The sequence below is a fragment of the Hypanus sabinus genome, chromosome 1 (assembly GCF_030144855.1).
Source record: "Hypanus sabinus isolate sHypSab1 chromosome 1, sHypSab1.hap1, whole genome shotgun sequence".
NCBI lineage: Eukaryota > Metazoa > Chordata > Chondrichthyes > Myliobatiformes > Dasyatidae > Hypanus > Hypanus sabinus.
Genome location: NC_082706.1, coordinates 57,794,314 through 57,938,492, shown reverse-complemented (window position 1 = coordinate 57,938,492; position 144,179 = coordinate 57,794,314). Strand labels below are relative to the sequence as shown.

Sequence of the window (144,179 nt, the reverse complement as noted above, 5' to 3'; positions counted from 1 at the left end):
TTTAGGTGGGATGAGCAAGTGAATCCCTTCCCACAGTCTGAGCAGGTGAACGGCCTCTCTCCAGTGTGAACTCGCTGGTGTGCTTGTAGGCTGGATGACCAATTGAATCCCTTCCCACATTCTGAGCAGGTGAATCGCCAGTGCCCAGTGTGAACTCGCTGATGTTTGTGTAGGTGGGATGAGCAAGTGAATCCCTTCCCACAGACTGAGCAGGTGAACGGCCTCTCCCCAGTGTGAACTCTCTGATGTACCTTCAGTTGGGATGAACAAGTGAATCCCTTGCCACAGTCCGAGCAGGTGAATGGACTCTCCCCAGTGTGAACTGACTTGTGTGCCAGGAGGTCCGACGACTGAGTGAATCCTTTCCCACATTCTGAGCAGGTGAATCGCCAGTGCCCAGTGTGAACTGACCGGTGTGCTTGCATGTGGGATAACCGAGTAAATCTCTTCCCACAGTCTGAGCAGGTGAACGGCCTCTCCCCAGTGTGAACTCTCTGATGTACCATCAGTTGGGCTGACCGAGGGAATCCCTTCCCACAGTCTGAGCAGGTGAACGGCCTCTCCCCAGTGTGAACATGCTGATGTACCTTCAGTTGGGCTGACCGAGGGAATCCCATCCCACACTCTGAGCAGGTGAACGGCCTCTCCCCAGTGTGAACTCGCTGGTGTACCTTCAGTTCAGATGACAAAGTGAATCCCATCCCACAATATGAGCAGGTGAACGGCATCTCCCCAGTGTGAACTGACCGGTGTCTCAGTAGTTGGGATGACTGACTGAATCCTTTCCCACATTCTAAGCAGGTGAATGGCCACTCCCCAGTGTGAATTGACCGGTGTGCTTGTATGTGGGATAACTGACTGAATCTCTTCCCACAGTCCGAGCAAGTGAACGGCCTCTCCCCAGTGTGAACTCGCTGATGTACTTTCAAATGAGATAACTGAGTGAATCCCTTCCCACAGTCCGAGCAGGTGAATGGCCTCTCCCCAGTGTGAACTCGCTGATGTACCTCCAAATGAGATAATCGTGTGAATCCCTTCCCACAGTCCGAGCAGGTGAATGGCCGCTCTCCAGTGTGAACTCGCTGATGTACTTTCAAATGAGATAACTGAGTGAATCCCTTCCCACAGTCCGAGCAGGTGAATGGCCTCACCCCAGTGTGAACTTGCTGATGTACCTCCAAATGAGATAACTGAGTGAATCCCTTCCCACAGTCTGAGCAGATGAACGGCCTCTCCCCAGTGTGAACTCGCTGATGTACGTCCAAATGAGATAACTGAGTGAATCCCTTCCCACAGTCTGAGCAGGTGAACGGCCTCTCTCCAGTGTGAACTCTCTGATGTACCTTCAGTTGGGATGAGCAAGTGAATCCCTTCCCACAGTCTGAGCAGGTGAACGGCCTCTCCCCAGTGTGAACTCTCTGATGTACTGTTAGTTTAGATGAGCAAGTGAATCCCTTCCCACAATCCGAGCAGGTGAATGGCTGCTCCCTGGTTTGAACTCTCTGCTGAGCCATTAGGTCAGATGACCGAGTGAATCCTTCCCCACAAGTTCAGCAAATGACCAGCCTCTGCCCAGTGTGAACTAACCGGTGTGTCCACAAGTGGGATGAACAACTGAATCCCTTCTCACCCACAGAACAGGTGAATGGCCTTGTGCAGTGTGAACTTGCTGAGGCACCTTCAGTTGATATGACTATTTGTATCCATTCACACTGCCTGAGCAGATGAATGGGATTCCCCCTGTGTAAAATGACAGGCGTGCCAGTCAGTCAGATGGCCGAGTGAATCCCTCCCCACAGTCTGAGCAGGAAGGATGATCGAGTGAATTCCTTGCTCCACTTCTTAAATATCTGGACAGAGACAGCAAAACTGGCGTGTCCTGTTCGAAATTCCCACAGATAAATTCCTTTTCATTTTTAACCTGTAAAAAGATTTACAAAATACGTCAGACAACATTTCAGATGAGATCCCTTGAGTTGTCAAGGTGTAATCTAGCATAACACTGTTACAGTGAAGTTAAACCCAAGTTGTAGAGAGAACTAACTGGGCACAGTGCTGGTAACTGGAATGACCAAACTCTCTGATGCTCTTCCTGTCTCTATAAGAATGGGGCATTTCTGCCATCACCAATCTGTGACCTGGCTCAGTCTGACTATCTCCATTGGTATTACTCCGTGTTTCCACTGAGCCGTTTGGGTTCCTGGCCCCACAGTAACTGAAACACTCTCACACAAATAGCCAGCAGTGCATTCCACGCACCCACCACTTTCTGTGGAAAAAAACTTACCCTGACATCCCCTCGGTATCTATTTCCAAGCACCTTAAAACTATGCCCCCTCGTGTTATCCATTTCACCCTTGGGAATAAACCTCTGGCTATCCACACCATCAATGCCCCTCATCATCTTATAGACCAAAAACAGGCTCCAAACATAAACAAGATTATACATTGCTTTGAGCATTTGTTGGAAGTATACAAAATTATGAGGGTATAGAGACGGTAAATGACAACAGCTTTTTCCACTGAGGTTGGGTGGGACTACAACCTGAGATCATGTTTAAGTGGGGAAGGTGAAAATTCAACGGGAGCATTTGGTAAGGCTCTTTACTGAAATGGTCGTGAGAGTGTGGGAACGAGCTCGGTTTCACCATTTAAAGGAAGTTTGGATGGGAGCCTGGGTATGGAGGGTGATGTCCTGGTGCTGGTAGTTGCTTTAGACAGCTTAAATGTAGCCTGTTACAAACTGAACCTCTCCATGTTTCTATGACAAAGAAGCTGGTCAAACTTGATTGGAAGGGCAAAGGTAGGAATTATGACGGAGCAGCAATGGCTGGAGTTTCTGGGAGCAATTCGGGAGCAGAGTGATCGATACATCCCAAAGAAGTGGAAGTATTGGAAAGGCAGGAGGACACAACCGTGGCAGAAATGAGAAACCAAAGCCAACGTAAAAGCCAAAGGGAGTGCAAACAGAAGAGCAAAAATTATTGTGAAGCTTTTAGAAACCAGCAGAAGATGATTAAAAAAGTCAGCTGAGCTCAGGGTGTGGAATGGTGATATTGTAGTCATTAATGAGTCTTGGTAGCACCCAACAGTCTGAGGCATTTACAGGAACAAAATATATGGGGCCTCAATATCTCTTGAACACCAAGGTTCCCTACACCAGTTACCTTTCAACTTTTATTTTGGCTGGCACATACAAACCAGACACCCTCAAAATTTCACTTATGAAGGCTTCCTGCTTATCAAGTACTCCTTTGCCAGAATACAGCTTGTCCCAAACCACACTTAGCAGGTCCTTTCTGATACCATCAACATTGAACTTTCTCTAATTTAGAATCTCAACCCATGGACCAGACCTCTCTTTTTCCATATTTACTTTGAATGTCATGGCATTATGATCACTGATTCCTGTCACCAGCCCTAGCTCATTTCCTAACAGCTTATTGAACACCTCTATGTCGGGAATTCTACGTACTGATTAAGGGCACATTTCACAAACTCTACCCCATCTAGTCCTTTTACAGTTTGAGAGTCACAGACAATATTTGGAAAGTTAAAATCATTTACTGAATCAACCTTTTGTTTCTTGGCATGGTCTGCGATCTCCATATAAATTTGTTCCTCTAAATCCCTCAGACTGTTGGGTGCAACCAAGTCCCAGTAATGGCTACAATATCATAATTCCGTCCTGAGTTCATCTGGATTTCCTACAATGCTTCTTGCATTGTGATATACACATCTCAGCATATTCATCGCACCATGCTCAACCATTTGATTGCTGACTCTATCTGAGGTTTGAAATCCTAAGAATTTTCTACACGGAGACAATTGAGAGAATCCTGACTGGCTGCATCACTGCCTGGGGTGGTAACTGTACTTCCCTTAAACACAGGATCCTGCAGAGACTGGTGCCGACAACCCAGCGCATCTGCAGATGTGAACTTCCCATTATTCAGGGCATTTACAGAGATACTTGTGTAGAAAGGACCCAGACGATATTGGGGACCCAATTCACCAGAACCACACACTGCTCCTGCTGCTGCCATTCAGGAAATGGTCCCACATCAAAAGGACCAATCATTTCTGGGACAACATCTTCTGCTAGGCCAATCAGACTGATTCATTCATGCTGATACAATTGCATTTCCTTGTTTTATTGTCTGTCCTATATACAAACTATTTATTATAAATTACAGATTGCACATTTAGATAGAGACGTAACATAAAGGTTTCTACTCCTCATGTAATAAAGTCAATTTAATTCAATTCACCCTCTCCACTATCTATTCTGTCATTATGGCTCCCATCTCCCCTACAACTTATTTTAACCACATCACCTCCTCCCCCCCATACTAGTATTAGCAAGCCCTACCTCTTGTTCTGTTCCCCTAACAAAACCCCTATCACCCATTTGACTTTACTCTGCCAGGTAATTCCACCCCCCCCAACAATTTCTATAGTAGTCCATCTGTTGTGCGAGACAGCAACAACAGTACTCTGTGATCGCTATTTAACCTCATTCCCCTTCCTGACTCTCAACCTGTTTCCGGTGTCCTGCACCTTGGGTATAATTCACCTCTCTTCATGTCAAATCTATCAGCCCCTCCAACTCCTGGATGATCCGGAATTCATCCATTTCAAATTCCAACTCCTTACAGTGCAGGGTTACAAACTGCAGCCGGATGCACATCTTGTAGATGAGGGCATCAAGGCCACGAGATCTCCCCACCTTCCCCCCAATCTCCCCTCTAATTTGTAATGACCAGTGTATACATAAATCTTGTACTGTGCATGTATTTTACCCAGTGACATGTGCACAGTAAATTTTCTGCAGAGTGGTTTTCATTTGAACGGCTAGCAAATCATTGTCAATAAGAACATTGATCACCTCTAGGTTTGATAGAGTTCATCTGCACTCACACAAACCATGCAGCACGCTTGTAAAGGGTACTGAAGGATTTTCTCACCAGAGCTTTTGCACATTGTCCACGTGCGGTTTGCTTGCCAAATTATGTTTTAAAAAGTCAGATTTCCAAGTATCACTCCACTTCTTCTCATTTGTAAAAACTCTTCAGCAACTTTTGCATCACCACAATACACACAGGTAACACCAGTTTCTATATTGGACATAAATATTTCCCCTGAACCCTCCAGACGAATTGAGGGTATATGAAAAAAAAATAATTTTGAACCTATGTAACCTCTGGCTAAAAAAACAATTGGGACTGAATAGGAATTTTTGTACTGAAGTAAACTCAGTCTCCAGCAGGTATCTAAGACAGGCTCATTACCAGTTCACTGCAGCTTGCAGAGAGACACACTGAGAGCTGGTAACATCATACATTGTACCCTCATTTGAGTAAAGGAAGAAGGACTTGCAGATAAGGACAGGAATGAACTCTGTCTGTAATTAAGTCCGGACCCTGCAAAGGGAATAACTGTTAAGGACAGGACAGTACATCCATCTGTAATTAAAACTTTGATCTAGTGAACACTCTTAACTAAGTAATTAAGTTTTGCACCAACAGACTTGGTGGACATACCAGTTGAAACAACATCTTGCAAGAGTAATATATGGGGCTTACTATGTATAAACAGATGGCTGTAACCTGACTGAGTCAGTCCACTTGTCAGACGGTGGCAGTGCTTACGTGCCTTCCCTTTGACAACTGGGTCTCATTCTCCTGCAGGAGAATACACAATAAACTGTGGAGACTTTAAGAAGCTGGTCTCCCGAGTTTTATTCATATTCAACTTTAACATTTGGCATCATGAACAGGATCCCAATATCGGTCGTGCCAAACAGATGGGCTGAGTAAGCGACTGGACCACTCTGGGGAATACGGAGACCGACCGGGCAACCAATAGGTACCTGACTTATTGTCACTCTCCGTTAGTTCCTTTGGAGGTACGGTCTCTCGCCCAAGGCCGATCGCATAACCTTGACAGGATTGGGAAGGAATCCGTCGGGAGACTCGTATAAGGTATGCAAAATTTTACTAAGTGGGCAGGTGGTGGTCACGGGTAAATTTATCAATTGAGCAGTAGGTGCCAGCCGGGCAAATTTATTAAGTGGGCAAGAGGATTTGTGCCGAGTAAATTACTTAGAGAACAGGGGTCAATTGCAGTCGAGTGATATGAGTGGGCCAGGAGCAGCCCTACAGGCAAAGAGGCTAGACTGCGTAGGCGCGTGACGTAGCGCTCCAATGGTTTAAAAAGGAAGACCGCCATACACAGCGGCCATCGTTGGAGAGGGCTGAGACAGAATGGGTCGAATCGGCTCAATCTGGCTTCTGCAAGAACAGGCAGAGGCGGTTTGAACAGGGCACAACTGAGCAAGCACGTGTAAGTCAGTGGGAGAATTTAAATAGCGAGCAGAGGCTCAGTACAAGCTTCACTGCAGGTGAGGTAAGATCCTTTAATTAATCTAATTAGATTAGGAGTAGGTAATGAAGGCAGAAGTTAGGGCAGTTGAGTGCTCCGTTTGCAGTATGTGGGAAGTCAGTGCGAGCACTGTTGTCCCTGATGACTACACCTGCAAAAGGTGCATCCAGCTGCAGCTCCTGACAAACCAGGTTAGGGAGCATTCATCATTAAGGACCCTCATCACGCAGGGCATGCCTTTTTCTCATTGCTGCCATCAGGAAGGAAGTACAGAAGCCGAATGATTCAAAAAGTGCTTCTTCTGCTCTGCCATCCAATTGCTGAATGGACATTGAACCCATGAAGAATACCTCGCTATTTCCTATTCTATTTTTTGTACTAGATATTGACACATACAACTATAACACAGACGCAAATATTTGATAGAGATGGAGGGGGGGGAGAGGGGGGGAGAGGGGGGGAGAGGGGGGGAGAGGGGGGGAGAGGGGGGGAGAGGGGGGGAGAGGGGGGGAGAGGGGGGGAGAGGGGGGGAGGGGGAGAGGGGGGGAGAGGGGGGGAGAGGGGGGGAGAGGGGGGGAGAGGGGGGGAGAGGGGGGGAGGGGGGGAGAGGGGGGGAGGGGGGGAGAGGGGGGGAGGGGGGGGGAGGGGGGGAGAGGGGGGGAGGGGGGGGGAGGGGGGGAGAGGGGGGGAGGGGGGGAGAGGGGGGGAGGGGGGGAGAGGGGGGGAGGGGAGAGGGGGAGAGGGGGAGAGGGGGAGAGGGGGAGAGGGGGAGAGGGGGAGGGGGAGGGGGAGGGGGAGGGGGAGGGGGAGGGGGAGGGGGAGGGGGAGGGGGAGGGGGAGGGGGAGTGTGTGTGTGTGTGTGTGTGCGTGCGCGCGCGCGCGCACCCCGGTCAAAATTTCTGTACTGTAAATAGTTAAGTGAGTAGAAGATGAACTGATCTCCAAAAGTCATAAAGTTAAAAATGAAACATTCTTTTCAACATTTTAAGCAAGATTAGTTTTTAGAGTGAAAAAAAGGAAAGGAACATCATGCAAATGTTTAGGCATCCCAAGAGATTTGAGCTCTCAGATAATTTTTACCAAGGTCTCAGACCTTAATTAGTTTGTTGGGGCTATGGCTTGCTCACAGTCATCATTAGGAAAGGCCAAGTGATGCAAATTTCAAAGCCTTAAAATACCCTGACTCCTCAAACCTTGTCCCAACATCAGCAGCCATGGGCTCCTCCAAGCAGCTACCTAGCACTCGGAAAATTAAGTAATGCCCACAAAACAGGAGAAGACTATAAGAAGATAGCGAAGCGTTTTTTATGTAGCCATTTCCGCAGTTTGTCATGTAATTAAGAAATTAACAGTTAACAGGAATGGTGGAGGTTCTTGGAAGACCAAGAAAACTTTCTAAGAACTGCTCGTAGGATTGCTAGAAAGGCAAATGAAAACCCCCGTTTGACTGCAAAAGACCTTCAGGAAGACTTAGCAGACTCTGGAGTGGTGGTGCACTGTTCTACTGTGCAGTGACACCTGCACAAATATGACCTTCATGGAAGAATCATCAACAGAAAACCTTTCCTGTGTCCTCACCACAAAATTTGGTGTCAAAAGTTTGCAAAGTAACATCTGAACAAGACTGTTGCATTTTGGAAACAAGTCCTGTGGACTGATGAAGTTAAAATAGAACTTTTTGGCTGCAATGAGCAGAGGTATATTTGGACAAATAAGAGTGCAGAATTTCATGAAAAGTACACCTCTCCAACTGTTGAGCACCGAGGTGGATCGACCATGCTTTGTGCTTGTGTTGCAGCCAGTGGCACAGGGAACAATTCACTGGTAGAGGGAAGAATGAATTCAATTAAATACCAACAAATTCTGGAAGGAAACATCACACCGTCTGTAAAAAAAAACTGAAGCTGAAATGAAGATGGCTTCTACAACAGGATAATGATCTTCCTTTCTTTCTTTTTAAATCTTTTTATTAGTTTTAAACAAACATAAATGAAACATGAATGCAAAGTGTTTGAGAGTACATAATTAATGGTTTAAATAGACATTCAGATATATAATAATAAAAATATATAACCTCTCAAACTCAGAACATTAATGAACAAAGTAAAAAGAAAAAAAAAAGAAAGACCCCAAAAAAAAGAGAGAGAAAAAAAACAAAAAAAAACACTAACCAACATGGGCCATTGAATAATATTACGTACATATACAGTAGTGCCAATAACTCCGAACCTCCATCCAAATAATTAAGGATAATATAAGTAAGGTTTAGGAAAAGACAATTCAACTCATATGAAAATGTTGAATAAATGGTCTCCAAGTTTCTTCAAATTTAACTGAAGGATCAAAAACCACACTTCTATTTTTTTCTAAACTCAAACAAGAAATAGTTTGAGAAAACCACTGAAATACAGTTGGAGGATTAATTTCTTTCCAATTCAATAAAATAGATCTTCTAGCCGTTAATGTAACAAATGCAATCATTCATTGAGATGAAGCAGATAAACGATTATTATCTGTCATCGGTAAACCGAAAATTGCAGTAAGAGGATGCGGTTGGAAATTAATATTTAAAACTCTTGAAATAATACTGAAAATATCTTTCCAATAATTTTGTAAACAAGGACAAGACCAGAACATATGAGTCAATGAAGCAACATCAGAATGACATCTATCGCAGGTTGAATTAAGATGAGAATAAAATCGAGCCAGTTTATCCTTAGACACATGAGCTCTATGTACAACCTCAAATTGTATTAGGGCATGTTTAGCACAAATAGAGGACGAATTTACAAATAACACCATTTTTTCCTATTGCTCAGTAGATATAGGAAAATGCAACTCTTCTTGCCATTCCTTCTTAATTTTTTCTGATACATCTAACTGTAAATTCATAATCATCTCATAAATGATGGCTACTAAACCCTTTTGATAAGGATTAAGGGCTAAAATTCTATCTGTAATGTCCAATGGACATTCTTCCGAAAAAGACTGGAACTCATTATACAAAAAATTTCTAACTTGAAAATATCTAAAAAAAAATGGGTTTTAGGTCAATTATATTTATTAGATAGCTGTTCAAAGGACATACTGTTATCATCCAGAAACAGTTCACGAAAACATGTTATACCTTTGTTTTCCATAAAAGAAAAGCTTGATCCATAGATGAAGGCCGAAAAAAATAATTAGATATTATAGGACATGATAAAATAAATTTATTCAAACCAAAAAATTTACGAAATTGAAACCAAATTCGTAATGTATATCTGACTATAGGATTAGTTATCTGTTTATTCAATTTGAATAAAGAAAAAGGAAGTGAAGATCCTAAGATTGAAATCTGTGAAAAATCTTGCACAGGTTTACATTCCAAATTTACCCATTGTGGGCAAGTAGCTATCGTCCATTCTTTTGTCCAGAATATTAAATACCGTTTATTGACTGCCCAATAGTAAAATCTTAAGTTTGGTAAAGCCAAGCCGCCCTCCTTCTTAGGCTTCTGTAAATATTTTTTGTAAATATTTTCTGTAAATATCTAGGATTTTGTAAATATATCTAGGATTTTGTAAATATTTTCTGTAAATATCTAGGATTTTTGTTCTGCCACAAGTAAAAGATATTTTAGAGTCAATAGTATCAAAAAAAGCTTTAGGAATAAAAATTGCTAATGCTTGAAATAAATATAAGAATTTAGGTAGTATCGTCATCTTAATAGCATTAACTCTACCAACCAATGACAAAGATAGTGCAGACCACCTAATAGCTAGTTGCTTAATTTGATCAATTAAAGGTAAAAAGTTAACCTTAAATAAATTTTTATGTTTTTTAGTAATTTTAATACCTAGGTAAGTAAAATAATCTGTAACAATTTTATATGGTAAATGTTTATAAATTGGAACTTGCATATTTAATGGAAATAGGTCACTCTTGTTAAAATTCAATTTATAACCAGAAAAATTACTAAATTGAGCAAGCAAAGACGAAATAGCAGGGATAGATCTTTCAGGGTCAGATATATATAATAACAAATCATCAGCATATAATGATACTTTATACGTCCTCTCCCCACGGGTAATAACCAGAATGTTAGGTGATTCACGAATAGCTATAGCCAACGGTTCTAAAGCAATGTCAAATAGTAAAGGACTTAAAGGGCAACCTTGCCTTGTACCACGAAATAGCTGAAAAAAAGGGGATCTTTGATTATTGGTAAAAACCGAAGCTAAAGGTTTATGCTATATTAATTTAATCCATGATATAAATTTTGAACTAAAATTAAATTGTTGCATTGTAGTAAATAAATATGGCCATTCAACTCTATCAAATGCTTTTTCAGCATCTACAGAAATAACACGTTCTGATATTTTAGATGAAGAAGTATAAATAATATTAATTAATATTCTAATGTTAAAAGATGAATAGTGATTTTTAATAAATCCAGTCTGGTCTTCAGAAATAATTCGAGGTAATATATTTTCTAATCTAATAGCCAAAATTTTACTGAAAATCTTAAAATCCGTATTTAATAAGGATATAGGCCGATAGGATGCACATTCAGTGGGGTCTTTATCTTTTTTAAGAATTAAAGAAATAGAAGCTTCATAAAAAGATTGTGGCAATTTACCTACACTTAATGCATCTTTAAAAATTTTACAAAGCCAAGGAGAAAGTATAGAAGAAAAAGATTTAAAAAATTCTACAGGAAAACCATCTGAACCAGAAGCTTTACAAGAATTCATTAAAAAAATAACCTTTTCTATTTCAGACTCCGTAATAGGTGTATCTAAAATTACGTTATCCTCAACAGTTACTTTTGGAATATTCAATTTCCTTAAAAATTAATTTATTATAGAAGAATCCTTAGTGAATTCTGATTGATATAAGGAATTATAAAAATCTTGAAAGGCTCTATTTATCACTTTGTGGTCGATCGTCAGAGTACCATCTTGTTTCCGAATCCTAGTAATCTGTCCTTTATCCGAAACAATTTTCAATTGATTAGCCAGTAATTTACCAGACTTATGTCCATGCATATAGAATTGAGTTTTGGATTTAATTAACTGACTTTCAATCGAAGAGGATAATAATAAAATATGTTTCATTTGAAGTTCCACTCTTTCTTTATAAAGTTCTTTACCAGGGGTCATTGAATAAATCTTATCAATTGCTTTGATTTTATCAACTAATGTTAATATTTTAGAATTAGTTTGTTTCCTAACTCCAGCAGAGTATGAAGTAATCTGTCCATGAATATATGCTTTAAAAGTATCCCACAAAATTCCACTAGAGATCTCTGCTGTAGAATTTGTTGAGAAAAACAAATCAATTTGTTGTTTAATAAAGTTAACAAAGTCTAAATCCTGCAATAAAATAGGATTAAACCTCCAAAATTTAGCATTGATATATGAATCCTTTATTTTAATAGACAACTTCAGAGGTGCATGATCAGATATGGTAATGCAGCCATATTTACAATCAGTAACATCTGTGAGTAAATGGTGATCAATGAAAAAGTAATCAATTCTTGAGTAATTATGATAAACATGGGAAAAGCATGAAAACTCTTTGTCATTAGGGTGTAGAAAACACCAAATTTCACAAATAGCTGAATCAATCATAAAAGAGTTAATAAGAGAAGCCGATTTATTCGGAAGAGTTTGGGTAGGCTTGGATCTATCCATCACAGGGTTTAAACAACAGTTAAAATCCCCACCCATTATCAGTCTATATTGATTCAGATTAGGAAAGGATGTAAATAAGCATTTAAAAAATCCAAGACAATCAGTATTTGGAGCATAAACATTAACTAAAACAACTTTTTGATTAAAAAGTAGACCAGTAATAAGCAAAAATCTACCTTGTGGATCTGAAATTGTTTCATGATGTATAAAAGAAGTTGATGAGTCTATAAAAATAGAAACACCTCTTACTTTGGCTTGCCAATTTGCATGATACTGTTGACCCTTCCAAAACCTAAAAAAAGCTGACTATCCACCTTCCTTACATGAGTCTCCTGCACAAAAATAACATTGGCATTCATTCTATTGAATACTTTGAATATTTTTTTCCATTTGATCGGATGATATAAACCATTAGTATTCCAAGAAACAAAATTAATAATCCTATCCATATTGACAATATTTATTCCAGTTAACACATAAGTTTAAAAAAAAGTGAACTCATGAACCCGGAAGAAGGAAGTGAGTTCAAGGAGAAACCGGAAGTCCCGGCACTGCAACCATTTTTGTAGTTTCATATAGGCCCATGAAATAAAACTATGCAAAAAGCAAGCAAAAAGAGAAAAAAGAAAAAGAAAAATCCCCCTCCCTCCACCCTCGAAACCCCAGGAAAAAAGCCAAAAAGAGGCAAGCAGGCAATCTAATACTAAAATTACCCCCGTGTCTCAGGACGGCAACTCAAGACAAAAAAAAAGAAAAAAATTCAAACAACCCATATTATAAGAAAGGGTTAATACAACAAAAGTTAAAATATAAAATTAGTATTATATATATATATATATATAACAAAAAGGTTAAAAAAATTAAATTGATAAAACCCATAAATAAATACCACTAAATTAATATTTTAAATGAGAGTTTAAAACTTTCAAACTCATCAAAACGGATATGACGTTCCAAGCACTGGAGTCTGTCGGGAAGAAGAAACGCCATTTTATTATTATTTTTTTTAATCTTAATACTTAAATGTTAAAAATATAAAAAAGCTTATACAAACTTAAAAAAAGGAACCCTAATCAGTTATTTTCAAGGTTAATAGATTAATAACCAAAAAAAAAAGAGAACTTTTACAATATATAAAAAATACATGTCACCCAATGTGGAAGAGATTGAGAATCCCAGATGGTCTGTTGCCTCCCTGGTGCCAGGGTCTGCGATATCTTGGATCGAGTTCTCAGTATTCTCAAGAGGGAGGGTGAGCAGCCAGATGTCGTGGTCCATGTAGGGACCAATGACATGAGCAGAAAGAGTGAGGAGGTCATGAAAGGTGAGCTTAGGGAGCTAGGTAGCAAGTTAAAGGACAGGACCTCCAGGATAGCAATCTCAGGATTGCTACCAGTGCCACGTGCAGAAATAGTAAGATAGTGCAGATCAACACGTGGTTGAAGACATGGTGCAGCAGGGAGGGCTTCAGATTTATAGACAATTGGGCAGTCTTCCCAGGGAAGTGGGACCTGTTCCGGCAGGACGGTTTACATCTGAACTGGAGGGGGACAAATATTCTTCCAGGTAGGTTCAGCTAGTGAGGCTTGAGTAGATTTAAACTAGATTTAAACTAGTAGGGAGGGGAACCAGAGTGTAGGAAGAGACGTATGGGAGAAGGAAGAAAAAAACAGACGAAGAGGTGGAGAACTTCTTAAATGCATTTATTTTAATGCTAGGAGCATTCTAAGAAAACTGGATGAGCTTAGAGCATGGATTGATACCTGGAAATATGATGTTGTAGCTATTAGTGAAACATGGCTGCAGGAGGGGTGTGATTGGCAACTAAATATTCCTGGATTTCGTTGCTTCAGGTGTGATTTAATCGGAGAGACAAGAGGGGGAGGTGTTGCGTTGCTTTTCTGAGAAATTATTACAGCGGTGCTCTGGCAGGATAAATTAGAGGGCTCATCTAGGAAGGATATTTGGGTGGAATTGAGGAATGGGAAAGGTGCAGTAACACTTATATGGGTGTATTATAGACCAACTAATGGGGAGTGAGAATTGGAGGAGCAAATTTGTAAGGAGATAGCAGATATTTGTAGTAAGCACAAGATTGTGATTGTGGGAGATTTTAATTTTCCACACATAGACTGGGAAGCCTATACTGTAAAAGGGATGGATGGTTTGGAGTTTGTAAAATGTGTGCAGGATAGTTTTTTTGCAGCAATACATAGAGGTACCGACTAGAGAAGGGGCAGTGCTGGATCTTCCGTTAGAGAATGCAATAGGTCAGGTGATGGAGGTATGTGTTGGGGAGCACTTCGGGTCCAGTGATCACAATGCCATTAGTTTCAATATAATTACAGAGAAGGATAGGACTGGACCCAGGATTGAGATTTTTAATTGGAGAAAGTCTAACTTTGTGGAGATGCAAAAGGATTTAGCAGGAGTGGATTGGGACAATTGTTTTATGGGAAGGATGTAATAGAGAAATGGAGGTCATTTAAAGGTGAAATTTTGAGGGTGCAGAATCTTGATGTTCCCGTTAGGTTGAATGGAAAGGTTAAACGTTTGAGAGAGCCATGGTTTTCATGGGATATTGGAAATTCGGTTAGAAAAAGAGAGATATCTACAATAAATATAGGCAGCATGGAGTAAATGAGTGCTCGAGGAATATAAAGAATGTAAGAAGAATCTTAAGAAAGAAATTAGAAAAGCTAACAGAAGATAAGAGGTTGCTTTGGCAAGTAAGGTGAAAATAAACCCTAAGGGTTTCTACAGTTATATTAATAGGAAAAGAATAGTGAGGGATAAAATTGGTCCCTTAGAAAATCAGAGTGGACAGATATGTGTGGAACCGAAAGAGATGGGGAGATTTTGAACAATTTCTTTTCTTCGGAAATCACTGAGGAGAAGGATATTGAATTGTGTAAGGTAAGGGAAACAAGTAGGTAAGTTAAGGAAACTATGACTACTAAAGAAAAGGAAGTCCTGATGCTTTTAAGGAATATGAAAGTGGATAAATCTCTGAGTCCTGACAGGATATTCCCTAGGACCTTGAGAGACATTAGTGTACAAATACCAGGGACATTGACAGAAATATTTCAAATGTCATTAGAAATGGGGATGGTACCGGTGGATTGGAGTATTGCTCATGTGGTTCCATTGTTTAAAAAGGGTTCTAAGAGTAAACTTAGCAATTATAGGCCTGTCAGTTTGACATCAGTGGTGGGTAAATGAATGGGAAGTATTCTTAGAGATGGTATATATAATTATCTGGATAGACAGGGTCTGATTCAAAACAGTCAACACGGATTTGTGCGTGGAAGGTCATGTTTGACGAATCTTATTGAATTTTCTGAAGAGGTTACTAGGAAAGTTGACGAGGGTAAAGCAGTGAATGTTGTCTATATGGACTTCAGTAGGGCCTTTGACAAGATTCCACACAGAAGGTTACTTAGTAAGGTTCAATCATTGGTATTAATACTGACGTAGTAAAATTGATTCAACAGTGGCTGGATGGGAGATGCCAGAGAGAAGTGGTGGATAACTGTTTCAGGCTGGAGGCAGGTGACTAGTGGTGTGCCTCAGTATCTGTACTGGGTCCATTGTTGTTTGTCATATACATTAATGTTCTGGATGATGGGGTGGTAAATTGGATTAGTAAGTATGCAGATGGTACTAAGATAGGTGGCGTTCTGGATAATGAAGTAGGTTTTCAAAGTTTGCAGACAGATTTAGGCCAGTTAGAAGAGTGGGCTGAACGATGGCAGATGGAGTTTAATGCTGATAAGTGTGAGGTGCTACATTTTGGGAGGAATAATCCAAATAGGACATACATGGTAAATGGTCAGCCATTGAATAATGCAGCAGAACAGAGTGAGCTAGGAATAATGGTGCACAGTTCTCTGAAGGTGGAATCTCATGTGGGTAGGGTGGTGAAGAAAGCTTTTGGTATGTTGGCCTTTATAAATCAGAGCATTGAGTATAGGAGTTGAGATGTAATGTTAAAATTGTACAAGGCATTGGTAAGGCTGAATTTGGAGTATTGTGTACAGTTCTGGTCACCGAATTATAGGAAAGATGTCAACAAAATAGAGAGAGTACAGAGAAGGTTTACTAGAATGTTACCTGGGTTTCAGCAGCTAAGTTACAGGGAAAGATTGAACAAGTTAAGACTTTATTCTTTGAAGTGTAGAAGGTTGAGGAGGGACTTGATAGAGGTAGTTAAAATTATGAGGGGGATAAATAGAGTTGACGTGGATAGGCTTTTTCCATTGAGAGTAGGGGAGATTCAAACAAGAGGACATGAATTGAGAGTTCGGGGGCAGAAGTTTTAGGGTAACACGAGAGGGAATTTCTTTACTCAGAGAGTGGTAGCTGTGTGGAACGAGCTTCCGGTAGAAGTTGATATTGTCATTTAAAGAAATATTGGATAGGTATATGGACAGGAGAGGAATGGAGGGTTATGGGCTGAGTGCAGGTCGGTGGGACTAGGTGAGAGTAAGCGTTCGGCAGGGACTGGAAGGGCCGAGATGGCCTGTTTACGTGCTGTAATTGTTATCTGGTTATATATGTATGAATATTGGGTAAGTAGTCTTTATAGGCTATTTAGTATAATGTATTGATATATTTTTTTCCTTGCAGTCTTTACTCTTATATGCAGATTAATAAAAATATTGGAAAGAAAACACTCTTTTAATATTGACCGAACACAAGACATTGTATCCCATCTCTGGGCAATTTAAGGCCATGAAGTCGGCCGCACCAACTGCCCCCCCCACCGTCCGGATCACCGTGAATGAAGGACAGACTCTCCCATTCATTCCGCGATACACCCTCAAGCCCGGTGTAACGTTTTATGAGGACAAAAGCTCTTTTTTGGATCCAGAAGGAAAACAATATTCTGGCTATGCGATATTAACGGAGAGTGAAGTAATTGAACAGGCCTCCTTTGAAGCAGATGTCTCTGCCCAGAAGTCTGAGCTGTTTGCTCTGACTCGTGCCAGTAACCTAGCAACAGACAAAAGTGCAAGTACTTACACAGACTCCCGTTATGCATTTGGAATTGTGCGTGACTACGGGGCTCTGTGGGAACATGGGGATTCCTGACTTCCTCTGGCCACCCCATTAGTAAACAACTTACTCACCGCTCTACAGCTACCTTGAATTTTGGCTATTATTAAATGTGCGGCCCACACCCACATGTTCAACCAGGTAACTGAACACAATGCTTTAGTGAATAAGACAGAGAAATGTACGGCACAACCCTCGGTAGCTGTCGTCCCCTTGGGTTCCCGTCAAGCAACCTTCCGTGACTTAAGCAGAATGAGTTTGTCAGACGTGCAGGATGTACTTACTTTTCAGAAGGATGCCTCTGAGGAGAAGCACAAGCTGTGGTCCCAGATGGGGTGCCAGAAAGACCCGACCTAGGTTTCTGGATCACCCCAGCGGGACAGGTTAGTGTTCCTGCACAGTTTTTACCAATATAGGTTGATTATATACATAATTGTACACACCTGGGAAAGGAGGGAATGGTTGGTAATCTGTATCCTGCACTCCAGGTACCACTCCCTTGACAGGTGAAATTTTTTCCTGTCTACAAGTTGATTTGATTGAATTGCCTAGAGTACATTGCTATAGATACTGCTTAGTTATTATAGACGTGTTTAGTAGATGGATTGAAGCTTTTCCAACTACCAATAATACTGCTATGACTGTTGTGAAGATATTATTACGGGATATTAATTCCCAGAGACACTGAGCTCTGACGTTCCCACACTTTGTGGCAAAAGTAAACGAAGGGGTATGTAACAAACTAGCTATCAAGCAACAATTCCACTGTGTACACAACCCACGGGCCGCTGGCATAGTGGAAAGAGCCAATGGCACTCTGAAGAGTAAATTGGCCAAACTAACAGCGGAGACTGGACTCACTTGGTTGAAGGTCCGACCACTAGCCAAATTCCACACGAGGGTTACCCCACAGGGGAGAACGGGTTTGTCACCAGTTGAAATCATTTATGGTCGGCCCATGAGGACATCCTGGACACCAAGACCTTCTGTACCACTGCTCCCAGAACGTCTACCAGCAAAATTGGATATGCATATCCTCGGGGAAGAGATGGAGAAATATATATGCCAACTAACCAAAATTCTCCAAGCATTACATTCACAGGTACAACAGGCTCACAAGGAAGAGAACTACCCCACAGAGAGGAGTGACTATCCCACCATAGAACCTGGGAATTTTGTCCCGATCAGAACTGGGATCGAGGGAAACTCAGACCTCGGTGGAGAGGACCATATCAGGTGATTCTGACCACTCCCACGGCTGTGAAACTGAAGGGGCAATCTCCGTGGATATATCGAACAGACTGCAAATGTGTTACTGAAGGAACTGAGTAGAAGGACTCTCTCGGACTAAAGGGAAATGTATTGGTTGATAGTGGACTGATGAAACCTTAGGTTTCCAGCCGTGGACTGTCATTTTAAGAGAAAGTGCCTGAGTAACATCATAACACTCATAACACCTAACTTTTGATTGTTTTGCATGAGTTGTTATATTACATGTAGATACAAATAAAGGTAGTGCTGTTAACATCAAAACCAGACTCCAGGTGTGGCCTATTGCTGCTGGTTCATTTAAACCGTTACGGGTATGTAATCGTGGTGTTCGTGTTTATGTCTTTGAGAGGGCTCACCACAGCATCCAGGGGTCCCCATGTTAACACCTTTCTGTCTCTTTGTCACACCGATACCAAACAGGTACAACTGGGGGCCTGCTGGGTTTGTGCTGAAATTGCACAGCATGCTCAAATTATGATTCCAATGTCAGTAATCCTGCTCAACCAGAGAGAGGAACTCTCAGCCTGGGCTTTCTCGGGGAAGTGAGGTGAGGAACTGTGGTCCCTCTTGCTGTCAGTGTTTAATTAATTTGGCTGCAGCACTTGAGGAGCTGGCCACAATACTGCAGGGGCCCTGACAGAAACACAGGGCCAAGTAACAGAAATATTCACTGAAATGATTGCAATCCGGCAAACGTATGGCTTTAGATTTTATCCTAGATGAGAAAGGGGGAACCTGTGCTATTATTGACACAGAATGCTGCACCTATATCCCTGATGAGTCTACTAACATTACATCCCCTCCAAGCACAATGCCCAGGAGAGTGACAGCATCAAGAAAGTAGGGCAGGAATTACACGGGTTCACCGAAGGATCGAAACGGTGCTCTTTGAAGGCCAGTTCGGTAATTTGTGGGGCATGCTGTTGCTTCATGGCCTAACAATTGTACATATCATTGTTATAATTATTGTTGTATGCTGTTTTTACCCACTGATAAGTCAATGCTGTACTTCATTGCTTTCTCTGTAAAAAAATTACTGCTTTGTTGATCATGTAATAATCAAAAGGATGGAGTGATAAAGTATGTAAAAGGGTTAACACCTTGTTAAAAAATAGCACCCTGTTTTCTGACAGAAACTGCTGATGATCAACAGATGTGCTAAGCCATGCTGAGTCATATTTCTTCTTGAGGGTAGCCAGCTATGGTTTCAGGATGGTTATCTCCTTGTGCACTCATGCGTAGAGATAAGACAGCTTCAGTCTGCTCTGTGTGTTTAAGCCATTAAGACTATTTAGTAATTTGACTTTAGGGGCTGTCATGTAGTAAATAACTTTGGCTACAGCCTGTCTTGTGTGGGGGGTATCTAGACAGATATATCTGTGGTGTAAGGGGAATTGTTGCTCAGTTAATGGATTGGGCAGGAAAAGTCATAGACTGTTTCTGTTTGAACAATTAACTGAGTAAGCCCTGGGTGCTTGGAATAAAGAGGTTGTACTTATACGGGGTCTCAGTGACTTTATCCAGTGATTTCCACAGAATGGGAGTGGTTTTAAAGGGCTGGGCTGCTGGAAGAACATCACTAGACCTGGAGTGATTGCATCTGGGTCTGACAGAGGAATAACTGGTTCTTCTGGGCACATTCAGTCTCACTCCAACTATTCCCTACCTTCCCTTGTACAGGTATGTAATGTCTAAAGGACCAGAGTTTGAGTAAATGAGACTCACCAAGCTTTCTCCTGACTGAATCACTGGAATCTCCGAGTCAGATGGGTTCCCTCAGTCTCCAGTTGATGCTCTCAGTCCTCGTTCATTTGTTGCTGTTCCCTCGTCTTCGGTCGTGGTTTGCTTCCAGTTGGGGATTTTTCTTCCAATAAATCTCTCACTGGATCTAACTTTAAATTGAAAGATAATGAAGCACAGTAACAATAAAAAAGAGAACCAAACATTTCTGCTTAATGGTTCTAAAAACAAAACTCACCGAAATCTAAATATTGAAGGCAAATACACAGTAGTGATCTCAGTGAACCTTTTATTCTCCCTCATACGTCACAAAACGATATGGGATAAGCAGGAGCCATCATTCAGTCATGGTGAGACATAAGACACAGGAACAGAATTAGGTGATTCGATTCATCTGGTCTGCCCCACCACTCAACCATGGCTGATTTTTATTCCAACACCATGTTCCTGCCTTCCCCCTGTAACCCTGTAGCTACTTAGCAATCTGGAATATATTAATCTGTCATAAATATACCCAAATGGCAGGCTCAAACAACCTCTGCGGGAACAAATGCCATACTTCAGACATCTTTTGGCCAAAATAATTTTCTCAACTCAATTTTAACAGGAAGCATCTTTATTCTGAGACTGTGCTGTCAGATCACAGACTCTCCGTCTGATGGAAACATCCTCTCCTTGTCCACGGTATCCAGGCTTTTCAGCATTCAGTACGTTTACTTAACCGTACATCTCCCCACCACACCACCATCCCTCTGAACTCCATTGAGCACAGGTCCAGAACCATCAGATGCTCCTCATACATAACACTGATCATTCCTGAGATTATTCTTGTAAACCTTGTTGGCAACAACTGTACTGAACACATTTCCGGGAATAACAGATAAATTGGTACCAGGATAATTTTCAGGGAAAAGTTGTGCTTTCTTAACTGTTCTACTATCACAGAACGAGCCAATTCCATTTCCAGGTTTAAACAAGTCCGTTTCAGGAAATATAAGCCATTGCAGGGTGAATGTAATAAATAGAAACTGGAATTACCAGAAACGCTCAGCAGCTGAGGAACAGCTGTGGGGAGAGGAACAAACTTTACAATTCAATTAAAAACGTTCGTCAGAATGACCTCAAACCTTTTCAGATGTTAGTGCAGATCTCCAGCAACTTGAGATGCTGCCTGATTTCCTGCGAGTGACAGTGAGGGGGGATTTCCAAAAACAGTTTGAACACCAAACTCACGGGTCTACTTCTACTGTTCTAAACAACGGGGCAGCCCATCCGGGGACTGTCCACCCACACCACGTGATCTTACGTCAAAAGCGGAGGGCGGGGCAGATCGGGGCACACAGCCTCACGTGACCCGTTGGCAGGCTTTCCATTTCATTTAGAAACATAGAAAATAGAAAATAGGAAATAGGTGCAGGAGAAGGCCATTCGGCCCTTCGAGCCTGCACCGCCATTCAGTACGATCATGGCTGATAATCCAACTCAGTACCCTGTACCTGCTTTCTCTCCATACCCCCTGATCCCTTTAGCCACAAGGGCCGTATCTAACTTCCTCCTAAATATAGCCAATGAAGCGGCCTCAACTGTTTCCTGTGGCAGAGAATTCCACAGATTCACCACTCTCATTTCTACGGAAACTAACAGCCTGGGCTCCTGGTTTGCATCGTTCAATGCCGATCCAGTGAAGCTGACACATTTCTGACGAGCCCAGATGACTGGGTACTAAATGAGTAATCGGCCCTCAGGGCCAACATCGGATCTCCCCGGTCGGGATCGGTCTCAATACTCACCGACGCAGACAGTGATACCGACCCGCGGCTCTCGGCGATAATCCTTTAGCGACCCCACAGACGATCCACTCCTGCGCTGAGCGGAAAGGAAACAAGGTCCACACGGAGACAGTGAGCATGCGCGAATATATTGTTACATCATCCGGAGGGCGGGGCCTCGGAAACAGTCGCGCAGATGCTGCCCGTCTGTGGTTAAATGGGAAGGACAAACGTAATCACGTGACCGGTGGGGTCTCCCACCCCAGGAAAAATATATCGTCTGTCCACTCTATCTTTTCCTCTCGTAATCTTGTAAACGTCCATCCAGTCTCACCCCAGCCTGCGCTGCTCGACAACAACATTTTGTCCAACGTTTCGCTATCGCTCATACTCTCCAATCCAGGCAGTATCCCGGTAAACCGCTTCTGCACCCTCTCCAAAGCCCCGACATCCTTCCGAGAATGGGGGCAAACAGAACTGTATCAAACACTCCAGATGAGGTCTAACTAGTTTTATAAAGCTGTGTTACGAACTGTAACGTTTTAGAAGCGAACCAGCAGCAACAGAGATCACACTGGAGTCTGATTTTAATGTTGAAACCACTCACTTTATTAGTATCTACTTACAGTAACTTAATGAAATAAAGATAACACTGTTATGTATGTATGAGTAAATATAACTCCCGAACTATCGAGCCTGAGCGAACAAAGCTTAGAGTGTTGAGATGGTAAAGTAGGAAAGTTCAGGAATCCTTTAGCTGTACCCGCCTTGATGCTTGCAAGGGCCGATACAGAATCGCGACATATCACAAAATTACTATCCTGCTCACTCCGTTCTAGTGCTAACAATATGGCAAACATTTCACCTGCATAAACACTCAAGCAATCCGGCATTCTCTTGCTAATTTCCACTTGATAACTTGGCACAACAATTGCAGACCCTGTTGCACCCGTTTCTGGATCCTTTGATCCATCCGTAAAAAATCTGTACGTCTTTATATTTACATTCCCTATACCTATAATATTCATGAGTATATCAGCTGCTTTATTACTGCATTTGATTTTAAGCAACTCCAAATCCACAGAGGGATTTTCTAATACCCAGAAAGGTAATACAGGCCACACCACACTTGGACAAAACTTTTTATCTTATACAGGAGAGCCGTTTGCTCTCCTGTCCAGCCAAAACTTTCTTTTTGTGTCCTTTCCATTTCCCAGCATGTCTCCAACACCCTTTTTGTAGGATGGCTATCACCATGCCCCCTTTCGTTAATCCAGTAACTGGCCTCCAGTAGTTTATGTCGCAGCCCCAGTGGCAATTCATTTGCTTCAACTTGGAGTGCACACACTGGGGAAGTTCCAACTGCTCCCAAGCACACCCTTAGAGCCCGAGTTTGCACGATATCCACTTCCGCTAACACAGATTTTGCTGCTGACCTGTATACAATGATACCATATTCTAATCTTGATCTTATTAATACTTCAGTGATGTAAAATCAGCACCCCATTCCAAACCAGCAAGACACCTCATGACATTTATCACATTTTTACATTTAGCAACTACATATCTAACATGTTTTCTCCATGTTAATCTCAAGTCAAAGTGCACTCCCAAAAACCAAAAACTTTCAACTCTCTCCAGGTTACTTCCATACAGAGTCAGATAAAGTCCCCTGATATTTTTCCTTGTAAAGAACAGGTTTTTTGTCCTCTTCACTGAAAATTTAACACCCCACTTTGTCCCCCACTCTTCAATTTGATTAATTCCATCTTGCATTTTCAGAACTATATGTTCAATATTTCTCCGTCTTTCCCACAAAGCCCCATCATCTGCAAACAAAGACCTTCCCACATCCGTTGGTATATTTACGAATATATCATTTATCAAAATGGAAAATAAATTTGGACTCACTACACTCCCCTGAGGCATCCCGTTTTCTACAACATACTGGCTTGATAGCTCTGATCCTATCTCCACCTGAATAGTTCTCCCATTTAAAAAGTCCTTAACCCAATTGAACATTCCCCCCGATTCCCATTAAATGCAGCTGAAGAGCCCCTCCTTCCATAACATATCATCAGCTTTCTTAACATCAAAAATGACTGTAACCACTGTCTCTTCATTTACTTGTGCTTTTCTTATTTCATCCTCTAGACACACCACTGGATCCATAGTATTCCTTCCTTTCCTGAACCTGCTTTGATACGTAGCCACCATACCTCTACTTTCCAGAAAGTACACTAACCTCTCATTTATCATACGTTCCATAAGTTTACATATATGAGATGTCAAGGCAATTGGCCTGTAATTTCCTGGCCTGCTGGCATCTTTTCCAGGTTTCCTTATTGGAATAATTATTGCCACTTTCCAGCTCCCTGGTATTCTCCCTTCATCCCAGACTTTGTTATACTGAAGCAGTAGTTTCTCCAGACTTCCTTCACTCAGGTATGTTATCATACTATAGCACATTTCATCCTTACCTGGTGCAGTCTCTCCTGTTCTATCTCGTGCCCTTCTTAATTCTCCCATGCTAGAAGGGACATCTTACACACTGTCAAGGTTAGTTTTCCTATGAAAAGCCTCCATATTTCCATCTTTTGTTCTCTCTCTACTTCTTCTTCCCTTCTCAGACAAATTATCAGAACTATGTACCATAACAAAAGTACTGGCAAACAACTCTGCCTTTTCCATGTTTGTCACTGCAGTCACATTTCCATTCACCAGAAATGGGTACTTCCACTCTCTCCTGTTCACTGCCATCCTTCTTATCATTTCTCCCCCCCCCCCCCCTACCCACACCTCTCCTACTTGGGTTGTGCTTCTGATTGAATCACAATACTTTTTCCAGTGTGTCCTTTTAGCATGTCTTATTGTCCTCCTCACTACTGCCTGAGCTTGTTTGTACTGAATCGTATGTTGGAAGTTATACGTTACTTTAACCAATTTAAAAGCCTTATTTCCATTTCTCACTGCTTCCTTACAATTATCATCCCACCATGGCATTACTCTCTTCTTTGTTCCTCCTTTACTTTTAGGAATGGATTCTAATGCAGCTGATGTTATACCTTGTTTTAATATGCTGTCAAGTGTTTCTATGTCCATCTCACCACTGACCCAACTTAGATATCTATCACTTTTTCCAGAAACTTCTCCCAATTGGCTTTCTCAAGGATCCACTTACCACCTATATTCTCTGTGACCCATGAGGCAGAAATATTTATCTTGCACCAGATTGAGTAATGATCACTCCCTACAGTTCCTTCTTGTTATACTAATCACTCACATACTGAAGCAATAGAGTCTGATACTAATGTAAGATCAAGCACAGATTGACCCACTCATCCTGTCTCTTGACTTAACTGTACACTGAGTTATCATTTACCTCTTCCCATTTTAACCCTATCATACCCAAATGGTGCTGTGCAGCTTTCAGAATAATCTGAATCCTTTCAGCTTTAGATTTGATCTCACAAGTTGCATTTATCACTCCTGCTATAAAGATCACCAATTTCTTCTTCTCTAGTCATGCATTCTTCTTATCTTGCCTTTCTTTAGCTGCCACATGCTCACTCAATCATTTTCTTCTGTCCTGCCAACTTGACTGCCTCAGCATATGAGACTTTTTCCTTTACCCTTATCTTCTGCACCTCCATCTCTTTTTGCACCACTTCAGTACACTACACTATGGTTACCTCCACAATTACAGCACTTTACACCCACTCCCTCTCCATATTTTCCATAGTCATGTTCCCCACCACACCTAGCACATCTTCTCTTTCCTTTGCACACTTTGGCCACATGCCCAAACTCCTGGCGATTGTAACACCTCAGATTTTGGTATATCTTCTCTCACATTGTATCACAGAAATCAAAAATATAACTCCTTTGGAGGCACCTTATCCTCAAATTCTACGGGAACAGTTTCAGTCTCCCTTTGTCATTCTTTTCGCACTCTTCACTGAACTATTCCTCACCCTTAAGTTCGCCACTAGCTCCTTCATATTAACACTGAGGGGAAACCCAGACATCACCCCCTTGCAACCATTGACCCTTTGTGCTCCAACAACCGTGGACACTTTGACTTTCCCAACATTAGTCACCTTCATTGCCTTCTCCATCTGCTCTTTAGTTTTACATCCTATCAGCAGGTTTTCATCTCCTAAGATTCTCACATGGCTCAATCCCCTACTGGCCCTCTGATGGTTTTTGTTAGATTGAGCGGATTGATTTTCTTTACTCCCCGTTCCCCCACAAATATTACAACTACATTTAGCAAATGTGCCCTCAGGCCCTTCTCCTCAACTTCTCATCCCTCATTTTCCCATCCACCTACACTAGACCCACCTCCTTTCTTTCTCTTCCAACCCATCACCTTCCTATTCTTAGTCCTTCTCCCCACCTCTTCCCACTCAAACTCCATGACGCTGCCGTTGCCAACTGTCTCCCTCACTGCCATCCTATTGGAGTTTGCAAGGGACCATGTACGAATATCATTCCAGACCTATACAGGCCATCGGTCAATATTCCCACAGAATGTCCCTCACAACAACCCAGCCCCACAGCAAAAATTACCAGCAAATGAAGCTCTCTCTCTCTCTCTCCCCGTCTTGTTTTACAGCAGTTGGCACCCAGCTTAATGGTGCATTACCGCCAACTTCTGCTCCGGAGTATGCAATAGACTCAGATTCTAAATCCCTTCACCCAGTCACACACATACACATACCCTAACCTATGCTTTATCCTCCCACCTTTAGCCATCCTGGTACCCTATTCCTGTTTATCCATCATATCCTATAAAAAATACCTGTACCCCTTAAGAAAGCTAAAAATACCCTGACCTGTGTTCTCTCACCCATGCCCAGCAACCCTTTTAATGTGAATTCCTGCACCCCCAATTCCCTTAGATTAATTCTCATCATCTCTCTCTGTATCCCATACTTCCTGCAACTCAGAACTACATGTTCTACTGACTCCTCTTCCTGACATTCCGCACACAATCCTGTCTGGTGTTTCCCTATCAGTTTCAATGTTTGGTTTAGTGCACAGTGTCCCAGCCTTAACCTAGACCACACAATCTCCTCTCTTCTGTATCTACTTCCTACCCTAGTACCTGCAACACTTTTTTGTATTTGATATAAATGCCTCCCTTTCCCCTCCCTGTCCCATCTTTCTTGCCACATTTGGTTAATTTTTTCCCTGATTACACACTTAACCTCTGCTTTACTGATACTAATATGTATTTCTATATTTTCTTTCTTTATTGCCCTCTTTGCCAACTCATCCACCCTTTCATTGCCCTTCACCCCTACATGAGCTGGAACCCATAGAAATTTAACCTGACCTCCCTGATTTGCAACTCTTGTGACTGACTGAAGGACTTTATCAAGTACACCTTGTCAGCTGTTTGAGTGAGAAGACCTTAAACTTGCTAGTACTGAAGATGAATCTGAGCATATCAACACTTTGACTAGTCTAGTTTTCTCCACCCAACGCAAAGCAACCAACACTGTCATCATCTCCACTGTATACACCGCTAACTTATCAGATGTTCTTCTGCTGATTGCAATTGCTTTTGCTGGTGTAGCCACCCCAAACCCTGTCACTACTGTCTCAGGTTCCTAAGCACCATCTGTATAGACCTGAGTATAATCACATGACAGTTAAATGCACTTACCAAATCAGTATAGACCAAATCAGTATAGACCAAATCTGTATATACCTGTGTATAATCACATGACAGTTAAATGCACTTACCAAATCAGCTTTATACTTCCCTTTCATTTTTACCTCTAACAAATGCCAGTCTACATCAGGCCATACCAGCTTCCATGGAGCTACAACTGGATAAACTACTGAAGGACTTATCCTTAGATCAAACACTCCACATGATCTAGCAATATCATTCGCTACCCGACTAAAGTTTTCCCTCTGAAACCTCCCATTTTCCCAGGACTCCTGCAACACTCCTTTAGCAGGGTGAGTACCATTGTGTCTCTGCAAATTAACCCAATAGTTTGCCATCAATTGCATCCTTCTTAATTCCAAAGGCATTACTCCCATTTCTACCTGCAGAACTGATACTGGTGATGTTTTAAAAGCCACACTGCACACTGTCAAAACCTGAGCCTGAATCACACCCAGTTTCCTTATAAGAGACCTAGCTGCTGATCCATATGCTACACTTCCATAATCCAACACCGATCTTACTAAAGCCGCATACATTCTCTTCAATGCTGAACAACTTGCTCCCCATTCCCTACCAGTCAAGCACCTCATCACATTTATTACTTTTTTACATTTCTCCTCAACTTTCCTGATATGGTCTGCCCATGTTAATCGTGAATCAAATATAACTCCCAGAAATTTACATGATCCAACCCTTTCTAATTCAATCCCATACATCCTTAACTTCTTCCCCACTTCAATTCTTTTCCTAGTGAAAAATACAGTTTGAGTTTTTTCCACTGAAAATCTACATCCCCAATCGTAACCCCACTCCACCACTTCATCAATTGCTCCTTGTAGTTTTCTGATTATATGCTCCGTGTTCCTGCCTCTTTTCCACAAGGCCCCATCATCCACAAACAGTGATCTACCTATATCCACTGGTACCTTTGTGAAGACACCATTGATCATAATGATGAAAAGTAACGGACTAATCACACTACCCTGAGGTGTGCCATTTCCCACTATGTACTGTTTTGATAATTCTGATCCAATCCGAACTTGAATTTTTCTACCAAACAAAAAATCTTTAATCCAATTAAAAACTCTACCCCCAACCCCCATCTTGTGCAGTTGTGCACTTCCTTCCACATCATATCATAGGCTTTTTCAATGTCAAAAAACACTGTAGCTACTGATTCTTTATTGGCCTGGGCCTTTCTTATTTCAGTCTCTAACTTTATCACTGAGTCCATGGAATTCCTTCCCTTCCTAAAACCACTCTGATAACTTGCCAGCATTCCTCTTTTCTCAAGATCATATGATAACCTTTCAGTTATCATCCTTTCCATGACCTTACATATATTTGATGTTAGTGCTATTGGCCTGTAGCTAGTGGGTTTGGACAGATCCTTGCCCGGTTTCCTTACTGGAATTACTACTGCTTCTTTCCATGCACTTGGTAATCTTCCCTCCTCCCACACTCTGTTATAAAAATGCAGTAACTTCAAGAGCACTCCTTCTCCTAGATTTTTTAGCATAACATAGCATATGAGATCTTTCCCTGAGGAGGTTGGTCTCGATCTCTTTATTGCTCTCACCATTTCTGCCAAAGTAAATGGATCGTCAATCATATCATCTGTTTCTTTCCTCCTGTTTAACACGCCTGGGTATTGACTCATTGTACTTACTCTTCTCCTTCTCCCTTCTTCAGACAAATTTTCTGAACTATGTATCTTTACAAATGACTTAGCCATGGTCTCAACCTTATCCCTGCTGGAGACTGCTGTTTCCTCTTCAGATATCATTACTGGATACTCCCAATCCCTTCTATCTCCCCCCCCATCCTCTTAACCATTCCCCATACCTCTCCCACAGGCATTGTTCTTCCTATTTTGTTGCAAAAACTCCTCCAACTTGCCCTTTTAGCTTGATGTATAGTTCTTCTCACCACTGCATGTGCCTTCTTATACTGAATCAAATGCTGCATATTATGGGTTCTTTTAACTAGCCTGAATGCTCTATTTCTGTTTTTTACAGCCTGACAACTTCCTCTGTCCACCATGGCACTATTTTTCTATTCATCCTATTTTTACTCCTGGGTATAGATCCTTCTGCTGCCATAATAGTTGCTGAGGTCACCTGAATGTTCAATTCATCCATATCTCCGGAAATGTCAATCTTTGTCAATGCTTCTTCATTTAACCTCTGGAACTTACCCCAATCTGCTTTTCCAAACTCCCACTTTGGGACTCCCCCACCTGGACTTATTTCAACTCTTTCACCCACTGAACATAAAACTGGTTAGTGATCACTGCCTACTGTTCAAGCTGTCCAAACTCCCCAGTTATTAATGCCAGCCAAGACATGAGACACTAACATAATATCCAATACCGACTCAGTTCCTGTTGTTATGTTATCCTTGTTCCTCTACCATCATTTATACATACCAAATCCCTTTCTTCCATCAAATCTTCAATTACCGTTCCATTTGAATCTGTAATCGGATCCCCCCATATTGTGCTGTGAGCATTGAAATCTGCACGCCGCACTACTTTATGTCTATTTTGTCCTTGTATCCTTGGTAGGCTGTCCAAATCCAACCTTTTACATAGATTGTAGTGGTTAATTATAACCACTCCCTCCCCTCTCTCCCATATTTCCACCACTATATATTCCTGATCATCTCCTTTTTCTAGTACTCTATACGGTATACCTTGCTTGATTAACATAGCACAACTTCCTCTTCCCCCTAGATTTCTATCTTTCCTTATCATTGTATACCCATGTACCACAAAGTCTAAAGCTGGTTTCAACCAAGTTTCCTGAATACACACTACATCCGGTTTTACAATCATTTCCTTAATAAAGTCCTTAAATTCCTGGCCATTAGCCAGTAAACTCCTTGCATTCCATTGCAAAAGAATCACCATAATGAGTATTAACCAACCTATGATACTTGGTGGCTTGACTGATCAGTGAGGTTCTCCCTCACTTCTTCCCATGTCAGTCCTGCTAACGCTAAATGGTTTACTGCTGCTTTGACCACCAGCTGAATGTTGTCACTTTTTGACTTTACCTCTACCGTACTATTAATGACTCCTGCAATGAATGTTACTAGAGCTTTTTTTTCCACGTAAATCCTGTCATTTACTCTTTGCTGCATCTCTTGCACCCCTATTGCTCTCTGGTCATTAGGAGCATTATTCTGTTCTCTTGACATTCTTACAGCTTCTGCATAAGTGATCTTTCTTTTCAATCTTATTTCTTGAATTTTAGTCTCCCGTCTCATAACCTCACACCTACTATATGCCACATTATGAGCTCCTCCACAATTACAGCATTTTGGTTGCACTCCTGTTCCGCACTTTCCATATTCATGATCATCCCCACAACTAGCGCATCTCCTCTGCCTTTTACAGGTTTTAGCTATGTGTCCAAACCTTTGACAATTATAGCACCTCAATGGCTTTGGCGCATATACCCTTACTGGGTAACTCATGAAACCCAGGAACACTTTCCTTGGAACTCTTTCTTCTTCAAATTCAATCAGTACTGTTACACTTTCCTCTTTCATTCCCTCCTTTGTTGTTTTCAGTCTTAGAACATTAATTACTTTCCCCCCTTTGATATTCCTCTTCAACTCCACCATGTTTATACTCATTGGTACACCTATGATCACTCCTTTACAAACACCATTTCGTGCTCCCACACTCCCTGTATATTCTACCTTGCATTTTCCTATCTCTTTTAGCTTGAGTGTTTTCTCAAGTTGTTCCTCATTTGCACATCTTACCAATAGATTGCCATCATTAAGGACTTTTGCAAATACTATTTCCCCTATCTTATTTGCCAAAGTTGTTGTTAGCACAAACGGGTTAATTTTCTTCATGTGTCCTTGCGTCTTCTCATTAAACCTAATTATGACAACACCTCCTCTCTGAACTTGTTCACCTTCCTCACTTTCAGAACTCTCTCCATTGTCATTTCTTATTCTTTTATTCCCTTTTGTCTCGGTTTTCATTCATCTGTCCCCTCAGTATCTCCTTATTCCCTTTATTTCTCCCTTCACAATAACCCATTTCTGCCCAGCTGCCTACCTCTGATCCCAAATCCCTATCCTACTCCTTTCCCACTCTCTTTCCCTCAACAAGTTCCAAACCACTTTCACACATGCACCACAGCAAATGAAGCTGAGCCCAGGAGCTATTTATGCAGCCAGCCCAAAATGAGAATCAGGTGCCTCAATTCGAGCACCCACCAGAACAAGGGAAAACTGGAAAACCTGGAATATGTAGCTCTGGACCAGACCGTGAACTGGATTGCAAACTTTACAGACCGGACCATGACACTACTATGTAAATTAAATCTCTTATCCATTCACACACACAAGTTAAAAAACTATTTTTCAATCAAACCATTGCTATCATTCCGCAAACATACCCACAGTGAACTACGTGCATTGACTTCTCCACAACATACAACCCTCAGTGCATGCGAACTGCATATACTTTCTCACAAATCAATAGAAAGTTTCCCACAAAGATTGTAAAAAAATAACCACTTTAATACTCCTACCAGCCGAATCAAATATTTCGACAAGTTCCTCACATGTTTCATCCACAATCACAACTTTGCAGCCTGCCCCTTTCCTTAAAAAACTGGCAATGCTACCCCTCTACCAACTAACCTGTCAAGCCTAACGACATTATCATCCTGCACAGGAAAACTTAAAATGTGTAAAACCAGGTTTCCTCAATACATGTCGCATCAGGAGAATCTGACAAATCAGAAATAAATTTCTTAAAGTCTTGTTCATGAGAAATCAGTCTTCTCGCATTACGCTGCAATATTTTAATCCTATTATTTACGTTCACAAGTAGACTGGGATACAGATAACAACACACACAAAATGCTGGTGGAAGACAGCAGGCCAGGCAGCATCTATAGGAGAAGTACTGTCGACATTTCATCAGGTTTCGGCAGCTTTCACAGTAATTCTAATTTCCTCAGTACAACGAGATGTCTGAGCAGTACAATTCACCATATCCGTTATAAACATCACAAACTTAATTTTATCCAGAAGTAAAGCGTCTCTATTGATGTCACAGTCGACCCTAACTTGGGCCAATCCAAGTCCTGGCCACGTATTAAGCTAACATACATCCACCATACCTGCAAGTACCATGGTCGGGTGACCTGTATTAACCAACCTTTGCCCCCTCAGGCACAATGCATCCTATTAATCTTACAACCAAACAATGTAAAAAAAAAACATTGTTTAGAGACAAGGTGATTAATTTCTTTTACACAATTCAGCACTTTTAGCTTGATCTCAGGCATGTTATCCGGTAGACCAGAGTCAAATGTTGTTCTCCCGTTATCTAGTATCAAGGGTCAATCACCCCAACAACATAACAGGCCCACAAATTCCTAATTATTAACCATTTCTCTGCCGTGCCAATTTTCATACCCAGACACCTACCCATGCACCATACACTTATCTATACAGCAAAATGGCCTACTCCTGCTCCTATTTCTTATGTTCTTATGTTTTTTTCACTGTCTTCACCACTTTCCTCACCATGGCCTGTGCCCTTTTATACTTAATAAGATCACTCGGAGACTGATACTTCTCAACGTTCCTAAATGCCTTGTTTCTCTCCCTAATTGTCTCCGCACACTCCTCGGTCCACCATGGTACAACCTTTCTCCTATTAATTACCTTTGTAATGGGAATCACTTCCCATGCAGTTTGCTGAACAACTTGGCATAACCTTTCATTGCAAAAGTACACATCTTCCTCAACATTCTGTAGCAGTTCCAGGACTACTATGAACAATAAATCTCATACTCATTCAGGCACACAAGTTGAGAAAATCTTCGACAATGAAACCACTGCCATCATTCCGCAAACATCCCCACAGTGAACTATGGCCATTAAAATCCCCACACTGTGCAACCCTAAGTGAGCGAGAACTACATATACTTTCTCAGAAATCAATGGAAAGTTTTCCACAATGATTGTAAAAATTAACCACTTTTATACACCTTCCTGCTGAATCCAATATTTCGACTACAAGTTACTTGTACACTTTATTCACTTTCACAACTCTACACCCTGCCCCTTTCCTTATAAAACTGGCAACACCACCCCTCTACCAACCAACCCATCATGACCACTAACAATATAACTGCACAGAAAAATGCCTTTAAATGTGCAAATTCCAGTTTCCTCAATACAAATAACATCAGGAGAATCTGACTGACAAATCAGAAATAAACTTCTTAAAGTCTTGACCATTAGAACTCAGGCTTCTTGCATCCCATTGCAATATTTTTAATCCCATTATATACCTTCACAGGTAGACTGGGGCACAGAATATCCCACCCATCAGAGCTCCTCATTACAGATCGTAAAGAGCACCAAATTTCTTGGTGTCCACCTGACACAGAATCTCACCTGGTCCCTCAACACCACCTCCATAACAAAGAAAGCCCAGCTGCATCTTACTTTTTGCGATGGCTGAGAAAAGTCCATCTCCCACCCCCATCCTCATCACATTCTACAGTTGTATTGAGAGCATCCTGAGCAGCTGCATCACTGCCTGGTTCGGAAATTGCACCATCTCGGATCGTAACGGATATCCCTGCAGCGGATAGTGAGGTCAACTGAGAAAATCATCAGGGTCTCTCTTCCTGCCATCACAGACCTTTACACTACACGCTGCATCCGCAAAGGAAACAGCATTAGGAAGGACCCCGCGCACCCCTCGTACAATCTCTTCTCCCTCCTGCCGTCTGGGAAAAGGCTCTGAAGCATTCGAGCTCTCACGACCAGATTATGTGACAGTTTCTTCCCCCAAGCTATCAGACTCCTCAATACACAGAAGCCTGTCCTGACACCTTGCCCTACTGTCCTGTTCATTATTTATTGTGATGCCTGCACTGTTTTGTGCACATTATGTAGTCCTGTGTAGGTCTGTAGTTTAGTATAGCTTTCTCTGTGTTGTTTTGTTTTATTATCACATAGTACAGTCTAGTTTTTTGTACTGTGTCATGTAAACCATGGTCCTGAAACACGTTGTCTCATTTTTATTATGCACTGTACCAGCATTTATGGTTGAAATGACAATAAAAGCTGACTTGACTTGACTTGACTTCAACTACAGCTTCCCACATAACACCAGTTACACCAAGATACCTTTCTGCAGCTTTCAGAATAATTTTAGTTTCCTCATTAGGACGAGATGTCTGATCAGTAGAATTCACCACATCCGTTATAAACATCAGAAATTTCATTTTATTCAGCAGTGAAGTATCTTTAATGAGAGAACTGTGATGACAACATATATCCACAGATGTCACAGTCTGTTCTCTGACTGGGAACACTTTATCAAATTTATCAAATTTACGTGCTCTACTTGCTGGAAATATCTAAAAAAATGAAATCTAGGCAAATTATATTTATTAGATAATTGCTCAAAGGACATAAAACAATTGTCCAAAAATAAATCAGAAAATCTTAGTATTCCTTTAGTTTTCCGAGCCGAATAAGCTTGATCTATAATGGAAGGGTGGAAAAAGCAATTATTTTAATAGGACTATTTAAAACAAATTGAGTCAACCCGAAAAATTTCCGAAATTGAAACCATATACGTAAAGTATGTTTAACTATCGGGTTGTCAATTCGTTTCGGCAATTTAGAAAGAGCAAAAGGGAGAGAAGTCCCTAAAATAGAACCCAGAGCATAACCTGGTACCGATTTAATTTCCAAACTCACCCAATGAGGGCCAAAAGATTCACCCCAGTCTTTCAACCAACATAACAAATATCTAATATTAACTGCCCAATAATAAAATCTGAAATTAGGTAATGCTAACCCACCTTCCTTCTTTGTCTTCTGTAAATATATTTTACCTAACCTGGGATGTTTATTCTGCCATATATATGAGGAAATTTTTGAATCAACATTAGTAAAAAAAAGATTTCGGAATAAAAATTGGTACCGCTTGAAAAATATATAAAAACTTAGGTAAAATAACCATCTTAATAGCATTAATCCTGCCTATTAGAGATAGAGATAACGGTGACCACTTAGTAAACAAGCCTTTATTCTGATCAATTAAGGGTAGAAAATTAAACCTAAATAAATCTTTATGGTTTTTTTGTGATTTTGATCCCTAAGTAAATAAAAGAGTCATTAACTAATTTAAAAGGTAAATTTCCATATATTGGGACCTGTCTATTCAAAGGAAACAATTCACTCTTATTAAGATTTAACTTATACCCAGAAAACTCACTAAATTGAGCCAACAATGATAGAACTGCTGGAATAGATTTCTCAGGGTTAGAAATGAATAATAATAAATCATCTGCATATAAGGATAACATGAATATTTGTCCCACGATTAATACCCAAAATATCCTGTGATTCTCTGATGGCAATTGCCAACGGTTCTAAAGCAATGTTAAATAGTAATGGGCTCAGAGGACATCCTTGTTTAGTGCCCCGAAATAAGCGAAAAAAAGGAGATCTTTGATTATTAGTAAACACTGAGGATAGTGGAGTGTGATAAATCAGTTTAATCCAAGAAATGAATGTCGGACTAAAATTAAACTTCTCCAACACATTAAATAAGTAAGGCCATTCAACTCTATCAAATGCTTTCTCCGCATCTAATGAAATCACGCATTCTGAAGTGCAATGTGAGGGAGTATAAACAATATTCAGTAATCTCCTAACATTGAAAAAAGAATAGCGATTTTTAATAAAACCAGTTTGATCTTCTGAAATAATGTTGGGTAATACCTTCTCTAACCAGGATGCCAGTAACTTGGAAAAAATCTTGGAGTCTACATTCAATAAAGATATTGGTCTATAGGATGCACAGTCAGTAGGGTCTTTATCTTTCTTCAATATTAAAGAAATGGAAGCTCTATAAAAAGATTGTGGCAAATTCCCCAATCTAATTGCTTCCTCAAAAATCCTACATAACCAAGGAGAAAGAGTAGCGGAAAAACATTTAAAAAAATTCTACTGTATACCCATCTGGACCTGGTGCTTTCCCAGAATTTATTGAGGAAATAACCCCTTTAATTTCTGCATCCGTAATAGGAGTATCTAATATTAAAAGATCATCAGATGATAATCTTGGGAAATCTAATTTCCCAAGAAAATCACACATGGTATTACGATCCTGACGGAATTCAGATTGATACAGGGAGGTATAGAAGTCTTGAAATGACTTATTTATCTCATCATGGTTAACTGTCAAATCCCCATTCTGCTGACGAATCTTAGTGATTTGGCGTTTAACCAAAGCATTCTTCAACTGACTAGCTAACAGTTTACCTGATTTATCACTATGTATATAAAAATCAGATCTGGTTTTCATTAATTGATTTTCAATCGGAGATGTAAGTAATAAACTATGTTCCATTTGAAGTTCAACCCTTTGTTTGTAAAGCTCCTTACTAGGAGTGATCGAATATTTCTTATCAATCTCTTTAATTTTATCGACCAATAAAAGAGTTTCCTTCTTAATGCGTTTTCTCAAACCAACGGAGTAAGGGATAATCTGTCCACGTATATACGCTTTAAAAGTGTCCCAAAGTGTTCCGCAAGAGATATCATCCGTGGAATTAGTTGAAAAGAAGAAAGCGATCTGTTCCTTCATAAATTTAATAAAGTCTGGATCTTGCAGTAAGGTAGAGTCAAATCGCCATTGTCTAACATTAGAAGCTGTATCCGTAAATTTAATAGAATGTTTTAATGGAGCATGGTCAGAGATAGCTATAATATCATAATTACAACCAATTACCAATGGAATAAAACAAGAGTCAATAAAAAAAATCAATCCTTAAATAAGAATGATAATCATGTGAGAAAAAAAGAAAACTCTTTATCATTAGGATGCCGAAATCTCCAAATATCAAAAACTCCATTACCAGTCAAAAAGGAGTTAATACAAGTGGCCGACTTATTGGGTAAAGTCTGAATAGATAAAGATTTATGCATCAAAGGATTTAAACAACAATTAAGGTCACCACCCATTATTAATTTATATTCTTTTAGATTGGGTAAGGAAGTAAATAAGGACTTAAAAAATCAGGACAATCCACATTTGGAGCATAAACATTAACCAAAGCAACCTTTTTATTACAAAGTAAACCCATAATTAACAAAAATCTACAATTTGGATCCGAAAAAATATCGTGTTGAACAAATGCAATAGAGGAGTCAATAAAAATAGAAACTCCTCTTCCTTTGGCATTCGAATTTGAATGATACTGTTGACCCCGCCAAGACCAAAAAAAAAGCGAAATTTGTCCTCCTTCCTAACATGAGTTTCTTGTAGAAAAATGATATGAGCATTAAGTCTTTGGAATACTTTGAAAATCTTCTTTCGTTTAATCAGATGATTTAAACCATTAGTATTCCAAGATACAAAATTAATGGACTGAGCCATAATTTTAAAATCAACCCTTTGGTATAGAAAGGGTTAACCAAATTATAAACTCATGCACCAGGAAGAGGAACAAAAAAGGGGCGGACCCGGAAGTGACGACAACTCAGACATATTTGAAGTTCAAAAACAGCCCAAATGAAAAAACTAAAACAAACTGGTGAAGGAAAAGTGAAATTAGAAAACAAACTAAGCCCCACCACTGCAAGAAAAAGATAAGAAAAAGCCAAAATATGTCGAGGAAAAGGAAAAAATGAGATTAATTCAACCCGCATGTCAGCGGAAGACCATTCCATATATAAAGGATATATATATATATAAACCACCCCGACTTTAAAAATTAAAGTCACTATACTAAAAACCATACTTCTAAATATAGTTAGTTGTAAAAAAAAAGAATATAGTCACTAAAAGCTTATAAATCGGGCTATAGCCCAGACAAAACAAAAAGTATTTAAGCTATGATAAGCGATGCATTGTAGGAAGAAGACAAGATAGAAAAAAAAACGCCACCTTAAACAAAACCAAAAATATTTTTCAAAAAACCACCATCTTAATAAAAAAAATTCACCTTTGAAGGGTTAAAAATATACCTTTGAAGGAACAAGAATAGAAGTCAAGGATGTAGTATAATGGTTAAAGTGCATAAAGTGATTAATATGACAAAAACACACTTTAACTCAAATATAAAGTATAGGATAAACCTACACCAATAACCAGAGCTTAAATCTGGTTTAAGAAATCAAGAACCATCTTACACGATCAGAATCATTCATTTATTAAAGACTGGTGTCTGTAGCAGTAGGGAAGTTCTTCTCCAGATAAATTCTTGCTTCGGATGTTGAAAGGAAACTGACGTGGAGCATCTGCCTGAGCGACTCTAAGCTTCGCAGGGTATCAGAGCGCAGGTTTCAAATTTTTCTCATAACATTCAGCCATCAGCGGTTTAAAAAGAAGCCTTTATTTCATAACTTCAGGACTAAACTCTTGGGGACACCTTTTCAAACAGAGGTACGGAGGGTTTATTTTATTAGCCAGGGAGTATTGGATCTGTGGAATACTCTGCCACAGACTGCAGGAGAGGCCAAGTGTGCGGGTATATTTAAGGAGGAAGTTGATCATATCCTCATCAGTCAGGGCATCAAAGGATATGGCAAGAGGTCAGGTGTATGGAGTTGAGTGTGATCCGGATTCAGTCATGATGGAAAGGCAGCAGACTCGATGGGCTAAATAGCCTAATTCTGCTGCTATAATTTGTGGTCTCATGGACGCAAACCCCCACAATCATGGTGAATCTCCTCTGTCACCTTCCAGCACAAAACATCCTTTGTACAGAATGCTAAGCAAACCTTTTCAAGAACTTTGGCAAGTCAGGCAGCATCTGTTGAGGGGAAAAGAGTCGATGTTTGGGACAGAACCCCTCTCTTGCAGCATTGATACAGACCATTCGGGCCCAACCTTTCCAAGTCATCCTGGTGTCCTTTTAAACTAATCCCATCTGCCTGCCTTTGACATAGAACACAGAAATCTACAGGACATTACAGGCCCTTCGGCCCACAATGTTGTGTTGACCATGTAACCTACTCCAGAAACTGCCTAGGATTTCCATACTGTATAGTCCTCTATGTTTCTAAGCTCCATGTACCTGTCTAAGAGTCTCTTAAAATATCCTATTGTATCTGCCTCCACCATCGCTGCTGGTAGTGCATTCTATGCCCCTACCTCTCTCTGTGTGGAAATCTTACCCCTGACATCCCCTCAGTACCTATTTCCAAGCACCGTAAAACTGCTTCCCTCATGTTCATTTTAATCCTGAGGAAATGCCTCTGGCAATCCACATGGTCAATGCCTCTCATCATCTTATACCCCTCTATCAGGTCACCTCTCATCCTCCGTCGCTCCAAGGAGGTTAATATAGCATCAACGTTACCTCACAGCTCTTGAACTCAATCCCACGGTTGATGAAGGCCATCACACCAGACACCTTCTTAACAAAACTGCCAAACTGCACAGCAGCTTTGAGTGTCGTATGAACACGGACCCCAAGATCTCTCTGACCCTCCACACTACCAAGTGTTTTAACATTAATGTTATATTCTGTGTTCAAATTTGACCTGCCAAAATGAACCACTTCACACTTATCTGTGTTGAACTCCATCTGCCGCTTCTCAGCCCAATTCTGCATCCTGTCTATTTCCTGCTGTAATCTCTGACAACCCTCCAGACTCTCCACAACAGCACCAACGGTAAAGAATTTTTCGGTGGGGGACTGACAGGTTTCTTGTTCGCTTGGCCTTCTGGGTAAAGAGGCAACCATGGATGAAACTGCTGGATTTGTCCTCATACAGTCGGAGGAAATCCGAGCGAATATATCTCCCAAACACTGCCGAGCTCCAGCTATATAAATGCAACTATCAGTAACCCGGAATAAAAATATATTTCCTAGTTAATTTTAGATGAAAAGTCTGACTTTCATTCAATAAAAATGTTAATTAGTGCTATATGGCAAAAAATTCCTTCCGTCAGATTTAGTTCTCTCTGGGTAAATAAAGATATGAAACACCTTTGTCCTCGAGGACAAGTGACATGTGGCTTTCACATCACGGAAGTGCCAGACTCCAATGAGAATAACTGCTGCCCTCACCTTCATGTTCATTGGTATTGCCATCGATGGGTTCATCACTGTCAATCAGCTGGGGGTGGGGATCCGAGTAAATAGAAAATCTCCAGAATTCTACATGTTGTAACAATTGCTCTTTGCAGTGTTGTGGAACATGGCCAGAACTTGAAATAATACTAAAGGACAGAGACAGATTTGCCAAGTCACAGGTGGATTGCACGCAGAAACATCCCATCCTCATAGAGACAGGAATACAGTCACAGAATCTGATGGTCAGCGAAGATGCCTGATCCATGTCGAAGTCCTGCATAGTGACAGACACAGGATTCCCCACCCAAAACGACGACATTTCCTTCGTCTCCAAAGCTCCTGCTTGACCCGTTGACTTCCTCCCGAATTTTGCCCTTTTGTTCCAGACTCCACTATCTGCCTCCTCTCAAATCCTCACCTTTGTTCTCAATGGCGATGGTAGCTCCCCGATTGTAGTTCTAGTGACGGTCACTCCCAATACTGGTGAACCGAGTTGTCAGATACTGGAGGAAAGCCCGCAGTATCGGGATCCCAGTGTACACAGTGCACATTGCTGCAGGACCATTAGGTTATGTGCTCCACTCCAGACTTTAACTAACAATTAGTCATCTATTAATCTATAAATTCGTATCTGTAATACATGTTTTAAAAATTGTATTGAAATACAGCGAAGGGTAGACCTAGCCATCCCCCATTTAATCCTATCCTAATCATGAGACAGCTTACAATTAATCTAACAACCGGCACCGCTTCGAACTGTGGGAGGGAGCCGGATGAGCTGGAGGAAACCCATCCGGTCACGATGGGAACATACAATCCCCTTACTGGCTGAGGCGGGTATTGAGCCAGTACTGTAAGCGTTGTGTTTACCACTGGAAACCACTACACAACTGCCCGCTCAAGTACCTCTCCAACCTCGTGCACGACGACTCCTTAGAGCTCAAATCAGAACACTTTGACACTTCATTAAAAGGCAGATCTGGCTTCCAATATTTTCCTTCATGAAGTGGATTTCCCGATCGTATCTGTTTTACAGTTAGCATAGCTGGTAAAGTTACCCTTACGAGAGTTTCAGCAGCGCACACAAGGAGTGACAGAATTTAAAGCATTAATCTCGCTTACCAGGAACTCCAATGGTTGCAATAATCACGTACAATATTCCACTGTCACTTGCAAATGTTTGCCACATTTCTGTGTGAGCCTATTCCGTTCCGATCATTTTGTCAGCACACTTTGCGAGTGGAACACTGGCATGGCAATTTATCAGTCTTTATAGCATTTCCGAACTCCACGTGGACGTGTTCCAACACTTTCCACAAGCAACGGCAGAGTGAAATCCCTACAGGTCAGTCTAAATTTGGTCAGTGCTGACGTAATTGTGAGATTCAAACAACTGACGTTGCGGGAGACACGTCATCCTTGCATCATGTGAACGGCCATGCAATCCAAATGCCAGTGGCCCCGTCAAGAATGAATGAAGCATCTCTAAAACTTCGTATAATTAGTTAAACTTCTCTGATGTTTACAACAGGCCATCGATGAAGGGTCTCGTCCCGAATCCCCTTCCCGCCCGCCTTCCTTCTTCACCCCATTTGCTCCCCCCACCTCAGCGCTCTCTGATGATGGGTGAAAGTTGAAATATGTTAGGCTAAATTGAGGAGGGAACTACTTCACTCCGCAGGTGATGAGAGTGTGGAACGGGCTGCATGTGGAATTGGAGGATCCGGGTTCCATTTCGACACTTCAGAAAACGTTGTAAAAGTATATGGTTAGGCGTTGTCCGGAGGGCGGATTGTGCAGGTAGATGGGGCTAGACAGAAAAATCAATTCGCCTTTGACTAGGAGGGTCAAAGTGCTTGTTTCTTTGCGCTTGTGCTCTGTGTCTTTAATAATATTCTGAGTTGTAACTTCCACAGTTAGTTCGGTGCTGCTAATAAATGCACCCAGAAATTTACAGAATGGCTGAAGAAGCTTGGAAACTGCAATGGGAGGATATGCAGGTGATAGAGAAAGGACGCGCTCAGACCAATTATTTGAGATGTGGCTATTAGAATGTGAGGAGTATTATGATTAAAGCGGATGAGCTTACAGCGTGGATCATTACTTGGAATTATGATGTCGTGGCCATCACAGAGACTTGGATGGCTCAGCGACAGGAATGGTTACTTCTAGTGCCAGGCCTTAGATGTTTCAGAAAGGACAGGGAGGGAGGTATAATAGCTGCAGGCGTGGCACAGTTGATCAGAGGTAGTGTCACGGCTATAGAAAAGGAGAAAGTTATGGATGGGGTTGTCTAGGAACCTCTGTGTGTGGAAGTTAGGAATAGGAAGAGGCAATAATACTACTGGGTGTTTTTCATAGACCACCCAATAGTAACAGGTACATCGAGGGGCAGACAGGGAGAGAGATTCCGGAAAAGAGTAATAATAACTGGATTGTTGTGGTGGGAGATTTTAATTTCCCAAATACTGATTGGCATCTCCCTAGAGTAAGGGGTTTAGATGGGGTAGAGTTTGTTAGGTGTGTTCAGGAAGGTTTCTTGACACAATATGCAGATAGGCTGATAAGAGAAGAAGCTATACTTGATCTTGAATTGGGAAATGAACCTGGCCAGGTGTCAGGTCTCTCAGTGCGAGAGCATTTTGGAGATGTTGATCAGAATTCTGTCTCGTTTCCCATAACATTGGAGAGGGATAGGATCAGACAACTTAGGCCAACGTGTACTTGCAATAAGGGGAAATACGAGGCTCAGGCAGGACCTTGAAAGCATAAATTGGAAACAGATTTTCTCACGGAAACGTATGGAAGAAGTGTGGCAAGTGATCAGGGGATATTTGCGTGGGGTTCTGAGTAGGTACATTCCAATAAGAAATGGAAAAGGTCAGGGTACAGGAACCATGGTGTACAAAAGCTGTTATAAGAAGAAAATAAGAGATGAAAGGTTCCAAAAACTAGGCAATGACATGAATGTAGAAGATTATAAGGATAGCAGGAAGAAGCTTAAGAACGAAATTAGGAGGGCCAGAAGGTGTCATGAAAAAGCCTTGGCGAACGGGATTAAGTAAACCCAAGGCATTCTACATGTATGTGCAGAGATAGAGGATAAGACAAAAGAGAATAGGACCAATCAAATGTGACGGTCGAAAAGTGTACATGGAACTGGAGGAAATAGCAGAGGTCGCTACCGAAAAGGCGATTGTACAGATGAATTGCAGCAGACTAAAATGCATGAGCATGTAGATATTAATTGAGAAGATGTACTGGAGATTTTGGAAAGCATCAAGTTCAATAAGTCACCGGGACTGGAAGGAATGTAGCTCGGGCTACAATGGGAAGCGAGGGGTGAAATTGCTGAGCTTCTGCAATGATCTTTGCGTCATCAATGAGTACGGGAGAGGTTCCGGATTATTGGAGGGTTACGGATGTTGTTCCCTTATACAAGAAAGGGAGTAAGCATAGCTCTGGAAATTATAAGCCAGTGAAACATACTTCAGTGGCTGGTAGGTTGATGGAGAAGATTCTGAGAGGTAGGATTTATGAACTGTTGAAGAGGCATAATAAGATCAGGAATAGTCAGTATGTCTTTGTCAAAGGCAGGTCGTGCCTTACGAGCTGGATTGAAATTTTTGAGGATGTAATTCAAAACATGGATGAAGATGTAGTGCTGTAGATGTAGTGTATATGGATTTTAGCAAGGCATTTGATAAATTACCCCATGCAAGGCTTATTGAGAAAGCAAGGAGGCATGGGATCTGTGGGGACATTGCTTTGTAGATCCAGAACTCGCTTACCCTCACAAGGCAAAGTCTGGTTGTAGAATGGTCATATTCTGCATCGAGAACGGTGGCCTGTGGTCTGCCTCAGGGTTCTGATCTGGGACCCCCTACTGTTTGTGATTTTTATAAATGACCCGGACGAAGAAGTGAAGGGATGGTTTAGTAAATTTGCTGATGACTCAAATGCTGGGGGTGTTGTGGATAGTGTGGAGGGCTGTCAGAGGTTACAATGGAACATTGATAGGATGCAAAACTGGGGTGAGAAGTGGCAGATAGAATTCAACTCAGATAAGTGTGAGGTGGCTCATTTTGGTTGGTCAAATATAATGGCAGAATATAGTATTAATGATACGACTCTCAGCAGTGTGGAGTATCAGAGGGATCTTGGGTTCTGAGTCCATAGGACACTCAAAGGTGCTACGCAGGCATAAGGTGCATTTGCCTTCATCAATCGTGGGACTGAGTTTAAGAGCCGAGAGGTAATGTTGCAGCTCTAAACGACCCTGGTCAGAGCACACTGAGTACTGTGTCAGTTCTGGTCGCCTCACTACAGGAAGGATGTGGAAACCATTGAAAGGATATAGAAGAGATTTACAAGGATGTTGCCTGGATTGGAAGCATGGCTTCTGAGAATAGGTTAAATGAACTCGGTCTTTTCTCCTTGGAGCGACGGGTGATGAGAGGTAACCTGATATGTGTGAGGTGTGAGAGAGCAGCCTCCGAGATGAGAGGTGTACAATATATTTGAGGCATCGATCGTCCGCACATTCAGAGGCTAGCACGAGAGGGCCTAGATTTAAGGTGCTTGGAAGTAGATACTGAGGAGATGTCAGGGCTAAGTTTTATACGCAGAGAGTGGAGAGTGCGTGGAATGGGCAGCCGGAGGCGTAAAAGATAAGGTATTTTCAGAGACTCCTGCATCGCTACATGGAGCTTAGAAAGATAGAATGCATTGGTACAGCCTAGGTAGTTCTAAGGTAGGGACAAGTCTGGCACAGATTTGTGGGCCAAAAGGCCTATATGGTGATGTATGTTTTCCATGTTTCTATGAACGACCTCAGAAATTTCCTTTATGCGTGAAGAGGTTGCCCAGTGAAGATTCCCGTGGGCTACGTCACGGGGATGTCCGATCACTGTTCAGATAGTGTCCTCTCCATTCTCTTTCACTCAGGCTGTCATTCATCAAGTTGACTGATTACAGAAAATCACAGAAATCCCAGAGAAGGGAACCCCGCAGTGGATTTCGCGCTTTTCCTCAGGTCACATGACGTAATTTTCCCGCCGGTGTGAGGTCATGTGATGGCCTGTTCCAACGGGTATAAAACGGGAAAGCCCTGCTGTGACACAGGGAGTTTTGTGGTGAGTTGTCACTTACTCCGTTTTGCTGCCTGTTCGTTTCATGACGCAGTTTCCTTTTAGAGTGGAGTTGTACTTTCTGTTTTAAAGTCCAGACATTTTTTCCGGCAGTCTCACCAAACGCTGTCAGGTTTTTTGGTCCGTTTTATTTTTACAGTATAGTCAGAGAATGAAGACTTTACCGAAGTACGGGAGCCTGAAGGATTGAGTAAGGTTGGTATCGTGGGCGGTTTTGTTAAGGATCGACCTTATTGAGTCTTCGTCCCAGAAAAGTGACCTGCATTCTGAGATGGTCCCCGCAAGAGCAGGAAGGTTTTCTGCAGTGCTCATACTCCAGGAGAAGGTCAGTTCCTTTAAGCTGTTTTATTTCCTTCGTCGGGAATCCGTCAGACAAGGAGTGCTTCGGCTGCAATCCGCAGGTCGTCGTTACTTCAAGGAATTCTGCTTTTCAAGAAAGTCTCTCCTAATTGAATGTATAAAATACTTGGGCATTTCTAATGTACCACTTTAAGATTGTTTTCAAATTTACCACTTTAAGAACTGTTCCATTTGTCGCCTGTTGTTAAAGATCTGAATAGCTATTAACTTCACGTTAAGTTAGTCCTTTGCTTATTTTTCATTATTTTTATTAAGCAGAGTTTAATAAATGTTTATAAAAAAAAATCCTGACTGAATTCTATATTTATTGATGCCAGAGACCGACCGTAACAGCTACAAGACTCCTTCCCACTAAGACACCGGCACTGAGAACTTGCCAGTTTTAATTAGGAAAGCTGACGGCTTCCGTGTGAAAAACCCTATGGTCTTTCCACCTCTCCTTAATCTGCCTGCATAGATTTTCCTTAATCTCCCACTGGCTATTGGGGTGCCTGTAGTAAAATATGATCAGAGTGAATGCACCCTTTTTTGGATTTTATCAGCAAAGACTCAGTGTCCGAGGCATCATTATGTCCCTACTGAGTGTAGGAGTGGTATTGACCCTGATCAGTACGACAGACCACCCCCAGTAACCTTTTAAGTAGATTATCTGCGGTATTAAGCGCCCGTTCCTTTCCCTCTCTCAACTAAGTCTATGCGACCGGCACAAAATCATGTCCTGATCCATATTTCAATTTCCTCACTTTTACCCATATTATTCTGAGCATTAAAATACACACATTTCAATCTACCCATTTTATCGAACCAATTGCCCAGATATCCATTTTCTCTTCAAGTCTCCTGTCAGCTCTGTTAATGGGTTGGGATATGAGATGATTGTTCATGAGTCACCAACACTTCACACGTAGTCGTCTACACACGTACTGATATAGCTGGCGACAGATGAGGCCTATCCTTTGATGTTTGTGTCTCCCCGATTTGTGCCAGCCCTTTGAACATCTGCCAAATAATAAATTCAAGGTAAAACTAAAGCATAGAGAACGCCTCATTAACCAATACAGAGATCGTCCTATTGACTGGTTTCTCTATTTTCAGTAGGGGATGGTATGGTAGAATTAACATTGTGAAGGTGTGGACAGAAAGGCCAGGATCAGGTACAGGAATGGTTTTGAAAGCACTATTTCCGTTTGTCTGAACATGGTTGACTGCGTCTGTTCCTATTATGTCCCTGGTGACGTGTTTGAATTTGGAATTTGGGTACAAAATTCAGTATAAGAAATTAAAATCTTAATGCAGAAAACATTTTTCAACAATTCTTTTGAAATGCTGAACAAGCAATATAACAATAAAATCTGTGTACTATCCCTGAAGGACCGAATATCATTGCACAGTGACGCAATGAGCAAAACTTAACTAGGGTATTTGTTCATTGAACTGTAACTGATGTTGTTGACGACGTTGTCACACTAATGAGCTCAACAACCTTCTTTTTGCTGCATAAAAGCTTATTGAACGACTCAACGATATAAAGTGTTCCTCGGCAAATTCTGTACCACTGATCACCACTTCAGATGGAAAATGGCATATCCAACTAATTACTACATCGTGAACATACACTTGCCCGTCCTTGTGGTGGTTGGCTTTCTTACTAAGTCACTATAGCTGGCTTCTATGTGCGTTTTTACAACTGATGTATATACCTATTCAACTGTTCGACTGCAGCTATAACCCCTGACATATGTTCTGCCTGCAATGATAGATGGGATTCAGGTATTTTTATTTCTTTGTTTTGCAAACTCGTGGAAAGTGGGTGAACCGCTGTGCAGCGGGGTAACCCTGACTGACTGAGTTTCCACCCTCTGATTCCAAACTAACGTGAACAGCACACGGGCAGCAGAACTCGAAAGAGAACAAAATTTAAAATGGAATATAGAACAATTAATGAACAACTTTCCGCTAAGAGATTGCATGTTTCTTCTTTTTCATACAGTTAATATAATGGTGATTGTCATCCTTTCTCGAGGAAAGTGTGGACTCTCGAAATGCATCACAGGTTACTTGGGGGGAATAGCTACAGAGGATCTGATGAGGGCTATCTTCACTGCTATCATGCTGCACTGTAATAGAATTTATAACTACGCTGATTTCTTGTTTATTCATCCAATTTGCACTCTGATACTTGTACTCAGTATAGCCATCACGGACTATTCCGTTTGGTTTACAGTCCGATTCACTTCCTATCGTTTTGTTGGAATTTCATGTCAAAAGTTAAGTGAACGATTCTGCACGGAAAGAGCAACGACTGCGGTTTTAGTGACTGCTGTAGTGAGCTTTGCAATGTCAGTCCTGTTTTACTTTATAGTAGAGCCAGAGATCATAATAAATAACTGCATCTACACATCTGAATATGTAACGTCCCCAGCGTGGAAAGACTACGAGTTATTTGATAGTATCTTAATTCCTCTATTACCAATTTGTTTAATTCTATTGTTTAACGTTTTAAAAGGCTGACATATTATCTTGGCAAATGTTGGAGTCTCCAGAACAACAGCGTGAATCAGAAGGATCCAGAATTGAAGAACCAGCGGAAGTCCATAATTCTGTTGTTTGTTCTATCAGCCAAGTTCATAATACTGTGGTTTCCTAATGTCATGCACTCCATGAACTGGCAAGTGCAGAATTATTCTCACACAGACAAATATTTGAATACCTCAGTATATATCCTACAGCAAGTTGGATTCATGATGAAATCCCTCAGTACCTGCACCAACACGTACATCTACACACTTCCACAGAGAAAATTGAGAGAGGAGCTCAGAAATTGAATGAATTATCTGTTCACACTACGTGGACGGTTCTAGAGGGAACGTGCCCCTAACGATGGAACTTGGCTGCAGATTGTTATGACTGGTGTACATTATTCATTGTTTTAATAAGATACTTAACAGTCAGGAGCCTGATATTTCCAGAGAAATGTGCAAAACCAATTTTTTTAAATAGAGAAGTCTGATAATGTAACTAAGTGCTGGACGTGATATATTTGTGTTATTTTTTTTTAACCACAGGACTGCAGAGCAAATCATTTATTAACTGGAACATAAGTCGACAAGACATGTTGTAAGAGTATGAACATATTAATGATCGCAGGGAAAGCAGGTCAGTCAAAGGAAGCCGGAAAGCTTTTGATTTCCATGGAAGTCTTGATAAGAAAAACTTTCTGTTCAAGGTGGTGGGTTGGAGTCCTGAAGGATAAGAGATGACCTTATCTCTAATTCTCTTTATTCCACATCAGACCATAGCTTCTCCTTCTCTAACATCGGGGTGAATTTGATCATATTAAGATCACTTACCCATAAGTGACCTAATTAATTCCGGTTCATTACAATACCCAATCCAGAATCGTTGATCCCCAAGTGGGCTCAACCATGAGCTGCTCTAAAAAAGCATCCTGTGGGCATTCTAGGAATTCCTCCTCGAGACCAACACCATGCTAATCTTCCTAATCACCTGCATGACAATCCCCCATGACTATTGTAACATTGCCCTTTTTGGCATGCATTTTCTATCTCCCATTGGAATTTGTGGACCAGATACTTACTACTGTTTGGAAATTCCTGTCAGGGATTTTTCTTGACATTAGCTGTTCCTTAATTCTACCCACAGATTCTACACCTACCAGTCCTATGCTACCTCTTTCTAATGATTTTATTTAATATTTTACCAACAGAGCCACACAACCTCACAACCAGCTTGTTCTTGGCCCGATCTTTCAAGAAACATAAAAGTATATGGGAAACAAGAGGACCTGCAGATGGTAGAAATCTAGAGAACTACATACAAAGTGCTGGAGGAGCTCAACATGTTAGGCAGCAACTATGGATGGGAATCAACATTTCGGGCAAAGACCCTTCATTGGGACTCTTGATACCCACATATCTGGAATATCAACAAGCAAAGAAAATAGAAAGTAAAGCGAAAAGCTTTGACAAAATTTAGTTCAAGGCTTTAAAAAAACCTCAGCAAAACAGAGCTGAATAGTTAAGAAATACAACAAAGGCAATAAACACTTTCATCAATTCCGTCATTGACTTTTTTAATAAAGATATCTTGGTCCTATTTCAATCAGTGAAATTTATGACAATAAATAAGAACTAGAAAAGACTGCTTACACTCAAACCCACTTAGATTAACAGTACGTTGGACAGAAGGAAGATTAAAAATAACACACATGAAAAAAATCACACAACAGTCAGATAAAACTTCTAAGTATATATTTTCATCAAAAATGATCAGGATACAGCACTCCATGCATGTATATGCAATTGTGATGAGAAATACAGACAAAAAAACTTAAATGAGGCCAACTCAGAAAAATGAATCATCACTATGGAAGAAAACATTAGCCAGTGGAATCAGTGTGACCCTCCATGGGAGACATCCCAACGATCTGAGCAGACGAGATGTTCACAAGTAAGCATCAAGAACCTGAATGAAAGTTGAAGACGACTTCGCAGAAACAGAGGAGGGGTTCCTTGCAGAAATACAGGACCATGTGGTCAACAAAAAGAAAAAAAATCAAAAATAGATACAATACAAACAAACAAGGCAATAAGTGCAGACGATGCCAAGAGAAACCAGCCACAACCCAACGTATTCCAGGATCCTGCAGCAGTTTAATTCAATCTGATTTCTTATGCAGGTACAATCAAGTGGTAAATATCATTCACCAAAATCTTGCTTTAAAATACAAACTCATGAACGACCACCATAACTTCATTAAGGCACCATAAATTCAACCCTGATCCACTGAAGTACCAGAGACAGAGTTTAAAACACAACTGATTTGTCTGTCTCAGATTTAGAATATTAAACTCCAATCCCATTAAAGGTGAATGTGCAGCAGAAGAAACTCGTCCCATGCACAGTGACCAGGGTGCAGAACTGGGTGTGGTGAGCAGCAGCAATAATTGCAGAGTTCAGCACAGACCGTCACTCTCAAGTTTGCATTCAGCAATGGTGATCGACAAATACATAGCATGCAGCTTAATGAAATTTTCTCACAGTCTGAACCTGTTAATGCGTCACAATTGTAACATGCTGTAAGGATTCACTGCTAATGTAATGGCCTCTCTGTAATGTTTCACTGCTGAGCTAATGGTTTCTCTGTAGCAACATTTAGGTTACGACTAGAGATAAGACCATAAGACAAAGCAGCAGAAGTCGGCCACTCGGCCCATCGAGTCTGCTCTGCCATTTTTTCATGAGCTGAACCAATCTCCCCTTTAGTCCCACTTCCCCACCTCATCATATCCCTTGATGCCCCAACTACTCAGATACCTATCAATCCCTGCCTTAAATACACCCAATCACTTGGCCTCTGCTGCTGACCGTGGCAATAAATTCCACTAATTCACCACACTCTGGCTAAAAAAAATTCTTCACACCTCTGGTCTGAATGGGCGCCCTTTAATCCTTAAGTCATGCCCTCTCGTACTACACTCCCCCACCATGGGAAATGTAGGCCTTCTGAAAATCCATATACACAACATCCACTGCATCTCCCTTGCCTAGCCTACTTGTAATTTCCTCAAAAAATTGCACTAGGTTTGTCAGGCAGGATTTTCCTTTAAGGAAACCATGCTGAGTTCTGCCTATCTTGTCATAAGCCTCCAGGTACTCCGTAAACTCATCCTTGATAATCGACTCCAACAACTTCCCAACCACTGATGTCAAGCTAACAGGCCTATAATTTCCTTTATGCTTCCTTGCCCCCTACTTAAATAGCGGAGTGACATTTACAATCTTCCAGTCCTCCGGAACTAGAGCAGAATCTCTTGACTTTTGAAAGATCATTGCTAATGCCTCTGCAATCTCCACAGCTACTTCCTTCAGAACACAAGGTTGCATTCCATCTGGTCCAGGAGATTCATCTACCCTTAGAATATTCAGCTTCCTGAGTACTTTCTCTGTCGTAATTGTGATTACGCATATTTCTCTTGCCTGACACCCTTGAGTGCCCGGTTTTCAGCTGATGTCTTTCTCAGTGAAGACTGATGCAAAATACTCGTTCAGTTCCTCCGCCATGTCCTTATCTCCCATTACAATTTCTCCAGCATCATTTTCTATCGGTCCTATATCTACTCTCACCTGTCTTTTACTCCTAATATACTTGAAAAAGCTTTTAGCATCCTCTTTGATATTATTTGCTAGCTTCCTTTCATAATTTATCTTTTCCCTCTTAATGACCTTCTTAGTTTCCTTTTGTAAGCTTTTAAAAACTTCCCAATCCTCTGTCTTCCCACTAATTTTTCCTTCCTTAATTGCCCTCTCCTTTGCTTTTATTTTGGCTTTTACTTCTTTTGTCAACCATGGTTGCATCATTTTTCCATTCGAAAATTTATTTTTTTGGAATATATCTGTCTTGCACTTTCCTCACCTCCCGTATAAACTCCAGCCATTGCTGCTCCGCTGTCCTTCCCACTGGTGTCCTTTCCAGTCAACTTTGGCCAGTTCCTCTCTCATGCCACTTCCATTCCTCCACATTAGATTTCGGCTTCTCTTTCTCAAATTTCACAGTGAACTCAATCTTGTTATGATCACTGACTCCTAAGGGTTCCTTCACCTCAATCTCTCTAATCACCTCTGGTTCATTACACAAAACCCAATCCAGTACAGCTGATCCCCTAGTGGGCTCAACAACAAGCTGTTCTAAAAAGACATCTCGTAGACATTCTACAAATTCTCTCTCTTGAGATGCAGTGCCAACCTGATTTTCCCAATCCACTTGCATGTTATCATAACACTGCCCTTCTGGCAAGCCTTTTCTATTTCCTGTAGAATTTGTAGTCCACATCACTGCAGCTGTTAGGAGGTCTGCAGATAACTGCCATCAGGGTCCATTTACCCCTGCGATTTCTTAGCTCAACCCATAAAGATTCTGCACCTTCCGATCCTATGTCAACTCTAATGATTTAATATCAATAAAGCCACGCCACCCCCTCTGCCTACCTGCCTATCCTTCCAATACACCATGCATCCTTGGACATTCAGCTCCCAGAGACATGCACCCTTTAGCCACATCTCAGTGATGGCCACAATATCATACCTGCCAATCTGTAGCTGTATGACAAGATCATCCACCTTATTCCTAATGTTGTGCGCATTTAAAAAACACCTTAAGTCCATTATTTGGTACTTTTTGCTTTTACTTCACTGCAACTTTATTGCACTGCAACTCATCCCAATGGCTGAAAAATTTGCCCCATTCCATGCCTGTCCTTCCTGACATCCTTACTACTCACTACCTTAGATCTATTTCTGTTTTGCCTCTCCTCTGCTCTATCATTCCCGTTCCCAACCCCCTGCCAAATTAGTTTAAACCCCCCATAACAGTTCTATTAAACTCTCCTGCCAAGATATTGGTCCCCTTCGGGTTCAGGTGTAACCCGTCTTTTTTCAAAAGATCATACTTCCCCCAGAGGAGATCCCAATGATCCAAGAATCTGAAACCCTGCCCCCTGCACCAGTCTCTCTGCCACACATTCATCTGCCTGATCCTACTATTCTTGCCCTCGCTAGCACGTGGCCCAGGTAGCAATCCTGAGATTACTACCCTGGAAGTCCTGCTTATCAGCTTCCTTCCTAATTCCCAGAAATCTCTCTTCAGGACCTCCTCCCTTTTCCTATCTATGTGATTGGTACCAACATGTACCAAGACAGATGGCTGCTCGACCTTTCCCTTCAGGATATTTTGGACCCTATCCGAGACATCCCGTACCCTGGTACCTGGGAGGCAACCCACCTAACGGGTATCTCTATCATGGTTACAGAATCTCCTGTCCGTTCCCCTCACTACGCAATCCCCTATGACTACCACAATACTCTTTTCCCTCCTTCTGTCCTGCACAACAGTGCCAAACTCCCGGTCACCGTGGCCTTCTCCTGTCAGGTCATCCCCCTCAACAGCGTTTAAAACAATATATTTGTTCCTGAGGGGGACAGTCACAGGGGTGCTCTCCAATATTTTCCCTTCCCTCTCCTGACAGTCACACAGTTTTCTGACCCCTGTAACCTAGTAATCACTACCTACCTGTAGCTCCTGTCTATCACTTCTTCACTTTCCCTAATAAGCAGTAGGTCACCAAGCTGCAGCTCCAGTTCCCTAACACATTCTCTGAGGAGCTGCATCTCGGTGCACCTGGCGCAGGGAGGCTGCAGGTCTCCCAGGATTCCCACATCTGATACCCCGAACAAAGCACAAATCTTGTAGACATGCTACTTAATTCTACAAGAATGAAATAATGAAAAATGAAAAATAAGCCTACCCAACCACTTACCTCGCCAAACACATGAACTTTTTAAACCGTTAGCTCATACTGTTAGCTGTGTGAGCCCTGCTGTTCCTTCGTCTGTCCAGGCCATTTCATCAAGGGGAAAAAAGAGAATTGATGCCTTGCACTCGCCTCTTCCCATTACCGCCTAAACCCTTCGAGCCAAAGACCTGCACTCTGCTGCCTGCTGTATAGGGTGGTCTTCTTTTTAAACTCTCCACACTGTCCTGTCTACGTCACACGGGCCTCTGCAGTCTCACCCTTCTTGTACTGAAGAAAGTTTTTTTTTATAAAAACTGCCTTCCTTCAGGGTTTACCTCTGATGCTGCACTTCTTGTCCCGATCAAAAGAACAGGGTTTTGGAATGGGGGCTATCCAATGACAGAAATGTTGTTCTTTCTTGTGAGTCTGGAAGAGAGATTTTCCTGGTCTTTATCCAGGGAGAGATGAGAAGATGCAACTAGAGAGAGTGAGCTATTTTTCTATTTTTTGTTTTCTTCACTAACCCTATAGTCAAAGTAAGAATTATAAAGCTGAATCGTTTGATCACACATTGTGTACAGTTTTTCATTTCGAGGTACTGATCCATAATGGGGCACATCACGCAGCATGCACTCAAATGAAGTCTGGCCCGGATCACCTCCAATAATACGCTGTCAGCTTAAGCGGGAGTTACATAAGGTTAGATGACTGAGTGAATCTCTTCTCACATTTACAGCAGGTGAAGGCCTCTAGCCAGTGTGAACTCGCTGGTGTTTCTTTAGGTGGGATGAGCAAGTGAATCCCTTCCCACAGACTGAGCAGGTGAACGGCCTCTCTCCAGTGTGAACTCGCTGATGCACCTTCAGATGAGATGAGCAAGTGAATCTCTTCCCACAGTCTGAACAGGTGAACGGCCGCTCCCCACTGTGAACTGACTGGTGTGCTTGTAGGCTGGATGACCAATTGAATCCCTTCCCACACAATGAGCAGGTGAACGACCTCTTCCGACTATGAACTGATTGGTGTCTCAGTAGGTGGGATGAATGAGGGAATCTCTTCCCGCAGGCTGAGCAGGTGAATGGCCTCTCCCCAGTGTGAACTCGCTGGTGTTTGTGTAGGTGGGATGAGCAAGTGAATCCCTTCCCACAGACTGAGCAGGTGAACGGCCTCTCCCCAGTGTGAACTCTCTGATGTACCTTCAGTTGGGATGAACAAGTGAATCCCTTCCCACAGTCCGAGCAGGTGAATGGACTCTCCCCAGTATGAACTGACTTGTGTGCCAGGAGGTCAGATGACTGAGTGAATCCTTTCCCACATTCTGAGCAGGTGAATCGCCAGTGCCCAGTGTGAACTGACCGGTGTGCTTGCATGTGGGATAACCGAGTGAATCTCTTCCCACAGTCCGAGCAGGTGAACGGCCTCTCTCCTGTGTGAGCTCGCTGATGTACCTTCAGTTGGGATGAGCAAGTGAATCCCTTCCCACAGTCCGAGCAGGTGAACGGCCGCTCCCCTGTGTGAACTCGTTGATGTACCTTTAGTACAGATGACTGAGTGAACCCCTTCCCACAGACTGAGCAGGAGAACGGCCTCTCCCCAGTGTGAACTCTCTGATGTACCTTCAGTTGGGATGAGCAAGTGAATCCCTTCCCACAGTCCAAGCAGGTGAATAGCCTCTCCCCACTGTGAACTCTCTGATGTACCTTCAGATGGAATGAACAAGTGAATCCCTTCCCACAGTCCGAGCACGTGAATGGACTCTCCCCAGTGTGAACTGACTTGTGTGCCAGGAGGTCCGACGACTGAGTGAATCCTTTCCCACAATCTGAGCAGGTGAATGGCCTCTCCCCAGTGTGAACTGACCGGTGTGCTTGCATGTGGGATAACCGAGTAAATGTCTTCCCACAGTCTGAGCAGGTGAACGGCCTCTCCCCAGTGTGAACATGCTGATGTACCTTCAGTTGGGCTGGCTGAGGGAATCCCTTCCCACACTCTGAGCAGGTGAACGGCCTCTCCCCAGTGTGAACTCTCTGATGTACCTTCAGTTGAGATGACAAAGTGAATCCCATCCCACAGTCTGAGCAGGTGAACGGCATCTCCCCAGTGTGAACTGACCGGTGTCTCAGTAGTTGGGATGACTGACTGAATCCTTTCCCACATTCTAAGCAGGTGAATGGCCACTCCCCAGTGTGAATTGACCGGTGTGCTTGTATGTGGGATAACTGACTGAATCTCTTCCCACAGTCCGAGCAAGTGAACGGCCTCTCCCCAGTGTGAACTCGCTGATGTACTTTCAAATGAGATAACTGAGTGAACCCCTTCCCACAGTCCGAGCAGGTGAATGGCCTCTCCCCAGTGTGAACTCGCTGATGTACCTCCAAATGAGATAATCGTGTGAATCCCTTCCCACAGTCCGAGCAGGTGAATGGCCGCTCTCCAGTGTGAACTCGCTGATGTACTTTCAAATGAGATAACTGAGTGAATCCCTTCCCACAGTCCGAGCAGGTGAATGGCCTCTCCCCAGTGTGAACTCGCTGATGTACGTCCAAATGAGATAACTGAGTGAATCCCTTCCCACAGTCCGAGCAGGTGAATGGCCTCACGCCAGTGTGAACTTGCTGATGTACCTCCAAATGAGATAACTGAGTGAATCCCTTCCCACAGTCCGAGCAGGTGAATGGCCGCTCTCCAGTGTGAACTCGCTGATGTACCTCCAAATGAGATAACTGAGTGAATCCCTTCCCACAGTCTGAGCAGGTGAACGGCCTCTCTCCAGTGTGAACTCTCTGATGTACCTTCAGTTGGGATGAGCAAGTGAATCCCTTCCCACAGTCTGAGCAGGTGAACGGCCTCTCCCCAGTGTGAACTCTCTGATGTACTGTCAGTTTAGATGAGCAAGTGAATCCCTTCCCACAGTCCAAGCAGGTGAATGGCTGCTCCCTGGTTTGAACTCTCTGCTGAGCCATTAGGTCAGATGACCGTGTGAATCCTTCCCCACAAGTTCAGCAAATGACCAGCCTCTGCCCAGTGTGAACTGACCGGTGTGTCCACAGGTGGGATGAACGACTGATTCCCTTCTCACCCACTGAACAGGTGAATGGCCTTGTGCAATGTGAACTTGCTGACGCACCTTCAGTTGAGATGACTATTTGTATCCATTCATACTGTCTGCGCAGGTGAATGGGATTCCCCCTGTGTAAAATGACGGAGGTGCCAGTCAGTCAGACGATAGAGTGAATCCCTCCCCACAGTCTGAGCAGGAAGGATGATCGAGTGAATCCCTCCCCACAGTCTGAGCAGGAAGGATGATCGAGTGAATCCCTTGCTCCACTTCTTAAATATCTGGACAGAGACTGCAAAACTGGCGTGTTGTGTTCGAGATTCCTGCGGATAAATTCCTTGTCATTTTTAACCTGTAAAAAGATTTACAAAATACATCAGACAACATTTCAGATGAGATCCCTTGAGTTGTCAAGGTGTAATCTAGCATAACACTGTTACAGTGAAGTTAAAACCAAGTTGGAGAGAGAACTAACTGGGCACAGTGCTGGTAACTGGAATGACCAAACTCTCTGATGCTCTTCCTGTCTCTATAAGAATGGGGCATTTCTGCCATCACCAATCTGTGACCTGGCTCAGTCTGACTCTCTCCATTGGTATTACTCCGTGTTTCCACTGAGCCGCATGGGTTCCTGGCCCCACAGTAACTGAAACACTCTCACACAAATAGCCAGCAGTGCATTCCACGCACCCACCACTTTCTGTGGAAAAAAACTTACCCTGACATCCCCTCGGTATCTATTTCCAAGCACCTTAAAACTACGCCCCCTCGTGTTATCCATTTCACCCTTGGGAATAAACCTCTGGCTATCCACACCATCAATGCCCCTCATCATCTTATAGACCAAAAATAGGCTCCAAACATAAACAAGGAGATTATACATTGCTTTGAGCATTTGTTGGAAGTATACAAAATTATGAGGGTATAGATATGGTAAATGACAACAGCTTTTTCCACTGAGGTTGGGTGGGACTACAACCTGAGATCATGGTTAAGTGGGGAAGCTGAAAATTCAACGGGAGCATTTGGTAAGGCTCTTTACTGAAATGGTCGTGAGAGTGTGGGAATGAGCTCGGTTTCACCATTTAATGGAAGTTTGGATGGGAGCCTGGGTATGGAGGGTGATGTCCTGGTGCTGGCAGTTGCATTAGACAGCTTAAAAGTAGCCTGTTACAAACTGAACCTCTCCATGTTTCTATGACAAAGAAGCTGGTCAAACTTGATTGGAAGGGCAAAGGTAGGAATTACGACGGAGCAGCAATGGCTGGAGTTTCTGGGAGCAATTCGGGAGCAGAGTGATCGATACATCCAAAAGAAGTGGAAGTATTGGAAAGGCAGGAGGACACAACCGTGGCAGAAATGAGAAACCAAAGCCAACGTAAAAGCCAAAGGGAGTGCAAACAGAAGAGCAAAAATTATTGTGAAGCTTTTAGAAACCAGCAGAAGATGATTAAAAAAAAGTCAGCTGAGCTCAGGGCGTGGAATGGTGATATTGTAGTCATTAATGAGTCTTGGTAGCACCCAACAGTCTGAGGCATTTAAAGGAACAAAATATCTGGGGCCTCAATATCTCTTGAACACCAAGGTTCCCTACACCAGTTACCTTTCAACTTTTACTTTGGCAACACATACAAACTAGACACCCTCAAAATTTCACTTCTGAAGGCTTCCTGCTTATCATGTATTCCTTTGCCAGAATGCAGCTTCTCCAAAACCACACTTATCAGGTCCTTTCTGATACCATCAACATTGAACTTTCTCTAATTTAGAATCTCAACCCATGGTCCAGACTTCTCTTTCTCCATATTTACTTTGAATCTCATGGCATTATAATCACTGATTCCTGACACCAGCCCTAACTCATTTCCTAACAGCTTATTGCACACCTCTATGTCGGGAATTCTACGTACTGATTAAGGGCACATTTGACAAACTCTACCCCATCTCGTCCTTTTACAGTTTGAGAGTCGCAGACAATATTTGGAAAGTTAAAATCATTTACTGAATCAACCTTTTGTTTCTTGGCATGGTCTGCGATCTCTATATAAATTTGTTCCTCTAAATCCCTCAGACTGTTGGGTGCAACCAAGTCCCAGTAATGGCTACAATATCATAATTCCGTCCTGAGCTCATCTGGATTTCCTACAATGCTTCTTGCATTGTGATATACACAGCTCAGCACATTCATCGCACCATGCTCAACCATTTGATTGCTGACTCTATCTGAGGTTTGAAATCCTAAGAACTTTCTACACGGAGACAATTGAGAGAATCCTGACTGGCTGCATCACTGCCTGGTGTGGTAACTGTCTTCCCTTAAACACAGGATCCTGCAGAGACTGGTGCCGACAACCCAGCACATCTGCAGATGTGAACTTCCCACTATTCAGGGCATTTACAGAGATACGTGTGTAGAAAGGACCCAGACGATATTGGGGACCCAATTCACCAGAACCACACACTGCTCCTGCTGCTGCCATTCAGGAAATGGTCCCACATCAAAAGGACCAATCGTTTCTGGGAAAACATCTTCTGCTAGGCCAATCAGACTGATTCATTCATGCTGATACAATTGCATTTCCTTGTTTTATTGTCTGTCCTATGTACAAACTATTTATTATAAATTACAGATTGCACATTTAGATAGAGACGTAACATAAAGGTTTCTACTCCTCATGTAATAAAGTCAATTTAATTCAATTCACCCTCTCCACTATCTATTCTGTCATTATGGCTCCCATCTCCCCTACAACTTATTTTAACCACATCACCTCCTCCCCCCCATACTAGTATTAGCAAGCCCTACCTCTTGTTCTGTTCCCCTAACTAACAAAACCCCTATCACCCATTTGACTTTACTCTGCCAGGTAATTCCACCCCCCCAACAATTTCTATAGTAGTCCATCTGTTGTGCGAGACAGCAACAACAGTACTCTGTGATCGCTATTTAACCTCATTCCCCTTCCTGACTCTCAACCTGTTTCCGGTGTCCTGCACCTTGGGTGTAATTCACCTCTCTTCATGTCAAATCTATCAGCCCCTCCAACTCCTGGATGATCCGGAATTCATCCATTTAAAGTTCCAACTCCTTACAGTGCAGGGTTACAAACTGCAGCCGGATGCACATCTTGTAGATGAGGGCATCAAGGCCACGAGATCTCCCCACCTTCCCCCCAATCTCCCTTCTAATTTGTAATGACCAGTGTATACATAAATCTTGTACTGTGCATGTATTTTACCCAGTGACATGTGCACAGTAAATTTTCTGCAGAGTGGTTTTCATTTGAACGGCTAGCAAATCATTGTCAATAAGAACATTGATCACCTCTAGGTTTGATAGAGTTCATCTGCACTCTCACACAAACCATGCAGCACGCTTGTAAAGGGTAATGAAGGATTTTCTCACCAGAGCTTTTGCACATTGTCCATGTGTGGTTTGCTTGCCAAATTATGCTTTAAAAAGTCAGATTTCCAAGTATCACTCCACTTCTTCTCACTTGTAAAAACACTTCAGCAACTTTTGCATCACCACAATACACACAGGTAACACGAGTTTCTATATTGGACATAAATATTTCCCCTGAACCCTCCAGATGAATTGAGGGTATATAAAAAAAAATAATTTTGAACCTATGTAACCTCTGGCTAAAACAATTGGGACTGAATAGGAATTTTTGTACTGAAGTAAACTCTGTCTTCAGCAGGTAGCTACGACAGGCTCATTACCAGTTCACTGCGGCTTGCAGAGAGACACACTGAGAGCTGGTAACATCATACATTGTACCCTCATTTGAGTAAAGGAAGAAGGACTTGCAGATAAGGACAGGAATGAACTCTGTCTGTAATTAAGTCAGGACCCTGAAAAGGAAATAACTGATAAGGACAGGACAGTACATCCATCTGTAATTAAAACTTTGATTTAGTGAACACTCTTAACTAAGTAATTAAGTTTTGCACCAACAGACTTGGTGGGCATACCAGCTTGCAACATTTGCAAGAGTAATATATGGGGCTTACTATGTATAAATAGATGGCTGTAACCTGACTGAGTCAGTCCACTTGTCAGATGGTGGCAGTGCTTACGTGCCTTCCCTTTGACAACTGGGTCTCATTCTCCTGCAGAATACACAATAAACTGTGGAGACGTTAAGAAGCTGGTCTCCCGAGTTTTATTCATATTCAACTTTAACATTTGGCATCAGGAACAGGATCCCAATATCGGTCGTGCCAAAGAGACGGGCTGAGTAAGCGACTGGACCACTCTGGGGAATACGGAGACTGACCGGGCACCCAATAGGTACCTGACCTATTGTCTCCGTTAGTTCCTTTGGAGGTACGGTCTCTCGCCCAAGGCAGATCACATAACCTTGACAGGATTGGGAAGGAATCCGTCGGGAGACTCGTATAAGGTATGCAAAATTTTACTAAGTGGGCAGGTGGTGGTCACGGGTAAATTTATCAATTGAGCAGTAGGTGCCAGCTGGGTAAATTTATTAAGTGGGCAAGAGGCTTTGTGCCGGGCAAATTACTTAGAGAACAGGGGTCAATTGCAGTCAAGTGATACGAGTGGGCCAGGAGCAGCCCTACAGGCAAAGAGGCCAGACAGCGCAGGCGCGTGACGTAGCGCTCCAATGGTTTAAAAAGGAAGACCGCCATATACAGCTGCCATCGTTGGAGAGGGCTGAGACAGAATGGGTCGAATCGGCTCAATCTGGCTTCTGCAAGAACAGGCAGAGGCGAGGTTTGAACAGGGCACAACTGCGCAAGCACGTGTAAGTCAGTGGGAGAATTTAAATAGCGAGCAGGGGCTGAGTACAAGCTTCACTCCAGGTGAGGTAAGGCCAGGTAAGATCCTTTAATTAATCTAATTAGATTAGGAGTAGGTAATGAAGGCAGAAGTTAGGGCAGTTGAGTGCTCCGTTTGCAGTATGTGGGAAGTCAGGGCGAGCACTGTTGTCCCTGATGACTACACCTACAAAAGGTGCATCCAGCTGCAGCTTCTGACAAACCATGTTAAGGAGCATTCATCATTAAGGACCCTCATCACGCAGGGCATGACTTTTTCTCATTGCTGCCATCAGGAAGGAAGTACAGAAGCCTGAATGATTCAAGAAGAGCATCTTCTGCTCTGCCATCCAATTTCTGAATGGACATTGAACCCATGAACACTACCTCGCTATTTCCTATTCTATTTTTTGTACTACATACTTACACATACAAATATAATACACACACATATTTTATAGAGAGAGAGAGCGAGAGAGAGCGAGAGAGAACGAGAGAGAGCGAGAGAGAGCGAGAGAGAGCGAGAGAGAGCGAGAGAGAGCGAGAGAGAGCGAGAGAGTGAGTGAGTGAGTGAGTGAGAGAGTGTTTGGGCACCCCAGTCAAAATTTCTGTACTGTAAATAGTTAAGTGAGTAGAAGATGAACTGATCTCCAAAAGTCATAAAGTTAAAAATGAAACATTCTTTTCAACATTTTAAGCAAGATTAGTTTTTAGAGTGAAAAAAAGGAAAGGAACATCATGCAAATGTTTAGGCACCCCAAGAGATTTGAGCTCTCAGATAATTTTTACCAAGGTCTCAGACCTTAATTAGTTTGTTGGGGCTATGGCTTGCTCACAGTCATCATTAGGAAAGGCCAAGTGATGCAAATTTCAAAGCCTTAAAATACCCTGACTCCTCAAACTTGTCCCAACATCAGCAGCCATGGGCTCCTCCAAGCAGCTACCTAGCACTCTGAAAATTAAGTAATGCCCACAAAACAGGAGAAGACTATAAGAAGATAGTGAAGTGTTTTTTAGGTAGCCATTTCCTCAGTTTGTCATGTAATTAAGAAATTAACAGTTAACAGGAATGGTGGAGGTTCTTGGAAGACCAAGAAAACTTTCTAAGAACTGCTCGTAGGATTGCTAGAAAGGCAAATGAAAACCCCCGTTTGACTGCAAAAGACCTTCAGGAAGATTTAGCAGACTGGAGTGGTGGTGCACTGCTCTACTGTGCAGTGACATCTGCACAAATATGACCTTCATGGAAGAATCATCAACAGAAAACCTTTCCTGTGTCCTCACCACAAAATTTGGTGTCAAAAGTTTGCAAAGTAACATCTGAACAAGACTGTTGCATTTTGGAAACAAGTCCTGTGGACTGATGAAGTTAAAATAGAACTTTTTGGCTGCAATGAGCAGAGGTATATTTGGACAAATAAGAGTGCAGAATTTCATGAAAAGTACACCTCTCCAACTGTTGAGCACCGAGGTGGATCGACCATGCTTTGTGCTTGTGTTGCAGCCAGTGGCACAGGGAACAATTCACTGGTAGAGGGAAAAATGAATTCAATTAAATACCAACAAATTCTGGAAGGAAACATCACACCGTCTGTAAAAAAAAAACTGAAGCTGAAATGAAGATGGCTTCTACAACAGGATAATGATCTTTCTTTCTTTCTTTTTAAATCTTTTTATTAGTTTTAAACAAACATAAATGAAACATGAATGCAAAGTGTTTGAGAGTACATAATTAATAGTTTAAATAGACATTCAGATATATAATAATAAAAATATATAACCTCTCAAACTCAGAACATTAATGAACAAAGTAAAAAGAAAAAAAAAAGAAAGACCCCAAAAAAAAGAGAGAGAAAAAAAACAAAAAAAAACACTAACCAACATGGGCCATTGAATAATATTACGTACATATACAGTAGTGCCAATAACTCCGAACCTCCATCCAAATAATTAAGGATAATATAAGTAAGGTTTAGGAAAAGACAATTCAACTCATATGAAAATGTTGAATAAATGGTCTCCAAGTTTCTTCAAATTTAACTGAAGGATCAAAAACCACACTTCTAATTTTTTCTAAGCTCAAACAAGAAATAGTTTGAGAAAACCACTGAAATACAGTTGGAGGATTAATTTCTTTCCAATTCAATAAAATAGATCTTCTAGCCGTTAATGTAACAAATGCAATCATTCATTGAGATGAAGCAGATAAACGATTATTATCTGTCATCGGTAAACCGAAAATTGCAGTAAGAGGATGCGGTTGGAAATTAATATTTAAAACTCTTGAAATAATACTGAAAATATCTTTCCAATAATTTTGTAAACAAGGACAAGACCAGAACATATGAGTCAATGAAGCAACATCAGAATGACATCTATCGCAGGTTGAATTAAGATGAGAATAAAATCGAGCCAGTTTATCCTTAGACACATGAGCTCTATGTACAACCTTAAATTGTATTAGGGCATGTTTAGCACAAATAAAGGACAAATTTACCAATAACACCATTTTGTCCTATTGCTCAGTAGATATAGGACAATGCAACTCTTCTTGCCATTCCTTCTTAATTTTTTCTGATACATCTAACTGTAAATTCATAATCATCTCATAAATGATGGCTACTAAACCCTTTTGATAAGGATTGGCTAAAATTCTATCTGTAATGTCCAATGGACATTCTTCCGAAAAAGACTGGAACTCATTATACAAAAAATTTCCAACTTGCAAATATCTAAAAAAAATGCGTTTTAGGTAAATTATATTTATTAGATAGCTGTTCAAAGGACATACTGTTATCATCCAGAAACAGATCACGAAAACATGTTATACCTTTGTTTTCCATAAAAGAAAAGCTTGATCCATAGATGAAGGCCAAAAAAAATAATTAGATATTATAGGACATGATAAAATAAATTTATTCAAACCAAAAAATTTACGAAATTGAAACCAAATTCGTAATGTATATCTGACTATAGGATTAGTTATCTGTTTATTCAATTTGAATAAAGAAAAAGGAAGTGAAGATCCTAAGATTGAAATCTGTGAAAAATCTTGCACAGATTTACATTCCAAATTTACCCATTGTGGGCAAGTAGCTATCGTCCATTCTTTTGTCCAGAATATTAAATACCGTTTATTGACTGCCCAATAGTAAAATCTTAAGTTTGGTAAAGCCAAGCCGCCCTCCTTCTTAGGCTTCTGTAAATATTTTTTACCCAATCTAGGATTTTTGTTCTGCCACAAGTAAGAAGATATTTTAGAGTCAATAGTATCAAAAAAAGCTTTAGGAATAAAAATTGCTAATGCTTGAAATAAATATAAGAATTTAGGTAGTATCGTCATCTTAATAGCATTAACTCTACCAACCAATGACAAAGATAGTGCAAACCACCTAATAGCAAGTTGCTTAATTTGATCAATTAAAGGTAAAAAGTTAACCTTAAATAAATCTTTATGTTTTTTTAGTAATTTTAATACCTAGGTAAGTAAAATAATCTGTAACAATTTTATATGGTAAATGTTTATAAATTGGAACTTGCATATTTAATGGAAATAGGTCACTCTTGTTAAAATTCAATTTATAACCAGAAAAATTACTAAATTGAGCAAGCAAAGATGAAATAGCAGGGATAGATCTTTCAGGGTCAGATATATATAATAACAAATCATCAGCATATAATGATACTTTATACGTCCTCTCCCCACGGGTAATACCCAGAATGTTAGGTGATTCACGAATAGCTATAGCCAATGGTTCTAAAGCAATGTCAAATAGTAAAGGACTTAAAGGGCAACCTTGCCTTGTACCACGAAATAGCTGAAAAAAAGGGGATCTTTGATTATTGGTAAAAACCGAAGCTAAAGGTTTATGCTATATTAATTTAATCCATGATATAAATTTTGAACTAAAATTAAATTGTTGCATTGTAGTAAATAAATATGGCCATTCAACTCTATCAAATGCTTTTTCAGCATCTAAAGAAATAACACATTCTGGTATTTTAGATGGAGAAGTATAAATAATATTAATTAATATTCTAATGTTAAAAGATGAATAGTGATTTTTAATAAATCCAGTCTGGTCTTCAGAAATAATTCGAGGTAATATATTTTCTAATCTAATAGCCAAAATTTTACTGAAAATCTTAAAATCCGTATTTAATAAGGATATAGGCCGATAGGATGCACATTCAGTGGGGTCTTTATCTTTTTTAAGAAATAAAGAAATAGAAGCTTCATAAAAAGATTGTGGCAATTTACCTACACTTAATGCATCTTTAAAAATTTTACAAAGCCAAGGAGAAAGTATAGAAGAAAAAGATTTAAAAAATTCTACAGGAAAACCATCTGAACCAGAAGCTTTACAAGAATTCATTAAAAAAATAACCTTTTCTATTTCAGACTCCGTAATTGGTGTGACTAAAATTACGTTATCCTCAACAGTTACTTTTGGAATATTCAATTTCCTTAAAAATTAATTTATTATAGAAGAATCCTTAGTGAATTCTGATTGATATAAGGAGTTAAAAAAATCTTGAAAGGCTCTATTTTTCTCTTTGTGGTCGATCGTCAGAGTACCATCTTGTTTCCGAATCCTAGTAATCTGTCCTTTATCCGAAACAATTTTCAATTGATTAGCCAGTAATTTACCAGACTTATCTCCATGCATATAGAATTGAGTTTTGGATTTAATTAACTGACTTTCAATCGAAGAGGATAATAATAAACTATGTTCCATTTGAAGTTCCACTCTTTCTTTATAAAGTTCTTTACCGGGGTCATTGAATAAATCTTATCAATTGCTTTGATTTTATCAACTAATGTTAATATTTTAGAATTAGTTTGTTTCCTAACTCCAGCAGAGTATGAAGTAATCTGTCCACAAATATATGCTTTAAAAATATCCCACAAAATTCCACTAGAGATCTCTGCTGTAGAATTTGTTGAGAGAAACAAATCAATTTGTTGTTTAATAAAGTTAACAAAGCCTAAATCCTGCAATAAAATAGGATTAAACCTCCAAAATTTAGCATTGATATATGAATCCGTTATTTTAATAGATAACTTCAGAGGTGCATGATCAGATGTGGTAATGCAGCCATATTTACAATCAGTAACATCTGTGAGTAAATGGTGATCAATGAAAAAGTAATCAATTCTTGAGTAATTATGATAAACATGGGAAAAGCATGAAAACTCTTTGTCATTAGGGTGTAGAAAACACCAAATTTCACAAATAGCTGAATCAATCAGAAAAGAGTTAATAAGAGAAGCCGATTTATTCAGAAGAGTTTGGGTAGGTTTGGATATATCCATCACAGGGTTTAAACAACAGTTAAAATCCCCACCCATTATCTGTCTATATTGATTCAGATTAGGAAAGGATGTAAATAAGCATTTAAAAAATCCAAGACAATCAGTATTTGGAGCATAAACATTAACTAAAACAACTTTTTGATTAAAAAGTAGACCAGTAATAAGCAAAAATCTACCTTGTGGATCTGAAATTGTTTCATGATGTATAAAAGAAGTTGATGAGTCTATAAAAATAGAAACACCTCTTATTTTGGCTTGCAAATTTGCATGAGACTGTTGACCCTTCCAAAACCTAAAAAAACGTTGACTATCCACCTTCCTTACATGAGTCTCCTGCACAAAAATAACATTGGCATTCATTCTATGGAATACTTTGAATATTTTTTTTCCATTTGATCGGATGATATAAACCATTAGTATTCCAAGAAACAAAATTAATAATCCTATCCATATTGACAATATTTATTCCAGTTAACACATAAGTTTAAAAAAAAGTGAACTCATGAACCCGGAAGAAGGAAGTGAGTTCAAGGAGAAACCGGAAGTCCCGGCACTGCAACCATTTTTGTAGTTTCATATAGGCCCATGAAATAAAACTATGCAAAAAGCAAGCAAAAAGAGAAAAAAGAAAAAGAAAAATCCCCCTCCCTCCACCCTCGAAACCCCAGGAAAAAAGCCAAAAAGAGGCAAGCAGGCAATCTAATACTAAAATTACCCCCGTGTCTCAGGACGGCAACTGAAGACAAAAAAAAAAGAAAAAAATTCAAACAACCCATATTATAAGAAAGGGTTAATATAACAAAAGTTAAAATATAAAATTAGTATTATATATATATAACAAAAGGGTTAAAAAAATTAAATTGATAAAACCCATAAATAAATAGTACTAAATTAATATTTTAAATGAGAGTTTAAAACTTTCAAACTCATCAAAACGGATATGACGTTCCAAGCACTGGAGTCTGTCGGGAAGAAGAAACGCCATTTTATTATTATTTTTTTTAATCTTAATACTTAAATGTTAAAGATATAAAAAAGCTTATACAAACTTAAAAAAAGGAACCCTAATCAGTTATTTTCAAGGTTAATAGTTTAATAACCAAAAAAAAGAGAACTTTTACAATATATAAAAAATACATGTCACCCAATGTGGAAGAGATTGAGAATCCCAGATGGTCTGTTGCCTCCCTGGTGCCAGGGTCTGCGATATCTTGGATCGAGTTCTCAGTATTCTCAAGAGGGAGGGTGAGCAGCCAGATGTCGTGGTCCATGTAGGGACCAATGACAAGAGTAGGAAGAGTGAGGAGGTCCTGAAAGGTGAGCTTAGGGAGCTAGGTAGCAAGTTAAAGGACAGGACCTCCAGGATAGCAATCTCAGGATTGCTACCAATATCACGTGCAGAAATAGTAAGATAGTGCAGATCAACACGTGGTTGAAGACATGGTGCAGCAGGGAGGGCTTCAGATTTTTAGACAATTGGGCAGTCTTCCCAGGGAAGTGGGACCTGTTCCGGCAGGACGGTTTACATCTGAACTGGAGGGGGACAAATATTCTTGCAGGTAGGTCAGCTAGTGAGGCTCGAGTAGATTTAAACTAGATTTAAACAAGTAGGGAGGGGAACCAGAGTGTAGGAAGAGATGTATGGGAGAAGGAAGAAAAAAACAGAGAGGAAGAGGGGGAGAACTTCTTAAATGCATTTATTTTAATGCTAGGAGCATTCTAAGAAAACTGGATGAGCTTAGAGCATGGATTGATACCTGGAAATATGATGTTGTAGCTATTAGTGAAACATGGCTGCAGGAGCGGTGTGATTGGCAACTAAATATTCCTGGATTTCGTTGCTTTAGGTGTGATATAATCGGAGAGACAAGAGGGGGAGGTGTTGCGTTGCTTTTCTGAGAAATTATTACAGCGGTGCTCTGGCAGGATAAATTAGAGGGCTCATCTAGGAAGGATATTTGGGTGGAATTGAGGAATGGGAAAGGTGTAGTAACACTTATATGGGTGTATTATAGACTAACTAATGGGGAGTAAGAATTGGAGGAGCAAATTTGTAAGGAGATAGCAGATATTTGTAGTAAGCACAAGGTTGTGATTGTGGGAGATTTTAATTTTCCACACATAGACTGGGAAGCCTATACTGTAAAAGGGATGGATGGTTTGGAGTTTGTAAAATGCGTGCAGGATAGTTTTTTCCAGCAATACATAGAGGTACCGACTAGAGAAGGGGCAGTGCTGGATCTTCTGTTAGAGAATGCAATAGGTCAGGTGATGGAGGTATGTGTTGGAGAGCACTTTCGGTCCAGTGATCACAATGCCATTAGTTTCAATATAATTACAGAGAAGGATAGGACTGGACCCAGGGTTGAGATTTTTAATTGGAGAAAGTCTAACTTTGAGGAGATGCAAAAGGATTTAGCAGGAGTGGATTGGGACAATTGTTTTATGGGAAGGATGTAATAGAGAAATGGAGGTCATTTAAAGCTGAAATTTTGAGGGTACAGAATCATTACGTTCCCGTTAGGTTGAAAGGAAAGGTTAAACGTTTGAGAGAGCCATGGTTTTCAAGGGATATTGGAAATTCGGTTAGAAAAAGAGAGATATCTACAATAAATATAGGCAGCATGGAGTAAATGAGTGCTTGAGGAATATAAAGAATGTAAGAAGAATCTTAAGAAAGAAATTAGAAAAGCTAACAGAAGATAAGAGGTTGCTTTGGTAAGTAAGCTGAAAATAAACCCTAAGGGTTTCTACAGTTATATTAATAGGAAAAGAATAGTGAGGGATAAAATTGGTCCCTTAGAAAATCAGAGTGGACAGCTATGTGTGGAACTGAAAGAGATGGGGAGATTTTGAACAATTTCTTTTCTTCGGAAATCACTGAGGAGAAGGATATTGAATTGTGTAAGGTAAGGGAAACAAGTAGGTAAGTTATGGAAACTATGACGACTAAAGAAGAGGAAGTCCTGACGCTTTTAAGGAATAAGAAAGTGGATAAATCTCTGGGTCCTGACAGGATATTCCCTTGGACCTTGAGAGACATTAGTGTACAAATAGCAGGGACATTGACAGAAATATTTCAAATGTCATTAGAAACGGGGATGGTACCGGTGGATTGGCGTATCGCTCATGTGGTTCCATTGTTTAAAAAGGGTTCTAAGAGTAAACTTAGCAATTATAGGCCTGTCAGTTTGACATCAGTGGTGGGTAAATGAATGGGAAGTATTCTTAGAGATGGTATATATAATTATCTGGATAGACAGGGTCTGATTCAAAACAGTCAACATGGATTTGTGCGTGGAAGGTCATGTTTGACGAATCTTATTGAATTTTTTGAAGAGTTTACTAGGAAAGTTGACGAGGGTAAAGAAGTGGATGTTGTCTACATGGACTTCAGTAGGGCCTTTGACAAGATTTCACACAGAAGGTTACTTAGTAAGGTTCAATCATTGGTATTAATACTGACGTATTCATTCAACAGTGGCTGGATGGGAGATGCCAGAGAGAAGTGGTGGATAACTGTTTGTCAGGCTGGAGGCCGGTGACTAGTGGTGTGCCTCAGGTATCTGTACTGGGTCCATTGTTGTTTGTCATATACATTAATGATCTGGATGATGGGGTGGTAAATTGGATTAGTAAGTATGTAGATGATACTAAGGTAGGTGGCTTTCTGGATAATGAAGTGGGTTTTCAAAGTTTGCAGAGAGATTTAGGCCAGTTAGAAGAGTGGGCTGAACGATGGCAGATGGAGTTTAATGCTGATAAGTGTGAGGTGCTACATTTTGGTAGGAATAATCCTAATAGGACAAACATGGTAAATGGTGGGGCATTGAAAGATGCAGTAGAACAGAGTGATCTAGGAATAATGGTGCATAGATCTCTGAAGGTGGAATCTCATGTGGATAGGGTGGTGAAGAAAGCTTTTGGTATGTTGGCCTTTATAAATCAGAGCATTGAGTATAGCAGCTGAGATGTAATGTTAAAATTGTACAAGGCATTGGTAAGGCTGAATTTGGTGTATTGTGTACAGTTCTGGTCACCAAATTACAGGAAAGATGTCAACAAAATAGAGAGAGTACAGATGAGATTTACTAGAATGTTACCTGGGTTTCAGCAGCTAAGTTACAGGGAAAGGTTGAACAAGTTAGGTCTTTATTCTTTGAAGTGTAGAAGGTTGAGGGGGGACTTGATAGAGGTATTTAAAATTATGAGGGGGATAGATAGAGTTGACGTGGATAGGCTTTTTCCATTGAGAGTAGGGGAGATTCAAACAAGAGGACATGACTTGAGAGTTCGGGGGCAGAAGTTTTAGGGTAACACGAGGGGGAATTTCTTTACTCAGAGAGTGGTAGCTGTGTGGAACGAGCTTCCGGTAGAAGTTGATATTGTCATTTAAAGAAATATTGGATAGGTATATGGACAGGAGAGGAATGGAGGGTTGTGGGCTGAGTGCAGGTCGGTGGAACTAGGTCAGAGTAAGCTTTCGGCACGAACTGAAAGGGCCAAGATGGCCTGTTTCCGTGCTGTAATTGTTATATGTTTATATATGTATGAATATTGGGTAAGTAGTCTTTATAGGCTATTTAGTATAATGTATTGATATATTTTTTTCCTTGCAGTCTTTATTCTTATATGCAGATTAATAAAAATATTGGAAAGAAAACACACTTTTAATATTGACCAAACCCAAGACATTGTATCCCATCTCTGGGCAATTTAAGGCCATGAAGGCGGCCGCACCAACTGCCACCCCCCCCACCGTCCGGATCACCGTGAATGAAGGACAGACTCTCCCATTCATTCTGCGATACACCCTCAAGCCCGGGGTAACGTTTTATGAGGACAAAAGCTCTTTTCTGGATCCAGAAGGAAAACGAAATTCTGGCTATGCGATATTAACGGAGAGTGAAGTAATTGAGCAGGCCTCCTTTGAAGCAGCTGTCTCCGCCCAGAAGTCTGAGCTGTTTGCTCTGACTCGTGCCTGTAACCTCGCAACAGACAAAAGTGCGAACATTTACACAGACTCCCGTTATGCATTTGGAATTGTACGTGACTACAGGGCTCTGTGGGAACATGGGGATTCCTGACTTCCTCTGGCCACCCCATTAGTAAACAACTTACTCACCGCTCTACAGCTACCTTGACTTTTGGCTATTATTAAATGTGCGGCCCACACCCACATGTCCAACCAGGTCACTAAACACAATGCTTTAGCGAATAAGACAGAGAAAGGTACGGCACAACCCTCGGTAGCTGTCGTCCCCTTGGGTTCCCGTCAAGCAACCTTCCGTGACTTGAGCAGAACGAGTTTGTCAGACGTGCAGGATGTACTTACTTTTCAGGAGGATGTCTCTGAGGAGAAGCACAAGCTGTGGTCCCAGATGGGGTGCCAGAAAGACCCGACCTAGGTTTCTGGATCACCCCAGCGGGACAGGTTAGTGTTCCTGCACAGTTTTTACCAATATAGGTTGATTATATACATAATTGTACACACCTGGGAAAGGAGGGAATGGTTGGTAATCTGTATCCTGCACTCCGGGTACCACTCCCTTGACAGGTGAAATGTTTTCCTGTCTACAAGCTGATTTGATTGAATTGCCTAGAGTACATTGCTATAGATACTGCTTAGTTATTGTAGACGTGTTTAGTAGATGGATTGAAGCTTTCCAACTACCAATAATACTGCTATGACTGTTGTGAAGATATTATTACAGGATATTAATTCCCAGAGATGCTGAGCTCTGACGTTCCCACACTTTGTGGCAAAAGTAAACCAAGGGGTATGTAACAAACTAGCTATCAAGCAACTATTCCACTGTGTACACAACCCACGGGCCGCTGGCATAGTGGAAAGAGCCAATGGCACTCTGAAGAGTAAATTGGCCAAACTAACAGCGGAGACTGGACTCACTTGGTTGAAGGTCCGACCACTAGCCAAATTCCACATGAGGGTTAACCCACAGGGGAGAACGGGTTTGTCACCAGTTGAAATCATTTATGGACGGCCCATGAGGACACCCTGGACACCAAGACCTTCTGTACCACTGCTCCCAGAAAGTCTACCAGCAAAATTGGATATGCATACCCTCGGGGAAGAGATGGGGAAATATATATGCCAACTAACCAAAATTCTCCAAGCATTACATTCACAGGTACAACAGGCTCACAAGGAAGAGAACTACCCCACAGAGAGGAGTGACTATTCCACCACAGAACCTGGGAATTTTGTCCCGATCAGAACTGGGATCGAGGGAAACTCGGACCTCGGTGAAGAGGACCATATCAGGTGTTTCTGACCACTCCCACGGCTGTGAAACTGAAGGGGCAATCTCCGTGGATATATCGAACAGACTGCAAATGTGTTACTGAAGGAACTGAGTAGAAGGACTCTCTCGGACTAAAGGGAAATGTATTGGTTGATAGTGGACTGATGAAACCTTAGGTTTCCAGCCGTGGACTGTCATTTTAAGAGAAAGTGTCTGAGTAACATCATAACACTCATAACACCTAACTTTTGATTGTTTTGCATGAGTTGTTAAATTACAAGTAGATACAAATAAAGGTAGTGCTGTTAACATCAAAACCAGACTCCGGGTGTGGCCTATTGCTGCTGGTTCATTTAAACCATTACGGGTATGTAATCGTGGTGTTCGTGTTTATGTCTTTGAGAGGGCTCACCACAGCATCCAGGGGTCCCCATGTTAACACCTTTATGTCTCTCTGTCACACCGATACCAAACAGGTACAACTGGGGGCCTGCTGGGTTTGTGCTGAACTTGCACAGCATGCTCAAATTATGATTCCAATGTCAGTAATCCTGCTCAACCAGAGAGAGGAACTCTCAGCCTGGGCTTTCTCGGGGAAGTGAGGTGAGGAACTGTGGTCCAGTCAGAGGTGACTCTTGCTGTCAGTGTTTAATTAATTTGGCTACAGCACTTGAGGGGCTGGCCACAATTCTGCAGGGGCCCTGACAGAAACACAGGGCCAAGTAACAGAAATATTCACTGAAATGATTGCAATCCGGCAAACGTATGGCTTTAGATTTTATCCTTAATGAGAAAGGGGGAACCTGTGCTATTATTGACACAGAATGCTGCACCTATATCCCTGATGAGTCTACTAACATTACATCCCCTCCGAGCACAATGCCCAGGAGAGTGACAGCATCAAGAAAGTAGGGCTGGATTGACACGGGTTCACCGAAGGATCTAAACGGTGCTCTTTGAAGGCCAGTTCGGTAATTTGTGGGGCATGCTGTTGCTTCATGGACTAACAATTGTACATATCATTGTTATAATTATTGTTGTACGCTTTTTTTACCCACTGATAAGTCAATGCTGTACTTCATTGCTTTCTCTGTTAAAAAATTACTGCTTTGTTGATCATGTAATAATCAAAAGGATGGAGTGATAAAGTATGTAAAAGGGTTAACACCTTGTTAAAAAATAGCAGCCTGTTTTCTGACAGAAACTGCTGATGATGAACAGATGTGCTAAGCCATGCTGAGTCATATTTCTTCTTGAGGGTAGCCAGCTATGGTTTCAGGATGGTTATCTCCTTGTGCACTCATGCGTAGAGATAGGACAGCTTCAGTCGGCTCTGTGTGTGTAAGCCATTATGACTATTTTGTAATTTGACTTTAGGGGCTGTCATGTAGTAAATAACTTTGGCTCCAGCCTGTCTTGTGTGGGGGGTATCTGGACAGATATATCTGTGGTGTAAGGGGAATTGTTGCTCAGTTAGTGGATTGGGCAGGAAAAGTCATAGACTGTTTCTGTTTGAACAACTAACTGAGTCAGCCCTGGGTGCTTGGAATAAAGAGGTTGTACTTATACGGGGTCTCAGTGACTTTATCCAGTGATTTCCACAGAATGGGAGTGGTTTTAAAGGGCTGGGCTGCTGGAAGCACATCACCAGACCTGGAGTGATTGCATCTGGGTCTGACAGAGGCATAACTGGTTCTTCTGGGCACATTCAGTCTCACTCCAACTATTCCCTACCTTCCCTTGTACAGGTATGTAATGTCTAAAGGACCAGAGTTTGAGTAAATGAGACTCACCAAGCTTTCTCCTGACTGAATCACTGGAATCTCCGAGTCAGATGGGTTTCCTCAGTCTCCAGTTGATGCTCTCAGTCCTCGTTCATTTGTTGCTGTTCCCTCGTCTTCGGTCGTGGTTTGCTTCCAGTTGGGGATTTTTCTTCCAATAAATCTCTCACTGGATCTAACTTTAAATTGAAAGATAATGAAGCACATTAACAATAAAAAAGAGCACCAAACATTTCTGCTTAATGGTTCTAAAAACAAAACTCACCGAAATTTAAATGTTGAAGGGTAATATACAGTAATGATCTCAGTGAACAAACCTTTATTGTCCCTCACACGTCACAAAACGATATGGGATAAGCAGGAGCCATCATTCAGTCATGGTGAGACATAAGACACAGGAACAGAATTAGGTGATTCGATTCATCTGGTCTGCCCCACCACTCAACCATGGCTGATTTTTATTCCAACACCATGTTCCTGCCTTCCCCCTGTAACCCTGTAGCTACTTAGCAATCTGGAATATATTAATCTGTCATAAATATACCCAAATGGCAGGCTCAACCAACCTCTGCGGCAACAAATGCCATACTTCAGACATCTTTTGTCCAAAATAATTTTCTCAACTCAATTTTAACAGGAAGCATCTTTATTCTGAGACTGTGCTGTCAGATCACAGACTCTCTGTCTAATGGAAACATCCTCTCCTTGTCCACGGTGTCCAGGCTTTTCAGCATTCAGTACGTTTACTTAACCATACATCTCCCCACCACACCACCATCCCCCTGAACTCCATTGAGCACAGGTCCAGAACCATCAGATGCTCCTCATACATAACACTGATCATTCCTGAGATTATTCTTGTAAACCTTGTTGGCAACAACTGTACTGAACACATTTCCAGGAATAACAGGTAAATTGGTACCAGGATAATTTTCAGGGAAAAGTTGTGCTTTCTTTACTGTTCTACTATCACAGAACGAGCCATTTCCATTTCCAGGTTTAAACAAGTCCGTTTCAGGAAATATAAGCCATTGCAGGGTGAATGTAATAAATAGAAACTGGAATTACCAGAAACGCTCAGCAGCTGAAGAACAGCTGTGGGGAGAGGAACAAACTTTACAATTCAATTAATAACGTTCGTCAGAATGACCTCAAACTTTTTCAGATGTTAGTGCAGATCTCCAGCAACTTGAGATGCTGCCTGATTTCCAGCGAGTGACAGTGAGGGGGGATTTCCAAAAACAGTTTGAACACCAAACTCACGGGTCTACTTCTACTGTTCTAAACAACGGAGCAGCCCATCCGGGGACTGTCCACCCACACCACGTGATCATACGTCAAAAGCGGAGGGCGGGGCAGATCGGGGCACACCGCCTCACGTGACCCGTTGGCAGGCTTTCCATTTCATTTAGAAACATAGAAAATAGGAAATAGGTGCAGGAGAAGGCCATTCGGCCCTTCGAGCCTGCACCGCCATTCAGTATGATCATGGCTGATCATCCAACTCAGAACCCTGTACCTGCTTTCTCTCCATACCCCCTGATCCCTTTAGCCACAAGGGCCGTATCTAACTTCCTCCTAAATATAGCCAATGAAGCGGCCTCAACTGTTTCCTGTGGCAGAGAATTCCACAGATTCACCACTCTCATTTCTACGGAAACTAACAGCCTGGGCTCCTGGTTTGCATCGTTCAATGCCGATCCAGTGAAGCTGACACATTTCTGACGAGCCCAGATGACTGGGTACTAAATGAGTAATCGGCCCTCAGGGCCAACATCGGATCTCCCCGGTCGGGATCGGTCTCAATACTCACCGACGCAGACAGTGATACCGACCCGCGGCTCTCGGCGATAATCCTTTAGCGACCCCACAGACGATCCATTCCTGCGCTGAGCGGAAAGGAAACACGGTCACACGGAGACAGTGAGCATGCGCGAATAGATTGTTACATCATCCGGAGGGCGGGGCCTCGGAAACAGTCGCGCAGATGCTGCCCGTCTGTGGTTAAATGGGAAGGACAAACGTAATCACGTGACCGGCGGGGTCTCCCACCCCAGGAAAAATATATCGTCTGTCCACTCTATCTTTTCCTCTCGTAATCTTGTAAACGTCCATCCAGTCTCACCCCAGCCTGCGCTGCTCGACAACAACATTTTGTCCAACGTTTCGCTATCGCTCATACTCTCCAATCCAGGCAGTATCCCGGTAAACCGCTTCTGCACCCTCTCCAAAGCCCCGACATCCTTCCGAGAATGGGGGCAAACAGAACTGTATCAAACACTCCAGATGAGGTCTAACTAGTTTTATAAAGCTGTGTTACGAACTGTAACGTTTTAGAAGCGAACCAGCAGCAACAGAGATCACACTGGAGTCTGATTTTAATGTTGAAACCACTCACTTTATTAGTATCTACTTACAGTAACTTAATGAAATAAAGATAACACTGTTATGTATGTATGAGTAAATATAACTCCCGAACTATCGAGCCTGAGCGAACAAAGCTTAGAGTGTTGAGATGGTAAAGTAGGAAAGTTCAGGAATCCTTTAGCTGTACCCGCCTTGATGCTTGCAAGGGCCGATACAGAATCGCGACATATCACAAAATTACTATCCTGCTCACTCCGTTCTAGTGCTAACAATATGGCAAACATTTCACCTGCATAAACACTCAAGCAATCCGGCATTCTCTTGCTAATTTCCACTTGATAACTTGGCACAACAATTGCAGACCCTGTTGCACCCGTTTCTGGATCCTTTGATCCATCCGTAAAAAATCTGTACGTCTTTATATTTACATTCCCTATACCTATAATATTCATGAGTATATCAGCTGCTTTATTACTGCATTTGATTTTAAGCAACTCCAAATCCACAGAGGGATTTTCTAATACCCAGAAAGGTAATACAGGCCACACCACACTTGGACAAAACTTTTTATCTTATACAGGAGAGCCGTTTGCTCTCCTGTCCAGCCAAAACTTTCTTTTTGTGTCCTTTCCATTTCCCAGCATGTCTCCAACACCCTTTTTGTAGGATGGCTATCACCATGCCCCCTTTCGTTAATCCAGTAACTGGCCTCCAGTAGTTTATGTCGCAGCCCCAGTGGCAATTCATTTGCTTCAACTTGGAGTGCACACACTGGGGAAGTTCCAACTGCTCCCAAGCACACCCTTAGAGCCCGAGTTTGCACGATATCCACTTCCGCTAACACAGATTTTGCTGCTGACCTGTATACAATGATACCATATTCTAATCTTGATCTTATTAATACTTCAGTGATGTAAAATCAGCACCCCATTCCAAACCAGCAAGACACCTCATGACATTTATCACATTTTTACATTTAGCAACTACATATCTAACATGTTCTCTCCATGTTAATCTCAAGTCAAATTGCACTCCCAAAAACCAAAAACTTTCAACTCTCTCCAGGTTACTTCCATACAGAGTCAGATAAAGTCCCCTGATATTTTTCCTTGTAAAGAACAGGTTTTTTGTCCTCTTCACTGAAAATTTAACACCCCACTTTGTCCCCCACTCTTCAATTTGATTAATTCCATCTTGCATTTTCAGAACTATATGTTCAATATTTCTCCGTCTTTCCCACAAAGCCCCATCATCTGCAAACAAAGACCTTCCCACATCCGTTGGTATATTTACGAATATATCATTTATCAAAATGGAAAATAAATTTGGACTCACTACACACCCCTGAGGCATCCCGTTTTCTACAACATACTGGCTTGATAGCTCTGATCCTATCTCCACCTGAATAGTTCTCCCATTTAAAAAGTCCTTAACCCAATTGAACATTCCCCCCGATTCCCATTAAATGCAGCTGAAGAGCCCCTCCTTCCATAACATATCATCAGCTTTCTTAACATCAAAAATGACTGTAACCACTGTCTCTTCATTTACTTGTGCTTTTCTTATTTCATCCTCTAGACACACCACTGGATCCATAGTATTCCTTCCTTTCCTGAACCCGCTTTGATACGTAGCCACCATACCTCTACTTTCCAGAAAGTACACTAACCTCTCATTTATCATACGTTCCATAAGTTTACATATACGAGATGTCAAGGCAATTGGCCTGTAATTTCCTGGCCTGCTGGCATCTTTTCCAGGTTTCCTTATTGGAATAATTATTGCCACTTTCCAGCTCCCTGGTATTCTCCCTTCATCCCAGACTTTGTTATACTGAAGCAGTAGTTTCTCCAGACTTCCTTCACTCAGGTATGTTATCATACTATAGCACATTTCATCCTTACCTGGTGCAGTCTCTCCTGTTCTATCTCGTGCCCTTCTTAATTCTCCCATGCTAGAAGGGACATCTTACACACTGTCAAGGTTAGTTTTCCTATGAAAAGCCTCCATATTTCCATCTTTTGTTCTCTCTCTACTTCTTCTTCCCTTCTCAGACAAATTATCAGAACTATGTACCATAACAAAAGTACTGGCAAACAACTCTGCCTTTTCCATGTTTGTCACTGCAGTCACATTTCCATTCACCAGAAATGGGTACTTCCACTCTCTCCTGTTCACTGCCATCCTTCTTATCATTTCTCCCCCCACCCCCCTACCCACACCTCTCCTACTTGGGTTGTGCTTCTGATTGAATCACAATACTTTTTCCAGTGTGTCCTTTTAGCATGTCTTATTGTCCTCCTCACTACTGCCTGAGCTTGTTTGTACTGAATCGTATGTTGGAAGTTATACGTTACTTTAACCAATTTAAAAGCCTTATTTCCATTTCTCACTGCTTCCTTACAATTATCATCCCACCATGGCATTACTCTCTTCTTTGTTCCTCCTTTACTTTTAGGAATGGATTCTAATGCAGCTGATGTTATACCTTGTTTTAATATGCTGTCAAGTGTTTCTATGTCCATCTCACCACTGACCCAACTTAGATATCTATCACTTTTTCCAGAAACTTCTCCCAATTGGCTTTCTCAAGGATCCATTTACCACCTATATTCTCTGTGACCCATGAGGCAGAAATATTTATCTTGCACCAGATTGAGTAATGATCACTCCCTACAGTTCCTTCTTGTTATGCTAATCACTCACATACTGAAGCAATAGAGTCTGATACTAATGTAAGATCAAGCACAGATTGACCCACTCATCCTGTCTCTTGACTTGACTGTACACTGAGTTATCATTTACCTCTTCCCATTTTAACCCTATCATACCCAAATGGTGCTGAATCCTTTCAGCTTTAGATTTGATCTCACAAGTTGCATTTATCACTCCTGCTATAAAGATCACCAATTTCTTCTTCTCTAGTCATGCATTCTTCTTATCTTGCCTTTCTTTAGCTGCCACATGCTCACTCAATCATTTTCTTCTGTCCTGCCAACTTGACTGCCTCAGCATATGAGACTTTTTCCTTTACCCTTATCTTCTGCACCTCCATCTCTTTTTGCACCACTTCAGTACACTACACTATGGTTACCTCCACAATTACAGCACTTTACACCCACTCCCTCTCCATATTTTCCATAGTCATGTTCCCCACCACACCTAGCACATCTTCTCTTTCCTTTGCACACTTTGGCCACATGCCCAAACTCCTGGCGATTGTAACACCTCAGATTTTGGTATATCTTCTCTCACATTGTATCACAGAAATCAAAAATATAACTCCTTTGGAGGCACCTTATCCTCAAATTCTACGGGAACAGTTTCAGTCTCCCTTTGTCATTCTTTTCGCACTCTTCACTGAACTATTCCTCACCCTTAAGTTCGCCACTAGCTCCTTCATATTAACACTGAGGGGAAACCCAGACATCACCCCCTTGCAACCATTGACCCTTTGTGCTCCAACAACCGTGGACACTTTGACTTTCCCAACATTAGTCACCTTCATTGCCTTCTCCATCTGCTCTTTAGTTTTACATCCTATCAGCAGGTTTTCATCTCCTAAGATTCTCACATGGCTCAATCCCCTACTGGCCCTCTGATGGTTTTTGTTAGATTGAGCGGATTGATTGTCTTTACTCCCCGTTCCCCCACAAATATTACAACTACATTTAGCAAATGTGCCCTCGGGCCCTTCTCCTCAACTTCTCATCCCTCATTTTCCCATCCACCTACACTAGACCCACCTCCTTTCTTTCTCTTCCAACCCATCACCTTCCTATTCTTAGTCCTTCTCCCCGCCTCTTCCCACTCAAACTCCGTGACGCTGCCGTTGCCAACTGTCTCCCTCCCTGCCATCCTATTGGAGTTTGCAAGGGACCGTGTACGAATATCATTCCAGACCTATACAGGCCATCGGTCAATATTCCCACAGAATGTCCCTCACAACAACCCAGCCCCACAGCAAAAATTGCCAGCAAATGAAGCTCTCTCTCTCTCTCTCTCCCCGTCTTGTTTTACAGCAGTTGGCACCCAGCTTAATGGTGCATTACCACCAACTTCTGCTCCGGAGTATGCGATAGACTCAGATTCTAAATCCCTTCACCCAGTCACACACATACACATACCCTAACCTACGCTTTATCCTCCCACCTTTAGCCATCCTGGTACCCTATTCCTGTTTATCCATCATATCCTATAAAAAAAACCCTGTACCCCTTAAGAAAGCTAAAAATACCCTGACCTGTGTTCTCTCACCCATGCCCAGCAACCCTTTTAATGTGAATTCCTGCACCCCCAATTTCCTTAGATTAATTCTCATCATCTCTCTCTGTATCCCATACTTCCTGCAACTCAGAACTACATGTTCTACTGACTCCTCTTCCTGACATTCCGCACACAATCCTGTCTGGTGTTTCCCTATCAGTTTCAATGTTTGGTTTAGTGCACAGTGCCCCAGCCTTAACCTAGACCACACAATTTCCTCTCTTCTGTATCTACTTCCTACCCTAGTACCTGCAACACTTTTTTGTATTTGATATAAATGCCTCCCTTTCCCCTCCCTGTCCCATCTTTCTTGCCACATTTGGTTAATTTTTTCCCAGATTACACACTTAACCTCTGCTTTACTGATACTAATATGTATTCCTATATTTTCTTTCTTTATTGCCCTCTTTGCCAACTCATCCACCCTTTCATTGCCCTTCACCCCTACATGAGCTGGAACCCATAGAAATTTAACCTGACCTCCCTGATTTGCAACTCTTGTGACTGACTGAAGGACTTTATCAAGTACATCTTGTCAGCTGTTTGAGTGAGAAGACCTTAAACTTGCTAGAACTGAAGATGAATCTGAGCATATCAACACTTTGACTAGTTTAGTTTTCTCCACCCAACGCAACGCAACCAACACTGCCATCATCTCCACTGTATACACCGCTAACTTATCAGATGTTCTTCTGCTGATTGCAATTGCTTTTGCTGGTGTAGCCACCCCAAACCCTGTCACTACTGTCTCAGGTTCCTAAGCACCATCTGTATAGACCTGAGTATAATCACTATACTTTTCCATCACATGACAGTTAAATGCACTTACCAAATCAGCTTTATACTTCCCTTTCCTTTTTACCTCTAACAAATGCCAGTCTACATCAGGCCATACCAGCTTCCATGGAGCTACAACTGGATAAACTACTGAAGGACTTATCCTTAGATCAAACACTCCACATGATCTAGCAATATCATTCGCTACCCGACTAAAGTTTTCCCTCTGAAACCTCCCATTTTCCCAGGACTCCTGCAACACTCCTTTAGCAGGGTGAGTATCATTGTGTCCCTGCAAATTAACCCAATAGTTTGCCATCAATTGCATCCTTCTTAATTCCAAAGGCATTACTCCCATTTCTACCTGCAGGGCTGATACTGGTGATGTTTTAAAAGCCCCACTGCACACTCTCAAAACCTGAGCCTGAATCACATCCAGTTTCCTTATAAGAGACCTAGCTGCTGATCCATATGCTACACTTCCATAGTCCAACACAGATCTTACTAAAGCCATTTACATTCTCTTCAATGCTGAATAACTTGCTCCCCATTCCCTACCAGTCAAGCACCTCATCACATTTATTACTTTTTTACATTTCTCCTCAACTTTCCTGATATGGTCTGCCCATGTTAATCGTGAATCAAGTATAACTCCCAGAAATTTATATGATCCAACCCTTTCTAATTCAATCCCATACATCCTTAACTTCTTCCCCACTTCAATTCTTTTCCTAGTGAAAAATACAGTTTGAGTTTTTTCCACTGAAAATCTACATCCCCAATCGTAACCCCACTCCACCACTTCATCAATTGCTCCTTGTAGTTTTCTGATTATATGCTCCGTGTTCCTGCCTCTTTTCCACAAGGCCCCATCATCCACAAACAGTGATCTACCTATATCCACTGGTACCTTTGTGAAGACACCATTGATCATAATGATGAAAAGTAACGGGCTAATCACACTACCCTGAGGTGTGCCATTTCCCACTATGTACTGTTTTGATAATTCTGATCCAATCCGAACTTGAATTTTTCTACCAAACAAAAAATCTTTAATCCAATTAAAAACTCTACCCCCAACCCCCATCTTGTGCAGTTGTGCACTTCCTTCCACATCATATCATAGGCTTTTTCAATGTCAAAAAACACTGTAGCTACTGATTCTTTATTGGCCTGGGCCTTTCTTATTTCAGTCTCTAACTTTATCACTGAGTCCATGGAATTCCTTCCCTTCCTAAAACCACTCTGATAACTTGCCAGCATTCCTCTTTTCTCAAGATCATATGATAACCTTTCAGTTATCATCCTTTCCATGACCTTACATATATTTGATGTTAGTGCTATTGGCCTGTAGCTAGTGGGTTTGGACAGATCCTTGCCCGGTTTCCTTACTGGAATTACTACTGCTTCTTTCCATGCACTTGGTAATCTTCCCTCCTCCCACACTCTGTTATAAAAATGCAGTAACTTCAAGAGCACTCCTTCTCCTAGATTTTTTAGCATAACATAGCATATGAGATCTTTCCCTGAGGAGGTTGGTCTCGATCTCTTTATTGCTCTCACCATTTCTGCCAAAGTAAATGGATCGTCAATCATATCATCTGTTTCTTTCCTCCTGTTTAACACGCCTGGGTATTGACTCATTGTACTTACTCTTCTCCTTCTCCCTTCTTCAGACAAATTTTCTGAACTATGTATCTTTACAAATGACTTAGCCATGGTCTCAACCTTATCCCTGCTGGAGACTGCTGTTTCCTCTTCAGATATCATTACTGGATACTCCCAATCCCTTCTATCTCCCCCCATCCTCTTAACCATTCCCCATACCTCTCCCACAGGCATTGTTCTTCCTATTTTGTTGCAAAAACTCCTCCAACTTGCCCTTTTAGCTTGATGTATAGTTCTTCTCACCACTGCATGCGCCTTCTTATACTGAATCAAATGCTGCATATTATGGGTTCTTTTAACTAGCCTGAATGCTCTATTTCTGTTTTTTACAGCCTGACAACTTCCTCTGTCCACCATGGCACTATTTTTCTATTCATCCTATTTTTACTCCTGGGTATAGATCCTTCTGCTGCCATAATAGTTGCTGAGGTCACCTGAATGTTCAATTCATCCATATCTCCGGAAATGTCAATCTTTGTCAATGCTTCTTCATTTAACTTCTGGAACTTACCCCAATCTGCTTTTCCAAACACCCACTTTGGGACTCCCCCACCTGGACTTATTTCAACTCTTTCACCCACTGAACATAAAACTGGTTAGTGATCACTGCCTACTGTTCAAGCTGTCCAAACTCCCCAGTTATTAATGCCAGCCAAGACATGAGACACTAACATAATATCCAATACCGACTCAGTTCCTGTTGTTATGTTTATTCTTGTTCCTCTACCATCATTTATACATACCAAATCCCTTTCTTCCATCAAATCTTCAATTACCGTTCCATTTGAATCTGTAATCGGATCCCCCCATATTGTGCTGTGAGCATTGAAATCTGCACACCGCACTACTTTATGTCTATTTTGTCCTTGTATCCTTAGTAGGCTGTCCAAATCCAACCTTTTACATAGATTGTAGTGGTTAATTATAACCACTCCCTCCCCTCTCTCCCATATTTCCACCACTATGTATTCCTGATCGTCTCCTTTTCTAGTACTCTATACGGTATACCTTGTTTGATTAACATAGCACAACTTCCTCTTCCCCCTAGATTTCTATCTTTCCTTATCATTGTATACCCATGTACCACAAAGCCTAAAGCTGGTTTCAACCAAGTTTCCTGAATACACACTACATCCGGTTTTACAATCATTTCCTTAATAAAGTCCTTAAATTCCTGGCCATTGGCCAGTAAACTCCTTGCATTCCATTGCAAAAGAATCACCATAATGAATATTAACCAACCTATGATACTTGATGGCTTGACTGATCAGTGAGGTTCTCCCTCACTTCTTCCCATGTCATTCCTGCTAACGCTAAATGGTTTACTGCTGCTTTGACCACCCGCTGAATGTTGTCACTTTTTGACTTTACCTCTACCATACTATTAATGACTCCTGCAATGAATGTTACTAGAGCTTTTTTTTCCCACATAATTCCTGTCATTTACTCTTTGCTGCATCTCTGGCACCCCTATTGCTCTCTGGTCATTAGGAGCATTATTCTGTTCTCTTGACATTCTTACAGCTTCTGCATAAGTGATCTTTCTTTTCAATCTTATTTCTTGAATTTTAGTCTCCCGTCTCATAACCTCACACCTACTATATGCCACATTATGAGCTCCTCCACAATTACAGCATTTTGGTTGCACTCCTGTTCCGCACTTTCCATATTCATGATCATCCCCACAACTAGCGCATCTCCTCTGCCTTTTACAGGTTTTAGCTATGTGTCCAAACCTTTGACAATTATAGCACCTCAATGGCTTTGGCGCATATACCCTTACTGGGTAACTCATGAAACCCAGGAACACTTTCCTTGGAACTCTTTCTTCTTCAAATTCAATCAGTACTGTTACACTTTCCTCTTTCATTCCCTCCTTTGTTGTTTTCAGTCTTAGAACATTAATTACTTTCCCCCCTTTGATATTCCTCTTCAACTCCTCCATGTTTATACTCATTGGTACACCTATGATCACTCCTTTACAAACACCATTTCGTGCTCCCACACTCCCTGTATATTCTACCTTGCATTTTCCTATCTCTTTTAGCTTGAGTGTTTTCTCAAGTTGTTCCTCATTTGCACATCTTACCAATAGATTGCCATCATTAAGGACTTTTGCAAATACTATTTCCCCTATCTTATTTGCCAAAGTTGTTGTTAGCACAAACGGGTTAATTTTCTTCATGTGTCCTTGCGTCTTCTCATTAAACCTAATTATGACAACACCTCCTCTCTGAACTTGTTCACCTTCCTCACTTTCAGAACTCTCTCCATTGTCATTTCTTATTCTTTTATTCCCTTTTGTCTCGGGTTTCATTCATCCGTCCCCTCAGTATCTCCTTATTCCCTTTATTTCTCCCTTCACAATAACCCATTTCTGCCCAGCTGCCTACCTCTGATCCCAAATCCCTATCCTACTCCTTTCCCACTCTCTTTCCCTCAACAAGTTCCAAACCACTTTCACACATGCACCACAGCAAATGAAGCTGAGCCCAGGAGCTATTTATGCAGCCAGCCCAAAATGAGAATCAGGTGCCTCAATTCGAGCACCCACCAGAACAAGGGAAAACTGGAAAACCTGGAATATGTAACTCTGGACCAGACCGTGAACTGGATTGCAAACTTTACAGACCGGACCATGACACTACTATCAAAATTAAATCTCTTATCCATTCACACACACAAGTTAAAAAATTATTTTTCAATCAAGCCATTGCTATCATTCCGCAAACATACCCACAGTGAACTATGTGCATTGACTTCTCCACAACATACAACCCTCAGTGCATGAGAACTACATATACTTTCTCACAAATCAATAGAAAGTTTCCCACAAAGATTGTAAAAAATAACCACTTTAATACTCCTACCTGCTGAATCAAATATTTCGACAAGTTCCTCACATGTTTCATCCACAATCACAACTTTGCAGCCTGCCCCTTTCCTTAAAAAACTGGCAATGCTATCCCTCTACCAACTAACCTGTCAAGCCTAACGACATTATCATCCTGCACAGGAAAACTTAAAATGTGTAAAACCAGGTTTCCTCAATACATGTCGCATCAGGAGAATCTGACAAATCAGAAATAAATTTCTTAAAGTCTTGTTCATGAGAAATCAGTCTTCTCGCATTACGCTGCAATATTTTAATCCTATTATTTACGTTCACAAGTAGACTGGGATACAGATAACAACACACACAAAATGCTGGTGGAACACAGCAGGCCAGGCAGCATCTATAGGAGAAGTACTGTCGACATTTCATCAGGTTTCGGCAGCTTTCACAGTAATTCTAATTTCCTCAGTACAACGAGATGTCTGAGCAGTACAATTCACCACATCCGTTATAAACATCACAAACTTAATTTTATCCAGCAGTAAAGCGTCTCTATTGATGTCATAGTCGACCCTAACTTGGGCCAATCCAAGTCCTGGCCACGTATTAAGCTAACATACATCCACCATACCTGCAAGTACCATGGTCGGGTGACCTGTATTAACCGACCTTTGCCCCCTCAGGCACAATGCATCCTATTAATCTTACAACCAAACAATGTAAAAAAAAAACATTGTTTAGAGACAAGGTGATTAATTTCTTTTACACAATTCAGCATCTTTAGCTTGATCTCAGGCATGTTATCTGGTAGACCAGAGTCAAATGTTGTTCTCCCGTTATCTAGTATCAAGGGTCAATCACCCCAACAACATAACAGGCCCACAAATTCCTAATTATTAACCATTTCTCTGCCGTCCCAATTTTCATACCCAGACACCTAACTATGCACCATACACTTATCTATACAGCAAAATGGCCTACTCCTGCTCCTATTTCTTATGTTCTTATGTTTTTTTTTCACTGTCTTCACCACTTTCCTCACCATGGCCTGTGCCCTTTTATACTTAATAAGATCACTCGGAGACTGATACTTCTCAACGTTCCTAAATGCCTTGTTTCTCTCCCTAATTCCCTCTGCACACTCCTCGGTCCACCATGGTACAACCTTTCTCCTATTAATTACCTTTGTAATGGGAATCACTTCCCATGCAGTTTGCTGAACAACTTGACATAACCTTTCATTGCAAGAGTACACATCTTCCTCAACATTCTGTAGCAGTTCCAGGACTACTATGAACAATAAATCTCATACTCATTCAGGCACACAAGTTGAGAAAATCTTCGACAATGAAACCACTGCCATCATTCCGCAAACATCCCCACAGTGAAATATGGCCATTAAAATCTCCACACTGTGCAACCCTTAGTGAGCGAGAACTACATATACTTTCTCAGAAATCAATGGAAAGTTTTCCACAATGACTGTAAAAATTAACCACTTTTATACACCTTCCTGCTGAATCCAATATTTCGACTACAAGTTACTTGTACACTTTATTCACTTTCACAACGCTACACCCTGCCTCTTTCCTTATAAAACTGGCAACACCACCCCTCTACCAACCAACCCATCATGACCACTGACGATATAACCCTGCACAGAAAAATGCCTTTAAATGTGCAAATACTAGTTTCCTCAATACAAATAACATCAGGAGAATCTGACTAACAAATCAGAAATAAACTTCTTAAAGTCTTGACCATTAGAACTCAGGCTTCTTGCATCCCACTGCAATATTTTTAATCCCATTATATTCCTTCACAGGTAGACTGGGGCACAGAATATCCCACCCATCAGAGCTCCTCATTACAGATCGTAAAGAGCACCAAATTTCTTGGTGTCCACCTGACACAGAATCTCACCTGGTCCCTCAACACCAGCTCCATAACAAAGAAAGCCCAGCTGCATCTTACTTTTTGCGATGGCTGAGAAAAGTCCATCTCCCACCCCCATCCTCATCACATTCTACTGGGGTTGTATTGAGAGCATCCTGAGCAGCTGCATCACTGCCTGGTTCGGAAATTGCACCATCTCGGATCATAACGGATATCCCTGCAGCGGATAGTGAGGTCAACTGAGAAAATCATCAGGGTCTCTCTTCCTGCCATCACAGACCTTTACACTACACGCTGCATCCGCAAAGGAAACCGCATTAGGAAGGACCTCGCGCACCCCTCGTACAATCTCTTCTCCCTCCTGCCGTCTGGGAAAAGGCTCTGAAGCATTCGAGCTCTCACGACCAGATTATGTGACAGTTTCTTCCCCCAAGCCATCAGACTCTCCTCAATACACAGAAGCCTGTCCTGACACCTTGCCCTACTGTCCTGTTCATTATTTATTGTGATGCCTGCACTGTTTTGTGCACATTATGCAGTCCTGTGTAGGTCTGTAGTTTAGTATAGCTTTCTCTGTGTTGTTTTGTTTTATTATTACATAGTACAGTCTAGTTTTTTGTACTGTGTCATGTAAACCATGGTCCTGAAACACGTTGTCTCATTTTTACTATGCACTGTACCAGCATTTATGGTTGAAATGACAATAAAAGCTGACTTGACTTGACTTGACTTCAACTACAGCTTCCCACATAACACCAGTTACACCAAGATACCTTTCTGCAGCTTTCAGAATAATTTTAGTTTCCTAATTAGGACGAGATGTCTGATCAGTAGAATTCACCACATCCGTTATAAACATCAGAAATTTCATTTTATTCAGCAGTGAAGTATCTTTAATGAGAGAACTGTGATGACAACATATATCCACAGATGTCACAGTCTGTTCTCTGACTGGGAACACTTTATCAAATTTATCAAATTTACGTGCTCTACTTGCTGGAAATATCTAAAAAAATGAAATCTAGGCAAATTATATTTATTAGATAATTGCTCAAAAGACATAAAACAATTGTCCAAAAATAAATCAGAAAATCTTAGTATTCCTTTAGTTTTCCGAGCCGAATAAGCTTGATCTATAATGGAAGGGTGGAAAAAGCAATTATTTTAATAGGACTATTTAAAACAAATTGAGTCAACCCGAAAAATTTCCGAAATTGAAACCATATACGTAAAGTATGTTTAACTATCGGGTTGTCAATTCGTTTCGGCAATTTAGAAAGAGCAAAAGGGAGAGAAGTCCCTAAAATAGAACCAGAGCATAACCTGGTACCGATTTAATTTCCAAACTCACCCAATGATGGCCAAAAGATTCACCCCAGTCTTTCAACCAACATAACAAATATCTAATATTAACTGCCCAATAATAAAATCTGAAATTAGGTAATGCTAACCCACCTTCCTTCTTTGTCTTCTGTAAATATATTTTACCTAACCTGGTATTTTTATTCTGCCATATACATGAGGAAATTTTTGAATCAACATTAGTAAAAAAAGATTTCGGAATAAAAATTGGTACCGCTTGAAAAATATATAAAAACTTAGGTAAAATAACCATCTTAATAGCATTAATCCTGCCTATTAGAGATAGAGATAATGGTGACCACTTAGTAAACAAGCCTTTAATCTGATCAATTAAGGGTAGAAAATTAAACCTAAATAAATCTTTATGGTTTTTTGTGATTTTGATCCCTAAGTAAATAAAAGAGTCATTAACTAATTTAAAAGGTAAATTACCATATATTGGGACCTGTCTATTCAAAGGAAACAATTCACTCTTATTAAGATTTAACTTATACCCAGAAAACTCAGTAAATTGAGCCAACAATGATAGAACTGCTGGAATAGATTTCTCAGGGTTAGAAATGAATAATAATAAATCATCTGCATACAAAGATAACTTATGAATATTTGTCCCACGATTAATACCCAAAATATCCTGTGATTCTCTGATGGCAATTGCCAACGGCTCTAAAGCAATGTTAAATAGTAATGGGCTCAGAGGACATCCTTGTCTAGTGCCCCGAAATAAGCGAAAAAAAGGAGATCTTTGATTATTAGTAAACACTGAGGATAGTGGAGTGTGATAAATCAGTTTAATCCAAGAAATGAATGTCGGACTAAAATTAAACTTCTCCAACACATTAAATAAGTAAAGCCATTCAACTCTATCAAATGCTTTCTCCACATCTAATGAAATCACGCATTCTGAAGTGCAATGTGAGGGAGTATAAACAATATTCAGTAATCTCCTAACATTGAAAAAAGAATAGCGATTTTTAATAAAACCAGTTTCATCTTCTGAAATAATTTTGGGTAATACCTTCTCTAACCTGGATGCCAGTAACTTGGAAAAAATCTTGGAGTCTACATTCAATAAAGATATTGGTCTATAGGATGCACAGTCAGTAGGGTCTTTATCTTTCTTCAATATTAAAGAAATGGAAGCTCTATAAAAAGATTGTGGCAAATTCCCCAATCCAATTGCTTCCTCAAAAACCCTACATAACCAAGGAGAAAGAGTAGCGGAAAAACATTTTAAAAAATTCTACTGTATACCCATCTGGACCTGGTGCTTTCCCAGAATTCATTGAGGAAATAACCCCTTTAATTTCTGCGTCCGTAATAGGAGTATCTAATATTAAAAGATCATCAGATGATAATCTTGGGAAATCTAATTTCCCAAGAAAATCACACATGGTATTACGATCCTGACGGAATTCAGATTGATACAGGGAGGTATAGAAGTCTTGAAATGACTTATTTATCTCATCATGGTTAACTGTCAAATCCCCATTCTGCTGACGAATCTTAGTGACTTGGCGTTTAACCAAAGCATTCTTCAACTGACTAGCTAACAGTTTACCTGATTTATCACTATGTATATAAAAATCAGATCTGGTTTTCATTAATTGATTTTCAATCAGAGATGTAAGTAATAAACTATGTTCCATTTGAAGTTCAACCCTTTGTTTGTAAAGCTCCTTACCAGAAGTGATCGAATATTTCTTATCCATCTCTTTAATTTTATCGACCAATAAAAGAGTTTCCTTCTTAATGCGTTTTCTCAAACCAACGGAGTAAGAGATAATCTGTCCACGTATATACGCTTTAAAAGTGTCCCAAAGTGTTCCGCAAGAGATATCATCCGTGGAATTAGTTGAAAAGAAGAAATCGATCTGTTCCTTCATAAATTTAATAAAGTCTGGATCTTGCAGTAAGGTAGAGTCAAATCGCCATTGTCTAACATTAGAAGCTGTATCCGTAAATTTAATAGAATGTTTTAATGGAGCATGGTCAGAGATAGCTATAATATCATAATTACAACCAATTACCAATGGAATAAAACAAGAGTCAATAAAAAAAATCAATCCTCGAATAAGAATGATAATCATGTGAGAAAAAAAAGAAAACTCTTTATCGTTAGGATGCCGAAATCTCCAAATATCAAAAACTCCATTACCAGTCAAAAAGGAGTTAATACAAGTGGCCGACTTATTGGGTAAAGTCTGAATAGATAAAGATTTATCCATCAAAGGATTTAAACAACAATTAAGGTCACCACCCATTATTAATTTATATTCTTTTAGATTGGGTAAGGAAGTAAATAAGGACTTAAAAAATCAGGACAATCCACGTTTGGAGCATAAACATTAACCAAAGTAACCTTTTTATTACAAAGTAAACCCATAATTAACAAAAATCTACCATTTGGATCCGAAAAAATATCGTGTTGAACAAATGCAATAGAGGAGTCAATAAAAATAGAAACTCCTCTTCCTTTGGCATTCGAATTTGAATGATACTGTTGACCCCGCCAAGACCCAAAAAAAAAGCGAAATTTGTCCTCCTTCCTAACATGAGTTTCTTGTAGAAAAATGATATGAGCATTAAGTGTTTGGAATACTTTGAAAATCTTCTTTCGTTTAATCGGATGATTTAAACCATTAGTATTCCAAGATACAAAATTAATGGTCTGAGCCATAATTTTAAAATCAACCCTTTGGTATAGAAAGGGTTAACCAAATTATAAACTCATGCACCCGGAAGAGGAACAAAAAAGGGGCGGACCCGGAAGTGACGACAACTCAGACATATTTGAAGTTCAAAAACAGCCCAAATGAAAAAACCAAAACAAACTGGTGAAGGAAAAGTGAAATTAGAAAACAAACTAAACCCCACCACTGCAAGAAAAAGATAAGAAAAAGCCAAAATATGTCGAGGAAAAGGAAAAAATGAGATTAATTCAACCCGCATGTCAGCGGAAGACCATTCCATATATAAAGGATATATATATCTATATATAAAAACCACCCCGACTTTAAAAATTAAAGTCACTATACTAAAAATCATACTTCTAAATATAGTTAGTTGTAAAAAAAAAGAATATAGTCACTAAAAGCTTATAAATCGGGCTATAGCCCAGACAAAACAAAAAGTATTTAAGCTATGATAAGCGATGCATTGTAGGAAGAAGACAAGATAGAAAAAAAAACGCCATCTTAAACAAAACCAAAAATATTTTTCAAAAAACCACCATCTTAATAAAAAAAAATCACCTTTGAAGGGTTAAAAATATACCTTCAAAGGAACAAGAATAGTAGTCAAGGATGTAGTATAATGGTTAAAGTGCATAAAGTGATTAATATGACAAAAACACACTTTAACTTAAATATAAAGTATAGGATAAACCTACACCAATAACCAGAGGTTAAATCTGGTTTAAGAAATCAAGAACCATCTTACACGATCAGAATCATTCATTTATTAAAGACTGGTGTCTGTAGCAGTAGGGAAGTTCTTCTCCAGATAAATTCTCGCTTCGGATGTAGAAAGGAAATCTGACGTGGAGCATCTGGCTGAGCGACTCTAAGCTTCGCAGGGTATAAGAGCGCAGGTTTCAAATTTTTCTCATAACATTCAGCCATCAGCGGTTTAAAAAGAAGCCTTTATTTCATAACTTCAGGACTAAACTCTTGGGGACACCTTTTCAAACAGAGGTACGGAGGGTTTATTTTATTAGCCAGGGAGTATTGGATCTGTGGAATACTCTGCCACAGACTGCAGGAGAGGCCAAGTGTGCGGGTATATTTAAGGAGGAAGTTGATCATATCCTCATCAGTCAGGGCATCAAAGGATATGGCAAGAGGTCAGGTGTATGGAGTTGAGTGTGATCCGGGTTCAGTCATGATGGAAAGGCAGCAGACTCGATGGGCTAAATAGCCTAATTCTGCTGCTATAATTTGTGGTCTCATGGACGCAAACCCCCACAATCATGGTGAATCTCCTCTGTCACCTTCCAGCACAAAACATCCTTTGTACAGAATGCTAAGCAAACCTTTTCAAGAACTTTGGCAAGTCAGGCAGCATCTGTTGAGGGGAAAAGAGTCGATGTTTGGGACAGAACCCCTCTCTTGCAGCATTGATACAGACCATTCGGGCCCAACCTTTCCAAGTCATCCTGGTGTCCTTTTAAACTAATCCCATCTGCCTGCCTTTGACATAGAACACAGAAATCTACAGGACATTACAGGCCCTTCGGCCCACAATGTTGTGTTGACCATGTAACCTACTCCAGAAACTGCCTAGGATTTCCCTACTGTATAGTCGTCTATGTTTCTAAGCTCCATGTACCTGTCTAAGAGTCTCTTAAAATATTCTATTGTATCTGCCTCCACCATCGCTGCTGGTAGTGCATTCTATGCCCCTACCTCTCTCTGTGTGGAAAACTTACCCCTGACATCCCCTCAGTACCTATTTCCAAGCACCGTAAAACTGTGTCCCTCATGTTCATTTTAATCCTGGGAAAATGCCTCTGGCAATCCACATGGTCAATGCCTCTCATCATCTTATACCCCTCTATCAGGTCACCTCTCATCCTCCGTCGCTACAAGGAGGTTAATATAGCATCAACGTTACCTCACAGCTCTTGAACTCAATCCCACGGTTGATGAAGGCCATCACACCAGACACCTTCTTAACAAAACTGTCAACCTGCACAGCAGCTTTGAGTGTCGTATGAACACGGACCCCAAGATCTCTCTGACCCTCCACACTACCAAGTGTTTTAACATTACTGTTATTTTCTGTGTTCAAATTTGACCTGCCAAAATGAACCACTTCACACTTATCTGCGTTGAACTCCATCTGCCGCTTCTCAGCCCAATTCTGCATCCTGTCTATTTCCTGCTGTAATCTCTGACAACCCTCCAGACTCTCCACAACATCACCAACGGTAAAGAATTTTTCGGTGGGGGACTGACAGGTTTCTTGTTCGCTTGGCCTTCTGGGTAAAGAGGCAACCATGGATGACACTGTTGGATTTGTCCTCGTACAGTCGGAGGAAATCCGAGCGAATATATCTCCCAAACACTGCCGAGCTCCAGCTATATAAATGCAAATATCAGTAACCCGGAATAAAAATATATTTCCTAGTTAATCTTAGATGAAAAGTCTGACTTTCATTCAATAAAAATGTTAATTAGTGCTATATGGCAAAAAAATCCTTCCGTCAGATTTATTTCTCTCTGGGTAAATAAAGATATGAAACACCTTTGTCCTCGAGGACAAGTGACTTGTGGCTTTCACATCACGGAAGTGCCAGACTCCAATGAGAATAACTGCTGCCCTCACCTTCATGTTCATTGGTATTGCCATCGATGGGTTCATCACTGTCAATCAGCTGGGGGTGGAGATCCGAGTAAATAGAAAATCTCCAGAATTCTACATGTTGTAACAATTGCTCTTTGCAGTGTTGTGGAACATGGCCAGAACTTGAAATAATACTAAAGGACAGAGACAGATTTGCCAAGTCACGGGTGTATTGAACGCAGAAACATCCCATCCTCATAGAGACAGGAATACAGTCACAGAATCTGATGGTCAGCGAAGATGACTGATCCATGCCTTGTTAGAAGGTGAGGTGTTCATACAGAGACAGTGAATACAGACACTGAAAACATGAGGGTGTTGCCCGTGTTCTGAGTGGCAATGGACCTGGGGAAAACGGGAATAAATGTAGCGTGGAAGCAGGGTCTGCGAATGTTTGGAGGTCTCGACTCTTGTTGATGACTGGGTATTCCGTTCTCTCTCAGCAATAGGAGATGAGACAGCGCAGAACAGAGGCCAGGTCCTGGGCCGTTGGGCTGAGCTCAGTTCGCAGCTTTTTTAAAGAACAGGACTACTGAGGTGACTGGATATTTCATCGCGCTCTTTACCTGCTCCCTGAACTTGGACTGAGTCACTGCGTAGATAAAGGTGTTGGTGCAGCAACTTACGATCGCTAACGCGTAGCCAACTTGTGCCAAAATATTTTCGGATCCAATGCCCGCCTCTCCTGTTCCTTTGACCTGGTAATAGACGAATTCTACGACAACCGTCATCCACAGGAGGATAAAGCTGCCGGAGAGGGTGAAGAGTAAAACCACAGACTTCTTCCTGCTCTCCATCTCCGGGTCTCTATTGTTCTCCCATTTACTTTGACCTCTGAGCCCCCTCCGGACACGACTGGCGACTAATATGTGCCGGACTGTCATAGCGTTGAGCAGCAGAATTATAGCGAAAGGGAGCAGAGGTGTTAAAACAGTATCGAACCAGTCAAGTCCAACCCAACTTTTGTCAGTGAAATAACTTGGCTTGGGATCGCAGAACCACGGCAGGCTGTCAATAATTTCCCCAGGTTCTATTGCGAAGTAAAACGGGATATTTTTCAGACAGAGAAGTATTCCCGTTGTGGTTTGCACCACAGCCGCAGATTTCCCGGTGCAATATTTAGTTTTCAGCTCTTGGCAACAAATGGTGACAAAGCGATCAAAGGTGAAAGTGACGGTGAACCAGACAGAACAATTTGTGGTTATTCGCCGCAGTACGTGGATAACAGCACACACAGGAGTGATGTCCAGGAAACTCAGAGGGAAGTAATGATATTTGATTTGACCCAGGATTACTTCAGTGACAATGACCAGTAGATCCGCCACAGCCATGGCCACTAGGTAACGAGTGGTGCAGGTGGAGAGGCCGCATTTACCCCGGGACAGGATGACAATAGGCACTAAATTCACTGTGGTGTCAAAAAACAAATGAACATCAACAGAATTATCGTTCATTTGGATCTGATGGCAAATTCAAATCTCTTAGCGAAATATTATGCATTGGATCAGAATTTGTCATCCAAAGTAAATACTCTCAAGCACCTCGGGAACCTTTGAGTTAAAGTTGGGTGGGATCGATCAAAATAGAGTATCATGGCTTTCAAACAGCATTTGTGAAGTAAATGGGTGATCGACGACTCAGGTCGAAGTCCTGCATAGTGACAGACACAGGATTCCCCACCCAAAACGACGACATTTCCTTCGTCTCCAAAGCTCCTGCTTGACCCGTTGACTTCCTCCCCAATTTTGCCCTTTTGTTCCAGACTCCACTATCTGCCTCCTCTCAAATCCTCACCTTTGTTCTCAATGGCGATGGTAGCTCCCCGATTGTAGTTCTAGTGACGGTCACTCCCAATACTGGTGAACCGAGTTGTCAGATACTGGAGGAAAGCCCGCAGTATCGGGATCCCAGTGTACACAGTGCACATTGCTGCAGGACCATTAGGTTATGTGCTCCACTCTAGACTTTATCTAACAATTAGTCATCTATTAATCTATAAATTCGTATCTGTAATACATGTTTTAAAAATTGTATTGAAATACATCGAAGGGTGGACCTAGCCACCCCCCATTTAATCCTATCCTAATCATGAGACAGCTTACAATTAATCTAACAACCGGCACCACTTCGAACTGTGGGAGGGAGCCGGATCAGCTGGAGGAAACCCATCCGGTCACGATGGGAACATACAATCCCCTTACTGGCTGAGGCGGGTATTGAGCCAGTACTGTAAGCGTTGTGTTTACCACTGGAAACCACTACACAACTGCCCGCTCAAGTACCTCTCCAACCTCGTGCACGACGACTCCTTAGAGCTCAAATCAGAACACTTTGACACTTCATTAAAAGGCAGATCTGGCTTCCAATATTTTCCTTCATGAAGTGGATTTCCCGATCGTATCTGTTTTACAGTTAGCATAGCTGGCAAAGTTACCCTTACGAGAGTTTCAGCAGCGCACACAAGGAGTGACAGAATTTAAAGCATTAATCTCGCTTACCAGGAACTCCAATGGTTGCAATAATCACGTACAATATTCCACTGTCACTTGCAAATGTTTGCCACATTTCTGTGTGAGCCTATTCCGTTCCGATGATTTTGTCAGCACACTTTGCGAGTGGAACACTGGCATGGCAATTTATCAGTCTTTATAGCATTTCCGAACCCCACGGGGACGTGTTTCAACAATTTCCACAAGCAACGGCAGAGTGAAATCCCTACAGGTCAGTCTAAATTTGGTCAGTGCTGACGTAATTGTGAGATTCAAACAACTGACGTTGCGGGAGACACGTCATCCTTGCATCATGTGAACGGCCATGCAATCCAAATGCCAGTGGCCCCGTCAAGAATGAATGAAGCATCTCTAAAACTTCGTATAATTAGTTAAACTTCTCTGATGTTTACAACAGGCCATCGATGAAGGGTCTCGTCCCGAATCCCCTTCCCGCCCGCCTTCCTTCTTCACCCCATTTGCTCCCCCCACCTCAGCGCTCTCTGATGATGGGTGAAAGTTGAAATATGTTAGGGTAAATTGAGGAGGGAAATTCTTCACTCCGCAGGTGATGAGAGTGTGGAACGGGCTGCATGTGGAATTGGTGGATCCGGGTTCCATTTCGACACTTCAGAAAACGTTGTAAAAGTATATGGTTAGGCGTTGTCCGGAGGGCGGATTGTGCAGGTAGATGGGGCTAGACAGAAAAATCAATTCGCCTTTGACTAGGAGGGTCAAAGTGCTTGTTTCTTTGCGCTTGTGCTCTGTGTCTTTAATAATATTCTGAGTTGTAACTTCCACAGTTAGCTCGGTGCTGCTAATAAATGCACCCAGAAATTTACAGAATGGCTGAAGAAGCTTGGAAACTGCAATGGGAGGATATGCAGGTGATAGAGAAAGGACGCGCTCAGACCAATTGTTTGAGATGTGGCTATTAGAATGTGAGGAGTATTATGATTAAAGCGGATGAGCTTACAGCGTGGATCATTACTTGGAATTATGATGTCGTGGCCATCACAGAGACTTGGATGGCTCAGCGACAGGTATGGTTACTTCTAGTGCCAGGCCTTAGATGTTTCAGAAAGGACAGGGAGGGAGGTATAATAGCTGCAGGCGTGGCACAGTTGATCAGAGGTAGTGTCACGGCTATAGAAAAGGAGAAAGTTATGGATGGGGTTGTCTAGGAACCTCTGTGTGTGGAAGTTAGGAATAGGAAGAGGCAATAATACTACTGGGTGTTTTTCATAGACCACCCAATAGTAACAGGTACATCGAGGGGCAGACAGGGAGAGAGATTCCGGAAAAGAGTAATAATAACTGGATTGTTGTGGTGGGAGATTTTAATTTCCCAAATACTGATTGGCATCTCCCTAGAGTAAGGGGTTTAGATGGGGTAGAGTTTGTTAGGTGTGTTCAGGAAGGTTTCTTGACACAATATGCAGATAGGCTGATAAGAGAAGAAGCTATACTTGATCTTGAATTGGGAAATGAACCTGGCCAGGTGTCAGGTCTCTCAGTGCGAGAGCATTTTGGAGATGTTGATCAGAATTCTGTCTCGTTTCCCATAACATTGGAGAGGGATAGGATCAGACAACTTAGGCCAACGTGTACTTGCAATAAGGGGAAATACGAGGCTCAGGCAGGACCTTGAAAGCATAAATTGGAAACAGATTTTCTCACGGAAACGTATGGAAGAAGTGTGGCAAGTGATCAGGGGATATTTGCGTGGGGTTCTGAGTAGGTACATTCCAATAAGAAATGGAAAAGGTCAGGGTACAGGAACCATGGTGTACAAAAGCTGTTATAAGAAGAAAATAAGAGATGAAAGGTTCCAAAAACTAGGCAATGACATGAATGTAGAAGATTATAAGGATAGCAGGAAGAAGCTTAAGAACGAAATTAGGAGGGCCAGAAGGTGTCATGAAAAAGCCTTGGCGAACGGGATTAAGTAAACCCAAGGCATTCTACATGTATGTGCAGAGATAGAGGATAAGACAAAAGAGAATAGGACCAATCAAATGTGACGGTCGAAAAGTGTACATGGAACTGGAGGAAATAGCAGAGGTCGCTACCGAAAAGGCGATTGTACAGATGAATTGCAGCAGACTAAAATGCATGAGCATGTAGATATTAATTGAGAAGATGTACTGGAGATTTTGGAAAGCATCAAGTTCAATAAGTCACCGGGACTGGAAGGAATGTAGCTCGGGCTACTGTGGGAAGCGAGGGGTGAAATTGCTGAGCTTCTGCAATGATCTTTGCGTCATCAATGAGTACGGGAGAGGTTCCGGATTATTGGAGGGTTACGGATGTTGTTCCCTTATACAAGAAAGGGAGTAAGCATAGCTCTGGAAATTATAAGCCAGTGAAACATACTTCAGTGGCTGGTAGGTTGATGGAGAAGATTCTGAGAGGTAGGATTTATGAACAGTTGAAGAGGCATAATAAGATCAGGAATAGTCAGTATGTCTTTGTCAAAGGCAGGTCGTGCCTTACGAGCTGGATTGAAATTTTTGAGGATGTAATTCAAAACATGGATGAAGGCAGAGCTGTAGATGTAGTGTATATGGATTTTAGCAAGGCATTTGATAAATTACCCCATGCAAGGCTTATTGAGAAAGCAAGGAGGCATGGGATCTGTGGGGACATTGCTTTGTGGATCCAGAACTGGCTTACCCTCACAAGGCAAAGTCTGGTTGTAGAATGGTCATATTCTGCATCGAGACCAGTGGCCTGTGGTCTGCCTCAGGGTTCTGATCTGGGATCTCCTACTCTTTGTGATTTTTATAAATGACCCGGACGAAGAAGTGAAGGGATGGTTTAGTAAATTTGCTGATGACTCAAATGCTGGGGGTGTTGTGGATCGTATGGAGGGCTGTCAGAGGTTACAATGGAACATTGATAGGATGCAAAACTGGGGTGAGAAGTGGCAGATAGAATTCAACTCAGATAAGTGTGAGGTGGCTCATTTTGGTTGGTCAAATATAATGGCAGAATATAGTATTAATGATAAGACTCTCAGCAGTGTGGAGTATCAGAGGGATCTTGGGTTCTGAGTCCATAGGACACTCAAAGGTGCTACGCAGGCATCAGGTGCATTTGCCTTCATCAATCGTGGGACTGAGTTTAAGAGCCGAGAGGTAATGTTGCAGCTCTAAACGACCCTGGTCAGAGCACACTGAGTACTGTGCTCAGTTCTGGTCGCCTCACTACAGGAAGGATGTGGAAACCATTGAAAGGATATAGAAGAGATTTACAAGGATGTTGCCTGGATTGGAAGCATGGCTTCAGAGAATAGGTTAAATGAACTCGGTCTTTTCTCCTTGGAGCGACAGGGGATGAGAGGTAACCTGATATGTGTGAGGTGTGAGAGAGTAGCCTCCGAGATGAGAGGTGTACAATATATTTGAGGCATCGATCGTCCGCACATTCAGAGGCTAGCACGAGAGGGCCTAGATTTAAGGTGCTTGGAAGTAGATACTGAGGAGATGTCAGGGCTAAGTTTTATACGCAGAGAGTGGAGAGTGCGTGGAATGGGCAGCCGGAGGCGTAAAAGATAAGGTATTTTCAGAGACTCCTGCATCGCTACATGGAGCTTAGAAAGATAGAATGCATTGGTACAGCCTAGGTAGTTCTAAGGTAGGGACAAGTCTGGCACAGATTTGTGGGCCAAAAGGCCTATATGGTGATGTATGTTTTCCATGTTTCTATGAACGACCTCAGAAATTTCCTTTATGCGTGAAGAGGTTGCCCAGAGAAGATTCCCGTGGGCTACGTCACGGGGATGTCCGATCACTGTTCAGATAGTGTCCTCTCCATTCTCTTTCACTCAGGCTGTCATTCATCAAGTTGACTGATTACAGAAAATCACAGAAATCCCAGAGAAGGGAACCCCGCAGTGGATTTCGCGCTTTTCCTCAGGTCACATGACGTAATTTTCCCGCCGGTGTGAGGTCATGTGATGGCCTGTTCCAACGGGTATAAAACGGGAAAGCCCTGCTGTGACACAGGGAGTTTTGTGTTGAGCTGTCACTTACTCCGTTTTGCTGCCTGTTCGTTTCATGACGCAATTTCCTTTTACAGTGGAGTTGTACTTTCTGTTTTAAAGTCCAGAGATTTTTTTCGGCAGTCTCACCAAACGCTGTCAGGTTTTTTGGTCCATTTTATTTTTACAGTATAGTCAGAGAATGAAGACTTTACCGAAGTACGGGAGCCTGAAGGATTGAGTAAGGTTGGTACCGTGGGCGGTTTTGTTAAGGGTCGACCTTATTAAGTCTTCGTCCCAGAAAAGTGACCTGCATTCTGAGATGGCCCCTGCAAGAGCAGGAAGGTTTTCTGCAGTGCTCATACTCCAGGAGAAGGTCAGTTCCCTTAAGCTGTTTTATTTCCTTCGTCGGGAATCCTTCAGACGAGGAGTGCCTCGGCTGCAATCCGCAGGTCGTCGTTACTTCGAGGAATTCTGCTTTTCAAGAAAGTCTCTCCTAATTGAATGTATAAAATACTTGGGCATTTCTAATGTACCACTTTAAGATTGTTTTCAAATTTACCACTTTAAGAACTGTTCCATTTGTCGCCTGTTGTTAAAGTTCTGAATAGCTATTAACTTCACGTTAAGTTAGTCGTTTGCTTATTTTTCATTATTTTTATTAAGCAGAGTTTAATAAATGTTTATAAAAAAAATCCTGACTGAATTCTATATTTATTGATGCCAGAGACCGACCGTAACAGCTACAAGACTCCTTCCCAGCTAAAACACCGGCACTGAGAACTTGCCAGTTTTAATTAGGAAAGCTGACGGCTTCCGTGTGAAAAACCCTATGGTCTTTCCACCTCTCCTTAATCTGCCTGCATAGATTTTCCTTAATCTCCCATTGGCTATTGGGGTGCCTGTAGTAAAATATGATCAGAGTGAATGCACCCTTTTTTGGATTTTATCAGCAAAGACTCAGTGTCCGAGGCATCATTATGTCCCTACTGAGTGTAGGTGTGGTATTGACCCTGATCAGTACGACAGACCACCCCCAGTAACCTTTTAAGTAGATTATCTGCGGTATTAAGCACCCGTTCATTTCCCTCTCTCAACTAAGTCTATGCGACGGCCACAAAATCATGTCCTGATCCATATTTCAATTTCCTCACTTTTACCCATATTATTCTGAGAATTAAAATACACACATTTCAATCTACCCATTTTATCGTACCAATTGCCCAGATATCCATTTTCTCTTCAAGTCTCCTGTCAGCTCTGTTAATGGGTTGGGATATGAGATGATTGTTCATGAGTAACCAACACTTCACACGTAGTCGTCTACACACGTACTGATATAGCTGGCGACAGATGAGGCCTATCCTTTGATGTTTGTGTCTCCCCGATTTGTGCCAGCCCTTTGAACATCTGCCAAATAATAAATTCAAGGTAAAACTAAAGCATAGAGAACGCCTCATTAACCAACACAGAGATCGTCCTATTGACTGGTTTCTCTATTTTCAGTAGGGGATGGTATGGTAGAATTAACATTGTGAAGGTGTGGACAGAAAGGCCAGGATCAGGTACAGGAATGGTTTTGAAAGCACTAAATCCGTTTGTCTGAACATGGTTGACTGCGTCTGTTCCTATTATGTCCCTGGTGACCTGTTTGTATTTGGAATTTGGGTACAAAATTCAGTATAAGAAATTAAAATCTTAATGCAGAAAACATTTTTCAACAACTCTTTTGAAATGCTGAACAAGCAATATAACAATAAAATCTGTGTACTATCCCTGAAGGACCGAATATCATTGCACAGTGACGCAATGAGCAAAACTTAACTAGGGTATTTGTTCATTGAACTGTAACTGATGTTGTTGACGACGTTGTCACACTAATGAGCTCAACAACCTTCTTTTTGCTGCATAAAAGCTTACTGAACGACTCAACGATATAAAGTGTTCCTTGGCAAATTCTGTACCACTGATCACCACTTCACATGGAAAATGGCATATCCAACTAATTACTACATAGTGAACATACACTTTCCCGTACTTGTGATGGTTGGCTTTCTTACTAAGTCACTATAGCTGGCTTCTATGTGCGTTTTTACAACTGATGTATATACCTATTCAACTGTTCGACTGCAGCTATAACCCCTGACATATGTTCTGCCTGCAATGATAGATGGGATTCAGGTATTTTTATTTCTTTGTTTTGCAAACTCGTGGAAAGTGGGTGAACCGCTGTGCAGCGGGGTAACCCTGACTGACTGAGTTTCCACCCTCTGATTCCAAACTAACGTGAACAGCACACGGGCAGCAGAACTCGAAAGAGAACAAAATTTAAAATGGAATATAGAACAATTAATGAACAACTTTCCGCTAAGAGATTGCATGTTTCTTCTTTTTCATACAGTTAATATAATGGTGATTGTCATCCTTTCTCGAGGAAAGTGTGGACTCTCGAAATGCATCACAGGTTACTTGGGGGGAATGGCAACAGAGGATCTGATGAGGGCTATCTTCACTGCTATCATGCTGCACTGTAATAGAATTTATAACTACGCTGATTTCTTGTTTATTCATCCAATTTGCACTCTGATACTTGTACTCAGTATAGCCATCACGGACTATTCCGTTTGGTTTACAGTCCGTTTCACTTTCCATCGTTTTGTTGGAATTTCATGTCAAAAGTTAAGTGAACGGTACTGCACGGAAAGAGCAACGACTGCGGTTTTAGTGACTGTTATAGTGAGCTTTGCAAGGTCAGTCCTGTTTTCCTTTATAGTAGAGCCAGAGATCATAATAAATAACTGCATCTACACATCTGAACGTCCCCAGCGTGGAAAGACTACGAGTTATTTGATAGTATCTTAATTCCTCTATTACCAATTTGTTTAATTCTATTGTTTAACCTTTTAAAAGGCTGACATATTATCTTGGCAAATGTTGGAGTCTCCAGAACAACAGCGTGAACCAGAAGGATCCAGAATTGAAGAACCAGCGGAAGTCCATAATTCTGTTGTTTGTTCTTTCAGCCAATTCCATAATACTGTGGTTTCCTAATGTCATACACCCCATGAACTGGCAAGTGCAGAATTATTCTCACACAGACAAATATTTGAATACCTCAGTATATATCCTACAGCAAGTTGGAATCATGATGAAATCCCTCAGTACCTGCACCAACACGTACATCTACACACTTCCACAGAGAAAATTGAGAGGAGCTCAGAAATGGAATGAAGTATCTGTTCACACTAAGTGGACGGTTCTAGAGGGAACTTGCCCCTAACGATGGAACTTGGCTGCAGATTGTTATGACTGGTGTACATTATTCATTGTTTTAATCAGATACTTAACAGTCAGGAGCCTGATATTTCCACAGAAATGTGCAAAACCAATTTTTTTAAATAGAGAAGTCTGATAATGTAACTAAGTGCTGGACGTGATATATTTGTGTTATTTTTTTTAACCACAGGACTGCAGACCAAATCATTTATTAACTGGAACATAAGTCGACAAGACATGTTGTAAGAGTATGAACATATTAATGATCGCAGGGAAAGCAGGTCAGTCAAAGGAAGCCGGAAAGCTTTTGATTTCCATGGAAGTCTTGATAAGAAAAACTTTCTGTTCAAGGTGGTGGGTTGGAGTCCTGAAGGATGAGAGATGACCTGATAAGGCAGGGGTTCCCAACCTGGGGTGCGAGATGGAATTTCAGGGGGTGCAACAAAGAGTGACTTGTGTCCTTGAGTGACGAGTCACAAGTCATCACTCAGCCAGCTGCCAGTGTGCCTTGAGAAATGGTAGTAATGTTTGTCGCAAGCTCACTCCAGTCTCCCACTGCCTGAGTCGAGAGAGACGTAAACTCACTCCAGTCTCCCGCTGCCTGAGTCAGCGTTGAGGATTCTCATCAGTGTTACCTGGAAGTTACACCTCAGAGTTGAGGAGTCTCATCAATGTTAGCTAGGTTACAACTCAGAGTTAAAAACCATCTCATAATGCCAAAATCTTTATACACCCCGAATCAACCATCGAGTAATGACTTCACGTTAAAACCAAACCTGCAGACAGTAGGTAAATAATTCAATTATAAAATTTTTAAAAGCCGCATTTTGATAAAAAGTAGCTGAAGTCATTCATTCGTATTTGTCTCAATGCATTAAAGAAGTTTTTGAATTTCAAAGGTTTATTCCTCTTCAAAGGTTTTATTTCTTGAATCGTTGATAATTTTGAATTGGGTTAGTTGAGGTATCACGTTTAGCACCGAGAACTTTGAATCGTGTGATGGAAGTTCATATCTCCAGTAATCATCAGAAATAGGTGTGTAAATTCAGTAAAGAGTAGTCTAATAAGTCACGTCGTGTCCCCGTAGCATTTCCACCTGACAATTTATCTTGGCGTAACCGCAGATAGTTTTTCTCATATTAGCTCCCAGTTTTCTCTTTACCCTTAACCCTTCATCATGTCAGAAAGAAGGAAATGGAATGATGACTATGTGTGCTTTGGTTTCACTTGCACAACAGGAAATGATGGCTTGCAAAAACCCCAGAATAAAAAGCATTCGGAATCAGTCAAGTTACATCAAGTGAAAGTGTTGAATAAATAGGATCAAAAGTGACTCTTCTAATTTTCTAACTTCTAAGTAATAAGATGGATGTAAATCAATACTCAAAATTGTTGAAATAACCTCAAAAAATGTCTTCCCAATATTTCTCCAAAGAAGGGCAAAGCAAACTAAAGTTTCATACGAATAATTATGAATGCAATCAGTGCCAGTACATTTCCAGTTGTTGCTATTTCTTATAACCACATTTAGCAAATGGATTTAACTTTGGGTTTTCACATTATTTTCCAACCGTGTGTGTGCTTTCTTTGTGTTCCCTAGGCCAGCCGACTTCTGGATTGCGTGTCACCCTGTTTGACCAGATATTAGACCAAAATTTCATTATCTGTTTTTTGGTTGATAATTTCTCATGTAGCTGAAACTTTTGCTCGTCGAGTCGAGTTTCGATGTCCCCATCTGCGCCAGTTTTTCTTACCCTAATCTAAGAAGTGATGTGCTAACATTCTAAAGGGCTCAAAGGAGGTTAACAAACATGATTCAAATATTGAACGAATTCTCATATGAGGAGCGTTTTATGGCACTTGACCTCTACTCCCTGGAAATTGGAAAAATGATGAGTGACCTCAGAGAAGTGTATCAATAGCCTTAATAGAGAGGATGTGCAGAGGCTGTTCCTATGGTCGTGGAGTATGAGACTAGCCGACACTGCCTCAGAATAAAGGAATGTGATTTTGAGAAATATCCTGAATGGAATTTGTTGCCACACGTTGTAGCGGTCAGGTCATTGGCTACATTTAAGACAAAGGTTGATAACCTCTTGATTACTTAGGGCATGAAGGGATACAGGGAGAAAGCATGAGATTGAGCCTGAGAGAGAATGGATCAACCAGGATGAAATGGCGCAGCAGTCTCTATTGGATCCAATGGCTACATTTGCTGCGTTATCTTATGGTCTGGTTGTTGGTTTGCAAGTATTGGAGCGGATTCTTGGATGTAGGATTTAAGTACCTTGGGAGAAAGGTAGGCCAATTGGAGATCATGGCTTTGTGAGAGACATGTCGTGCACAGACCGAATGGATAGACACTATTTCAATGATGGAAATGGAGGTATAGCAGGTGTGGAGGAACGTAGAGGTGGGTTCTCAGAGGCTTTTTTTAACGGAGCGAGAGAAGTGGGTGCGTGGAACAGGACGCCAGGATTTTTGTAGAAACACATATAATAGGTTATTTATCTTATAAAAGAACAAAAATGGACAAAAATTGAGTTCTATGTGGAAGAGAAAAGGGTGCATTGATTTTGAAGCAGATGAAAGGGTCAACCATCTTCGTGCACTGTACTTCTCTATATCAAACACCCCAGGGAGGAAGATAGTAAGGTCAGAAGTTCTTCATTGTGCAAACCAGAAAGAAGCGATTCCTGAGCGTGGTGCTACGTGTTGTGCAGCATTTTTAATCTTTGTCAATGGCGGGGCGGGGTGGAGGGGTGGCAATTGTGTGCTTCCATTCTGTTGTCTGTTTAAATAATCTAGGGAAAGTTGGGACAGAGTTAATACAGGTGAAAATGATTAGCGTGATTGAATAGACTGGCTTCAGCAATTTGTTGCCTTTGTGCTCATAGCCATTGCTACACCGAGCTTCATTGCACCTGGAATTCAATTCAGACACTTTCAGTTGTTAAACTTTGTGCAGTGAAATGAAATGTGGGTGTGTGTTGCAAATGGCAGGATGCTGAGGAACGTTATTATACATTGCCATCTTGTGCATCCCAGTTCTACAGCATGTTGAAAGCGACAGCAGAAGAGGTTAGCAATGAAGGCATATGGTATGCTCATTTACGCAGACTGGACACTGGTTTTAGAAAACGGGAAGATAGGTTGCAGCCGTGTAAAGCTATATTTTGTAAAGATTTGATTTACTGTGTGCAGATCCTACTGTCCTATCACAATAAGCATGTTGGCGATTTGAGAGAGCACGTCAAGGAGATTTTTTTTCCCTGCTTATTTGTAATGGAGTATTTGCTAAAAGTAGAATTTGGACATTTTTGCCAGAATCAGAAATGAGCGACCAACTCGTACATACAGTTGAAGTCAGAAGTTTACATACACCTTAGCCAAATACATAGAAACACAGTTTTTCACAGTTGCTGACATTTAATCCCAGGAAACATACCCTGTCTTAGGTCAGTTAGGATCACTACTTTATTTTAAGAATGTGAAATCTCAGAATAATAGCAGAGAGAATGATTTATTTCCATTTTTATTTCTTTCATCACATTCCCAGTAGGTTAGAAGTTACATAAACTTTGTTAATATTTGGTAGCATTGCCTTTAAGTTCTTTAACTTGGGTCAAACGTTTTGGCCAGCCTTCCACAAGCTTCTCACAGTAAGTTGCTGGAATTTTGTTCCATTCCTCCAGACAGAACTGATGTAACTGAGTCAGGTTTGTAGGCCTCCTTGCTCACACATGCTTTTTCAGTTCGACCCACAAATTTTCTATCGGATTGAGGTCAGGGCTTTGTGATGGCCACTCCAATACCTTGACTTTGTTCTCCTGAAATAACTTTGCCACAACTTTGGAGGTATGCTCAGGGTCATTGTCAATTTGGAAGACTCATTTGCAATCGAGCTTTAACTTCTTGGCTGATGTCTTGAGATGTTGCTTCAATATATCCACATAATTTTCCTTCCTCATGATGCCATCTACAAACGTTACTTCGTGAAGTGCACCATTCCCTCCTGCAGCAAAGCATCCCCACAACATGATGCTGCCACCCGCATGCTTCACATTTGGGATGGCATTCTTTGGCTTGTAGGCATCACTCTTTTTCCTCCAAACACAACGGTGGTCATTATGGCCAAACAGTTCAATTTTTTCTGTCAGACCAGAGGACATTTCTCCAAAAAATCCCCATGTGCACTTGCAAACTGCTGTCTGGCTTTCTAATGGCGGTTTTGGAGCAGTGGCTTCTTCCTTGCTGAGCAGCCTTTCGGGTTATGTTGATATAGGACTCATTTTACCGTGGATATAGATATTTGTCTACCTGTTTCCTCCAGCATCTTCACAAGGCCCTTTGCTGTTGTTCTGGGATTGATTTACACTTTACCCATTTCGTGCCAAGGTACATTCATCTCTAGGAGACAAAATGCGTCTCCTTCATGAGCGGTATGACGGCTGCATGGTCCCAAGATGTTTATACTTGTGTACTATTGTTTGTACAGCTGAATGTGGTACCTTTGGGCATTTGGAAATTGCTCACAAGGATGAAGCAGACTTGTGGAGGTCCACAATTTTATCTTTCAGAGGTCTTGGCTGATTTCTTTCAATTTTGCTTGTAAACTTCTGACCCACTGGAATTGTGATATAGCCAATTAAAAGTGAAATCATCTGTAAACAATTGTTGGAGAAATTACCCGTGTCATGCACAAAGTAGATATCCTCAATGTCTTGCCAAAACTATACTTTGCTAATATGAAATCTGGAGTGGGTCTTAATGACTTCAACCTAAGTGTATGTAAACTTCTGACTTCAACTGTATATGGGAAATAGTAAACAGTCGACATTTCAGGCCGAGACCCTTCATCAGGACTGGGAAAACAACAGATGAGACGTCAGAGGAAGAAGTGTGAGGGTGAAAGCGGTGGAAGAAGTGGTAGGTGATAGGTGAAACTGGGAGAGGGAGAGTAGGAGAGTAGGGAGATAAGGAAAAAAATTCTTACGATATAATTTCCTTAGCGATTCTCAAAAGATTATTGCTAATTCCTCCACATCTCTTCAGCCACCTCTTTTAGATCTCTGGGGTGTACACCATCTTGTCCAGATGATCTATGTACCTTCAAACCATCTGTTGCTCAACAACCTTCACCCGAGTAACATAACTTTACACATTCTGACCACTGACATCTGGGACTTCCATATTCCTGCCAGTGCCTTCCACAGATAAGGATGATGTATAATACTTAATCAGTTCATCTGCCATCACCTTGCACCCCCACCCCATTAGTACCTCTCCAGCATCATTTTCCAGTCATCTGATAGCCACTTCTGCCTCTCTTTTACACTAGGTGTACCTGAAGAAAAAGCTGGTATCCTCTTTAATATTACTGGCTAGCTCACCTATGTATTCTATCATTTCCGTCTTCATTATTTTGGTTGCATTCTGTTGGTTTTTAAGAGCTTCCCAATCTTCTAACTTTCTAGTAATTTTTGCTCTCTGCTCTCTCTTTGGTTTTTATGTTGTCTTTGGTTTCTCTTATCAGCCATGGTTTTGTCAGCTTACCTTTAGAATATTACTTCCTCTTTGTGATGTATATATCCTGCCATCCGAATTGCTTCCAGAAATTCCAGCCATTCCTGCTGTTTTCATCCCTGCCTGTGTTCTTTTCAAATCAATCAATGTTGACCAATTTTTCTCTCATGCCTCTCTAATTCTCTTTATTCCACATCAGACCATAGCTTCTCCTTCTCTAACATTGGGGTGAATTTGATCATATTAAGATTACTTACCCATAAGTGACCTAATTAATTCCGGTTCATTACAATACCCAATCCAGAATCGTTGATCCCCAAGTGAGCTCAACCATGAGCTGCTCTAAAAAAGCATCCTGTGGGCATTCTAGGAATTCCTCCTCGAGACCAACACCATGCTAATCTTCCTAATCACTTGCATGACAATCCCCCATGACTATTGTAACATTGCCCTTTTTGGCATGCATTTTCTATCTCCCATTGGAATTTGTGGACCAGATACTTACTACTGTTTGGAAATTCCTGTCAGGGATTTTTCTTGACATTAGCTGTTCCTTAATTCTACCCACAGATTCTACACCTACCAGTCCTATGCTACCTCTTTCTAATGATTTTATTTAATATTTTACCAACAGAGCCACACAACCTCACAACCAGCTTGTTCTTGGCCCGATCTTTCAAGAAACATAAAAGTATATGGGAAACAAGAGGACCTGCAGATGGTAGAAATCTAGAGAACTACATACAAAGTGCTGGAGGAGCTCAACATGTTAGGCAGCAACTATGGATGGGAATCAACATTTCGGGCAAAGACCCTTCATTGGGACTCTTGATACCCACATATCTGGAATATCAACAAGCAAAGAAAATAGAAAGTAAAGCGAAAAGCTTTGACAAAATTTAGTTCAAGGCTTTAAAAAAACCTCAGCAAAACAGAGCTGAATAGTTAAGAAATACAACAAAGGCAATAAACACTTTCATCAATTCCGTCATTGACTTTTTTAATAAAGATATCTTGGTCCTATTTCAATCAGTGAAATTTATGACAATAAATAAGAACTAGAAAAGACTGCTTACACTCAAACCCACTTAGATTAACAGTACGTTGGACAGAAGGAAGATTAAAAATAACACACATGAAAAAAATCACACAACAGTCAGATAAAACTTCTAAGTATATATTTTCATCAAAAATGATCAGGATACAGCACTCCATGCATGTATATGCAATTGTGATGAGAAATACAGACAAAAAAACTTAAATGAGGCCAACTCAGAAAAATGAATCATCACTATGGAAGAAAACATTAGCCAGTGGAATGAGTGTGACCCTCCATGGGAGACATCCCAACGATCTGAGCAGACGAGATGTTCACAAGTAAGCATCAAGAACCTGAATGAAAGTTGGAGACGACTTCGCAGAAACAGAGGGGTTCCTTGCAGAAATACAGGACCATGTGGTCAACAAAAAGAAAAAAAATCAAAAATAGATACAATACAAACAAACAAGGCAATAAGTGCAGACGATGCCAAGAGAAACCAGCCACAACCCAACGTATTCCAGGATCCTGCAGCAGTTTAATTCAATCTGATTTCTTATGCAGGTACAATCAAGTGGTAAATATCATTCACCAAAATCTTGCTTTAAAATACAAACTCATGAATGACCACCATAACTTCATTAAGGCACCATAAATTCAACCCTGATCCACTGAAGTACCAGAGACAGTTTAAAACACAACTGATTTGTCTGTCTCAGATTTAGAATATTAAACTCCAGTCCCATTAAAGGTGAATGTGCAGCAGAAGAAACTCGTCCCATGCCCAGTGACCAGGGTGCAGAACTGGGTGTGGTGAGCAGCAGCAATAATTGCAGAGTTCAGCACCGACAGTCACTCTCAAGTTTGCATTCAGCAATGGTGATCTACAAATATATAGCATGCAGCTTACTGAAATTTTCTCACAGTGTGAACCTGTCAATGTGTCACAAGTGTAACATGCTGTAAGGATTCACTGCTAACGTAATGGCCTCTCTGTAATGTTTCACTGCTGAGCTAATGGTTTCTCTGTAGCAACATTTAGGTTACAACTAGAGATAAGACCATAAGACAAAGCAGCAGAAGTTGCTCATTCGGCCCATCGAGTCTGCTCCGCCATTTTATCATGAGCTGATCCAATCTCCCCTTTAGTCCCACTTCCCCACCTCACCATATCCCTTGATGCCCCAGCTACTCAGATACCTATCAATCCCTGACTTAAATACACCCAATGACTTGGCCTCCACTGCCGACCGTGGTAACAAATGCCATAGATTCACCACCCTCTGGCTAAAAAAAATTTCTTCACCTCTCTGTTCTGAATAGGCACCCTTCAATCCTTAAGTCATGCCCTCTCGTACTAGACTCTCCCACCATGGGAAATAACATTCCCACATCCACTCTGTCCATGCCTTTCACCATTCAAAATGTCTCTATGAGGTCCCCCCCCCATTCTTGTAAACTCCAAGGGGTATAATCCAAGAGCAGTAAAACGTTCCTCATACGTTAACCCTCTCATTCCCGGAATTATTCTAGTGAACCTTCTCTGAACCCTTTCCAATGTCAGCACATCCTTTCTTAAATAAGCTCAAAAATGCACAGAGTATCCCAAGTGAGGTCTTACCGGTGCCTTATAGAGCCTCAACATCACATCCCTACGCCTATACTCTATTCCTCTAGAAATGAATCCCACATTGCATTCGCCGCATTCACCACTGATTCAAGCTGGAGGTTCACCTGAAGGGTATCCTGCATGAGGACTCCCAAGTCCCGTTGCATCTCAGAACTTTGAATTCTCTCCCCATTTAAATAATAGTCTGCCCGTTTATTTCCTCTACCAAAGTGCATGACCATACACTTTCTGACATTGTATTTCATCTGCCACTCTTATGCCCATTCTCCCAATCTATCCGTTTCTCTGCAGACTATGTTTCCTCCGCACTACTGGCCCCTCCACCTATCTTTGTATCATCAGAAAACTTAGCCACAAAGCCATCTATTCCTTAATCCAAATCGTTGATATACAACGTAAAAAGAAGCAGCCCCAACACGTACCCCGGTGGAACACCACTGGTAACCGGCAGCCAACCAGAATGGGATCTCCTTAATCCCACTGTCTGTTTCCTGCCAATCAACCAATGCTCTATCCATGTATATAACTTACCTGTAATTACATAGGCTCTTATCTTGTTTAGCAACCTCATGTGCGGTACCTTGTCAAAGGCCTTCTGAAAATCCAAATACACAACATCCACTGCATCTCCCCTGCCTAGCCTACTTGTAACTTCCTCAAAAAATTGCACTAGGCTTGTCAGGCAGGATTTTCCTTTAAGGAAACCATGCTGAGTTCTGCCTATCTTGTCATATGCCTCCAGGTACTCCATAACCTTATCCTTGACAATTGACTCCAACAACTTCCCAACCACTGATGTCAAGCTAACAGGACTATGATTTCCTTTATGCTTCCTTGCCCCCTTCTTAAATAGCGGGGTGACATTTGCAATCTTCCAGTCCTCCGGAACTAGAGCAGAATCTCTTGACTTTTGAAAGATCATTGCTAATGCCTCTGCAATCCCCACAGCTACTTCCTTCAGAACACAAGGATGCATTCCATCTGGTCCAGGAGATTTATCTACCCTTAGAATATTCAGCTTCCTGAGTAGTTTCTCTGTCGTAATTGTGATTGCGCATTTTTTTCTTTCCTGACTCCCTTGAGTGCCCGGTATACTGCTGATGTCTTCCTCAGTGAAGACTGATGCAAAATACTCGTTCAGTTCCTCCGCCATGTCCTTATCTCCCATTATAGTTTCTCCAGCATCATTTTCTATCAGTCCTATGTCTACTCTCACCGGTCTTTTACTCCTAATATACTTGAAAAAGCTTTTAGTATCCTCTTTGATATTATTTGCTAGCTTCCTTTCATAGTTCATCTTTTCCCTCTTAATGATCTTCTTAGTTTCCTTTTGTAAGCTTTTAAAAACTTCCCAATCCTCTGTCTTCCCACTAATTTTTCCTTCCTTAATTGCCCTCTCCTTTGCTTTTATTTTGGCTTTTACTTCTTTTGTCAACCATGGTTGCATCATTTTTCCATTCGAAAATTTATTTTTTTGGAATATATCTGTCTTGCACTTTCCTCACCTCCCATATAAACTCCAGCCATTGCTGCTCCGCTGTCCTTCCCACTGGTGTCCTTTCCAGTCAACTTTGGCCAGTTCCTCTCTCATGCCACTTCCATTCCTCCACATTAGATTTCGGCTTCTCTTTCTCAAATTTCACAGTGAACTCAATCTTGTTATGATCACTGACTCCTAAGGGTTCCTTCACCTCAATCTCTCTAATCACCTCTGGTTCATTACACAAAACCCAATCCAGTACAGCTGATCCCCTAGTGGGCTCAACAACAAGCTGTTCTAAAAAGACATCTCGTAGACATTCTACAAATTCTCTCTCTTGAGATGCAGTGCCAACCTGATTTTCCCAATCCACTTGCATGTTATCATAACACTGCCCTTCTGGCAAGCCTTTTCTATTTCCTGTAGAATTTGTAGTCCACATCACTGCAGCTGTTAGGAGGTCTGCAGATAACTGCCATCAGGGTCCATTTACCCCTGCGATTTCTTAGCTCAACCCATAAAGATTCTGCACCTTCCGATCCTATGTCAACTCTAATGATTTAATATCAATAAAGCCACGCCACCTCCTCTGCCTACCTGCCTATCCTTCCAATACACCATGCATCCTTGGCCGTGCAGCTCCCAGAAACATGCATCCTTTAGCCACATCTCAGTGATAGCCACAATATCATACCTGCCAATCTGTAGCTGTACGACAAGATCATCCACCTTATTCCTAATGCTGTGTGCATTTAAAAAACACCTTAAGTCCAGTATTTGGCATATTTTGCTTTTACTTCACTGCAACTCATCCCACTGGCTGGAAATTTGCCCCATTATCTGCCTGTCCTTCCTGACATCCTTACTACTCACTATCATAGATCTATTTCTGTTTTGCCTTTCCTCTGCTCTTTCATTCCGGTTCCCATCCCCCTGCCAAATTAGTTTAAACCATCCGTGACAGCTCTATTAAACTCTCCTGCCAGGATATTGGTCCCCTTTGGGTTCAGGTGTAACCCGTCATTTTTCAAAAGGTCATACTTCTCCCAGAGGAGATTCCAATGGTCCAAGAATCTGAAACCCTGCCCCCTGCACCAGTCTCTCAGCCACACATTCATCTGCCTGATCCTACTTTTCTTGCCCTCCCTAGCACATGGCCCAGGTAGCAATCCTGAGATTACTACCCCGGAGGTCCTGCTTATCAGCTTCCTTCCTAATTCCCAGAAATCTCTCTTCAGGACCTCCTCCCTTTTCCTATCTATGTGATTGGTACCAACATGTACCAAGACAGCTGGCTGCTCGACCTCTCCCTTCAGAATATTCTGGACCCTATCCGAGCCATCCCATACCCTGGTACATGGGAGGCAACCCACCATGCGGGTATCTCTATCAGGCTCACAGAATCTCCTGTCCATTCCCCTCACTATGGAATCCCCTATGACTACCACAATACTCTTCTCCCTCCTTCTGTCCTGCAGAACAGTGCCAGATTCCCGGTCACCGTGGCCTTCCGCTGTCAGGTCATCCCCATCAACAGCGTCTAAAACGATATATTTGTTCCTGAGGGGGACAGTCACAGGGGTGCTGTCCACTATTTTCCCTTCCCTCTCCTGAGAGTCGCACAGTTTTCTGACCCCTGTAACCTAGGGATCACTACCTACCTGTAGCTCCTGTCTATCACCGCTTCACTTTCCCTAATAAGCAGTAGGTCATCAAGCTGCAGCTCCAGTTGCCTAACACGGTCTCTGAGGAGCTGCATCTCGGTGCACCTGGCGCAGACGTGGCCATCAGAGAGGCTGCAGGTCTCCCAGGATTCCCACATCTGACACCCCGAACAAAGCACTAATCCTGCAGACATGCTACTTAATTCTACAAGAATGAAATAATGAAAAATAAGTCTACCCACCCACTTACCTCGCCAAACATATGAACTTTTTAAACCGTTAGCTCATACTGTTAGCTGTGTGAGCCCTGCTGTTCCTTCGACTGTCCAGGCCGTTTCATCAAGGGGAAAAAAGAGAATCAATGCCTTGCACTCGCCTCTTCCCATTACCGCCTAAGCCCGTTGAGCCAAGACCCTGCACTCTGCTGCCTGCTGTATAGGGTGGTCTTCTTTTTAAACTCTCCGCACTGTCCTGTCTACGTCACACGGGCCTCTGCAGTCTCACCCTTCTTGTACTGAAGAACGTTTTTATATAAAAACTGCCTTCCTTCAGGGTTTAGCTCTGATGCTGTACTTCTTGTCCCGATGAAAAGCACAGGGTTTTGGAATGGGGGCTATCCAATGACAGAAATGTTGTTCTTTCTTGTGAGTCTGAAGGAAAGATTTTCGCGGTCTTTAGCCGGGGAGAGATGAGAAGACGCGAATGGAGAGAGTGGGCCCTTTTTCTAATTTTTGTTTTCTTCACTAACCCTACAGTCAAAGTAAGAATTATAAAGCTCAATCGTTTGATCACACATTCTGTACCGTTTTTCATTTCAGGGTACTGATCCGTAACAGAGGGCACATCACGCAGCATCCACTCAAAAGAGATTTCTTAAGTCTGGCCGGGCTGCGGGGCTATCACCTCCAACAATACGCTGTCAGCTTAAGCGGGAGTTACATAAGGTTAGAGGACTGAGGGAATCGCTTCCCACATTTACTGCAGGTGAACGGCCTCTACCCAGTGTGAACTCGCTGGTGTTTCTTGAGGTGGGATGAGCAAGTGAATCCCTTCCCACAAACTGAGCAGGTGAACGGCCTCTCTCCAGTGTGAACTCTCTGATGCACCTTCAGATGAGATGAGCAAATGAATTTCTTCCCACAGTCTGAGCAGGTGAATGGCCGCTCCCCACTGTGAACTGTCCGGTGTGCTTGTAGGCTGGATGACCAATTGAATACCTTCCCACACAATGAGCAGATGAATGACCTCTTCCCACTGTGAACTGACCGGTGTGCACGTAGGCTGGATGACCAAGTGAATCCCTTCCCACAGACTGAGCAGGTGAACGGCCTCTCCCCAGTGTGAACTCTCTGATGTACCTTCAGATGGAATGAACAAGTGAATCCCTTCCCACAGTCCGAGCAGGTGAATGGACTCTCTCCAGTATGAACTGACTTGTGTGCCAGGAGGTCGGACGACTGAGTGAATCCTTTCCCACATTCTAAGCAGGTGAATGGCCTCTCCCCAGTGTGAACTGACCGGTGTGCTTGTATGTGGGATAACTGACTGAATCTCTTCCCACAGTCCGAGCAGGTGAACGGCCTCTCTCCAGTGTGAGCTCGCTGATGTACCTTCAGTTGGGATGAGCAAGTGAATCCCTTCCCACAGTCCGAGCAGGTGAACGGCCGCTCCCCAGTGTGAGCTCGCTGATGTACCTTCAGTTGGGATGAGCAAGTGAATCCCTTCCCACAGTCCGAGCAGGTGAACGGCCTCTCTCCAGTGTGAACTCGCTGATGTATCTCCAAATGAGATAACTGAGTGAATCCCTTCCCACAGTCCGAGCAAGTGAACGGCCTCTCCCCAGTGTGAACTCGCTGATGTACGTCCAAATGAGATAACTGAGTGAATCCCTTCCCACAGTTTGAGCAGGTGAACGGCATCTCCCCAGTGTGGACTGACTGGTGTCTCTGTAGGTGGGATGACTGACGGAATCTCTTCCCACAGTCCAAGCAGGTGAACGGCCGCTCCCCAGTATGAACTCTCTGATGTACCTTCAGTTGGGATGAGCAAGTGAATCCCTTCCCACAGTCTGAGCAGGTGAACGGCCGCTCCCTGGTTTGAACTCGCAGCTGAGCCATTAGGTCAGATGACCAAGTGAATCCTTCCCCACAAATTCAGCAAATGACCAGCCTCTGCCCAGTGTGAACTGACCAGTGTGTCCACAGGTGGGATGACCAACTGAATCCCTTCTCACCCACTGAACAGATGAATGGCCTTGTGCAGTGTGAACTTGCTGAGGCACCTTCAGTTGATATGACTATTTGTATCCATTCACACTGCCTGAGCAGATGAATGGGATTCCCCCTGTGTAAAATGACAGGCGTGCCAGTCAGTCAGATGACCGAGTGAATCCCTCCCCACAGTCTGAGCAGGAAGGATGATCGACTGAATCCCTCCCCACAGTCTGAGCAGGAAGGTTGATCGAGTGAATCCCTTGCTCCACTTCTTAAATGTCTGGACAGAGACAGCAAGACTGGCGTGTAGTGTTCGAGATTCCTGCAGATAAATTCCTTTTCATTTTTAACCTGTAAGAAGATTTACAAAATCCATCAGACAACATTTCAGATGAGATCCCTTGAGTTGTCAAGGTGTAATCTAGCATAACACTGTTACAGTGAAATTAAACCCAAGTTGGAGAGAGAACTAACTGGGCACAGTGCTGGTATCTGGAATGACCAGACTCTCTGATGCTCTTCCTGTCTCTATAAGAATGGGGCATTTCTGCCATCACCAATCTGTGAACTGGCTCAGTCTGACTCTCTCCATTGGTATTACTCCGTGTTTCCACTGAGCTGCATGGGTTCCTGCCCCACAGTAACTGAAACACTCTCACACAAATAGCCGACAGTGCATTCCACGCACCCACCACTTTCTGTGTAAAAAACTTACCCTGACATCCCCTCGGTATCTATTTCCAAGCACCTTAAAAGTATGCCCCCTCGTGTTATCCATTTCACCCTTGGGAATAAACCTCTGGCTACCCACACCATCAATGCCCCTCATCATCTTATAGACCAAAAACAGGCTCCAAACATAAACAAGGAGATTATACATTGCTTTGAGCATTTGTTGGAAGCATACAAAATTATGAGGGTATAGATACGGTAAATGACAACAGCTTCTTCCACTGAGGTTGGGTGGGACTACAACCAGAGATCATGGTTAAGTGGGGAAGGTGAAAATTCAACGGGAGCATTTGGAAAAGCTCTTTACTGAAATGGTCGTGAGAGTGCGGGAATGAGCTCGGTTTCACCATTTAAAGGAAGTTTGGATGGGAGCCTGGGTATGGAAGGTGATGTCCTGGTGCCGGTAGTTGAATTAGACAGCTTAAAAGTAGCCTGTTTACAAACTGAACCTCTCCATGTTTCTATGACAAAGGTGCTGGTCAAACTTGATTGGAAGCGAAAAGGTAGGAATTACCACAAAGCAGCAATGGCTGGAGTTTCTGGGAGCAATTCGGGAGCTGAGTGATCAATACATCCCAAAGAAGTGGAAGTATTGGAAAGGCAGGACACAACTGTGGCAGAAATGAGAAACCAAAGCCAACGTAAAAGCCAAAGAGAGTGCAAACAGAAGAGCAAAAATTATTGTGAAGCTTTTAGAAACCAGCAGAAGATGATTAAAAAAAGTCAGCTGAGCTCAGGGCGTGGAATGGTGATATTGTAGTCATTAATGAGTCTTGGTAGCACCCAACAGTCTGAGGCATTTACAGGAACAAAATATCTGGGGCCTCAATATCTCTTGAAAACCAAGGTTCCCTGCACCAATTACCTTTCAACTTTTATTTTGGCAGGCACATACAAACAGGACACCCTCAAAATTTCACTTCTGAAGGCTTCCTGCTTATCAAGTACTCCTTTGCCAGAATACAGCTTGTCCCAAACCACACTTAGCAGGTCCTTTCTGATACCATCAACATTGAACTTTCTCTAATTTAGAATCTCAACCCATGGACCAGACCTCTCTTTTTCCATATTTACTTTGAATGTCATGGCATTATGATCACTGATTCCTGTCACCAGCCCTAGCTCATTTCCTAACAGCTTATTGCACACCTCTATGTCGGGAATTCTACGTACTGATTAAGGGCACATTTCACAAACTCTACCCCATCTAGTCCTTTTACAGTTTGAGAGTCGCAGTCAATATTTGGAAAGTTAAAATCATTTACTGAATCAACCTTTTGTTTCTTGGCATGGTCTGCGATCTCCATATAAATTTGTTCCTCTAAATCCCTCAGACTGTTGGGTGCAACCAAGTCCCAGTAATGGCTACAATATCATAATTCCGTCCTGAGCTCATCTGGATTTCCTACAATGCTTCTTGCATTGTGATATACACAGCTCAGCACATTCATCGCACCATGCTCAACCATTTGATTGCTGACTCTATCTGAGGTTTGAAATCCTAAGAACTTCCTACAGGGAGACAATTGAGAGAATCCTGACTGGCTGCATCACTGCCTGGTGTGGTAACTGTCTTCCCTTAAACACAGGATCCTGCAGAGACTGGTGCCGACAACCCAGCACATCTGCAGATGTGAACTTCCCACTATTCAGGGCATTTACAGAGATACATGTGTAGAAAGGGCCCAGACCATATTGGGGACCCAATTCACCAGAACCACACACTGCTCCTGCTGCTGCCATTCAGGAAACGGTCCCATATCACAAGGACCAATCGTTTCTGGGACAACATCTTCTGCTAGGCCAATCAGACTGATTCATTCATGCTGATACACTTGCATTTCCATGTTTTATTGTCTGTCCTATGTACAAACTATGAATTATAAATTACAGATTGCACATTTAGACAGAAACGTAACGTAAAGTTTTCTACTCCTCGTGTACATGAAGGATATATGTAATAAAGTCAATTTAATTCAAATCACCCTCTCCACTATTTATTCTGTCATTATGGCTCCCATCTCCCCTACAACTTATTTTAACCACATCACCTCCTCCCCCCATACTAGTATTAGCAAGCCCTACCTCTTGTTCTGTTCCCCTAACAAAACCCCTATCACCCATTTGACTTTACTCTGCCAGGTAATCCCCCCCCCCAACAATTTCTATAGTAGTCCATCTGTTGTGCGGGTCAGCAACAAGAGTACTCTGTGATCGCTATTTAACCTCATTCCCCTTCCTGACTCTCACCATGTTTCCGGTGTCCTGCACCTTAGGTGTAATTCACCATGTCATATCTATCAGCCCCTCCAACTCCTGGATGATCCGGAATTCATCCATTTCCAGTTCCAACTCCTTACAGTGCAGGGTTACAAACTGCAGCTGGATGCACATCTTGTACATGAGGGCATCAAGGCCACGAGATCTCCCCACCTTCCCACCAATCTCCCCTCTAATTTGTAATGACCAGTGTATACATAAATCTTGTACTGTGCATGTATTTTACCCAGTGACATGTGCACAGTAAATTTTCTGTAGAGTGGTTTTCATTTGAACGGCTAACAAATCATTGTCAATAAGAACATTGATCACCTCTAGGTTTGATAGAGTTCATCTGTACTCTCACACAAACCATATAGCACGCTTGTAAAGGGTAATGAAGGATTTTCCCACCAGAGCTTTTGCACATTGTCCATGGGTGGTTTGCTTGCCAAATTACACTTTAAAGTCAGATTTCCAAGTATCACTGCACTTCTTCTCACTTGTAAAAATTCTCCAGCAACTTTTGCATCTCTATAATACACATAGGTAACACCAGTTTCTATATTGGACATAAATATTTCCCCTGAACCCTCCAGACGAATTGAGGGTGTGTAAAAAAAAATCATTTTGAACCTATGTAACCTCTGGCTAAAAGAACAATTGGGACTGAATAGGAATTTTTGTACTGAAGTAAACTCTGTCTTCAGCAGGTAGCTAAGACAGGCTCATTACCAGTTCACTGCGGCTTGCAGAGAGACACACTGAGAGCTGGTAACATCATACATTGTACCCTCATTTGAGTAAAGGAAGAAGGACTTGCAGATAAGGACAGGAATGAACTCTGTCTGTAATTAAGTCAGGACCCTGAAAAGGAAATAACTGATAAGGACAGGACAGTACATCCATCTGTAATTAAAACTTTGATTTAGTGAACCCTCTTATCTAAGTAATTAAGTTTTGCACCAATAGACTTGGTGAGCATACCAGTTGAAACAACATCTTGCAAAAGTAATATATGGGGCTTACTATGTATAAATAGATGGCTGTAACCTGACTGAGTCAGTCCACTTGTCAGATGGCGGCAGTGCTTACGTGCCTTCCCGTTGACAACTGGGTCTCATTCTCCTGCAGGAGAATACACAATAAACTGTGGAGACGTTAAGAAGCTGGTCTCCCGAGTTTTATTCAGATTCAACTTTAACATTTGGCATCATGAACAGGATCCCAATATCGGTCGTGCCAAAGAGACGGGCTGAGTAAGCGGCTGGACCACTCTGGGGAATACGGAGACTGACCGGGCACCCAATAGGTACCTGACCTTTAGTCACTCTCCGTTAGTTCCTTTGAAGGTACGGTCTCTCGCCCAAGGCAGATCGCATATCCTTGACAGGACTGGGAAGGCATCCGTCGGGAGACTCGTATAAGGTAGGCAAAATTTTACTTAGTGGGCAGGTGGTGGTGACGGGTAAATTTGTCAATTGAGCAGGAGGTGCCAGCCGGGTAAATTTATTAAGTGGGCAGGAGGCTTTGTGCCGGGTAAATTAATAAGAGAACAGGGGTCAATTGTAGTCGAGTGATACGAGTGGGCCAGGAGCAGCCCTACAGGCAAAGAGGCCAGACAGCGCAGGCGCATGATGTAGTGCTCCAAAGGTTTAAAAAGAAAGACCGCCATATACAGCGGCCATCGTTGGAGAGGGCTGAGACAGAATGGGTCAAATCGGCTCAATCTGGCTTCGGCGAGAACAGGCAGAGGCGAGGTTTGAACAGGGCACAACTGCGCAAGCACGTGTAAGTCAGTGGGAGAATTTAAATAGCGAGCAGAGGCTGAGTATGAGCTTCACTCCAGGTGAAGTAAGGCTGGGTAAGCTCCTTTAATTAATCTAATTAGTTTAGGGGTAGTTAATGGAAGCATCACTTCGGGTAGCTGAGTGCTCTGTTTGCAGTATGTGGGAAGTCAGGGCGAGCACAGCTGTCCCTGATGACTACACCTGCAAAAGTTGCATCCAGCTGCAGCTCCTGACAAACCATGTTAGGGAACTGGAGCTGGAACTGGATGAACTTCGGATCATACGGGAGGCAGAGGCAGAAATAGACAGGAGTTTCAGGGAGACAGTCAAACCTAGGAGTTCGGAGACAGGTAGTTGGGTGACTGTCAGGAGAGGGAAGGGGAATAGACAGGAAGAGCAGAGCAACCCTCTGGCTGTTCCCATCAACAATAAGAATACCATTTTGGATACTGTTGGTGGGGATGACCTACCAGGGACAAGTTTGACAAATCTTATTGAATTTTTGAAGAGGTTACGAGGAAAGTTGACGAGGATAAAGCAGTGAATGTTGTCTATATGGACTTCAGTAAGGCCTTTGACAAGGTTCCACACAGAAGGTTAGTTAGGAAGGTTCAATCATTGGTATTAATATTGAAGTAATAAAATGGATTCAACAGTGGCTGGATGGGAGATGCCAGAGAGAAGTGGTGGATAACTGTTTGTCAGGCTAGAAGCCGGTGACTAGTGGTGTGCCTCAGGTATCTGTATTGGGTCCATTGTTGTTTGTCATATACATTAATGTCCTGGATGATGGGGTGGTAAATTGGATTAGCAAGTATGTAGATGATACTAAGGTAGGTGGCGTTCTGGATAATGAAGTAGGTTTTCAAAGTTTGCAGAGAGATTTAGGCAAGTTAGAAGAGTGGGCTGAACGATGGCAGATGGAGTTTAATGCTGATAAGTGTGAGGTGCTACATTTTGGTAGGAATAATCCTAATAGGACATACATGGTAAATGGTCGGGCATTGAGGAATGCAGTAGAACAGAGTGATCTAGGAATAATGGTGCATAGTTCCCTGAAGGTGGAATCTCATGTGGATAGAGTGGTGAAGACAGGTTTTGGTATGTTGGCCTTTATACAGCAGAGCATTGAGTATAGGAGTTGAGATGTAATGTTAAAATTGTACAAGGCATTGGTAAGGCTGAATTTGGTGTATTGTGTACAGTTCTGGTCACCGAATTATAGGAAAGATGTCAACAAAATAGAGAGAGTACAGAGAAGATTTACTAGAATGTCACCTGGGATTCAGCACCTAAGTTACAGGGAAAGGTTGAACAAGTTAGGTCTTTATTCTTTGGAGCGTAAAAGGTTTGACGGGGGACTTGATAGGGGTATTTAAAATTATGAGGGGGATAAATAGAGTTGACGTGGGTAGGCTTTTTCCATTGAGAGTAGGGGAGAGTCACACAAGAGGACATGATTTGAGAGTTAGGGGGCATAAGTTTAAGGGTAACATGAGGGGGAATTTCTTTACTCAGAGAGTGGTAGCTATGTGGACGAGCTTCCGGTAGAAGTTGATATTGTCATTTAAAGAAATATTGGACAGGTATATGGACAAGAGAGGAATGGAGGGTTATGGGCTGAGTGCAGGTCAGTGGGACGAGGTGAGAGTAAGCGTTCGGCAGGGACTGGAAGGGCCGAGACGGCCTGTTTCCGTGCTGTAATTGTTATATGGTTATATATGAATGAATATTGGGTAAGTAGTCTTTATAGGCTATTTAGTATAATGTATTGATATATTTTTTTCCTTGCAATCTTTATTCTTATATGTAGATTAATAAAAATATTGGAAAGAACACACTCTTAATATTGACCGAACCCAAGACATTGTATCCCATGAAGTCGGATCACCGTGAATGAAGGACAGACTCTCCCATTCATTCTGCGATACACCCTCAAGCCCGAGGTAACGTTTTATGAGGACAAAAGCTCTTTTCTGGATCCAGAACGAAAACGATATTCTGGCTATGCGATAGTAACGGAGAGTGAAGTAATTGAACAGGCCTCCTTTGAAGCAGCTGTCTCTGCCCAGAAGTCTGAGCTGTTTGCTCTGACTCGTGCCAGTAACCTAGCAACAGACAAAAGTGCAAGTACTTACACAGACTCCCGTTATGCATTTGGAATTGTGCGTGACTACGGGGCTCTGTGGGAACATGGGGATTCCTGACTTCCTCTGGCCACCCCATTAGTAAACAACTTACTCACCGCTCTACAGCTACCTTGACTTTTGGCTATTATTAAATGTGCGGCCCACACCCGCATGTCTGACTCGGTCACTAAACACAATGCTTTAGCGAATAAGACAGCAAAAAGTACGGCACAACCCTCGGTAGCTGTCGTCCCCTTGGGTTCCCGTCAAGCAACTTTCCGTGACTTAAGCAGAATGAGTTTGTCAGACGTGCAGGATGTACTTACTTTTCAGAAGGATGCCTCTGAGGAGAAGCACAAGCTGTGGTCCCAGATGGGGTGCCAGAAAGACCCGACCTAGGTTTCTGGATCACCCCAGCGGGATAGGTTAGTGTTCCTGCACAGTTTTTACCAATATAGGTTGATTATATACATAATTGTATACACATGGGAAAGGAGGGAATGGTTGGTAATCTGTATCCTGCACTCCGGGTACCACTCCCTTGACAGGTGAAATTTTTTCCTGCCTACGTTGATTTTATTGAATTGCCTAGAGTACATTGCTATAGATACTGCTTAGTTATTGTAGACGTGTTTAGTAGATGGATTGAAGCTTTCCAACTACCAATAATACTGCTATGACTGTTGTGAAGATATTATTATGAGATATTAATTCCCAGAGATGCTGAGCTCTGATGTTCCCACACTTTGTGGCAAAAGTAAACGAAGGGTATGTAACAAACTAGCCATCAAGCAACAATTCCACTGTGTACACAACCCACGGGCCGCTGGCATAGTGGAAAGAGCCAATGGCACTCTGAAGAGTAAATTGGCCAAACTAACAGCGGAGACTGGACTCACTTGGTTGAAGGTCCGACCACTAGCCAAATTCCACACGAGGGTTACCCCACAGGGGAGAACGGGTTTGTCACCAGTTGAAATCATTTATGGTCGGCCCATGAGGACACCCTGGACACCAAGACCTTCTGTACCACTGCTCCCAGAACGTCTACCAGCAAAATTGGATATGCATATCCTCGGGGAAGAGATGGGGAAATATATATGCCAACTAACCAAAATTCTCCAAGCATTACATTCACAGGTATGACAGGCTCACAAGGAAGAGAACTACCTCACAGAGGAGGAGTGACTATCCCACCACAGAACCTGGGAATTTGGGAACAGGGATCGAGGGAAACTCGGACCTCGGTGAAGAGGACCATATCAGGTGTTACTGACCACTCCCACGGCTGTGAAACTGAAGGGGCAATCTCCGTGGATATATCGAACAGACTGCAAATGTGTTACTGAAGGAACTGAGTAGAAAGACTCTCTCGGACTAAAGGGAAATGTATTGGTTGATAGTGGACTGATGAAACCTTAGGTTTCCAGCCCTGGACTGTCATTTTAAGAGAAAGTGCCTGAGTAACATCAGCCACCGGGTTTCTCGGCTCCTGTTTGATCCTTACAAAGAGAGAGTGAGGGGAGGAACTATTTGACTATGCAGCGTGTTTACACTTGCTCACAGCTTGTGTTCACATAGCTTGCAGTTTGTTTTATTTAAGCAAGGACAGTCACAGACACAGTCAGATGGAGAGAAAGAAGGAAGATGGAAGGTTCGACACAGGTCAAAGGTCATGTTTGGACTCTCCTATGCCCACAAGGGTGGGTTGATTATTGATCCAGCGTATACCGAATGTGTGATTGTCACTCTGTTTGATCTGTAGGAATGGATCTGTTGGTTTGGGAGTATCCTGTGAAGACAACTTGTGCTCACCCTTGCCTGGGGGTGGTGATTCACTTGAAGAGCGTACCCGTGACAAATCCCTGTTGGTGATGATTCCTATAATCCATATGTGGATTTTGATGGAGTATCCAATGGCTACTTTTGTTAACCCTTAGCTGCATTTGGGTGTGTTATGTGGTAACCTCTTGTGAGAAGGGATATTCTGTGCAAATCACTGTTGGTAATACTTTGTGTGTTGGATCTGGATTGACGGATTGAAGTACCTTGTGGAGTCTGCCTGTGTGTTCACCCTGCCTGGGTTAAAGTTCCCTCTGAAGACGATACCCCTGTGATAAGCTACTTTTGGTGATTATTCATATGTGGATTTGGAACGACAACCGATAACACCTACGGTGATTGTTATCCTGCCTTACCACCATGGAATTTGTGGAATTCGATGTAATGCCTTCTCTCGACACTCACCCTGGATTACAAATATCTCTCTCTCTCATCATTTATTCCATGGATGAACTGAACTTTCATACCTCACCATCTCAAGACTCTAAGCTTGGTATTCCCTGAGCTCAATGGTTTGGGAGTTATATTTACACATATTTATACTCATAACACTTAACTTTTGATTGTTTTGCATGAGTTGTTATATTACATGTAGATACAAATAAAGGTAGTGCTGTTAACATCAAAACCAGACTCCGGGTGTGGCCTATTGCTGCTGGTTCTTTTAAACCGTTACGGGTATGTAATCGTGGTGTTCGTGTTTATGTCTTTGAGAGGGCTCACCACAGCATCCAGGGGCCCCCATATTAACACCTTTCTGTCTCTCTGTCACACCGAGGCCAAACAAGTACAACTGGGGGCCTGCTGGGTTTGTGCTGAAATTGCACAGCATGCTAAAATTATGATTCCAATGTCAATAATCCTGCTCAACCAGAGAGAGAAACTCTCAGCCTGGGCTTTCTCGGGGAAGTGAGGTGAGGAACTGTGGTCCAGTCCGAGGTGACTGTGGCTGTCAGTGTTTTGAGGGATTGTATCTCAGGCCCCCACCAAACGGAACCTCCTGTACTGAGAAACATGCATCCTGGCCATACTTGCAGGTGCCCAGCAGCGGAGAGGAATAACTGAGACTGAGCGATTTTGGATGATCACTTTTCTCTCCTATGGAGTAGCCAGGAATTCATGAGAGGTAATTAATTTGGCTACAGCACTTGTGGAGCTGGCCACAATACTGCAGGGGCCCTGACAGAAACACAGGGCCAAGTAACAGAAATATCCACTGAAATGATTGCAATCCGGCAAATGGTCCTACAGCATCGTATGACTTTAGATTTTATCCTAGATGAGAAAGGGGTAACCTGTGATATTATTGACACAGAATGCTGCACCTATATCCCTGATGAGTCTACTAACATTACATCCCCTCCGAGCACAATGCCCAGGAGAGTGACAGCATCAAGAAAGTAGAGCAGGATTCACACGGGTTCACCGAAGGATCGAAACGGTGCTCTTTGAAGGCCAGTTCGGTAATTTGTGGGGCATGCTGTTGCTTCATGGCCTAACAGTTGTACACATCATTGTTATAATTACTGTTGTACGCTGTTTTTACCCACTGATAAGTCAATGCTGTACTTCATTGATTTCTCTGTAAAAAAGAAAAATTACTGCTTTCTTGATCATGTAATAATCAAAAGGATGGAGTGATAAATTATGTAAAAGGGTTAACATCTTGTTAAAAAATAGCACCCTGTTTTCTGACAGAAACTGCTGATGATGAACAGATGTGCTAAGCCATGCTGAGTCATATTTCTTCTTGAGGGTAGCCAGCTATGGTTTCAGGATGGTTATCTCCTTGTGCACTCATGCGTAGAGATAGGACAGCTTCAGTCTGTTCTCTGTGTGTAAGCCATTAAGACTATTTTGTAATTTGACTTTAGGGGCTGTGATGTAGTAAATAACTTTGGCTCCAGCCTGTCTTGTGTGTGGGGTATCTGGACAGATATATCTGTGGTGTAAGGGGAATTGTTGCTCAGTTAGTGGATTGGGCAGGAAAAGTCATATACTGTTTCTGTTTGAACAACTAACTGAGTAAGCCCTGGGTGCTTGGAATAAAGAGGTTGTACTTATACGGGGTCTCAGTGACTTTATCCAGTGATTTCCACAGAATGGGAATTGTTTTAAAGGGCTGGGCTGCTGGAAGCACATCACCAGACCTGGAGTGATTGCATCTGGGTCTGACAGAGGAATAACTGGTTCTTCTGGGCACATTCAGTCTCACTCCAACTATTCCCTACCTTCCCTTGTACAGGTATGTAATGTCTAAAGGACAAGAGTTTGAGTAAATGAGACTCACCAAGCTTTCTCCTGACTGAATCACTGGAATCTCCGAGTCAGATGGGTTCCCTCAGTCTCCAGTTGATGCTCTCAGTCCTCGTTCATTTGTTGCTGTTCCCTCGTCTTCGGTCGTGGTTTGCTTCCAGTTGGGGATTTTCCTTCCAATAAATCTCTCACTGGATCTAACTTTAAATTGAAAGATAATGAAGCACATTAACAATAAAAAAGAGAACCAAACATTTCTGCTTAATGGTTCTAAGAACAAAACGCACCGAAATTTAAATGTTGAAGGGTAATATACAGTAATGATCTCAGTGAACAAACCTTTATTGTCCCTCACACGTCACAAAACGATATGGGATAAGCAGGAGCCATCATTCAGTCATGGTGAGACATAAGACACAGGAACAGAATTAGGTGATTCGATTCACCTGGTCTGCCCCACCACTCAACCATGACTGATTTTTATTCCAACACCATGTTCCTGCCTTCCCCCTGTAACCCTGTAGCTACTTAGCAATCTGGAATATATTAATCTGTCATAAATATACCCAAATGGCAGGCTCAACCAACCTCTGCGGGAACAAATGCCAAACTTCAGACATCTTTTGGCCAAAATAATTTTCTCAACTCAATTTTAACAGGAAGCATCTTTATACTGAGACTGTGCTGTCAGATCACAGATCTCCGTCTATTGGAAACATCCTCTCCTTGTCCACGGTATCCAGGCTTTTCAGCATTCAGTACGTTTACTTAACCGTACATCTCCCCACCACACCACCATCCCTCTGAACTCCATTGAGCACAGGTCCAGAACCATCAGATGCTCCTCATACATAACACTGATCATTCCTGAGATTATTCTTGTAAACCTTGTTGGCAACAACTGTACTGAACACATTTCCAGGAATAACAGGTAAATTGGTACCAGGATAATTTTCAGGGAAAAGTTGTGCTTTCTTTACTGTTCTACTATCACAGAACGAGCCATTTCCATTTCCAGGTTAAAACAAGTCCTTTTCAGGAAATATAAGCCATTGCAGGGTGAATGTAATAAATAGAAACCGGAATTACCAGAAACGCTCAGCAGCTGAGGAACAGCTGTGGGGAGAGGAACAAACTTTACAATTCAATTAATAACGTTCGTCAGAATGACCTCAAACTTTTTCAGATGTTAGTGTAGATCTCCAGCAACTTGAGATGCTGCCTGATTTCCAGCGAGTGACAGTGAGGGGGGATTTCCAAAAACAGTTTGAACACCAAACTCACGGGTCTACTTCTACTGTTCGAAACAACGGAGCAGCCCATCCGGGGACTGCCCACCCACACCACGTGATCTTCCGTCATAAAGCGGAGGGCGGGGCAGATCGGGGCACACAGCCTCACGTGACCCGTTGGCGGGATTTCCATTTCATTTCTACGGAAACTAACAGCCTGGGCTCCTGGTTTGCATCGTTCAATGCCGATCCAGTGAAGCTGACACATTTCTGACGAGCCCAGATGACTGGGTACTAAATGAGTAATCGGCCCTCAGGGCCAACATCGGATCTCCCCGGTCGGGATCGGTCTCAATACTCACCGACGCAGACAGTGATACCGACCCGCGGCTCTCGGCGATAATCCTTTAGCGACCCCACCGACGATCCACTCCTGCGCTGAGCGGAAAGGAAACACGGTCCACACGGAGACAGTGAGCATGCGCGAATAGATTGTTACATCATCCGGAGGGCGGGGCCTCGGAAACAGTCGCGCAGATGCTGCCCATCTGTGGTTAAATGGGAAGGACAAACGTGATCACGTGACCGGCGGGGTCTCCCACCCCAGGAAAAATATATCGTCTGTCCACTCTATCTTTTCCTCTCGTAATCTTGTAAACGTACATCCAGTCTCACCCCAGCCTGCGCTACTCGACAACAACATTTTGTCCAACGTTTCGCTATCGCTCATACTCTCCAATCCAGGCAGTATCCCGGTAAACCGCTTCTGCACCCTCTCCAAAGCCCCGACATCCTTCCGAGAATTGGGGCGAACAGAACTGTATCAAACACTCCAGATAAGGTCTAACTAGTTTTATAAAGCTGTGTTACGAACTGTAACGTTTTAGAAGCGAACCAGCAGCAACAGAGATCACACTGGAGTCTGATTTTAAAGTTAAAACCACTCACTTTATTAGTATCTACTTACAGTAACTTAATGAAATAAAGGAAAGATAACACTGCTATGTATGTATGAGTAAATATAACTCCCGAACTATCGAGCCTGAGCGAACAAAGCTTAGAGTGTTGAGATGGTAAAGTAGGAAAGTTCAGGAATCCTTTAGCTGTACCCGCCTTAATGCTTGCAAGGGCCGATACAGAATCGCGACATATCACAAAATTACTAACCTGCTCACTCCGTTCTCGTGCTAACAATATGGCAAACATTTCACCTGCATAAACACTCAAGCAATCCGGCATTCTCTTGCTAATTTCCACTTGATAACTTGGCACAACAATTGCAGACCCTGTTGCACCCGTTTCTGGATCCTTTGATCCATCCGTAAAAAATCTGTACGTCTTTATATTTACATTCCCTATACCTATAATATTCATGAGTATATCAGCTGTTTTATTACTGCATTTGATTTTAAGCAACTCCCAATCTGCAGAGGGATTTTCTAATACCCAGAAAGGTCTGACAGGCCACACCACACTTGGACAAAACCTTTTATCATATACAGGAGAGCCGTTTGCTCGCCTGTCCAGCCAAAACTTTCTTTTTGTGTCCTTTCCATTTCCCAGCATGTCTCCAACACCCTTTTTGTAGGATGGCTATCACCATGCCCCCTTACGTTAATCCAGTAACTGGCCTCCAGTAGTTTACGTCGCAGCCCCAGTGGCATTTCATTTGCTTCAACTTGGAGTGCACACACTGGGGAAGTTCCAACTGCTCCCAAGCACACCCTTAGAGCCCGAGTTTGCACGATATCCCCTTCTGCTAACAAAGATTTTGCTGCTGACCTGTATACAATACTTCCATAATCTAATCCTGATCTTATTAATGCTACATAAATATACTTCAGTGATGCAAAATCAGCACCCCATTCCAAACCAGCAAGACACCTCATGACATTTATCACATTTTTACATTTAGCAACTACATATCAAACATGTTCTCTCCATGTTAATCTCAAGTCAAATTGCACTCCCAAAAACCAAAAACTTTCAACTCTCTCCAGGTTACTTCCATACCTCTGTATGATAAAGTCCCCTGAGAATTTTCCTTGTAAAGAACATGGTTTTTACTGCCCTGTGTTTTAATACTGCTGTGTAACGCTCTGATAGTCTGGCACACTTTAGTGAGTAGTCGTGTCTGTAAGGGACTGAGGGGTCAGAGCAAGGCCAAGAACTGCAGTGACCTGGAGATGGAGAGCAGGAGGAGGTCTGTGATCTTACTTTTCGCCACCTCCAGAAGTTTTATCATCCTGTGGTCAGTGATTGTTGCCGAATTCCTTCATTACACCATTACTGGGCTAGATCAAAATAATTGCAATGATTTGGAATACATATTTCAACACACCAGGTACATGCTGGTGATATTAAGTTGCTGCACAAACACGTCCATTTACGAGTAACTCAGTCCATGTTCAGAGATCAGTTCATCCGCGAATTGTCAATAATTCAACTAATTAATAAATACAGTATGTAAGACTTCGCAGACCAGGTGTCAGCATTTTCTATCTTCACACAACAGAACTGGCCGCTTTATGAGAACGTGGAAGTGGCGAGAATAAAACAGGCTTAGAACCCGAGAGAGGCACAGCACAGGAATGAATTCCTCGGCCACCCACACCTCGACCTCCACCAATTATTAAACATTCCTGCTTTTGTATATTTTTTAAAATTTTGTATCGTCATATTCCTGCTTATCCCATTCAACAACTGATCAGTAGAAATGAATTCCTTCCGTTTCAATAGCCTTTTCATAAGGATGAAATGGTAAGGAATGCCAAATTATCTACAAGAGCTTACAGTCATGCTTACATGTCCTTGACGTTAGATAAATATGTTATGGAGAAATACTTAGCACTACAGAACTCATGCATGCTATTCATAATTGTTCAAACTTCTGTTAAAATCGCCAGTACCTAGTCTTGTTCAAGGAACGAATGTCGTTTCCCGATTTCTAATAAATTTCCACCCGAGCAAACTGCATCTTTAATCTCCTATGCATTCACTCCTGCAAATCGCATGTTTCAGTTCAGTTCAGTTCATTTTCAGTTTATTGTCACTTAGAAACCACACATGCAATGCAGTTAAAAAAAATGAGACAACGTTCCTCCAGGATGATATCACAAAAGCACATGGCAAAACAGACTACTCAAGAAAATCCACATAACGTTTGGCAATCCCCAATCCACAGTCCAGAGAGGCTGCTGCGTATTAATATCGCGCTACCGTCTTAGTACGTTCACAGGAAAGAAACTACAAACCCATCAGACAAAACAAGACTACCCAAACACACAAAGTCAAGAGACCAGCACTACCACCCTACAAACCAAAAGCTAAAGCTACAAGACCTACACAAAACTACATAGTTTCATATAGTTATAGTTAACATATAGTTTCAACAGTGCAGACAATACCATAATTGATAAAAGACTAACTGACAAAAGACTCATAATTATAACATATAGTTACACCAGTGCATAGCAATACCGTAATTTGATAAAGAGCAGACCATGGTCACGGTAAATGAAAGTCTCAAAGTCCCCGACAGCCCATCATCTCACGCAGACAGTAGAAAGAAGAAAAACTCTTCCTGCCGTGAACCTCCAGCACCGCAAACTTGCCGATGCAGCACCCTGGAAGCACCCGATCATGGCTAACCATGAGTCAGTCCGAAAACTTCAGGCCTCTGACCAGCCCTCCGACACAGAGCACCATCACTGCCGAGGGCTTCGACCCCGGCTCCGGCCGCCAAACAACAGGCAAAGCCGAGGATTCGGGGCCTTGTTCTCTGGAGATTTTTCGATCACACAGTAGCAGCGGCAGCGAAACAGGTATTTCAAAAGATTCACCAGATGTTCCTCCGTGTTTCTCACGTCCGTCTCCATCAAATCAGGATTGTACACGGCATCCTACTTGACAGATAACAGATATTCATCCCGGAGTGGCAGCTGCGCGCTGCGTCGCGCCGCCATCTTTTAAAATTATAATTTTAGATTTTTAGCGAAAACTGGTAAAATTTGAGAGAAAAGGGGTTGCGGAGCTAAGAGCGACGGGGTTGACAGATGGCGGGAAGAGAAACGGGGTAAGAGAGACGGAGGGAGAGAGGTGGAGGGCAAGAGAGAAATGGGCAAGAACGGAGACGAGGGGAGAGAGACGGCGAAACAAAGAGACGAGGACGAAGGGAGAGAGAGAGAAGGAGAGAGATTGGTCAGAAAGAAAGGTTCGGGGAGAGTATGTCTGGAAGTGGAGAGAGTCTGGAACCAGAGAGACGGCGAGACGGCGGTGGAGGGGTGTCGAGAGAGAGAGAGAGAGGGGGAGGGAGAGGGAGAGGGGGGGAGAGGGGAGAGAGAGAGACGAGAGGGGAAGGGACTGGAAAGAAACAGACGGGGAGAGAAGCAATCTGGAAGAGGGTATGGAAGTCTGAAGAGAATGAGACTTGGCAGTTGGCGATTAGAATGAGAAGGGAGAGAGCCCTGTGGTAGAGATTCTGCGGGGTGGTCAGATGTAGAGAGTGCAGTACAGTGTGAGGTGTTCCTGGATGGGGAGAGCGACCTCAGTGAGGAGAGGGATCGGGGTGGAGAGGGGGAGGACCCTGAGGATGAGAGACACCGAGGAGAAGAGAAAAACCGAGAGAGAGAGAGAGAGAGAGAGAGAGAGAGAGAGAGAGAGAGAGAGGGAGAGGGAGAGGGAGAGGGAGAGGGAGAGGGAGAGGGAGAGGGAGAGGGAGAGGGAGAGGGAGGGAGAGGGAGGAGCGGGAGAGAGAGGGAGAGAGAGAGAGAGAGAGAGAGAGAGAGAGAGAGAGAGAGGGAGAGGGAGAGGGAGAGAGGGAGAGGGAGAGGGAGAGGGAGAGGGAGAGAGAGGGAGAGGGAGGAGCTGGAGAGATAGAGGGAGAGAGAGAGAGAGAGAGAGAGAGGGAGAGAGAGAGAGAGTGACGGGAAGGGAGAGGCTGACCTTCAAAAACGAGTGCAGAGAGAGCCTAAGGGAATAGAAAACGAATACAGGAGAAAGGGAATGGCGGATAGAGAGTCCGGAGGAGCGCAGACCGATGGGGTTGGGTAGGGAGCAAGACTGTGGGACAGAAGTCCGTACTGGACAAACGCACCAGAGTTGGAGAAAAACTTGGGTGTGGGGGAGACAGAGACTATAAGAGACGGGAGGGATGTGAAAGAGATTGGGGGATATGGAGAGACACGTGGCCGAGAGTCTGAAGAGAGAAGGATGGCGTAGGTAAATGTAGGAGAGAAGGCCGGGGAGACAGAGAAGGAGGCGAGAGCCTATGAGAGACGAAACAGAAGAGGGGGAGAGAAACTGGGACAGAGTGCAGGAGAAGGAGAATGGTATGAAAGAGAAACTGGGAGATTGAGAGAGAGAAAGAGTGTGTCGTGAAATAGTCGGGGGAGTTGAGAGAGAAGGAGGAGAGGGTCTGCATGAAGAAAAAAACGGTTCAAGAGTTTGGTTGAAAGAGATGAAGAGAGGGAGATGGAGAGAGACAGGAAGAGGGAGAATGTTGGGAAAGGGGAGCGAGATATAGAGAGATACAGCGAGAGAGAACATTACAACCCTACCCTTACAATCTATGATTTAAAAACCGGTGTTTTCGATTGTGTATGATAATATCCTTGGTCCCCATCATATATTGTATATTTCCTACGGGTACGTGACTGGAAAAACATCCTACTTGCATTTTTGACAGATTCGTCTCTCCCGCATTCCGTTTTCATCATCTTGTCGACCGTATATCAGAGAACCCAAACAATAACCCTGTAATCTGTCTGCGATCTCTTACGACCAGTCCGCACGTTTGGAACTGACAATCCCGTTGCATGAGAGTTGAATTCATTCTCCGCTGACATCTGGATGTTCTGCTGCTGCTGTACGACCGGCTCCGATCCAACTCGAGTTCCAACATAACTCAGGCGAACAGGATCCCAGCTTTAGCGCATGCGCATGGCAATGTTCTGCAATGAAACGTCACTGTTAGATCCGAAGGTGAACTTCCACTCACGCACTCGTGATTATATCCATGTCCCTTCCTCAACTCTTCTGAGCAAAGCCGCCAACGGGCATCGTTTCTGTTCCCCTTGGTCTAATCTACTGTAACTAATCTCCACATTGTCTTCGTCAGACTTCCCCACGCCCCCATCAAGGATTTGAACAGAAGCCCTCTTGTACTTTTCCCAAGTCCGAAGGTGGGTGTTGACTGTCTTTTCCCACATATTATTATTTACTGTCTGACTTCCTCCAGCACTTTCTGCTTTTGTGTCAGATTTTGCAGGTTTGTCAAATTCAAAGTAGTAAATGTAAATTTACTATCAACGTAAGAATATGTAGCCATATCCTAACCAGACATTCATTGTCTTACAGGATTTTACAAGAAAATAAATAAAGTCGCTACCACTGGGGACAAACAGTGGGAACAATAATGAATTTGAAATATTAAAGCTATCTTGTCGCAATGTATGTGTTATTTCTGTGGCGCGATCACCGGCCAATCAACTTTGAACTATCCTTTGAATATTTCTACCTGTCCAGGAATGTCTTCCCAAGATGCAGGCATAATCTCCCGAAGTTTATCCATGTGATCCTTTCTCCACTTCCCATACAGTAAACAGTAATGTCTGCCTGCCTGTGTGAATGTTTAACCACTTCGTCTGACGCAGGTCTCCGTGGTAACGTGTAATTGATCTTAGATTCGGAATTGCTAATTGCTTTATATTTCTCATCTTTGCCAGCCGCGGGTTTCGAACCTTACTTTAATGCTAAACACTTTCAACTAAATACGTTAATCTCACTTCCCGCATTAGACACGTTTCGTTTTATACTTTGATTAATCTATTGTCTGTCAAATTCTACCGTAAACCTTCGGATTCTGTCTGCATCCTCCATCGCGGCTGGCATTGCGTGCCAGATATCGGCAGCTCTCTGCGAGACAAGAAAAACAGAAATTTTCCTCGCTGCTATTCTTGAAACAGCGTTTCTCTGATGATAAACGAATATATATTTTCCTCTGTCGAACTTTTTAATCTTTTTTTCTGCTTCCTTTAGTACGGAAAAATCATTTTATTTGTCTGTCCCATCTGTGGTTCTTATGGATTAATATGTCCCGATCATGTCGCCATTCAGTCTTCTTCGATCTTCGAGAAAAACGAACCTCCGGCCTATTGATTATTTCTCCATGTCTGAAGTCTTCAAATAAAGGTGAATAATTCAAAAAGTTTACTTGCCATTATTACCCATGGAAGGAAAGTAGCGCAGGTGTGTTGCCTGCTTTATGAAACATACAGTAGGCTGTTTCACGGCTGCTATATCAGTTGTAGTTCTGATGGTCACAGTACACTACAGATGTGATCCAACTACATGAATGTGCGGGAGTGGAACATGGGTGAATATTTCACCTATGAGAAGCGTTTGACAAGTCAGGAGTTTATTTCTGGGACGTGGAACAATCTGAGCAGAAGTAACAGTGGAATTTAAATGATGAGAAGCAAAAATCGGTAAGTGGGAGCAAAGCTGTTTCGTCCACAGGGGTGTCAAAGCGCATTGGGCTTTGGATTATTGTGAAGCGCAGGGGGAAGAAGGATTATTCACAGCCTCGGTGACTGCCATTCGGAATTACCGCAGTTCGGGAAGGGGAAGAAGCTGACAAACAGAAGCAGTGAAGACTACGACTGAGCGCTGGCAAATAGACACCGATATCACGGGTCCGAAGTTCCTGTGCTGTACTGTCCTATGTTCTCAGAGAGTCAGAACAGGTGCCGTCTGTAGTCTGTAAAATAATATTCTTGAGTTCTACTCTACATTGACAGCAAAGGAAGATACATATCAACGCATTTTCATTGTCGCGAGGGCAGAGTTTCATGTAAGGGAGATTCATTTAAAGCATTGAAGGTGGATTGCATTAGTGACTGACTGCGTGGATCTCTGCAAACTGTGCCGAGAACAGCTGTGGAGGCTGGCGTATCGGAAAACTGGAAGGAAACACTGCACAAATGTAGTGTTTGGGTAGATAGGGTGTGGAAAATGATTGGAAACTATAGCGGAGAAAGAAATGACTCTGAGATAAATCAGCCAGTATTAGATCGAGCAGTGGGACAGCCACGTCGGTCCATATAAACCACACAGTCCGGTGCTCTGGGGAGAGAACGGAGAATGAATGTGACAGATTCACAGTCAGAGTGTCCTTGTTGCCGTCAGAGAAAACAAAGCAAGGAGATAAAAGTCAATTTCACTGCAGAAAAAGACACAGTAGCCACCAGATCGCGGGAGAGATTCGGAGAAGACCCGATGCTCCCATGCTGTCAAAGTATCTATCACAGAGTATAAAACATGGAAACACACCCTTCGGGCCAGGCAGCGATGTTGTCCTCCATCAGCACCCCACTTGCCTATCACCCTTCCATATCGGGACTTTCTACTGCGTCCGGACACTTGTCTCCACCTATTCATTCTGACGATGTTCCCTCCATCGTCCCATCCTGTTGGGGAGTCCTTACCCTAAACGCCCACTGTATTTCTCTTCATACAAGCCGTTTGATCAGATAAATTCTTCCAGCATCTGCTGGCTCCATGGATCTGTTCCATCGAAGTAATGTAAATCTCCAACCTTCCCTCCCCTTCACAGGGCGCCTTCGGATTCAGAATCCTACCCACCCATAAGCAAGGTGTATCGCCCCAACTCTCTCCTCTCTCTCCTAGTGTCTCTCTCCCTACCCACAGCCACCGGGTGTCTCTTTACTGTAGACTCTCTCCGCCATTCTCTTTCTCCGCAGTCACTGTCTAAACCTTCTGTTTCTCTGTGCAGTCTCTCCATCTCTCCATCCCGCTGCCTCGCCGCTTTTCTTTCTCGCTCTGTTTCTCTCTTTCTCTCTCTCCCCCTCTCTTAGCCAAACACTGAAGCTACTTCACTTTTCACCCCGATCTCTTTCCTCCCCGGGCACTCTCCCTCCCAGTCTTTCCTCACTCCAATTTGCTCCGCATTCCGAACTCTCTTTCCATTCAAAATCGCTCCGCACCCCAGATCTATATCTTGACCCCAGTCGCTTTTTCCATCGGTGGACCAGTCCATCTCCCCCGATCTCTCTTTCTCTCGCTCGATCTCTTTCTATCGCACTGGTCTCTCTCACCTCCAGCCCTCCCCCCCCCCCCGAGTTTCACTTTCCTCAGCTATCCAGTTACGCTCTCTTAGACTTCCTCTCCCTGGTATCTTTATTCCTCGGCCCCTTCCTCTCTGCAATCTCTCACTCCCGGTCTCTATGTCTCTATGCCAGCAGAATCTCTTCCTCTTCCACAGCCTCGCTCCCCGTCCACTCTTTCTCCTTCTGTTACACTTTATCTCCCCCTTTTTTCTCTCTCTGCCGTGTATCCTTCGCTAAAGACTCCCTCCTGCCTCCGACTCTTTCCCCTTCTTCTCTTCCATGTCTTACTCCCCCAACGACTTTCACTCCGCGTCTCCCTTCTTGCCCAGACACCTCCCACGTGTCATTCGTGTCGTGTCTCTCCCCGTCTGTTCCTCCACTGTCTTATGACCATGATGTAATTGAGTATCGTCTGCGCAGGATGTAATGGTCTTCTGATGCTAGGGTGATGTAATTTTACGCCAGTGTGACGTCACATGATGTAATATTACGCCAGTGTGACGTCACATGTAATTTTCCCGCCGGTGTGAGGTCTTGTGATGGCCTATTCAAACGGGTATAAAACGAGAAAGCCCTGCTGTGACACAGGGAGTTTTGTGTTGAGTTGTCACTTACTCCGTTATGCTGCCTGTTTGTTTCATGACGCAGTTTGGTTTTAAAATGGAGTTTTACTTTTTGTTTTAAAGTTCAGATATTTTTGCCAGCAGTCTTGCTAAACGCTACCAGGTTCTTTGGTTCGTTTTATTTTTACAGTATAGTCAGAGAGTGAAGACTTGACTGAAGTACAGGAGCCTGAAGGATTGAGTAAAGTTGGTGTCATCGGCGGATTTGTTAAAGATCAACCTTATTGAGTCTTCGTCCCAGAAAAGTGACCTGCATTCTGAGATGGCCCCTGCAAGAGCAGGAAGGTTTTGTACAGTGCTCATACTCCAGGAGAAGGTCAGTTCCTTTAAGCTGTTTTATTTCCTTCATCGGGAATCCTTCAGACAAGGCGTGTCTCGGCTGGAATCAGCAGGTCTTCGTTACTCCGAGGAATTCTTTACTTCAGGAAAGTCTCTCCTAATTTACTGTATAAAACACTTGGACATTTATAATTTACCACTTTGAGACTGCTTTCGAATTTACCGCTTTAAGAACTGTTACAGTTGTCTGTTTGTTAAAGTGCCAAATACCTGATAACTTCTGGTTAAGTTAGTCGTTTGTTTATTTTTCATTTTTTTATTGAGCAGAATTTAATAAACGTTTATGCTTGTTTTTCAAAAAAAAACCTGACTCAATTCTATATTCATTGATGCCAAAGACAGATCGTAACGTTTGGAGGCTCGCCCGGGATATGTTCCGTTTTTCAGCTTCAGTGCTTGTTTAATTATCAATCTGATTTGGAATACGGGTAATACACGAATATTTTGTTTGATTGGTCTGTGGATGGTAGTTGGTAACAATTGATATTGACAAATTTCTGGCATCGCCAGACCCGGAGGTATTAGCAAAGGCGAAAAAATGGTGATGCATATGAGATTGCTGCAAGGTTGAACCTTAAAGGAATTACGAAGGTTACAACAAAACCAGTAATTCAGTGAATAATCGCGGCACACTATATAGAGTTAGGTGTTTTTGATGAAGAATTGTTGGATAAGATTCCAATAAGAAACTTGGAAATGCAGTTACAGATCGAACAAATAAAGATAGAGTGATTTAAAGCGGACGTGGCAGAAAGAGAAGCAAATAAACGAAGAGAGTACAAAGAAAGAGAAGCAGATAAAAAGAGGGAATTTGAGCTGGCAATAGCGAAATTAAGGTCCAAGAATCAGGCGTCTGGTTCTAGGAAACCGTAGGTTGTTAGTCAGGAAATTAAATTGGTTCCTCCTTTTTATGGGGCAGAAATACATTCATATTTCCAGCTGTTGAAACTGTTGATCTGGTTTCAGAGTGGCCGAAAGAGAAATCGCCAGTGCTGTTACAAAATGTAATCAACGGTAAAGCACAGCAGGTTTATACAACTTTAACTGCTGAGCAAGCACTTGATCATGATATTGTGAAGCAGCATATACTGAAAGCGTTTGAACAGGTTCCGGAAGCTTATAGAGAAATATTCAGAAATTTGAAAAAAATCTGTGGACAAAACTTACGTGGAATTTGCCCACGGTAAAGCTGTGTGATTTGAGAGCTGGGTTTCCTCTAAAAATGTGAATGGGGAACATAATAAATTGAAAGAGTTAATTTTACTGGAGGAATTTAAAAGGAGCATCCCTGTTGAAGTAAGAACATACTTAAAAGAGAGGGACACTGCTACATTGCAGGAGTCTGCTAAATTAGCAGATGAGTATGCTTTAATCCATGAGAGTAAATTTCCTCAGGATAGAACTTTTAAAAGGAAAAATAGCAGAGAGAGTAAGGGTAAACCAGAAATTAAAACCGAAGTTAGTGAGAAAGGTAAGGATGAAGGGAAACAGGTGAAGGAAAGACATTTTGGTCTTACTTGTAAATATTGTAAAAAACCTGGTCACGTAATAGCTAACTGTTTCCGATTGAAGGAAAAGGAGAAGGAGGCAGTCCCAGATGCTTGTGTGCAACATATTGAAACACCTGTAAATCCACAGGGTTCGATGAATACAAATGAAGCTTTGTCAGATTCTGACCGAGTTAAGAGGGGATATGATCATTTTGTAAGTGAAGGGTTTGTATCCTTAAAGGAGGGATCCACTCTGGTGCCAATAAAAATATTTAGGGATACTGGAGCTTCTCAATCACTGATGTTAGACAGCGTGTTAAAGTTTAATAATGAGCTTGACACTGTTGAGTTAAACTGTATACGAGGTGTTGGGAGTATATTTGCATAGAGTAAATTTAAGATCAGGGTTAGTTACCAGACATGCTAAAGTAGGACTACAACCCAGTTTACCTATGAATGACGTGTCTCTATTGTTAGGAAATGACTGAGCAGGTGGACAAGTTTTTCCTGAAGTGTATATGACAGAGGAACGACGGATGGATTCTGGCACAGATTCCTCCTGGGTTGTAACTCGAGCTGTGGCTAAAAAGCTTGATGTGCAGAATGAGGTTGTTACCCATTACCGTTCAGCTGGGGATTCGAATTTTGAGGATGTGTCAGAAACTTTCTTACCTTTGTACTGCGTATGTTTATCAAAATGGTTTCTTTGTTAAAAATAAAAATGCTTCGTTATTACGCTAACTGGTGAGAGAGTGTTTCTACTTGCAGAGCGCTCGTGCAGCTTGTTTGGGTTTAAATTACTGATAATGAGAATTGTATTCATTTG

At 42.0% G+C, this 144,179-nt stretch overlaps 1 protein-coding gene and 1 pseudogene across 1 annotated transcript; both read right to left on the bottom strand.

Annotated features, from left to right (window-relative positions):
* Positions 1 to 22,037, bottom strand: part of LOC132394080 (gastrula zinc finger protein XlCGF57.1-like) — a 25,578-nt pseudogene extending 3,541 nt beyond the window's left edge.
* A 28,413-nt stretch (positions 22,038 to 50,450) lies between these two features.
* Positions 50,451 to 132,603, bottom strand: LOC132401040 (zinc finger protein 721-like). Its single transcript, XM_059982844.1, has 8 exons — positions 132,136 to 132,603; positions 130,576 to 130,742; positions 118,321 to 119,884; positions 97,058 to 97,639; positions 96,798 to 96,946; positions 96,214 to 96,262; positions 62,094 to 62,282; positions 50,451 to 57,504 (listed from the first exon to the last, which is right to left on the bottom strand). Exons 3-8 carry the CDS (start codon positions 119,435 to 119,437, stop codon positions 55,256 to 55,258), a joined length of 4,335 nt encoding a protein of 1,444 aa, XP_059838827.1. The 5' UTR covers positions 119,438 to 119,884; positions 130,576 to 130,742; positions 132,136 to 132,603; the 3' UTR covers positions 50,451 to 55,255.
* Between the last annotated feature and the right edge of the window lie 11,576 nt (positions 132,604 to 144,179).

Bases quoted from the DNA above. Each gene is read 5' to 3' on its own strand.
- LOC132401040 (XM_059982844.1), bottom strand. From the start codon at position 119,437: ATGGCTCAGCTGCGAGTTCAAACCAGGGAGCGGCCGTTCACCTGCTCA. The intron at 62,283-96,213 runs GTGAGGGCAGCA...CTGTTCTTGCAG, and splicing joins CAATACCAATGAACATGAAG to AAGCCAGATTGAGCCGATTC. The intron at 57,505-62,093 runs GTAATTTGCCCG...TCATTTGCTGAA, and splicing joins AATTGACCCCTGTTCTCTAA to CTTGTGGGGAAGGATTCACA.